Here is a 143,565-nt window from a genome sequence, read left to right as displayed (position 1 = left end):
CCATGTATATAGTATTACTTAACCAAAGCAAATTAGATTATCACAAACTCTCGGATGATAGTAAGGCAATTCCTATGATGTCCATGCGTGGGAAGAGCATTACTTCCTCAAATCAGATGAGATACAGGAAGGCTAGGAACTCACCAAGTGGCTTGATAGGATGACCTTGGCGCCCTTGCTGATGAGGTGCTAGGTGGTGTAGGGGGCACAAAAATGTAGCTCCAATGTGCTCCCTAATCCAGGTCCATCCACACATGGCTCCTGCAATTGCATCGAAGCAACACATCATTTCGCTATCCAAATGGAGACCGGGTGGCGATTCGAATACCAGCCACCTAGGGTTCATTGTCTACCTATATGATTGCCAGGGAGAAGCAGTTTGGTAGGGCCACAGACATCGACGAGGTCGAGCTTGGCAGGGCAGAGCAATGGGTGGAGGGGTGCCGTAGGCCGGGGAGACGACGATGGGGCCAGTGGGACTGCGACAGGGCCAGGTCCCATCTGTGGCGGTGGTGGCAGCGGTGTAGAGCCAGGTAGGGGAGTGATGTCAGGGGACGAGGTGCGTAGACTGGGTGCAGTTGTGCGAGGGGCGCGTGCAGATTGCAGGCGCTGGAGGCGGAGGCGGAGGTAGAGCGGGAGCGAGCGGGGCGAAGGGAGGCCGTGCAGACTTGCTCCCTCCTCCCTAGTTCTCACCTGTCCCCGTCGCCATGGCCGTCGATGTGGGACGAGATAGGATCAAGGGCCGGTGTCGACGGTTAGGGGCGGGGACGCCGAGGAGGCGACGAATGGGGTGGGGGCGGTGTATTGAGAATAGCAAATAGTTAATCTCAGAGCAAAGCCAGAGAATTGACAGTGCAAACCTGAATGTAAAATTGGAGCACGACATCATATCCAACTAAAATTTGGGGACCTTTTCCTGCAAGCAGGGCACACAACAACAGCGTCCCCAAAGCCAAGCATCTGCATAATGCACCCCTTTGTGGATTCAAGGAAGCAGACCTCCCTAAGTTCATCGGACTGGGTGAGCACCTGACCATATAAAATAATTCTCTTTCACAACGGAAAAAGAAGTGATATTAGCTATTTTGAAGGAAAATCAGAACTAATAGCCAGTGTCCTGTGTCCATGTATATAGTATTACTTAACCAAAGCAAATCAGATTATCACAAACACTCGGATGATAGAAAGGTGTTTACACCAAAATTTGGAAGAGGATGTTGCAGAGACTTGAAAGCTCCCAAGATCATGTCACCAAAGAATCAATTGCGTGCATATCAGAGTCAGCTGATTTGGATACAGAAATTGGAATCGGCTTTCCTCAGATAGCGCCAGCGGATAACAACAAAGGCTACGTCGACGCCAAGACAAAACATGCTGGACTTTACGAAAAGGGAAAGATTAGAGTCCAAGTTATCTTAAATTAGGAATATTTTCTCTAGGGTCAAAAATTGTAATGAGTCATGCTTAGACAGGAGTCATGCACAAGGCCCGGGTATAAATACCAAACCCCGGCTATTGTAAAAGGGACATCAATCAATCCAAATACAAGTCAATTACTTTTTCGGCTTCGGCCATCCCTTAGAAGTAGGAGTAGAGTAGATCTCGACGAGTTCTTCAGCGAGTATGGCTGCATCGATCCAGTCGACCTCCACTGCTTGTTTGTAAGTATCGTCATGGTTTATACCTCTGTTTGTATGGCTACATCGATCCGGTTGACCCCTACTGCGGCTCTGGTATAAGCTAGTTATCGACTCTTGTTTAATTCAAGTATGGCCTATGTGATTCTGCCTCATACCCCACTGCTTGAATTAGATCAAGGTCAAGTTATCGGCTCTACCTTTGAATGGCAGTCTTTGATAGATTCATTAAGTTACCGATATTGCTTATTGCTTTCATTATTTATCTAATTACAGCAATATCACTCTACCCGATTGAGATTGATTTAGATCGGCCTTATATCTTATTTGACCCATCGTTTGCTAACCTAAAACTGATCTAATCTACACCTTAAACGATGAGTTACGTTTTATCGGCTGTTTTACATCAATCTTAATCGTGCATAACGTGTGGTTAAGGCATGTTGCGTCTCAAATAGATCTATTGGCTAGCGAGAACCGTTCCATGGCCCGTTATCACTGCCTGTGTGATTCTGCCTCACACCCCACTGTTAGCACCGCGGAGCGGGGATCGTTATTTAGTAGATCTGTTCCTGGTAAGGCATGACTTTAACTGCGTGTTATGCCTGAATCGGCTGTTTTAGCCGATATCGAGCGCTTTCACAAACAGTTCGCATCACGAGACCATTGAAGTAAAGATAGGTTGAAAGATATGTTAGCCCCATGATCTTATTATTGTATTACGGCCTGCATGATTCTGCCTCATGCCCCACTGATATTAGTTATGAGTTAGGGTCATCGAGTCTATTGTTATTTCTACGGCCTGCATGGTTCTGCCTCATGTCCCACTGGTCATGGTGATAGATGAGATCTAACATGTTTATTAGATTTATCTTAATTAAACGGTTAAGTGGTGTTGAATTGTTTCTTTACATAAAAAGGGGTTCGGTTACCTGTAATCATTGGCTTGACATAAACCAATCATCATTGATATCTTATTGCCATTGATTCATATTTGCTCAAACAATGATGTTTATCCGGAATGATAACCGATTCTTCTTACATAACCCCATGAGCTTTAACTGATTTATTCTCATGAATATGCTGGAATCGACTATTTAGTCGATCTCCTTTCATATCGGCTCTCATAGCCGCACATTCGGGACTGTCTGGCAACACCGGCAAGTTCCGTCCTTAATTACTGATGAACTTTCTCTCCTTGTCAATTGCAGGGTTAAATTGACTGGCACGTCTCGGGAGAATTGCGTAGGATCGACCATCCCTGCGCTGAAGCTAGGCGGATCTGCTCCATCGAGCGGACCCTTCCGGCTTGCTGCGTATGTCCTCGGCACGGGACAAAAATTCTGTGTCGATAGAAGGCAATTCCTATGCTGTCCATGCGTGGGAAGAGCATTACTTCCTCAAATCATATGAGATACAGGAAGGCTAGGAACTCACCAAGTGGCTTGATAGGATGACCTTGGCGCCCTTGCTGATGAGGTGCTGGGTGGTGCAGGAGGCACAAAAATGTAGCTCCAATGTGCTCCCGAATCCAGGTCCATCCACACGTGGCTCCTGCAATTGCATCGAAGCAACACATCATTTCGCTATCCAGATGGAGACCGGGTGGCGATTCGAATACCAGCCACCTAGGGTTCATTGTCTACCTGTATGATTGCCAGGGAGAAGCAGGTTGGTTGGGCCGCAGACATCGACGAGGTCGAGCTTGGCAGGGCGGAGCGATGGGAGTAGGGGTGCTGGAGGCCGGGGTGACGAACGATGGGGCCGTGTGGGATTGCGGCAGGGCTAAGTCCCATCTGCGACGGTGGCGGCGTAGAGCCAGGTAAGGGCGTGACTTCAGGGGACGGGGTGCGTAGACTGGGCACACTTGTGCGAGGGCACGTGCAGATTGCAGGCGCTGGAGGCAGAGGTGGAGTGGGAGCGAGCGGGGTGAAGGGAGACCGGACAAACTTGCTCCCTCCTCCCCGGTTCTCACCTGTCCCCGTTGCCATGGGCGTCGATGCGGGACGGGATAGGATCAAGGGCCGGTGTCAATGGGAAGGGACGGGGACGCGGGGGAGGCGACGAATGTGGTGGGGGTGGCGCATTGAGACCGAGTCAAGATGAGTCGAGGAGGATGGAGGGCCGACGGTGGGGCCACCTACCGTGTGGGGCATGGGGTCGCAGGGGGAAGCGATGGAAGCCGGCGTACACAGGATCGCACGGGCAGAGCGACAGGATAAAGTTGGATTGTCGCAGCAAAAAAGTATGCACGCTTTGTTCTTTTTAGTTGTACGAGATATATACTCTTCTGGCAGAATGGACATGGTTGGAACGAGGGGAAAAAAAAAGAAATATCGCCTCACCCCTGACATGTGGTCAGCAACGCTCGTCCAGCTAGATCGCGCATCAGCGCCGTCCAAACGCGATCAAACGCTCACGAAACCACGCGTTTGGTGGGGTCGGCGCGGCTCTGACACCCCGGCTGGCGGGTAAGGTGACCTGGTGGTGCACGGTACCCTCCTCGCCGTCCAACGAAGCTATAAATTCCACCCAATCGCCGCACCACACTGCCCCTGACCATCACCATTCACCAGCGCAACGCCCAAAGCTCCCCCAAAGGGCAGGAGACAGCAGCAGGCCGGAGGACGAGTCCTCCCTCGACGCACCCACCGGGATCCTTCCCGACTTCCTGTGCCAAGGAAAATCTCCAGTTCTTCGGCCCCGGCCAAGTTTTTGAGGTGTGTTTCATGTTTTTTTTTCTTACATGAATGAATTCGCGTGATTTCAGCCTGGTTTGCGGGGAGACCTGAAAGGACGGGCTCTTTTTTTTTTTTGACTCTGCCTCCCTGGAGGCTTGCGGGGTGGGATTCCGTGTTGGTTTCCCCCGGTTGCCTGGCGATTTTTGGAATTATTATCATCTCTGGAGGAGCGAACTTGTGGCTATTCCCCCTCCCGTAGTGCCGCAAATCCTCAGATTTCTGTTGCAGTACAGACGGAAATATCAATTAATTTTTTTGTGACGAATTAATAGTTTGATTTCCCTGATTCTGCAGTGTTGCTTGCCCCGCCGGAGTTTTCCTCTACCCCGCAGTCGAATTGGGTAAGAAGTAGATGGGATCGGGGGGACACTGGAAGGTTGTGTGAGATCGCGAAGGGGACCGTGAATTCCTGAGAGGGCTGCGGCGATTCGGCTGCACGGCTGTATGAACTGTTTCGTGAACCTGGGACTCAACTCGAACTCGAACCACTACGTCGCCTGCCTCCTCATCTTCCTGCTGCATTTCTCCCCACAGCTGTTAAATCCATCCAATTCTAATTCAAATTCAAGTAGTAATTGTGAAGGAGAAGAAGAACAGAGCTGCACAGATGGCGAACAACAGTAAGTCCTGCTTATTCTCCGTGAGCTCTTTCAGTTTCGGCCTTATAGTTGCAGATCGGATTTTGTTCCAATTTGAAAACATATCTTAAATCGATGTGAATTGTTAAAGCTACTCAGGTGTAGAAGAATCGACTGGATGACTTGGGATCCTCTAGTATTTGTTTTCTCACATGATACGTTATTGGGTTGTTGATTAGGTATTATTTGGTGGATCTGACACCACTTAGTGGCAAAATTGATTTTTTCCAACTTAAACTTTGGGTTTCTTATGCTTGTTGGGAGGCACGCATGGGCTCGATGAATGGGCCATGAACCATGAAGTCCCATATGTGTTCTCATGCAGAAACTGGGAATGGTGGCACCATCGCCCAATGTCGACTCCGAGACGGTGCGCAAGGACAAGGCTACCTTCAGGGTACCGCTGTCTAACTCCACCGAGTAGGCGCTGCAGCTTCTTTTTGGTGGGGAGTTCGACCCAGTGGCCTTGAACTTGGATATGATCGGGTTGGACGAGGAGGCCAACTAGCCCCTTCGCCACCAGCACCACTGTCGCTCAGTAGTTATGTTTATTGTGTAATTACAACAACGTGCGAGTCTGGTGAGGACGAAGGGTGTGGGTTTTGGTAATCTTTTGATTACCGTAACTTGACACTTGACTGTGACAAAACTCCTTTCTTCTGTTTAATGAAAAACGTGCTAAAGCACGATCTCCAAAAAAAAAAAAACTCTTCAAGTAGCTGTTTACACTTCACACTTTATACAACATCTCACGCAAGAGGGGACCGACCACTTGGAAGCTTCTCGGATTTGACCCCATGTGGGTTTGTGGACTCCTGTGCCTCATTTTATTAGTACTGGGGACCTTCGTTCACTGATATTCTCACAAGCCCACCACTGTAGCACGACGAGGAAAAATTAACATATACTGATTTCTACAAGACCTGACTACCGAAAAGTAAATGCTGTCAAGTGCTATGTTCGTGTTAAGTGCTTCATTCCATGCATGTGCGATCCGCATCGTTGTCATGCTCACGAACACGGGTAGACAAATGTATCATAATATTGGCTAGTGGATGTACCTGTCTACTCGTTCACTATATACCAATGCTGCAATTTGCATGTATTTGTTACGTTCTCGGTATATAATGCTTTTGCTTTTGTCATTGTCACACATTCATGGGTATTTGGGTTTTAGCGTGTCTCATTGTGCCTGCTAGCATTAGGCGACAGATGCTTGGTGACCAATGAAGCTGGGCTGCTTTTTTTAGTGTTCTGAAGCATATCTGATAGAGGGCTTTGCTAAAGAGGTTTCTTCCAGGATCCTACAGAGTACCAGTGGAACCAAGGCAAACATTGGCCACGAGACATTCCTTATAGTTTGGTGCCCATCTTGTCCAAACATAATCTACAAAAGAGTGTACCAATCACTAATGACCTTGTGTCATGTCCATGCTCTGCCCCTTAGAAAAAGATAAATAAAATGTTGTTTCCCACCCTTGCGATCTTCTGAAAACCCCTTAATGTTTATGCTATAAAATTGTTGAAGGAGTCAAGAGTGATCTGTCTTGTGCCAGAGCATCGGCAATTAAAACGGACCAAGAACACTACACAGGCCCAAATTTAGTTGTTGAGAGGATAATGGAAAATCTTAAACTGTCCTGTCTTATCTCACCATCATTGTTCTGAGACAGGGGAACATGCCTCACTACTAACCCTCCATGGTGGAGGGAGGTAGAGGAGGGTTGATGTGAGAAGAACAGGCGATATCGGCATTTTCACAACTTGGTAGGCTTCTTTATGTTACTTCTGTATGAACTGGTATTTTATCATTTGGAGGTACTCCGCTCTTGGGAGCAAAATATCAGTCTTATGCTAAACCCCTCCAGATTAGCAACCACACAATTGCATCAAAATTTGCAGAAGATTAAATTTGAACAGGTTTTGTATGTCATCCAAACACTATAGCAGTAACGGACATGAGAATGTTTCAGGAGGTTTCTTTTATGGATATAGTTAAAAAAGCAGGAACCATCCACCTTTATTTCCTCCTTATCTCTGTGTCCAAATTGTGATACTGCTGGAATAATAAATTTGATTAGAAATGCCTTTGAAACTTACCTTTCCTTCTCAATATGGTCAATACAACTAAACTTGTTCTTCTGAACACATTTTGTACTTAAACGTTTTATTTCCTGTGTTACATGTGCTGAGATAAAATGCATTTTGTCTTCATGTCAGGTTCATACGGTGAAAATGCTAGGAGAAAGCCACACACACCATCAGCTATTGTTATTGGTGGTGGGTTTGCAGGTCTTGCTGCTGCTGATGCGCTCAGAAATGCGTCATTCCAGGTAATTTTCAGTGCTATTTTTTTGTCATGTTCACGTGTTGGTGGTGCAATGTTACGACCCGTATTTCTTTGACGAAGATGAGAAGACTCTTTTGTGATGCATTTCAATTGTTGTGGTACATTCCAGGTTATTCTTCTGGAATCCCGTGATAGGATTGGTGGCAGAGTTCACACTGACTATTCTTTTGGGTTTCCAGTTGATTTGGGAGCATCTTGGTGAGTTCCATTCTTTTTAACTTTCACCATGTGCCCAAAAGTAGTTTATCTTGAAGGAATGTCATGAAAGATTTTTTTTCATCATCAGGCTTCATGGTGTCTGTGAAGAAAATCCCTTGGCACCAATAATTGGAAGGCTTGGGCTTCCACTGTACCGCACAAGTGGAGATGATTCTGTGCTGTTTGATCATGATCTGGAGAGGTAAAATTTTGCATTAGACTGAATTGTACTTTGAGATATGATGAGAGCTAACTTGTTCTATTGCCTTCCAGTTATGCACTCTATGACACTAATGGACGTCAAGTACCACAAGAGTTGGTAGAAAAGATTGGGAAGGTGTTTGAGACCATACTGGAAGAGGTAATTCCCTCCTTTCAATTAGTGGTGTGTCGGTGCCTGTTGATTTTAGGTAGTTTCCATTATTTGATTTATTCATAATACTTATGTGCACAGACTGGCAAATTGAGGGAAGAAACCAATGAAGATATGTCTATTGCAAAAGCCATTGCAATTGTCATGGATAGAAATCCACACTTGAGGTTTGTACTAATCTACTTTCTGCCTTTGTGCACTGGTTAGCACAAACAAACCAGCCATTTTAACTGGGTTTTCCATGTGTTCACTACAGGCAAGAAGGGATTGCTCATGAAGTTCTTCAGTGGTATTTGTGCCGTATGGAGGGTTGGTTTGCCACCGACGCAGATTCAATTTCACTACAGGGCTGGGATCAGGTATGTTTTTGCTTAGTAGCTGGCCGGTATACTTGCGCATTATGAAATTACTGTGCCTTATGCATGATGATGTGGATGGGATGCAGGAGGTGCTGCTTCCAGGTGGCCATGGCCTCATGGTTCGTGGATATCGTCCGGTTATAAATACTCTTGCAAAAGGCTTAGATATACGCCTCAACCATAAGTATGCATATCTATCCTTTTCTTATTAATTGGGTAATCAATAGTTGTAGTTTCGCTTTCATCAGCCATTCATTCAGTACTGATCCTTTTTATTTTCTTTGTTCTTCAGGGTTGTGGAAATTGTTCGCCACAGGAACAGGGTAGAGGTTACTGTAAGCAGTGGCAAAACATTTGTTGCAGATGCTGCAGTGGTCGCTGTTCCGTTGGGTGTCCTGAAAGCAAAAACCATTAAATTTGAGCCAAGGCTGCCAGAGTGGAAAGAAGAAGCAATTAGAGAACTTACAGTTGGAGTTGAGAACAAAATTGTTCTTCACTTCAGCCAGGTTTTCTGGCCTAACGTGGAGTTCCTTGGCGTCGTTTCCTCTAGCACATATGGATGCAGCTATTTCCTCAACCTTCATAAGGCAACAGGCCACCCTGTCCTTGTTTACATGCCCGCTGGCCGCCTTGCTCGTGACATCGAGAAGATGTCTGATGAGGCTGCTGCCCAGTTTGCCTTTTCTCAGTTGAAGAAGATCCTTCCCAATGCAGCTGAACCAGTTAGTTTGTTGACAATACCTTCAACTACAGTAATAAAAGAATCCTGCTATAGAGCATTTCTTTGCTTACAACCTATGGTGGCCAAAATTTATTGTTGCAGATAAATTACCTGGTGTCACACTGGGGCTCGGATGAGAACTCACTTGGTTCCTACACGTTCGATGGGGTGAACAAACCCCGTGACCTCTACGAGAAGCTGCGCATCCCCGTGGACAACCTGTTCTTCGCGGGAGAGGCCACAAGCCTCAAGTACACCGGCACGGTGCACGGGGCCTTCTCCACTGGTGTCATGGCAGCCGAGGAGTGCAAGATGCGGGTTCTGGAGCGGTTCAGGGAGCTGGACATGCTGGAGATGTGCCACCCTGCCATGGGTGAAGACAGCCCTGTCTCTGTCCCGCTGCTCATCTCTCGGCTCTAAGCAGATGAGCAGTTGTCTTTGTCTATGGGTTCGGCACCTGAGAGTACGCTGGGACGTCCCACTGATTGCCGGAGGGAAGCAGGCATTACAGGGAGAAAGAAACTCCCCTTGCCTCTCCTCGGCATGAGGCATGTGCTGGCATTACTCGTGGCGTGCCATATTATTGAACTTGTGTGTGGGAACCCTTATGTATATTGTGGGTCTGTGAGACTGTGTGTGTTCAGGTAACACGAGTTATCATGCCATCTTCGTAGAAAAAGATACCGTATGTATGATGAACACATGTAATAATAATATACATATATGTAACTTGACTATTTCGAGTATTGAGTGATTGTGATAACACCTCAGCCGCTTACAGTCGGCGGAGCGCACAGGCCAGCGACTGTCTGCCGGGAGCAGGTTGGTGTCCGTCAAAACTCCCGGTCCGCGCGGGCCACGCAATCCGCCCGAAATATAACCAGGTCCCAAACTGTTTCTTTTTGCAATTTAGTCTTTTTTTTTCTAATAGTATAAAGTTATATGTGAACCATTGGGAAAAAGAATTGCAAAAATGAATCCTAGGGTCGGTGGCTATGATCCTTGGCGTCTAGGTTATCTATTATCTTCTATATATATACACTATAAAGGAACAACCAAAAGAAAGAAAGGTACACCACCAATTGCGAGATAGTTCAACCTTTGTATACTTTGTGCCTATTGCGAAATAGTTCAACCTTTGTATACACCACCAATTGCGAGAAAGGTACACTTTGTACCTATGAATACAATAACATTAAAATCAAAGGCTCACAACCGTTTTAACTCAATTCAAGGATCCTTGTTCTTTGTATCATCCCTTGCAATGGGATTAAGTGGAGATGATGTAGATATGTTGTATTAAGATATTGAAAGTTAGTGGGATGATATAGATATTAATGGAGATGATGTGGATAGTTCGTTGGGATGACATGGATGCCTTGCATATTGAGATAGACAGATACACGTGTAGCGAGGAGTGTTGCTGTGGGGATTGCGAAGAATTTGAAATTGGATTAAGTGGAGATGATGTAGATTTTTTAGATCATGGAAACAAAAGTTCCGCTTCATCATCCCTCTAGGAGGAAGAATCGGATCCATTATTATAAACTCACACTAAAGCGAAAAACCGGAGAACCACTCCTAATGTCCAACATGATAAATGAACCAGACATGAGAAGCAAACAAAAACATGGCACTAGACTCGAAAAGCTTGCATGCCTCCACAATAGATGTTTTGTGCTCATCCAAGCGCTATACTTGAGTCTAGAATCGGAGCCAATATCCCCTGGAAAAGTACCTGTAGAAAAAGTTTGTTTTGACATTTGTTAAAAATGAAATCATTTCTTGCGAGCCAAATTGCCCAACATAAGCCCGATGCTCCTGTAAATACAAGCAAGTTGTGCTTGCGCTGCCCCATTTTGACCAACCTCCAAGCAAGTGGGACACGCTTGTTGGCGGGGCAATACTAAACACCCAATAAACCGCATGACAGAGAAAACGAGCATAATGACAATCGAAGAAAAGATGTTGTATGGTTTCAAGCTTATTACAGAAAGAACAAAGTTTTCTACCATTTGAATTCCTTCCTGCTAGAATATTTTTTGGTAAAGCAATGCTTTTTTGAGGAACCACATGAAGATTTTGTTTTTAAGGGTATTTTCATTTTGCATATCTCCTGCGTGACTTTCATACAATTACTGATAAGGAGCTTATTAATAGAATTCATAGAAAAGGACCCATTTTTATGTAAACCCCAAACAAACCTATCTAGCATTTTGTTCAGTGTGACATGCATTATACTAGCAAGTAGCAACTAAGCTATGCCATTCTATTGAATTTATCCCCACCAATGCCCTTCTGAAAGACACATTTAGAGGAACCTCACCCACCGTTGCGTGCTTTTTGCGCACAACATTGTATAGGCTTGGATATCGGGTTCTAAATGCCTGATGATGTAGATAGCTTACATTAAGATGTTAAAAGTTAGTGAGATGACATGGATATTAGTGGAGATGATGTTGATAGCTAGTGGGGACGACGTGGATGTCTTGCATGTTGATATAGACTTGTAGTGGGGATTAGGTTTATAAGAGATATAGATGACATGTTTCATTATTATCTTTGAGTACCCATGAGATGTTTTATGATATATTTTATCTAATATTTTATTTTCAAAATCCATAATATTTTTCTTCTGAACCTATAACATTTATCTTGTGAAGACAAAGTATTGTTTAAGCAACCTAGAACATGAATATTCTTTAATAAAAAATATCTAAATATATCCATGTAGGGTCTTGTTTTTGAAGAATTTATTATAAGAAACATGATGGTGCAGTTGGAATTTAATTTAAATAATCGGTTTAGTCGCTACTGTTTTTTAACTTTCAAAATGATTCACTAGATGATGATGTCAGCAATCTTGATTTCTCTTGTTTGGTTCGGTGGTAGCAGGATAACTAGAGAAGTATGAGGCCTAGCACACGGCCTAAGATCCTGACTTTTTAACTATAAGCTTACGGACGATAGAATAGACTGGTCCGAATTAAAAAAGAAGAAGAAGAATAGACTGATCCGCGCATGGCTGCATGCCACCACCGGTCGGCCAGTATCACTCCCGCAAAGTAGGGCACTATGGGTGTGTTTGGTTGCATTTCTCTGGCTAGTTTGGCTAGGAAAATAAGCCAGGCTTGAGTTAGCATGTTCAAGTCAATGCAACATAGGAGTGTTTGGTTGTCATGTGCTAGTCTAGCTTGGCTAAGTTAGTTTTTATTTGGTTGCCTGGATTAGTTGGTATTGCTACCTCTTGTCAACACTAGTGAGCTTACCTCCGTCACTTTCATCCTCTCTGTTTGTCTCGCGTGGAGGAGGATGATGACCGGATGCGGCTACCGCCGATTCGCAGCGAAGGAGGACAACCAGATGTGGCCGCTGGTGACTTGTAAGGAGATCCCGCACGAGCTCGCATCGCACAGCCAGATTCACCAGATTCGCGGCGACCACCTTCGATTCGCCTTGCCGCAAGAGCTCGCGGTCACACTTCCTCGCTCATGGTGAAGGTGTCGTGGAAGTAGAGCGCCTCCCGCCGGAGCGTGCGTCGGAGGTGGAGGATTTGGGGGGATTGGGTCCCGCTCGAGGACCCCCGGCTATGGCTCCCGCTCGAGGTTCCCTGGCCGCGCGAGGGGGAAGGGGTGGAAGGAGGTGTGCAGCCGTCGCCGATTCACCGCGAAAGAGCCCGTGGCCGCGCGATTCCTCCGCCGGACGCGCCGCACAAGCCCGCAGCCGCGCTATTCCTCTTCCGGACGCGCCGCACAAGCTTGCGGCCGCACGATTCCTCCGCTGGACACGCGAGGTTGAAGGGGATGGAAGCGGGTCAAGAGAGAGAGAGGGAGGCGATGGCAGGGAGCGCCGCGAGCCCACGTTGGCGGCAGCGGAGGGCGGCGTGAGCCCGCGTTGCCGTACCGGCGGCGGCGGGGAGCAGCGCGAGTTGGTGAAGGGGGAGGTGACGCAATTCAGACCTGCTACTTCCGTGTAACACGCCTGGTGTTACGAGCTCGCTTAGCATCTAGGCTAAGGCCAAAGAGAAATTAGCAAAACAAGTTCTCGAGTTTTAAAAATTTAAAACATACATGAAATGATAAACAAACCCTGTGCGACTCACTTTTATGGTTGAGAGAAATCAAATAAATATCTAAGTTAATTTACTCAGTGCGTAAAAGTGCTAATAAAAATCCTAACAAGAAGAATAAAATAAGTAGTTTTAATTGTTTGGTACGAAAAACATTTTTTATAAACAAAAATAAAATATAACTTGTGTATAGTGCTTATGTAAAGATGATGAGCAAGTGGTGTAGATGAAATGCAACTTTAATTTTTGGAAAATAAACGTGTTAACTAATGTTCTTGGGAGCTCCAAAAATCAAATTGGAAATTAAAATTAACCTTATCGTTAAGTCGGCAAAGATCAGAACTTATGTTAAAGTGCTATTTTGGCAAGTTATGTTAAGCAAAATAATTAAATAGTGCTTAAATATTTTGTTCCTATGATTTAGTATAAAGTATGGACTATTGCATGAAGTATTTGTTGGTTCAAGTTAACAAGGTTTAGGCCTTTTAAAAATTGCAACAAAAGAGTTAATGGCTACTTAGTCCCAACCGAAAACCCTTAACTTTTCTAAGTATGGCAGGGTGGTAGACAATGCTATTTTGACATTTAAGTTCTAACTAAAATACTTAAACACTAGTTTCATGTTTTTGTATTATTGGTTGCCCCTAAGTGAGCACTTAGGCACGGTGTAGGTCATAGGTATGTCGGATGCCACGTTGCCCTCTTTAAAAATTGCTCAACTTCGTTGGGATGTGTTGTAACCTAGTTGTTGGCGCTCTGTTCGTGCATCGGCGTTCAGCGCGACGATCTTATCTTGGCGTCTCTCCATCTTTCTCTCAGGCCATCCTCTGGCCGTAAGCATTGTTTTACTAGTTAGCTGTTAGCACCAGCTACAGGTTAGTGGAATTGGTTGAGTCATAATCGAGACGCTAAGTAGTTTTGGGCTCGCTTTAAAAACCATGCTTGGCACCATTTTGGCCGCTGGCCCCGTGGGCGCGGTCACCACGTGTGTGTGTGCTGCTGGCGCCCAACTCAGGCCGTGGCCGGGCTGTTGCCGCTGGCTAGCTCGTGTGTTCGGTCGGTGCCGCGCAGCGCCCTTGGCCTCGCGTTGGCCATCCCGGCTAGCTATGGGCTGGCCCCACTATAACTGTGTGCGCGCGCCACCCTCTAGTCGCTGAGCCAAGCGCGGGGTCGAGACAAGGTTACAACTATCATCGCCTTGCCATCGTGGTGCTCACCTCACCCCTCGTTTCACCTACCGCGTCGAGGCTCTGGGCAGGTGCCAATGCCGCCGCGTCTGGGCCAATGACCTCGGTCGTAGGGGCAATGGTGATGTCCCTTTGCCGTGCTTGCCCCCGCTAGCCGACGCTAGTGTGCCCGCTCAGGTCTGGCCACGCCATTCTGAGCGCTTCGCACCAAGCCTCTAGGTCTCACCGTCTGTGCGCACATGCTCGTACTGCTACCATCGATTGGGGTCACCTCGTCTTAATCTGCTCGGGCTCACTCGTGTGACCTTCCCACAGCCGCACCATGTGCAGAGCCACCGTTCCTTCCTCTTCCTAATCACCAGCTCAGGCTTCGTAGCGCAATTCCCCGCATCAGTGGGTGGCATAGGTAGTCAGCTAGGCGCCCTGTTCTCCTCAAGCCCGGGTGATCACTACCAACCAACAATTTGGCATTTTGCTCGCCACCAGTTAGGTGCGCCGTTGAGTCAGTAAGTTGGGAGGTAAGGTCCGTAGGATTGGTAGCAGTTCAACGGCTCGTACCCTCGAACTTGTTTTGACTTCCTCTGTCCGGTGCTCGTGCTATTTTACCCAGGGAACTCGTTGGCGATGGGGTGGCGCATCAGTGTCTGGCTCGGGGCATCACCGCTATGCCCGGGCGCACGTGGCCAGACCTCCTCGGCCCTACCTTGCTTCAACCATCGCTATAGCATGCACCACGGTGAGCTACCGATGCTTCCCCTCCATCTCTATCTTTCCATGAGGACGTAGGCTCTCTAGAACGCTCGCGCCGCCGTATGGATCCACCATCTTTGAGGCTAGGGTTGGGAAGTACACCGTTCGACCTTCCGTCGCCTCCCACCATTGTGTGTTGGTTGATGGGTCGACGTCGGCCCGATGGACGCGTATTTTGGGCCCTCGGTAGGCTGGTGTGGCCGTGCTATGCTGGCCAGAGCCATGCCATCATGCACAGGGCATCAGGGACCAACTCAGTGAGAAGGTAGGGTTTTTGGGGTGCTCAATGTAAAACGTATCTCTAGTGCAATTGTGCTCAGAATTGCCGCATAGTAATCTAAAAAGCTAGGGACTCTTTTGCAAAATGCGCGGACACGCTCGCATAGCGGGCCAGTTGGGCCAGCCTGCTAACGTGCGATCACGCCCTCGTGCGGGCAACAGTGGGCTGCTGGGCTGAATTGTGGCCGCTGGTTATCCCGTTTACTAAAATATTTTTAATTTAGTTTCTAAGGCAAACTCGTAAATTCCATATAAATTTGTGTAGTTGACCAAAAAAACAAATTTTGTTAGGTTTCTAAAATCCCGATCCATCTACCAGTATGTCTTGTTCACATAGTTTCATAGTATTTTCAGAAGTTATCTAATTAAATTGAGATGCGTAATATTGTAAAAATATAAACTTGTAGGAATTTTTATGATTAATCAGTGCAAGTGTTAATTCGAAAACTTTCACAGTAAATTCCTAACATTATTAGGTGCTCATTGTAATTTTTGTAGCTCCATAATAATTAGTTTGCTAAGGAAGCTAAATAAGCCCTAGATCAAAAATATATACTTAATCACTAAAATGCCGAAACACCTTGGGATTTTAAAACTATAACATTTTCCAGGAAACAATGCCTTATTCAACAACATGGATATGTAGTGATGTAGACTAGGCCCGATCTTCCGAAAGGTATGATAGCGTCGATTGGTAGAGACTCGACGTTCACGATCTAAGCTTTGAACCAAGACTGATTCGGACCCCCGCAACCGTTACACCACTGCTCTATTGGTTATCAACCACGCGAACACGATTGACCTCGCCGAGAAGGCTTTCCTGCAAGCGAATCGAGAACACAAGCAAGAACGAGATAAACGCAATCTGAAATTATAAATAAATATGAGGCTTATGATAATGAGAAAGAGTTCAAGTCTTTATTCGAAAGGACAAATCGCCACAGGCGAATAAGATCAAGAACTGGGGCCCTGGTTCACAGCAAGTGGCCTTGGCGGCGATAGTTGTAGCAAAACGACATCTGTTTCAAGAGGAAATCAAGAACTAAACAAAACCCAAACCCTAAGGAGAGCGACGACTGCTATTTATAGAGTCTTGGGCGTCACCCCTCTGGACACGCCCCCTAATGGGCCCAAACACGATACATGGTCTAACGGACCAAAAGACGGTGTCGCAGCACCCTGGCAGATTCTAGATGCTAACTTGTTTCGACGATTCCTATTGATTCCGAATGTCTTTTGACGTGAAACCACTTGGATTGGCTTCCTTATCAAATTACCTTTCCAACCATATATGAATCGTCAAAAACGGAGTCCAGATGCATCCTGGGTGACCAGTTTAAGGCAGACTGGTCCTGGAGGCCGAAGCAGACTCGAACTTGAGTTGCTTTGGGCCTCCACATCGGGGACTCGAACCGAATTAGCCTCGGACCTCCTTCTTGACTTGGACACCCTTGCTGGCCTCCTACCCCTCCATACCATATGCCAAACATGGTCATATACATGGGTGTCATGTCCTCATCATCCTCCCTTTCTTGACGAAAAGCCATCCTCGGAGTCGATTGTGCTTGAAACTGATCCTGCACCACATAAAGGAGAACGGGGTTACGAAAACAAAGTGGACTAAAATAATTGTGAGAAGGAACGTGACCAAGTTTCTTTGAGGAACATGAGAAAATGTTTGTATTATTATGGCTGTGTAACAGAACCGACCAATTATACGAGATTAAGTAAGGAAATCTTCCACCGGAGCAGATAATTTAGCAAACTTAAGCCCGTATAACCCGGTAGTTCGTGAAACTACGAAGGATTTCAAACCAATCGACATACAAACCAAGATCGTACAAGTTTAGCAATCACCATCCCATGTTACATAAAGTTCACAACGACAGTTGGATACATCAGAGTTTAGAACATAAAGTTATTACAACCCAAGTTCAAACTAAAATCGCGGAAGCAAATAGTTTTAAAGCCACACACACACTTTTGGTTCAAATACAGTGCCAATAGGTAGTCATCTCTAACAAAAGCATCAGATGAGAGATACGGAGTGACCATTGCCCTTGGTCCTAGTTGTCACCCATCACTGGGTACAGGCAGTTAATGCAATAGCCGTAGTACATTTGACCATCTACAACAACAATGGGAACAACGCCCTGAGTACAAGAAGGTACTCAGCTAGACTTACCCGTCTTAAACCAAAATAAGGCGACACCAAGGATTATGCAAGGCATTCTTTAGTGGGCTAGCTGACTTGTTTGTGAAAAGCATAAGTTATCATGAAGAAACCATTTTAAATACTTTGCATCATCTTTATTATGACCTATCCATTTAGGTAAGCACCTATACTATAGTAATCACTTGATTAACCAATAACATCTAGTTACCAACTTAGATTTAGCATATCCCATACCATCCAGATAACCATCAATGTTCCATCATAATTACTACGGTGTTGTTGCTCGAGTCAAGTGCTCACTATCCAGGAGCGATAGCAATTCGAATCGATTCCTAACCAGCTGGTGATTTATTCCTCACACAAACCACACCCACCGATCAAGTGAGCTACAGATCACCAATGACATTTTCCAAGTAGCCACGGGATAACAGTCATGGACCGCACTACCCAGGGACCGCTCGACAGCCAGGACGCACCTTGGGCTCACTCTTCACGTCCCCGTCATACCCCCTTCAGCACCAGTCTGCCAATCCGAGTTTATCTCGGCTTGAATAGTATCACTAGCTTTGCGATCGAAAGGTACTTTATTTGGCCAACTAAATATGAGGCATGCGTTCAACATGACAAGAGGGACGAGCAACGATCGGTCCTTAATCGACACAGACAAAAAACTAACAGCACTCCAGAACCCTGTCTGGTTGCCTCCAACTTTTTCCGTCCAGTCTCCAATTATCCATTACACATGGTTAATTCCAGGATATCATTCTTTCCATAGCTAAATTCTTCTAGTAACCACCTATAAATGTAGGTGACCGGATATCACCGATCGCTACCGGTCTAAGCAAGGCCAAGCAATTATTCGATCCCGACCTAACAGGGTAAAAAGGTAATAAGATAGACAAGGATAGTAATAAATGCATCAATGGTTTCAATCAACTCCTACAACTTAATGCAACAATATATAAACTCATATATAGAAAGAATTACTTTTATAAAGTAGGAGACTTAGAATGCTTCGGGGCTTGCCTCGTTCGAACGAACTAGGTTGATGATCCACGCACTCGGGCAAGTCCTCTCCTTGCTCCTCTTCCTTTGGCACCTCGTGTGCCTAGATTTCTTATGGACCTGTCCCGGTCTGCTCTTCCTGAACTGCTACTAGCAACTCCTCCTATGATCCTGTATGATGCAGATGCATAAGTGCTCATGCATAGGTGCATCGGAGAGATGACATGTAATGATCATGATGCATGGAATGTAGATGAACATGTTTAACTTTATTGGACATAGTAGAAGTAAAGCTCTCCTACAAGGTAGCCAACATCATCCAAGAACATGTACTACTATACTACTACTACAAACATTGTACTAACATGTCAAGTCACCACAGCAAGCTAAGATGCTTCAAAGATACACCAAAGTAAACATTATTAACTAAACATGCATTAAAGAAGATTATTTTATTTCATTTTAAACTAGGGCTACAACCGCAACATATATTTCTGTTGTTCATAAAAATCTGAGAAAATTATAGTAGCATAGTACTACTCTAAGTAGACTACCATAAAATTTTCATGGCATTTGGATAAGTAAAATAGCCTACACCAAAATGACAAGCTAGGGAATAAATATGAGCATGAAAATACTTTGTATTATGAAAAGTATCAAACAACAGATTTAATATTTTCCTATGTTCTACACAGTAAACAATCACTGCACAAAAATTATCATACACATGTTTTATACAATTTTTGCTCTCTATCAAAATAACAAAAATCATCAATTAAAGGCACTTGAACTACACATCAATATTTCTCTATAGAACATGCATGACATATATTTTTCCTACAAAGTACATCACTAAAGGAGTTTAACAAAACTAGAACCATATTTTTCTGATAATTATTCTATTTACTAGACATTTTCTAAGAAATTAGCATTTATTCAATTTAAATAAAGCTACACAGAAAAGTATCACAAATTTAACATGCAATATTTTTAACAGATAGATCTAGTCACAAGAAACCTAGCAAAACTTATTTCAACAAATTTGGAGCTATTTTGAGCAAGTTATGAATTTTTGGAAACATTTAACATTTTCTGGAAAATCATTTCCTAAATCCTTTTAACAAAAAACCAGCCAATGAAAACGCTGGGTGCACCCAGGTCTGCGCCTGAGGCACTGACAAATGAGCCCCCATGGGTTAGCCGGCCCCACCTGCCAGCCACACGCTGCAGGGCAGGCGGCGCTGACCGGCGCGAACTCACCGTCGGCGAGGTGACCGCCTGGCCGGCGACGAGGTCACCACCATTGTGACCACTGTGCCAAGGCGGACATGGCTGTGCAAGTGGCAGGGCCGGAGGAGCTCAAGAACGAGTTGGCCGGTGGCCATGGTGGTGCGGCTCATCGGCGGTACGCTGACTCCGGCCATAGCGAGGCTCGGTGAGGTGCACGTGAGCAAGACGAGGTCACTGCGGACCTAAAGCGTGAGAAAGGGAGGAGGGAGAGCAAGCGGAGCAGGGCTGTCCACGTGGAGCCAAGCTCCGGCGAGGAGGAGCTCACTCCGGCGAGGGATTCCTGGGGAAGCTTCCCATGGCTTACCGAGGCGAGCACGGGGTGCGCGAGGTGGAGGCGGAGCTGCTGGCGAGATGGAGCGGTCGACGGTGAGCTAGGCTGGCTGGGTGAGCCAACTCCGGTGAGGGAGTGCGGCGGAGCTACGCGGCTACGGCGGCTGCTGCATTGCAGGCGCACGAGAGACAGCGAGGGAGGCAGGAGGGTTGGAGTGCGGCTGGTCGGGCCTTGAAGGCAGCGTGGCTGGTAGGGACGGGGCAGGCCGGTGGTGCCGCGCGGCGAGCTCACCGACGCATGGCCGCCACGCGGCTCGCGTACCCTAGCGCGATCGGAGCATGGGTGCGGGCGAGCGGACGGCGGGCGCAGAGGCAGGCCGGACCGGCTTTGGCCGTGGGCCGAGAAGCGAGCGCGCGACCCATTAAGGTGAAAAAATGTGATTTTCCTTTTTATTTCTTCTCCAAATTCATTCAAATGAAATTTTTGAACCTTTTCAAAGCAATTTCAAAAGTTGGACCCAAAATAAAAGTTGTTTAGAAATTTAAACTCTACAACTTTGTCAAAAGGTGCAAGGTCTAAATCCAAACATATTTTGAGATGGAAGTTAAAAGCTAAATAAGGGGTATTTTGACCATTTTTTAATAATATTTTTAAAAGCAAAATTTGGGAAAATTTGAATACCAACCTTGCTCCAAAATGCAGGTGAAACATTTCTAAGTCATTTGTACTCCCAAACAATCATGTTAAACATCATTACAAGCACAAACACGACCCAGGTTCATTTAAACAGTAATGCAACATACATGTTTCACGAGCATGTTTCATATGTTTAAATTCTATATTTCATGTCATGCTTATGAATGCATAATAATGATTATGCTCATGATTTGCAAAATGTTAATGCATGCTTAACACCGAGGTGTTACAGCCCTCCCCCCTTATAAGAATCTCATCCTAAGATTTTGAGTTACGAACCATTTGTTATAAAAATCCTTATAAGCGTTTTGCAGATATTCTCCTATTTCCCACGTCGCATCACCATCATCATGATGACTCCACTGTATCTTATATGTTCTCACCACTTTATTCCGAGTGACTCGGTCCTTAGTGTCCAAAACTCGAACCGGTTGCTCACGGTATTCCAAGTCTAAGTTGAGCTGAATGCTCTGAGGTTCTATTCTCTCTTCCAGAACACGCAAGTACTTCTTCAACTGTGATACATGGAAGACTAGAAAGATCAAACCCATCGCTTCTGGTAACTGTAACTTATAAGCCACGGGACCCTTCTTCTCTATGATTGTGTATGGTCCTACAAACCTAGGAGCGAGCTTTCTCTTTACTCCAAACCGTTGTACTTTCTTCATTGGAGTAACCTTCAGATAAACGTAGTCACCTACCTCAAACTCAAGCGGTCTTCTTCTCTTATCGGCATAACTCTTCTGGTGTGACTGTGCCGCTTTCATGTTTTGTTGGATAATACAGACCTTTTTCTCAGCCTCGTCAACAAAATCGATTCCATAAAACCTTCTCTCTCCAGGCTCAATCCAATTTAACGGTGTCCTACATTTCCTACCATACAATGCTTCAAATGGAGCCATCTTGATACTCTCTTGGTAACTGTTGTTGTAAGCGAACTCTGCTAAAGGTATCCATGATTCCCATGAACCCCTAGATGATAACACACAAGCTCTAAGCATATCTTCAAGAATAGCATTAACTCGCTCTGTCTGCCCATCTGTTTGTGGGTGGTAAGCTGTACTACGAATCAAGCTAGTACCCAAACCTTTATGAAGATGCTCCCAAAAATGAGCGGTAAACTGTGACCCATGGTCAGACACGATAGTCTTTGGTATACCATGTAATCGGACAATCTCTACAATGTACTTCTCAGCATACTGAGGTGGTCGAAAAATGTTCTTGACTGGTAAAAAGTGAGCTGATTTGGTAAGGCGATCTACAATCACCCAAATCGAATCATTCCCCTTTGGTGTGGTGAGAAGACCGGTGATAAAATCCATACTTATATCATCCCATTTCCAATTTGGTACTGACAAAGGTTGCAACATTCCTGCAGGTCTCATGTGAAGAGCTTTCACTCTACAACACATGTCACAACGGGCAACATACGCTGCAATCTCCTTCTTCATCTTCGTCCACCAATAATGAGGTCTCAATTCTTGGTACATTTTGCTACTTCTAGGATGAATAGACAACTTAGAGTGATGAGCTTCGTCCATCAATTTGTTCTTGAGCTCTCAATCTTTAGGTACAACCAGACGGTCCTTAAACCATAACACTCCTTGTTCATCTACTCTAAAGTGCTTGGTCGGTTCTTTCTCCATTTTCTCCTTAATATGGAATATTCCCTTATCTATTTTCTGACCTTCAATGATCTTGCTCTCTAAGGTACAACTAGCCTGATATTATGCAACACAGCAGGATGCAACAAATTGAACCCATCTTCAAACAACGGTTGCACAGTAAGAGAATGTGACTTCCTACTTAAGGCATCTGCTACTACATTTGCCTTTCCCGGATGATAGTGCATATTCAGATTATAATCCTTTATCAGCTCTAACCATCTTCTCTATCGCATATTCAACTCAGACTGAGTAAATATGTACTTGAGACTCTTATGATCTGTAAAGATATTGCACACATTCCCAAACAAGTAGTGTCTCCAAATCTTTAGAGCATGCACAACGGCCGCAAGCTCTAGATAATGCGTAGGATAGTTAACCTCATGCTTCCTCAACTGACGTGAGGCATAAGCAATGACCCTTCCATCTTGCATCAGAACACATCCTAAACTATTCTTTGATGCATCGCAAAACACATCAAACGGCTTCTCTATATCCGGTTGAGCCAGAACAGGAGCAGTGGTTAGCAAATTCCGCAAGGTGTAGAAAGCTGCCTCACACTCCTCTGTATAAATGAACTTATGATCCTTCTGTAGCAAACTTGTCATTGGCTTGGCAATCTTTGAGAAGTCCGATATAAAATGACGATAGTAACCGGCTAATCCAAGAAAACTCCGAACCTCATGAACTATGCTTGGTGCCTTCCAATCCATAACCTCTTGTACCTTACTAGGATCCACTGAGATTCCATTCTCAGATAACACATGACCGAGAAAAGGAACTGTCTTCAGCTAGAACTCACATTTACTAAACTTAGCATACAGCTGGTGATCTCTGAGTCTAGTCAAGACAATTCTTAGATGCTCTACATGATCCTGTTTGTTCTCTGAGTATACTAGAATGTCATTAATGAACACAATCATGAACTTATCCAACTCTGGCATAAAGATCGAATTCATCAGATACATAAAGTATGTAGGAGCATTTGTCAAACCAAAGGACATGACAAGATACTCGTACAAACCATATCTGGTGGAGAATGCGGGTTTGGGTATATCTTGTGGTCTAATCTTGATCTGATGGTACCCTGATCTCAAATCTATCTTGGAGAACACCTTGGCTTTTGATAATTGATCAAACAAGATATCAATCCGAGGTAGAGGATACTTGTTTTTAATTATCACCGCATTCAGTGGCTGGTAGTCCACGCATATCTGTAAGGAGTTATCCTTCTTCTTCTTCACAAACAGTGTGGGACATCCCCATTCCGATGAACTTGGATGAATCAAACCCTTAGTCAATAGATCTTGGAGTTGTTTCTTCAACTCGGCTAATTCATTTGGAGGCATCCGATAAGGCCTTCTTGAGATCGGTGGTGTTCCAGGGATTAACTCAATGGCAAACTCAACATCTCTGTCCAGTGGAAGACCGGGTAACTTATCTAGAAACATGTCCAGAAACTCGCACACTACTAGAATCTTGGCTAGAAGAGTAGTTTGGACTGCACAAGTGGTACTGGCCAGATCTATTCTCCGAGGTAAGGTTACTTGAAATGTACCTTCTCCAATAGGTTCCTTGAGAGAAATGTTTCTTCCTCCAACATTAATTACTACTCCCATCTTATTCATCCAGTTCATTCCCATTATCACATCCAGAACTAGCCCTGGCATAACTATCAAGTTAAGCTTATACTACCTATTTGCTATACTCAGGGTTACCCCCTAGACTATCTGATTAGTTAACAGATTAGCCCTAGCTGAACTTATCCGATAAGCACATTCCAATTCAACTATCTTTTGTTCATACTTTCTTGCAAATGCTTGACTTATGAATGAATGAATAAGATGATCTAGAATCAAACAAAATAACTGTAGGATGATTGTTGATAGAAAACATACCGGCTATCATTGGCTCTCCTTCTGGGATGTCATCAATGGTGGTGTGGTGCACACGAGCTTGGTACTGATTTTGCTGCTTCTTGGGATATGGGCAAAACTTCGCAAAGTACCTAGGTTGATTGCAGTTGAAACATGGTCCTCTTACTTGAGTAGCAGCTCTAGATGAACTGCCTTGTCCGGTCTTGGCTTGTGGCACCACCATCTTGAATGGCTTCTGATTCCTCTGAGGTTGCTGAGCATTCTGATTCCTCTACTGGGGCGGCCTGAACCTTGCACTAGGGGCAGGCGGATGATACACAGAACGATTTGCCATCGGGGCCCTTGGCTAGGACGGACCTGACTCAAAAGCCCTCTTGTGAGTCTTGGATGTAGCATATACATTATTGTTCTTTTCTTGCTTTAAGCAGTCACTAACAAAGTCATTGAAACCAGTTCTCGTGTTGGTACCCACGTGCTTCATCATCTTGGGATTCAGACCTCTCTTGAAACTAGCGATCTTTTTGGCATCGGTATTCACCATGTCAGAGGCATAGTGACTTAGATTGTTGAATGCATGTAGATACTGTGTCATAGTCTTGGTGCCTTGATTCAGTGCTAAAAATTCTCCAAACTTCATTTCTATCAAACCAGGTGGAATGTAAACTCCACGAAAAGCCTCAGTGAATTCCCTCCAAGTAATGTGGGCATTGGGGGGAAAAGTGGTGCGGTGGTGCTTCCACCACATCCCTGTAGGGCCTTGTAGTTGATGAGCTACATACTCCGTCTTCAACACTTTGGTCATCCTTAGAACGCGAAACTTATCTTCCATGGTGTTTATCCACTCTTCTGCATCCAATGGCTCTGCCGCTTCTTTGAAAATTGATGGTCTGGTGTCTATAAAGTCCTTGAAACTGCTATGCTGATTCACTTCATGTCCACCTGGGTTTAACCCATGGCGGGTGGTGTCAACAATGTGGCGCAATGTAGCTTCCATGTTCTACTGCATGCCCTCCATGTTGCGTTGACTTCCAAGGAACTGTGCGAAGAACTGTTCCGCGGTGTACGGTGGAGGAGGTGGTGGTGGTGGTGGATCACGGTTCTCATTCCCAACGGCACTGCCACCTGCCTCAGTAGCATCATATATGGTACGGTGAGTGTTCGGCATCTGCATATTTCAGCAACAGTAATTATTAGGCGATGTTGTAGAAATTGCAGGTGAATGAAAAATTATGTTGTACTGAATTCACTGGAGAGAATAAATTCATACAATAAAACAGGGGCACAATAAGTCATTCCAATTAACACAACATCACTAATTAGATTACTTAAGCACACACATGGCGTCCATTACAACCAAATTGCCAGCATACATACACTGGACTTTTGATGTTCAGATATCGCCACAAACACATCTAAGTTTTCCAACATTACATCAAGGTCTTAGTCTTTCTACTCATTATTACATGCCAGACATGCCAACCATACAAAAGGTCATCGCAAACGAAACCCTAGTAGCTAGCACAACAACTACTAGCCTACTCATCGTGGTCGCTGTCTAAGTCAGAGATGTCGACATTATCACTATTCACATCATCGTCATCATCATCAGCTGGTGCCTCAGGCTCTTCAGGATCCTCGTCCTCATCTAGATCCATCTCTGCTGCTCCAGGAGGAACGTAAGGGTGGAGCTGGTTTTTCAGCTGATGAGCCTCCTCATGTAGGTTGTCGTTGTACTCTTCTGCATTGGCCAGCTGCTGTTCTAGCTCAACCTGTCGAGCTCTCAGAACATCTTCTATAGATCAGGCTTCATTCCTCTGGTGGAGCACATGGATCAACATGCGCTCAGCGTTCCTGTTGGTGGTGGTCAGATGGTCAACCTACTCTCTCAGTGCACATATGTCTCTCTCATAGACTCTAGTCCTCTGGGTCGCCTGATCCCTCTAACGAGTCAACTGAGCCATCTCTGCACTGAGCCTCTCAATCTCGGTGTTGTGATCCCTCTGAAGCTGATGTCGGTCATCGCGGGCCTAACCAAGAGCACCAGACACATGTCTCAGGCTACCTTCTACTCCATTGAAAGCCTTCATCACTGCGAACATAGCGCTCATAGCAGGGTTATCACTGTTCTGTCCTTCTGCTGCACCAATCTCCAGAGATCTTCCTCTTGCTTATTGCCACAAGTCAGTGGAGGGGTTGCCCCTCAGAAAGACTCCAACTAAAGCGGCTACCAACTCCTAAGAAAAACGATCTATGATATCCCTCAGTATCCCGAAGGCTGCCCTGTCAGCTGCTTCTTTAGCGGTCCTGCCAGTTGACTCATAACGCCAACCAGTCCACTCAAAACCGTCAACTTGGGGACAAACAACGACCTCCACAGTAACCAAGAGACCTTCTCCCAACTGCTCATTTGTCTAGAAATAGCGGGGCTCTGTTCCATCAGGATAGCCTACATAGCTGAGCACTCTCCACAAGAGTGTAGGCATCCCAAACTCTCCAAGAAACGTGTGGTGCTGACAGGTACATGGAGCAAGCTGATGGCAAGGAGCTCTGCCTCTGGTGGACTTGCAAGCGGTCTGCTTTGTGCATGCCATCTGTAGCAAATTTTGTTTTATTACTCACGTGAGAACAAGGTTAAGTTGTCATTTTTATCAAAATGAGATAATCAACTTATAAGGGGAGGAACAATGCCATGAATGATATGTAATGACATGATGCATGCACGTTCTGTATGTTCTCACAAAATTAGGAAAAATAACAATTGCTAGCGGCATAGACGGTGGCATACACGGTCTCTCATAAATGTAGCTAATACGTACTACACGATAGCGCTGTTATGTACCTACAAAAGATCCACTTCAGCCCAAACCCTGACAGTATAAAAAATATGCACAAAAGCAGTAAAGTAATCTACTCGCTCTACACGCATCCCTAGATACGCGTACAACGGTAGCAACTACCCGAACCATCATCCTATCAACGGCATCATCACCACAGGACGGAATTCCCCACACAGTGGATACCTTCATACAAACATGCGTATGGCATGTAAATAATCCGGCATCATATAAGCACTTGCCTAGATCGGTAGTGTATCCGATCATGCTCTCACAACTCTCACTTACCGGGGCGTAGAGGCAATGGATCCATATATTACCACTCAAGTGAATGGTACTCATACAATAGCACGCCGTATGAGCAACAAAATAGAAATATGATGCAAAGACCCCCAAGTCAGTACTTAAATAATCCACCTAGAGTCCTTAACTGGGTATACATGATATGACCACTGGCACACTATTAAGTTTTAAAACTCAGTTTTAAACATAATTTTGGTTTTAAATACTCATGGGAGCAGTAACCTGCTAAACCTTGCTCTGATGCCAGCTGTAACAGAACTGACCAATTATACGAGATTAAGTAAGGATTTCTTCCGCCGAAGCAGATAATTTAGCAAACTTAAGCCCATATAACCCAGTAGTCCGTGAAACCACGAAGGATTTCAAACCAATCGACATACAAACCAAGATCGTACAAGTTTAGCAATCATTGTCCCATATTACATAAAGTTCGCAACGACAGTTGGATACATCAGAGTTTAGAACATAAAGCTATTACAACCCAAGTTCAAACTGAAATCGCGGAAGCACATAGTTTTAAAGCCACACACACACTTTTGGTTCAAATACAGTGCCAATAGGTAGTCATCTCCAACAAAAGCATCAGATGAGAGATACAGAGTGACCATTGCCCTTGGTCCTAGTTGTCACCCATCGCCGGGTACAGGCAGTTAATGCAATAGCCGTAGTACATTTGACCATTTGCAACAATAATGGGAACAACGCCCTGAGTACGAGAAGGTACTCAGCTAGACTTACCCGTCTTAAACTAAAATAAGGCGACACCAAGGATTATGCAAGGCATTCTTTAGTGGGCTAGCTGACTCATTTGCGAAAAGCATAAGTTATCATGAAGAAACCATTTTAAGTACTTTGCATCATCTTTATTATGACCTATCCATCTAGGTAAGCACCTATACTATAGCAATCACTTGATTAACCAATAACATCTAGTTACCAACTTAGATTTAGCATATCCCATACCATCCAGATAACCATCAATGTTCCATCATAATTACTACGATGTTGTAGCTCGAGTCAAGTGCTCACTATCCAGGAGCGATGGTGATTCGAATCGATTCCTAACCAGCTGGTGATTTATTCCTCATGCAAACCACACTCACCGATCAAGTGAGCTACAGATCACTAATGACACTTTCCAAGTAGCCACGGGATAACAGTCATGGACCGCACTACCCAGGGACCGCTCGATAGCCAGGATGCACCTTGGGCTCACTCTTCGCGTCCCCGTCATACCCCCTTCAGCACCAGTCTGCCAATTCGAGTTTATCCCGGCTCAAATAGTGTCACTAGCTTCACGGTCGAAAGGTACTTTATTCGGCCAACTAAATGTGAGGCATGCGTTCAACATGACAAGAGGGACGAGCAATGATCGGTCCTTAATCGACACAGATGGAAAACTAACAGCACCCCAGAACCCTGTCTGGTTGCCTCCAACTTTTTCTGTCCGGTCTCCAATTATCCATCACATATGGTTAATTCCAGGATATCATTCTTTCCATAGCTAAATTCTTCTAGTAACCACCTATAAATGTAGGTGACCAGATATCACTGATCGCTACCGGTCTAAGCAAGGCTAAGCAGTTATTTGATCCTGACCTAACAGGGTAAAAAGGTAATAAGGCAGGCAAGGATAGTAATAAATGCATCAATAGTTTCAATCAACTCCTACAACTTAATGCAACAATATATAAACTCATATATAGAAAGAATTGCTTTTATAAAGTAGGAGACTTAGAATGCTCTGGGGCTTGCCTCGTTCGAACAAACTAGGTTGATGATCCACGCACTCAGGCAAGTCCTCTCCTTGCTCCTCTTCCTCTGGCACCTCCTGTGCCTAGATTTCTTGTGGATCTGTCCCGGTCTGCTCTTCCTGAACTACTACTAGCAACTTCTCCTGTGATCCTGTATGATGCAGATGCATAAGTACTTATGCATAGGTGCATCAAAGAGATGACATGTAATGATCATGATGCATGAAATATAGATGAACATGTTTAACTTTATTAGACATAGTAGAAGTAAAGCTCTCCTACAAGGTAGCCAACATCATCCAAGAACATGTACTACTATACTACTACTACAACCACTGTACTAACATGCCAAGTCACCACAGCAAGCTAAGATGCTTCAAAGATACACCAAAGCAAACATTATTAACTAAACATGCATTAAAGAAGATTATTTTATTTCATTTTAAACTAGGGCTACAACAGCAACATATATTTCTGGTGTTCATAAAAATCTAAGACAATTACAGTCGCATAGTACTACTCTAAGTAGACTACCATAAAATTTTCATGGCATTTGGATAAGTAAAATAGCCTACACCAAAATGACAAGCTAGGGCATAAATATGAGCATGAAAATACTTTGTATTATGAAAAGTATCAAACAATAGATTTAATATTTTTCCTATGTTCTACACAGTAAACAATCACTGCACAAAAATTATCATACACATGTTTTATACAATTTTTGCTCTCTATCAAAATAACAAAAATCATCAATTAAAGGCACTTGAACTACACATCAATATTTCTCTACAGAACATGCATGACATATATTTTTCCTACAAAGTACATCACTAAAGAAGTTTAACAAAATTGGAACCATATTTTTCTGATAATTATTCTATTTACTAGACATTTTCTAAGAAATCAGCATTTATTCAATTTAAATAAAGCTACACAGAAAAGTATCACAAATTTGACATACAATATTTTTAACATATAGATCTAGTCACAAGAAACCTAGCAAAACTTATTTCAACAAATTTGGAGCTATTTTGAGCAAGTTATGAATTTTTGGAAACATTTAACATTTTCTGGAAAATCATTTCCTAAATCCTTTTAACAAAAACCAGCCGATGAAAACGCTGGGTGCACCCGGTGCAGTGCACCCAGGTCTACGCCTGAGGCACTAATGAACGGGCCCCCATGGGTCACCCGGCCCCACCTGCCAGCCACACGCTGTAGGGCAGGCGGCGCTGACCGCCGCGAACTCACCGTCGGCGAGGTGGCCGGCGACGAGGTCACCACCATCGTGACCACCGTGCCAAGGCAGACACGGTAGTGCAAGTGGCAGGGCTAGAGGAGCTTGAGAGCGAGCTGACCGGCGACCATGGCGGTGCGGTGGCGTGGCTCATCGGCGGTACGCTGACTCTGGCCACGGCGAGGCCCGGTGAGGTGCGCGTGAGCAAGACGAGGTCACTGTGGACCTGAAGCGCGAGAAAGGGAGGAGGGAGAGGAAGTGGAGCAGGGCTGTCCGCGTAGAGCCAAGCTTCGGCGAGGGATTCCTAGGGAAGGGAAGCTTCCCATAGCTTACCGAGGCGAGCACGGGGTGCGCGAGGTGGAGGCAGAGCTGCGGTGAGATGGAGCGGTCGACGGCGAGCTAGGGTGGCCAGGCGAGCCAACTCCGGTGAGGGAGCATGGTAGAGCTACGTGGTTACGGCTGCTGCTGTGTTGCAGGCGCGCGAGAGACAGCGAGGGAGGTAGGAGGGTTGGAGTGCGGCGCCAGGGTGCAGTGGTCGGGCCTTGAAGGCAGCGCGGCCGGTAGGGACGGGGCAGGCTGGTGGTGCCGTGCGGCGAGCTCGTCGGCGCATGGCCGCCACGTGGCTCGCATGCCCTGGCGCGATCAGAGCATGGGTGCGAGCGAGCGGACGGCGGGTGCGGAGGCAGGCCAGGCCGGCTTCGGCCGTGGGCCGAGAAGCGAGGGCGCGACCCATTAAGGTGAAAAAATGTGATTTTCCTTTTTATTTCTTCTCCAAATTCATTCAAATGAAATTTTTGAACCTTTTCAAAGCAATTTCAAAAGTTGGACCCAAAATAAAAGTTGTTTAGAAATTTAAACTCTACAACTTTGTCAAAAGGTGCAAGGTCTAAATCCAAACAGATTTTGAGATGGAAGTTAAAAGCTAAATAAAGGGTATTTTGACCATTTTTTTAATAATATTTGTAAAAGCAAAATTTGGGAAAATTTGAATACCAACCTTGCTCCAAAATGTAGGTGAAACATTTCTAAGTCATTTGTACTCCCAAACAATCATGTTAAACATCATTACAAGCACAAACACGACCCAGGTTCATTTAAACAGTAATGCAACATACATGTTTCACGAGCATATTTCATATATTTAAATTCTATATTTCATGTCATGCTTATGAATGCATAATAATGATTATGCTCATGATTTGCAAAATGTTAATGCATGCTTAACACCAAGGTGTTACAGGCTGCCCTCTAAACGATCATAATCTTATACAACAAAAGGAGAATTCATATTACTACGAATATATACTCGATGTGTCATATATTGTCCCTTGTTGTTATATTTGCCAATAACATGATATGTATATTTAGAAAATCAAGGCAAATCAACATATTTAAATAGGCTCTTCTCCAAACAATGTAGGTTACACAAAACATTAAATTCAATGTAACCCAAAGTATGTAAAGAAGACAATAGTTTGAACTCATCAGTTTTAGTAGCAATATGAATAACATGTTTATTTTTAGCACAAGTGACTGGTTCCAAAATATGTAAAACTGAGGCATCATCAACCAATTCATCTTTCTCATAAGGAACTTCAAGCAAATTATCATGGAACGGAGATAAATCAAAAGAGGGTTCCACTAACAATTGCTCTATGATAGCATGGTTTATGGAAGAATTTAGTATATTAAAACTATTCTCACCTTCCATGAGTGTAGCACCATGGGCATTACCTATGTTCTCAGTAGGAGTAATAGGTGTATTGTGAAGTGATGGTTCTGAATTTGCATATGAGGTTGTGAGTTTGTCATTTTCTTCCTTGTCATCCTCTCGCTTATGTACATTATCCTACAGAAGGTTAGTCATAGCAAGAGGAATAACAACAGACTCATCCTCTAAATGGTGCACCTCAACATATGAAGTCAAAATAGGAGATGGATTAACAAAGATTTCTCACATAAGAAGTTTCATATCATTCCAAGTTTGAGGTTTATCAGAAGGATCTAAAGACTCCCACCAAAATAAAGTAGAATATCATAAAACACTAGCTGCATTTGTTACCTTCCTTCTTGGACACATAAAGCGAGTAGCAAATATGTTATCTATGGCAATTTCTCACTCCATATACTCATCAGCACCTATACCATTATAAGTCGGTGGATACGAACAACCTGTCATTGTTAGAAGACAGTAAAAGATAACACAAAAGTATTATCCCTATCATCTACTTAGGTTGTGGATAAGGAAAAATCAAGGCACTAACTCTCAAGCGTCTTACCACGGTCTTACAAGTGTTCTTACCAAAGCAATAGGCGGTGCAATCAGTCGGTGACTGTGATACCGTTGTAGCTTGAGTATAACATTTGCAAGGCGAACCTGTACTTGGTTAGAAGAAAGTAGAGCTTGAACAGGCATAATATAGTAGCAAGGAATAGCAAAATTCATAACTGAATAGCAAAGCTGAATAAGTATCCCAAGTACTTATCTTAGTTGCTGGCCTACTCACGTTCTAAGTACCAGATGTATCAAGTGATGTGAACAGTAAGAATATGATTAGGAATAAAGTAAAAATCAGCACACGCAAACACAGCTCAAATGACGCTCTCTATGTGCTCCTCTAGATATTGTTCCTCTTTTGCCCCTCTCTTTTTTCTATTTTTTTGGACTATCGTTGTTTTTTTGAGAAATTTTGACTTTTTCTTTTTATTTTTTTGATATTTTTTCTTCACTTAGGAGCACAAAATAAGTAACCACAGAACATATGAGCTTAAACAAGTGAAAGACATGGCCTGTGGAATTTTTAGAAGACGTGCTCGAAATCGACAAAGACCTTATGACCACAAAAAGAGAATCTTGTGACCACTTTTTAATCAAAATAAAAATCTCTGACCCCAGCATAGCTAGGGATAGATGGATCCGAAATTTTTTATGATCAATTTTGATATATGGAACATCAAAATCCGAGTTCGTATGCGAAAACTAGACCAGTTTTACGAAAGTACTCCGAATTAGAGAACAAAATGGGAACAATGCGCGCAAAATTAGTCACGGCAACAAGGATTTGATGGAAACAGTGAAGACAAGTATAACAATTAAGATGGCGTGGACTAGGGTTTGATGAATACAAAGGATTCACAGCAAGACTTGAAGGTGTTCACGTATTATGATGAAAAACAAAGGGAAAAATATAAATTGGACTAAAAACGATCTAAAACCAGCAACCAGAACTTGACCTAGGGTACAAACTCAACAACGTGAAACAGAGACGAATTTACACGGCACAATGAGGCTATATGATAGGAAATATATGGCGGTGTATATTTTTTTTGGTTTTTGTGGACTATAGGTAATGCAAAAACAGTAACAATCTAAAGGGGAAAACAAAGTTATACCTAACGGGCAACAATGTCTCTGATACCACTTGATGTAGACTAGGCCCGATCTTCTGAAAGATATGATAGCGTCAATTGGTGGAGACTCGATGTTCATGATCTAGGCTTCGAACCAAGACTGATTCGAACCCCCATAATCGTTACACCACTCCTCCAATGGTTATCAACCACGTGAACGCGATTGACCTCGTCGAGAAGGCTTTCCTGTAAGCAAATTAAGAACACAAGTAAGAATGAGATAAACGCAATATGAAATTACAAATAAATATGAGGCTTATGATAATGAGAAAGAGTTTAAGTCTTTATTCAAAAGGACTAATCGCCACAGGCGAACAAGATCAAGAACTGGGGCCCTAGTTCACAGCAAGCGGCCTTGGCGGCGACAGTTACAGCAAAACGACGTCTGTTTCACGAGAAAATCAAGAACTAAACAAAACCCAAACCCTAAGGAGAGCGACAGCTACTATTTATAGAGTCTTGGGCTTCACCCCCCTAGACGCGCCCCCTAATGGGCCCAAACATGATACACAGTTCAACGAACCAAAAGACGGTGTCGCAGCACCCTGATAGATTTTGGATGATGAATTGTTTTGATGATTCCTATTGATTCTGAATGTCTTTTGATGTGAAACCACTTGGATTGGCTTTCTTATCAAATTAGCTTTCCAACCATATGTGGATTATCGAAACAGAGTCCGGATGCATCCTGGGTGACCAGTTTAAGGCAGACTGGTCCTAGAGGCCGAGGCAAACTCAAACTTGAGTTGCTTTGGGCCACCACCTCATGGACTCGAACCGAATTAGCCTTGGACCTCCTTCTTGACTTAGACACCCTTGCTAGCCTCCTATCCCTCCATACCATATGCCAAACATGGTCATATGCATGGGTGTCATATCCTCATCATGTAGCCTAGAACGTTAGTTATTAGAGCTATCTCGTTAGCTTGCAAGGCGTAATCGTATTTCTAAGAGTTTCAGCTACCGTTGATTATTTACATCTCTGCGTTGTATCCACGTATATCATAATAGGAACAATGATGGATCATGGAGATGATCAGAGTAGCGGAAAAGATGGTGCCTTAATGATTGTGTCACCAATGGAATGCTAATCTTTGGCTATATCTTGCCCAAGCAATTCCCGGTGTATAACCCCTATTATTCTGTATTTTATTTTATGCTTGTTCATTAAGTTTTAAGGAGTTGAATGAAACCACTTGCATATATATATATATATATATCTTGATCCTATGAGTCCTACTAGTATGTTAGGATCGTGTAGATTGCTATGCTATAGGATTCGATAGAAGTTGAGTGATTACCTGTCACTCACAAGAGATAGAAAATATATTATTGTTGTTGCTATATTACTATGACATGGAATATATATGGATGATAATTGGAGATCAGGCGGAAAGGTACTTTGGATCTGGACTTGGTAGGCATTCGAGCGAGACTCAAATTGCATTTGTTCTGCCTGTGTCGATTGAGGACTATCCGTTGCTGTGGATGGTAGTCAGGTCACAAACTTATTATCCTGAGCACATACTTGCTTATGGGAGCAGGAAGGCTCGTTACACTCTTGTTGTGGGTTCTAGCTCTTTTCGAACCGACTGATTGGAGGCGGGAAAGGTGGAGATCTAAGCACCATACTGAGACTAGGTCTCAAGTGTGGGGGCTTGGAGTCCAAGTTTGGACGGGGACCTGAACCCTATGACAGGAGTGGAATGGGTTGGTCTTATTTGTGCCTGGGTATAAATGGGGCGTGTGTTTTGGGGTACCCAGCTAGGATACATTGATTCATGAATCACCATTTCTGTGAGACGGTACCAACTTGGCTATAGTCAAGCACGTAGTAAGAACTAGAACTTGAAAGGTGATAAAATAGTTCTGATTACTTACCACCTGCTTGAAAGTAGCATTGGTGCTTACATAGAATGGTTAGTTAATGAACTAATGATGATTGCTAATAAAATTGAATATAAGGACGCACATTTAGTAATTGTCGGTGCGAAAAGTGACCAAGTGAATATTTATAGTTTTATCGTACGTTGTGATCGAATGTGGCCTAGCACTCAATGACACATGATTTATACTGGTTCAGGCAATATGCTCTATGTCTAGTTTGAGTAGGTCGGTGACTTTATTCCTGAGCCTAGGTGCTCAAAGTTTGCTGTGGGGTTACAAACGAGATGGAGTAAGATGGGGGTGCAAGAGGTCCGGTCGGACTCTGGTCTAAAGGGCCGAGAGTGACAGGAGCTCCTACATGCGCTGAGTGTTCGAATGTGAGCTCTGTGTAACTTCAGAGTGTCTAAAGCTAACAAAGAGAGTTGGAGTTGATCCCTCTCCTTTTGGAGAGAGCGCATCCCCTTTTATAGATGAAGGGGACGGCCTTATAAGAGAGAGAGAGAGTGTGTACGTATGCTACTAAGTCTTATTGTCCACGTCGTTGTGTACAAGATGATTGTAGCCGCCCACAATACTGTTGATGTTAGACACATGTGGGAGGTTTTACTGTGTTGAACCAGGTATGGTAAATGTCGGCGCCCACAACACTGTGGATGCCTAGATGCATATGAAATATTATAATTTTGAGATTGTTTCATTCCTCAGAAGCGAGGAAGTACCGTGAAATCAGATTGTGCATGCAATTCTTGATCGAAAACGCTAGCATTAGGGCGTCCGGACGGTTATCTTTCCATCGGATGCCTCATCCACCGCTAACTCCCCCTCCCGAGTTAATAAAAAAAATCCCCACTCCCTGCTCATCAGACGTTTGCATATCCTCCTTTCCATGCTTGCTCCTTACGCCCCTACACCCACCCACATGTCTTCCTCGCCACCGTGCTTTGCTCCTAGCTGATCCCCACCAACCTCTGTTCCCTCCCATGGAAGGCATTGTGTCGGATACCGTGAGAAGGGGTACCCTAAGCAAGATCCAAAAAACGACTGCTTAGACTTCGTAAAGATCGAAACCAGCTAAACGCTGCTGGCCTCGGCCGATTGTCCGACTCGCCCGAGGCCCCATCGCCGCGAGCCTCGGCCGACCCTCCGCTTCGCCCGAGGCCCCTCACCACGGGCCTCGGCCGATTCCCCGTCAAAGGCCTCGGCCGGGCCACCGACCCTCTATCTCGCGCAAGGCGGGCTCGGCAGCACTCCGCCACCTCTTCCTTCTCCCGTCCCTCTGGCAAAACGTCGTGTCACGACAACTCAGCCAACTGCTGCCCCTGACAAACAGCCGCACGCCCGGCACAGTACAGCAGAATGGCCGATGGGACAGGAGGCAGGACTGGGCAGGGGTTACCCGCCACTGTACTAACCACCGTGACGCCCATGCCTCACTATGCTGCCAACTCCTGCACCGAGGACAATGCAGCGTGGGGAGCCACATCTGGGCTACTATAGCCTCGGAATCAGTACCCAAGGCCAATAACTCCCCCCAAGGACCTCGACAGTTTGCTTCACGGGCTCGGCAGCCTGAGGGTCCATGACCACCGAGCCCCCCGCGATGGCTCGGCCTCGGCATAGCCGCTGCCCCCTACGACGTCATTACACGGCAACCCGCACGTCGCCCGCCATGTCCTGCATCAAGCCATACTGAAGCCCCACGACGCACAAGACCGAGTACGACCAGCATATCACTTCCGCACGTCCCATCGAGGCGCTCAACCACTCCGACAAATCACACGACGGCGCAGTGCAGCGACGTGGCAGACCAGACGTCCGTCACGTCAGCACCCTGCCATCCACGACGGGACTGTGCGAGGGTTACCGGCTACTGTGCTGCCTAAACTCCTGCACCAAGGACGGACACGACGTGGGGAGTCAGAACCGGGTTCCTGTGACCTCGGGGCCAGCGAACCGACCGCTCCGCCCCGCTCGAGACCCCCGATGAGCCTCGGATTCCGCCTCGCCCGAGACTCCCGGTAGGGCCTCGGGCGAACTGGCCATGCTCCGCCTCGCCCGAGGCTGGGCTCGTCCCGCAATCTCGTCACCTCCACCTCAAAAGTCACTCTGGCAGGCTATCGCATCCAATTAATGCACCCAGCCGCCCTCACTACGAAAGCCACGATCGGCAGTATGCCGCGACAGGACAACGGTCAAATCGCCTTTTTACCATCCCTTACTGACGATACAGGGCACCGTATCCTGTAGACGCATGTTCGGCACTGTTCCGCCCAAATCAACTATCGACGATGGCCGCCCAGACCTCACATTGCCACCCGCTAAAGGCCTCGGCACAGCAGGCCTCAGCACAGTGGGACTCGGCCTCAGCGCGATAGGTCTCGACACAGCCTACTACAGCAGCCACCAGGCCTCGGCATTTCACCAAGTCAACAAAAGTACAAGAGCGCAGCATGTCGTCAGCCTTGAAGACCATACCGACTAGACATCGACTGGAACTCCCACGACGCCATACTGCTTCAGGGAGCGGAATACGTCAGCAAATAGTAGCCTTCTCATGTACCTCTCGCTTCCTCCTTGTAACTATAAAAGGAGGTAGCCAGGGCCATTTCTAGGGGGAGCAGGAGGAAAAACACACCGATAGAATCACGCACTTCCACGCTGCTTGGGAGCAACGTCCCAAGCAGTTCGCACCACCCTCGCTGAGACCTGGGGCTAGCTCCCTCTCTCACTCAGCTTGTAACCCCCTACCACGAGCACTCCGGTGCAAGGAATACAAGATCAATCTCTCAGACTGGACGTAGGGCCTCGACTGCCCGAACCAGTATAAACCTTGTGTCTCTTTGCATCACCATCCGGGATTAGGGACACGCAGTACAAATTCACTCGTTGGTTGAGGGACCCCCGGTTCCAAAACACCGACAGTTGGCGCGCCAGGTAGGGGACTCTGCGTGTCAGCTTCGTCATCCTAGCAAGTTCCGGATGGCAGACCACATACGACCATTGCGCCTCGGCACCATAGTTTGGTTCGGGAGCCTAGAGTTCATGTCTCTAGGGCATGAGTACGACATGGTGCTCCTCACTCCTCGAACCCCACCGTCCGACGATGAAGTCGCGCCCCGGCAGCCCAGGCGTAGGCGGCGTCCGGGCGGCCGCTCTCGCCACGCTCGCCGGGCACGGCGCGAGCAAGGCCACCCCGACGCTACGCGAACCCGGGGCAGCACGACACTCCCCGCCGATATCCTACGACCAGCTGTTGGTACGGGGTCCCTGACTGGGGACCTGTCTGACCTGAGCCTGGACAAAGGAAAATCGCCGGGGGCTTACGACGATGCCCAGTCATCTAACCCCGCTCCGCCACTCCCTGAAGAACCGACCCCGGCGGGGCAGAATCTGGAGACGGCCCCGTTCCCATACCCCTTTGGGTTGAGAAATGCTGCCACCTCCTACGCCTACGCTTACGCTGCCGCTCACGAACACCCCTCGGAACGCCGCCAGCGCTTCGCTCTCGACCTGAGCACCCACTCCGACCCCTCGGACGAGGACGAGGCGTGGCCCGGGGTGGATTTCTCCGAACTCCACAACCCTGGGGCTTTACGCCAATTCTTGGCCGCAAGCGACTACTGCCTCGGCTATTCCGACTCCGACGACGAAGGGACTTACGATCCATCCCGTGAGTGCTTCCACGTCGGGCTCGGGATGCCAACGGTGGGCGAAGAGGAAGAGGGGACAGGCACTCGTTCACCGCCCCGGGCGGGGACGGGTGGTGCCACGCCTCCGCGTCTCGTAGCCCCGGCAGCACGGAACGAGAATCTCGTCCACGGGGGGCATCGTCGCCCAGACCTGGAGCAGCTCCGCGAGCTTCAGGCCAAGGTCGAACAGGACCGACTCCTTCTGCAACAGCTCCGGGACACTCTCGAGCAGGAGCAGCGAGGGCGCGGTGAGGGCGGAGGAGCCCGAGGGCGGGCCCGCGACGTTCATCACCGCATCAACGACAACGAGGGCGGAGAGCCACCCCCAATCTTTAACCGTGCTAGCCAGAATGTCGCAGCTGCTGCGATGCTGGTCCGAGCGATGCCCGAGCCCTCCACCACCGAAGGGCGACGGGTCCGCGGAGAGCTCCGCGACCTCCTCGAGACCGCAGCAGTGCAGCAGGCCGAAAGTTCCGCCTCCCGCCGGCGCGGAGGCACTTCGGAGCAACCCACGGCACGACCTCGCCAAGGCCAGGATGCCTCGATCCGTCCCGAGCCCGCTCGCGCGCCGACGGTCAACAGGGCCCCCTCGGTGCGCGACCGACCTGGACACCAACGCGAGGTACAAGGCGACCACGAGGTAGTTGGCAGGCGACGGCGCCACGACGACGGAGCCGCCCGAGGCTACCACCCGCACCGAGGCGGTCGCTACGACAGTGGTGAGGACCGCAGCCCCTCCCCTGAGCCGCCAGGGCCTCGGGTCTTCAGCAGGGCCATCCGCGTTGCTCCTTTCCCCGCCCGGTTCCGACAGCTGGCCAACCTCACCAAGTATAGCGGCGAGACGAACCCTGAGCTATGGCTAGCCGATTATCGCCTGGCTTGTCAGCTGGGTGGCGCGGACGATGATCTGCTCATCATCCGCAATCTCCCTTTACTCTTGACGGACTCGGCGCGAGCCTGGCTTGAGCATCTCCCCCCCTCGCAAATCCACGACTGGCGCGACTTGGTTAGGATCTTCGTCGGGAACTTCCAGGGCACTTACGTGCGCCCTGGGAATTCCTGGGATCTCAAGAACTGCCGCCAGAAGCTGGACGAGTCTCTCCGAGACTTCATCCGGTGCTTCTCCAAACAGTGCACCGAGCTACCCAGCGTCGGTGACTCGGAGATCGTCCAGGCTTTCCTCTCCGGCACCACTTGTCGGGACTTGGTCCGAGAGTTAGGGCACAACGTCCCGCGCTCTGCCGCCGCGCTCCTCGACATCGCCACCAACTTCGCCTCGGGCGAAGAGGCGGTGGGGGCCATCTTCCCCAACAACGACGCCAAGGGGAAGCAGAAGGACGAGGCCCCCGAGGCCTCACCCACCCGCGTCCCTAAGAGAAAGAAGAAGGGCCGCCCGGGGAAGCAGGAGGTCCTCGAGGCCGTTCACGTCGCCACAACAGATCGCAGGAATCCCCGAGGCCCCCGCGGCCCCGGGCTATTTGACGACATGCTAAAGAAGCCCTGTCCTTACCATCAAGGCCCGGTGAAGCATGCCCTCGAGGAATGCACCATGCTCCGGCGTTACTACGCCAGGCTCGGGCTCCCCGACGACGATGAGGCCAGGAAAAGGGGCGCCGGCGAAAGGGACGGTGATAAAGATGATGGGTTTCCCGAGGTACGCAACGCTTTCATGATCTTTGGCGGACCCTCGGCATGCCTCACGGCGCGCCAGCGAAAGAGGGAACGCCGGGAGGTCTTCTCGGTCAGGGTAGCCACCCCCCGGTACCTCGATTGGTCTCGGGAAGCAATCACCTTTGACCGGGATGACCACCCTGATTACGTTCCAAACCCCGGGCAGTACCCGCTGGTCGTCGACCCGATCATCGGCAACACCCGGCTCACCAAAGTACTCATGGACGGAGGCAGCGGCCTCAACATCCTCTACGCCAACACTCTGGAGCTCCTGGAGCTCGACCAATCACGGCTTCGGGGTGGTTCCGCGCCCTTCCACGGCGTCGTGCCAGGGAAGCGCACACGACCCCTCGGACGCATCGACTTACCCGTCTGCTTTGGCACCCCATCCAACTACCGTAAGGAAGCCCTCACCTTCGAGGTAGTTGAATTCAAGGGGGCTTACCACGCCATCTTGGGGCGCCCGTGCTACGCCAAGTTCATGGCGATCCCCAACTACACCTACCTCAAGCTCAAGATGCCAGGCCCCAACGGCGTCATCACCGTCGAGTCCACGTACGAACATGCATACGACTGCGACGTCGAGTGCATCGAGTACGCCGAGGCCATCGTGGAGGCCGAGACCCTCATCACCAATCTCGACCAGCTTGGTAGCAAGGTTCCCGACGCCAAGCGGCGCGCCGGGACCTTCGAACCCGCGGAGGCCGTCAAGTTCGTCCCAGTCGATCCCACCGTCCCCGACTGGTCGGGGACTGAAGATCAGCGCCACCCTCGACAGCAAATAGGAGGCCGTGCTCGTCGACTTTCTCCGTGCGAACGTCGATATGTTCGCATGGAGTCCCTCAGACATGCCAGGCATACCAAGGGAGGTCGCCGAGCACGCCTTAGATATCCGGCCAGGCTCCAGGCCGGCAAAGCAGCGCCTGCGCCGGTTTGACGAGGAGAAGCGCAGGGCCATCGGCGAAGAAGTACAGAAGCTCGTGGCAGCCGGGTTCATCAAGGAAGTATCCCATCCAGAGTGGTTGGCTAACCCTATACTAGTCAGGAAGAAAAGTGGCAAGTGGAGGATGTGCGTGGACTACACTGGTCTAAATAAAGCATGCCCGAAAGTCCCATTCCCACTACCACGAATTGACCAAATCGTCGACTCCACTGCAGGATGCGAAACCCTCTCCTTCCTTGATGCGTATTCCGGTTACCACCAAATCAAGATGAAAGAGTCCGACCAGCTCGCGACTTCTTTCATCACTCCATTCGGCATGTACTGCTACGTAACCATGCCGTTTGGCCTCAGAAACGTAGGGGCCACTTACCAACGGTGCATGATCCAAGTCTTTGGCGAACATATTGGATGAACCGTTGAGGCCTATGTGGATGACATCGTAGTCAAGTCTAGGAAGGCCGGCGATCTCGTCGGCGACCTGGAGGTTGCCTTCACATGTCTCAGAAAGAAGGACATCAAGCTCAACCCCGAGAAGTGTGTCTTCGGGGTCCCCCGAGGCATGCTCTTAGGATTCATAGTCTCGGAACGTGGGATCGAGGCCAACCCGGAGAAGGTCTCGGCCGTGACCAACATGGGCCCGATCTGAGACCTCAAAGGCGTGCAGAGGGTCATGGGATGCCTTGCGGCCCTGAGCCGCTTCATCTCCCGCCTCGGCGAAAAAGGCCTGCCCCTGTACCGCCTTTTGAGAAAGGCCGAGCGCTTTTCTTGGACCGCCGAGGCCGAGGAAGCCCTCGCCAAGCTCAAAGCACTGCTCACCAACCCCCCCGTCCTGGTTCCGCCCACCGAGGGTGAACACCTCTTACTCTACATCGCCGCGACGACCCAAGTGGTCAGCGCGGCCATAGTCGTCGAGAGGCAGGAGAAGGGACACGCTCTGCCCATCCAGCGACCTGTCTACTTCATCAGCGAAGTGCTCTCCGAGACTAAGACACGTTACCCGCACATCCAGAAGTTAGTTTACGCCATAGTCTTGGCTCGACGCAAGCTGCGTCACTACTTCGAGTCCCACCCGGTGACTGTGGTGTCGTCTTTTCCTCTGGGAGAGATAATCCAAAACCGGGAGGCCTCGGGTAGGATAGCCAAGTGGGCTGTCGAACTCATGGGGGAGACCTTGTCTTTCGCGCCTCGGAAAGCGATCAAATCACAGGTCCTGGCCGACTTTGTAGCCGAGTGGACCGACACACAGCTGCCACCTGTTCAAATCCAATCAGAATGCTGGACCATGTACTTCGACGGGTCTCTGATGAAGACTGGGGCCGGCGCGGGCCTGCTCCTGGTCTCGCCCCTCGGAATACACATGCGCTACATGATCCGACTTCACTTCGCCGCCTCCAACAATGTCGCCGAATACGAGGCCCTCGTCAACGGCCTGCAAATCGCCATCGGACTTGGAGTACGACGTCTCGACGTACGGGGTGATTCGCAGCTCGTCGTCGATCAGGTGATGAAAGAGTCAAGCTGCCACGACCCCAAAATGAAGGCGTACTGCGCGATGGTACGTCGTCTGGAGAACAAGTTCGACGGTCTCGAACTCAACCACGTTGCACGAAAGTTCAACGAGGCCACGGACGAACTGGCAAAGATGGCGTCGACACGGACCCCGGCCCCTCCGAACGTCTTCGCCAGAGACCTCCACAAGCCGTCCGTCGACTACGCCTCGGCGACGGAAGAGGACCCATCGGCCGAGCCCACCGCAGGGCTCGAGGCCCCCTCTGCCGCCGAGACCCCGCCAGCCGAGCCCGAGGCGATGGCGATTGACGAAGAGCCTCCCAAGATCGACCAAGGAACGGACTGGCGAGTCCCTCTCCTTGATCGCCTCGTCCGAGGAGAGCTTCCTGCTGACAGAACCGAAGCCCGACGGCTTGCGCGACGCGCCAAGACTTACGTCCTCTGCAACGGCGAGTTATATAGGCGCAGCCCATCGGGTATTCTCCAACGATGCATCACCACCGAGGCTGGCCAATCCTTACTTCAGGACTTACACGCGGGAGTCTGCGGGCACCACGCGGCGCCTCGGACGCTCGTAGGTAACGCCTTCCGCCAAGGTTTCTATTGGCCAACAGCGGTGGCCGACGCCACAAAGCTAGTACGCACCTGCGAGGGATGCCAGTACTATGCTCGACAGACGCACCTCCCGGCCCAAGCCCTCCAAACCATCCCCATCACATGGCCATTCGCTGTGTGGGGACTGGACATGGTTGGGCCTCTGCAGAAGGCACCCGGGGGCTATACCCATCTGCTGGTAGCTATCGACAAATTCTCTAAATGGATCGAGGCTCGTCCGATCGCTCAGATCAAATCCGAGCAAGCGGTGCTGTTCTTTACAGATATCATCCACAGGTTCGGGGTTCCTAACACCATCATCACTGACAATGGGACACAATTCACCGGGCGCAAGTTCCTAACGTTTTGCGACGACCACCACATCCGGGTGGCCTGGGCAGCCGTAGGGCACCCAAGGACGAATGGCCAAGTAGAGCGTGCCAACGGCATGATCCTACAAGGCCTTAAGCCAAGAATATTCAACCAGTTGAAGAAGTTTGGCAAGAAATGGCTTGCCGAACTCCCGTCAGTCATCTGGAGCCTAAGAAATACCCCGAGCCGAGCCACGGGATTCACACCGTTCTTCCTGGTCTATGGAGCCGAGGCCATCCTCCCCACTGACTTAGAATACGGCTCCCCGAGGCTACAGGCGTACAACGAGCAAAGCAACCGCACTGCCCGCGAAGACGCCCTCGACCAACTGGAGGAAGCCCGCGACGTCGCGCTACTACACTCAGCCAGGTATCAGCAAGCCCTACGACGCTACCAAGCCCGGCGCGTCCAAAGCCGGGACCTGAAGGTGGGCGACCTAGTGCTGAGACTGAGGCAGAGCAACAAGGGCCGCCACAAGCTGACCCCACCCTAGGAAGGGCCGTATATCGTCGCTCAAGTGCTGAAGCCCGGGACCTACAAGTTAGCCAACGAGAAGGGCGAAATCTTCACCAACGCTTGGAACATAGAACAGCTACGTCGTTTCTACCCTTAAATTTCCAAACGTTGTTTACATTGTTTCTCGAAATACAATAAAGAAGCGTTCTTTAGTTGTTATAATCTTTCGAGGAACCCCCTTATAGACAAATCGGCTGTATAGAACCCAAGGACCGAAAGATTGTCTCAAGGGCGAAAAGGCCGGCCGAGTCGTGAGAACGGCCTATGCCTCTGGGCTACGGCAGCTCCCTCACCACCGTTTCGCCCAAAGGACAGCTTAGGTTCCGAGGAAGTTCTTTGCAGAGAGGTTGTCTATCGATAGGGGCTCGACGTCACTATAACGCAATAAGGGAGACTCGGCTCTACCTCTGCAAAGTCGAGCCTCCCTCGGGGGCTAAAAAGGGGGAACCCCCCTAAGTCCCGGACACCATTTCTCAACCGTTTTTCCGAAAATTTCCACGCCAAACTCTCTCGCGCTCCGACGGGACCTTCGCAAGAAACCCAAAGACCAAAAGCCTGTCTGGAGGCCAAAGGGCCGGCCGGGTCGTGAGAACGGCCTACGCCTCTGGGCTACGGCAGCTCCCTCACCACCCTTCGCCGAAGGACGGCTTAGGTTCCGAGGGATTTCTTCACGATCGAGACAGAGGGCACGAACTTAGAAATAGAATGGAAAACGGTTAAGAAGCACACATACGCAAATACTTTAAGGGCCTCGACGGCCACAAAAAACGTCACGATTCGGCAACTAACTCGATCCGGTTACATGGCCCCTTTTGGCCCAGGTCAAAGCTCAAGGATCGGCGGCTGGCGCGGGAGGGACCACCTCTTCTTCGAACAGCTTGGCCAACGCGGTGCCAGGTGCCTCGGCCGCCTCCAACAGCCTCACGACCTCTGCATCAGCCTCCTCGTCATCTTCTGGCAACACGTAGCCGTCGCTGACAGCCTCGAGGTTGATGGCGTAGTGCGAGGAGACGACGGCCAGGGCGCGCTTGACACCCGTATGCAACGCCCCTCGGAGTCTCTCGCGGACGTGGCCGCTCAACGCGATGAGGCGGCTCCCAAGGGAGCTAGCTGATTGGACCTCCTCGACGTCCAGAGCCTCGCAGGCAGACCGGACAGCGCTGCGCAGCGCCTCGTGCTCCCGGACCTCGACATCCAGCGCTGCTTGCGCCGCGACGGAGGCCTCAGCCGCCTGGGAGGCCTCTTTCTCTAGATCTACGTCGCAGCAAGGGGTCAGGAGTCAAGCGCGAACCAGGACAAAAAGAGCAAATGGAACGAGGAACATGGTTCAGCGGAACTTACCCTCGGCCTTGCCCTTCCAGGCTGAGACCTCGACCCGAGAGGCCTCGGCCGCCTTGGTAGCCTCTGCCAGGGCGACTTTTGTCGCCTGATGCTCGCTCTGCTCCGCACCCAGCTGCCCGGCTGTAGCCTTCGCAGAGGCCGTCGCTTCTTGGGCCCGAAGCCTGAAGGAGTCTCGCTCCTCCTCCAGTTCCTTGATCTTGGCCACCAGAGGGGTGGACTGCTCCTTAGCCATGGCCAACTCCGCCTGAATGTCGGCACAACGAAGGCGGAGGTCCTCCACTTCTGCACTCCGCGCCGACAATAGTCCCTGGGCATCGGCAAGCAAGCCCTTCTGGCGCCGGAGCTGGTCCCAGATATCCCTCTCATTTCGCAGGAACACCGATTTCCCAAGGGATCGGGTCTCGAGCTCCTAAGGAGGCAAAACAAAAAACACACGTCAAAACACTGCGAGCGGGCTCGGAGAGAAAACAACGCGGCACGAGAGGGGAAAGTACTTACCCGCGTGACACCGGGCAAGTCCTGACCCATAATGGTCATCGCTGTCTGCAGCGACCGCACTGCCAATTGGCGATACTCCTCGAGGGTATCCCAACGCCCCCCCTCGGCGACGTCCTCAAGGGCGAACACAGGCTCCCCCTCGGGATCAGCCTGGTCCCGCCAGAAAACACGCGGGAAGTTCCACCCGCGAGGCTCGGGCCGTAGCCGGACAAGAGCCGAACTCCCCTCGGCGAGATCTGGGACTGGTTGCTCCGCGGTACTGGCCGCCTCGACGTCCGCCGCCTCCTTCCCTTGGGAGGAATCATCAGACGAGATTGTCTGAACCAGGGGCGGCGCCAAAATTTGCCCCGTCTCCACCTCCATCGCCTCGGTCTCGACGGACCCGAGGGCTCTGGCCTCCGCCATCTCTACCTTGATGGCCTTGGCGTCCACCGCCCTGACGTCGGAGGTCTTGGGGGCTCCGGCCTCGCCCTCAGTGGCCTCGGCAACAGCAGACGCCCCAGCCTCCTTCGCGGCCGCCTTGGCCCCCTGTTCCTGGGCAGCCTCCTCCTCCACTCGCTCCGCGGCCGCCTCGGTCCCCTGTTCCTGGGCAGCCGCCTCCTCCGAAACGGCCTCACCCGACGCCGCGCCGCGTCGCACGCCTGCCTGCGCCTCCGCTGCCTGATGGGCGGAAGAGCTAACGTTCACCTTGAGCGCCTTACGGGGCGCCAAGGGAGGGTCTCCCACCAGAAGCGTCTGGCTGCAAGAAAAGACACTCCCAAGGTCAGCATGCAACCAAGGGGCAAACAAGAAGCGGACTCCGCCAGGAAAGACGCTTACCGCGAACGGGGATGCAACCGCTTCGACACCGTCCGCCTCCTCTGCAACGGCGGCGGTGGTGGCAGCAACGCGGCCTCGGTGTCCACCAGCGCCAGCTGGTCCCCGTCGGACCCCGGCACCTCCTCGACCCTTCGCGGAGATAATGGGGTCGCCCCCACCGTCACCCGCTCAACCTCCACCGTCGAACCCATCGGGCCGACGGCACGCTCCTCCGACACCCGCGCCTCGGGTGTGCCGGCCTCGGCACCAGGACGGGCCACCACTGGCCCCGGGACACCTCCTCCTTCTCCTAGGGGCGTCAGGCTCCTTGCCGGCGCCCCGGGAACCATCTCCCTGATGTCGGGGAGGTGTTCCAGGCAGGCCGTCCCCACCTCGCGCCCACCGCCGTCGCTCAAAGAATCCGACACCGACGACGAGGGAGACGGCTCCAAAGGGAGACCGTCGAGCCTCTGGCGCCGGCGACGGGCGTCCAGCTTTTCGCGCGCGAGGATCTTCTTCGTGCGCTTCGCCTCCTGGGCATCTTTCCTCTTCTTCTCCTCCTCGGCACGCGCCCTGTTCACGGATCGCCGCCGGGCGTCCTCAGGAACGGGCGGCGGGGAGCCTCGCACGTCTCTTATCCCCTGTGAGAACGACGAAGTAAGACAACAGACCAAAAAGGCGAAAAACAAGAAGGACGCGAAAGCCTCGACAACATCCAACTCACCAGCAAGACATACCCCCACGACGGGCGCATCGGGAACGGCATCAAGTCATCGAGCCTCGGCTTCCCGTCTACCGCCTCCCTCACCCGACGCAGGGTCTCGTCATCGGTAAGGGCGAAGGCGGACATCTTGATACCGGCGACCGGGTCGCTCGGCGTCATCTCGAACAGCCGCCGCCGCCGGGCCATTAGCGGCAACACCCTCCGGCGGTGAAAGGCCGCCACGACCACGACCGCCGAAAGGCCGCAGTCACGCAGCTTCCCCAAGGCCCTCAAGAGCGGTTCCAGCCTAGGCTGGTCGACCTTGATGACGCCGTACCCCCATTTCTCCGGTTGACTCTCTACAACCCGCCCGGTATAAGGGGGAAGTCCTCCGCCGTCGTTGCGGAGGTAGAACCAGCCGTCATACCAACGACGGTTGGACGTTGACAGCTGAGCCGGGATGTAGAGGGACTGCCGGTCTTGGCGCACGTGGAGGGTGCAACCGCCGGCCCTCTGCGCCTTCCGAGCCCCCCTCGTTCCCCCCGGCTTGGAGGTGAACGTCGCTCGGAACAAATGGAGCCACAACTCCCAGTGGGGAGCGATCCCCAGATACCCCTCGCAGACGGCGACGAAGATGGCCGCCTGCGCGATGGAGTTGGGGCTGAAATTGTGCAGCTCCACGCCATAGTAGTGCGGGAGTGCCCGCATGAAGCTATCCGCCGGCGACCCGAAGCCTCGCTCGTGGAAGACGACGAAGCTCACCACGTAACCGTCGCGCGGCCTCGGCTCTGACTCGTCCCCCGGAGCAATCCACTCCGGCTCGTCGGGGTCGGTGATCGGGCGAAGAAGACCGGCCTCCACGAGCGACTGCAGCTTCTCCTCGGTGACGTCGGACCGCTCCCAGGGATCCGCCGGGAGGATAACGGGACCACCAGCCATTGCGCGGCGGAGGACGCTGCTACGGCGGTAATCCCTCTCCCTCTCTCTTTCGATCTCTCGCCCTCGCACTTCTCTTCCCCGGCGCTCTATGCTCTCAGCAACGGCACGGAGGCAGCAAAAGCAAACGCGGAAAAGGTAAGGAGGGAGAGGGCGAGGCTGTTTGCGTATTTATGCAGGGACGAATCGAAACCACCGGGCGACGAAATCGGGGAAGTTTCCCCCAGGAAATCCGGCGCGGTTATCCAGATCCGGTCTTACCGCCCACTCCCTCCTCATTAATTGCGCGTGCAGTTACGTCCCGTCAACTGACGCCACGTCGCGCCCAACCGCAGCAGCAGCAGGCGCCGTTTCACCTCCCCGAAAAAGCTGCCTCAAAAGGCGCGCCTGCCGTTGCTAACCGCAGGGAGAGAGGTAACCCCCACCCGATTCCTTTCAGGTAAAGGAACCAGGCACCGAGCCCGTTATGGTCCAGGGGTTCGAAGGCTGGGCCCTCAGGGGTTTCGACAGCCGCCCCAGGACAACAGAGTCAGGGGCGACTACGGGCGAGCCTATGCGAGGCCGAGGCCCAAGCAAGCGAGACGCTTGGGATGCCCTGTGTCGTGTCCGAGACCGGCAGGGAAGTCTCCGAATGGGATCCCATCGTAGGGAGGCACCGAGCCACCGAGGCCCAGCGAACGGCCTTGGCACCCACTAGAGAAACCCTCCGGTGCTCTTGGAGCGCGTCTCCGGACCGCTAGCCGACCCCCAGCGAACGGGGTACGGGCCTCCACTCGGACTTACCCGATAACAGCTCACCGGAAATGCCGTCGCTCGCGCCCACCGAGGGTAGCGTGGCATCTTCCACCCCTCCTTCCGAGCGAAAAGGAAGCGCGAGGGTCGAACAAAAAGTCAGGAGAATCCCTGACGGCCCTCTCGCTCCGCGCAGAGGCTAAGGGACTCTTCCTGCAAAACGTTGCCGAGTCCCAGCGACCTGGGCTCGCACACGAGGGGACTCGGCAATACAAACCCTCCTTCCGAGCGAAAAGGAAGCGCGAGGGTCGAACAAAAAGTCAGGAGAATCCCTGACGGCCCTCTTGCTCCGTGCAGAGGCTAAGGGACTCTTCCTGCGACACATTGCCGAATCCCAGCGACTTGGGCTCGCACACGAGGGGGCTCGGCAATACAAACCCTCCTTCCGAGCGAAAAGGAAGCGCGAGGGTCGTTCAAAAAGCCGGAAGAACTCCTGACGGCCCTCTTGCTCCGTGCAGAGGCTAGGGAGCTCCTTCTGCAAAAAGACGCCGAGACCCCGCGACCTAGGCTCGCACCCGAGGGGGGCTCGGCAGTCAGACCCTCACACGCGAGGGGCGAACCAAAAGCCAGGGGACCTCTGATCGCTCTCTCGCTCCGCGCGAGAGACTCGGGGGCCCTCCTGCAACTTTGCCGAGACCCAGCAGCTCAGGCTCGCACACGAGTGGGCTCGGCAAACAGCCCCCCCCCCGTCCGAGCGAAAAGGACGGGCGGGGGACGGGCAAAAAAGACGAGAGGACCCCTGACCGCCCTCTCGCTCCGTGCGGAGGCTCGGGGGCTCTTCCTGCACCCGAGATAAAGACAAGCGACCCAAGCCCGTTACGGTCCAGGGGTTCGAAGGCTGGGCCCCCAGGGGTTTCGACAGCCGCCCCAGGGCAAAAGAGTCAGGGACGACTACGGGCAAGCCTGTATGAGCGCGCCCTGTATCGTGTCCGAGACCGGCAGGGAGGTCTCCGAATGGGATCCCACCGTAGGGAGGCACCGAGCCACCGAGGCCCAGCGAACGGCCTCGGCACCCACTAGAGAAACCCTCCGGTACTCTTGGAGTGCGTCTCAGGACCGCTAGCCGACCCCCAGCGAACGGGGTACGGGCCTCCACTCGGACTTACCCGATAACAGCTCACCGGAAATGCCGTCGCTCGCGCCCACCGAGGGTAGCGTGGCATCTTCCACCCCTCCTTCCGAGCGAAAAGGAAGCGCGAGGGTCGAACAAAAAGTCAGGAGAATCCCTGACGGCCCTCTTGCTCCGCACAGAGGCTAAGGGACTCTTCCTGCGACACTTTGCCGAGACCCAGCGGCTCAGACTCGCACACGAGGGGTCTCGGCAAAACAAACCCTCCTTCCGAGTGAAAAGGAAGCGCGAGGGTCGAATAAAAAGTCGGGTGAACCCCTGACGGCCCTCTCGCTCCAGGCGGAGGCTAAGGGGCTCTTCCCGCAGCATCGTCGAGGCCCTGCGATCCGAACTCGCACCCACGGGCCCAGCAAACACAATGTAACTCCCCACTCGAAAGAGAGAAAAGCCCCTGGAGAAGTGAAATCACTCCTCCAGGGCCTCGGGGGCTACACCCGGCGGGTGCGCTCGCGCGCACCCACCGAAACCTCGAAGACAAAACACCATCCCGATAGGAACTATCAAGAGCCAATTCTCGTCAGAACCTCAGGGGGAGTGCCTCCACTCCCCCCAAGGCTCGGGGGCTACTGTCGGATACCGTGAGAAGGGGTACCCTAAGCAAGATCCAAAAAACGACTGCTTAGACTTCGTAAAGATCGAAACCAGCTAAACGCTGCCGGCCTCGGCCGATTGTCCGACTCGCCCGAGGCCCCATCGCCGCGAGCCTCGGCCGACCCTCCGCTTCGCCCGAGGCCCCTCACCACGGGCCTCGGCCGATTCCCCGTCAAAGGCCTCGGCCGGGCCACCGACCCTCTGTCTCGCGCAAGGCGGGCTCGGCAGCACTCCGCCACCTCTTCCTTCTCCCGTCCCTCTGGCAAAACGTCGTGTCATGACAACTCAGCCAACTGCTGCCCCTGACAAATAGCCGCACGCCCGGCACAGTACAGCAGAATGGCCGATGGGACAGGAGGCAGGACTGGGCAGGGGTTACCCGCCACTGTACTAACCACCGTGACGCCCATGCCTCACTATGCTGCCAACTCCTGCACCGAGGACAATGCAGCGTGGGGAGCCACATCTGGGCTACTGTAGCCTCGGAATCAGTACCCAAGGCCAATAACTCCCCCCAAGGACCTCGACAGTTTGCTTCACGGGCTCGGCAGCCTGAGGGTCCATGACCACCGAGCCCCCCGCGATGGCTCGGCCTCGGCATAGCCGCTGCCCCCTACGACGTCATTACACGGCAACCCGCACGTCGCCCGCCATGTCCTGCATCAAGCCATACTGAAGCCCCACGACGCACAAGACCGAGTACGACCAGCATATCACTTCCGCACGTCCCATCGAGGCGCTCAACCACTCCGACAAATCACACGACGGCGCAGTGCAGCGACGTGGCAGACCAGACGTCCGTCACGTCAGCACCCTGCCATCCACGACGGGACTGTGCGAGGGTTACCGGCTACTGTGCTGCCTAAACTCCTGCACCAAGGACGGACACGACGTGGGGAGTCAGAACCGGGTTCCTGTGACCTCGGGGCCAGCGAACCGACCGCTCCGCCCCGCTCGAGACCCCCGATGAGCCTCGGATTCCGCCTCACCCGAGACTCCCGGTAGGGCCTCGGGCGAACTGGCCATGCTCCGCCTCGCCCGAGGCTAGGCTCGTCCCGCAATCTCGTCACCTCCACCTCAAAAGTCACTCTGGCAGGCTATCGCATCCAATTAATGCACCCAGCCGCCCTCACTACGAAAGCCACGATCGACAGTATGCCGCGACAGGACAACGGTCAAATCGCCTTTTTACCATCCCTTACTGACGATACAGGGCACCGTATCCTGTAGACGCATGTTCGGCACTGTTCCGCCCAAATCAACTATCGACGATGGCCGCCCAGACCTCACATTGCCACCCGCTAAAGGCCTCGGCACAGCAGGCCTCAGCACAGTGGGACTCGGCCTCAGCGCGATAGGTCTCGACACAGCCTACTACAGCAGCCACCAGGCCTCGGCATTTCACCAAGTCAACAAAAGTACAAGAGCGCAGCATGTCGTCAGCCTTGAAGACCATACCACTAGACATCGACTGGAACTCCCACGACGCCATACTGCTTCAGGGAGCAGAATACGTCAGCAAATAGTAGCCTTCTCATGTACCTCTCGCTTCCTCCTTGTAACTATAAAAGGAGGTAGCCAGGGCCATTTCTAGGGGGAGCAGGAGGAAAAACACACCGATAGAATCACGCACTTCCACGCTGCTTGGGAGCAACGTCCCAAGCAGTTCGCACCACCCTCGCCGAGACCTGGGGCTAGCTCCCTCTCTCACTCAGCTTGTAACCCCCTACCACGAGCACTCCGGTGCAAGGAATACAAGATCAATCTCTCAGACTGGACGTAGGGCCTCGACTGCCCGAACCAGTATAAACCTTGTGTCTTTTTGCATCACCATCCGGGATTAGGGACACGCAGTACAAATTCACTCGTTGGTTGAGGGACCCCCGGTTCCAAAACACCGACACATTGTATGGACGAACAAGTCTGCACCCCGTGACCACCCACTCCGCCTCATCCATCGTGACTCCCCACCCTCCCTCCACACCATCGAGGTTTGCGCCACCGACGACCTCCACGCGTCGCCCACCTACCCTATACGCCACCGCCGCTAGTGCCACCCCCACCCCACCCTTTGTGCGCCGCTGCCTAGCTCCGTGTTGTCGGCGAGCCCCTCGACGCTAGCGAGCACACTAGTGACCTCCACGCGCCGACAAACCTCCATTCGTTAAAGCAGCTAATCAAAGAGATGTTTTGCGCTGAAAGAGGATGTTGCAACTGTATGTTTCAAGTGTTTTAGGTGTTTCAGAGGTATGTTGCAAGTGTTTTATATTTGCAAAAGTAGATCGGGATGTTGCACATGTTGCAATGGCTATATATGTATGTTTCAAGTGTATGTCTCAAGTGTTTCATGTGTTTCACACGTATGTTTTAAGTGTTTCATCTGGATGTTACAAAAGTAGATCTGGATGATGCATATACATGCATGTTGTAAGAGTATGTTTCACGCGTTTCAGGTGTTTTCATACATATGTTCCAAGTGTTTTATCTTAATGTTGCATATGTTTTGTAATGGCTACACGCGTGTTTTCAAGTGTTTCAGATGTACGTTACAAGTGTTTCAGCTGTTTTGGACTTATGTTGCAAGTGTTTCATCTGGATGTTGCAAAAGTAGATCTGGTGTTGCACATATTGCAATAGGACTCACCTGCCGCAGCCGCCTACAGCTGCTGAGGCACTGATGTGGGTGACCGTGTGATGGCCTGAGGCTAGCAAATGCATCCGCAACACACATCCAGAGGCGGGACAGGTGACTAGACCCAGAAGTGTGACATGCAGACCATGCTAGGCCCTCGTGCTAATGGTTGGGTTGTGACTAGCGCCCGTAGGTCGGGACTCGTGCTGTTGTGCACAAACAGGGAGGGGGAGACCGGTGCAGTGACGTCACCCACGATCGCGACTCGACCGTGCGCGGGCCGAGTAAGCTGAGTGTTCGATATTTGGAGCTGCGCCAAACGTCTGGACGCCAGTAACTCCCATTTGTTTCGACAAATAGCAGCGCTAATATAAGAAGTTTATTGTGAACTAGGTATTTCTTTTCTTTGGTAACCTTTCTGTACATGGATCGTTGCGGCGCATTTCACGATCGATGTTGGGTTCTGGGCCTGGGCTAGACCGACGCGTGCTTTTTTGAAGAGCAGGGCCACATGATGGTGGCTGTGGCCTGTGGCCTGTGCCCTGTGGCTCCCTCCACACATGTGATGCTGCTTTCTTTCGGTACTGATACCGAAGTACCGAACTACCCATGCCTTTGCTCAGATTCGAAAGCAACAAAGATGGTCGATGCCGGTGCAGATAAAGCGCTCACCAGCCTGTTCGTTTGGCTGAACGATCGTAAATTTTCAGTCGGAATAGTATTTATTTCTCACATAAATCAAGTAGCAGTACTTTTTCATGAATCAGCAACGATACGAACTAGCCAATCAAACAGACTGCACATGGATCATGTACCAGCGACGGCGTATCAATAGGTGAGTCCATGTATACGTGCCGTTGCACGATCTCGGAAAAAAAATAGGTGAGTCCATGGACGCCAAAAGCCTACTAGCACTCTTTACTTGGCTACTGTTTTTTTCTCTTTTTTTTTTTTTTTTACTGTCTTCTTGCAAGCTCACGTTCCCGCGAAAACAAAACTCGGTTCCCATGTTGTCAAAAAAAACTCGGCTCCCATTTAAAAAAAAAAAACTCGGCTCCCAAATCCACAAGCTCTACTGCCCGCCTGCCTCAGCCGCTGTAATTACCTGCTCACTGAGACGACGGCCCCATCGCACACCAGGACCCCACATGACAGTTACCTGTGCCCCAACGACCAGTCAAACCCAAGCGTCCACGGCCACGCAACGACGCTCGCACACGAAAGTCTCGAGCCATCTCATTCGTCCACTCACCAAACCAACGGCGCGGATCCCTCCTCTCCCGGCGCCGGCCAGATCCGCCCGCCCCCACTCCGAAAAAAAATCCCAAAAAAAATATCCCGTCGTCTCCACTCCATCCACCCGCTCCCCTCTCCCCCGCTCCAGTGCTCTCCTCCCTCTCTCCCGGATCCGAATTGCCAGCGCACCAATCGAGCTCGCGGGACCTCGCCGGCGCGCCGGCGATGGCCTCCGCCCTGCTGGCCGGACAGGGCGGGGCGCACCACCACAGCTGGGGGGAGACGCGCGCCCCGCTCGCGCCCATCCCGCCCAACCCTAGCCCCAGCCAGCCCCACCCTCGCGCCGACGGGTCCAAGTCCAAGTCCAAGCCGCGGGCGGCGGCGGCCGGCTACGTGACGTTCCGCCCGTCCTCCCTGGGCCACCGCGAGGCCCGCGCGCTCCGGGACCGCCTCGCGGGGGAGCTGGGCCAGGTCCGCGCCCTCCTCTCCCGCATCGACACCTGGCAGCAGCAGGGCCCGCTCCCCGCGCCGCCCGCGAAGCAGCAGCTCCGCGGCGAGATGCGGAAGCGGTGCGGCCAGATCCTCACCAGGCTGCGCAAGGACAAGCGGAGCGTGTGGTTCAACGCGCCCGTCGAGGTGGAGCGCCTCGGCCTCCACGACTACCACGCCGTCATCAAGCGCCCCATGGATCTCGGCACCGTCAAGGAGGGCCTCGCCGCCGGGAGGTACGCCTCGCACGACGACTTCGCGGCCGACGTCCGCCTCACCTTCACCAACGCGCTGCGGTACAACCCCGTCGGCCACGAGGTCCACACGTTCGCCGGCGCCCTCCTCGCCTACTTCGAGAGGATGTACAAGGAGGCGCTCGCTAATTTCGAGGAAGAGTACAGACGCCTTGAGGCGCCAAGGCCAGTGGCGGCTGAATTGCCACCTCCACCGGCAGCTGAGCCTGTTGAGGGGAAGGCTAAGCCGAGAGCAGGGAATGCAAGGATGCGGAAGCCCAAGGCGAGGGAGCCTAACAAGAGGGAGATGAGCCTGGACGAGAAGAACATGCTCAGGATTGGGCTGGAGAGTCTGCCTGAAGAGAAGATGCATAATGTGCTTCAGATTGTGCGGAAGAGGAACAACAATCCGGAGATGCTTGGGGATGAGATCGAGCTTGATATTGATGAGATGGATGTTGAGACACAGTGGGAGCTTGATCGATTCGTAACTAACTTCAACAAGACGCTCAAGAAGTCTCAGCGTGCTGCGATGATGAATGGTGGTGCTGCTGATGTAACCAGTGCTGCTGTGGCTGAGGATGACATTACACCTGTGGGCAATGTGCCTGCATTGGTTGACAATGATGACGCGGTAATGACAACAGGAGCAACATGTTTGTTTTTGGTTGCAGCTAGTGGATGTGTGAATTGGGCTCTAATGATAGTTTGTTTATTTACTATTTTTACAGGAGAGTGAGAAACCTGTGAAGAGCACTGCAATGGCCGAGCTGGTGGATGAGTATGTTGATATTGGGGATGAGATGCCAACAGCCACTTACCAATCCATGGAGATCGAGAAGGACGCTGAAGGTGCGACTGGCTCTGGTGGTTCTGGCAGTGGCTCTTCATCGTCCAGTGGTATGATCAAGCTGGCATTGTGTATCCCTTGAACACTTCCAAAAATTCTTCAGGGAGCAGACTTTTTACATTTACTGTTGCCTTTTACAGGTTCTGAGTCGAGGAGCTCAGGGGACAGTGCCTCAGGAGCTGGCAATGCTCATTCTTTGGCTTAAGGGAGGTTGTTAACAATAGGATTTGAAAATTTGGATGATCTGAGTTCGTGTTCTTGGATGATTTTGTGTAGAACTAGTGGTAATTGTAAGTATGTAGCTGTTTCTGAGACGTGGGTGGCTTCTATTACACAGTTAGTAGTAGATATCAAACTAGCTTTGTGGGGTGTCTGATAGCACAATGTGTATGTAAGCTGGAGGTGGAAGGTACTGGGGTGTTAAAAGTAGTTGATCGACCTTCTGGTATGAAGGGGGCCAGCGCTAGTGTCTGTGTTCTTTTGTAGTACAGTTGTTCTGGTGCAGATATCTTATGTAATTGATGCTTTGCGCATGACATTAAAGTATGGTTTTATAAGTAACAATGCAGTATCTTTTGTTCGGTGATGACTTTTGATGTAAGAGTTATTTCAGCATTTCGGATAGGCCTACGCAAGATAAATTTCAGTGAACATGCAAATCTGTGTTGGGTTTGTTCTGGTGGTGTTGCTTGATATATGGAAATTATCATCCTCTGATAAGCCTGTGCTTCTTTATTGTGTAACACCACAAGAGCACGGGTTGATGTGTGTTTATTTGGTAATTTGGAATTTTAGGGGTTCTTGTTTGAGTTTTAGGTTACAGGGCTTTTCTAGATGCACTACTTAGCGAACGAACCGTGTTTTTCTCTCACAACATTTCAGCATAAGCCAAATTTCAGCGAAAGAACAGGGTCTCATGGGAGAGGAAAACACTGTTCATTGTGGTTTTCATTGAAATGCCAGTGAAGGTGCAGGTGTGCTGTTGGGAGTTCGGGTAAATTATTGTGCAACATGTGATTTTCATTGTTTCACTGATAGATAGGGCGCCAACGTTGAAGAAAGGAAGGATGAAGTGCCATGTTTTGTTGCTGCGAATAGGAATGAAGAGATGTTGGTGGTCCTTTTTAACGATTCCTTGTGTCGAATCAGGTAGCCTGTCTTACACTTCCTTACACTGTTGACAATTTTGTTTCCCCGGAGCTTTCATCCAGTTCTCAAATTGTGGGGCCCTCAAGTCTGAAGTAACTTGATCACTGAATGTGCTAACTACCAGTTATAATTCTGAGCTCATATACCACGCACGTCAAAATATATGTAACTCAGGAGCTATACGATCAGGAACAATGCAATACGATCTACAGATTTGTGTTCAACAAGCCAATAAAGCAAAAATAAATTTAACCGAGAGCTGACATCACGGTTCTGCAGCCTTCTTCCGTCAACAAACTCAGGAATCAAAGGGACACGTCTTAATCCGTATCACAGACAACTGATTAAGGCATGCTTAATCCGAGACCCAAACCGAACTAAGGATCGGTTAACCAAGCAAGTACTCCTACATCATCATATCACAGAATTTGCCACCGATACATATTCACTTTGCTTTGCCGCAATGACCCACGTGTCACTAAATGATAAACAAATCCAGAAGCGACGTGAATGCGTGGTCCATCTCGATTTTGTGACAATGGCAGTATACCACTTTGTAGCCAAAATAATATAATGAGAAACGTCACCCAAATTGTTACTGATTTAACCCAACGGGAGGCGACAAAATATTCAGTGGATGTACTTTAGTTCCATAGGCTCCGTTTGTGTGCCCTTAAACCTGGCTTGATCCGCTTCTTTTTTCATCCGGAACAGTGTTTTCCTCTCACAAATTCCTCCAGATTCCTCCACACTCTTTCAGGACTACATATCAATAGTCAACACAGCAACCTGACCGGGCCGAGCCACAAATTATCTATGAGGGCATCAAGGGCTAAGATTTAATAAATAATTAAAAATGTAAAATTAGAATGTGTTAGTAAATTATCTATGAGGGCATCAAGTTGCTGTGAGTTGTGAAAAAAAGCTATTGTGAGTTGTGTGCCGTGAAAAAAAAAATCTCTTGTGAATTATGTGTTGTGAAAAAACTATAAGCATTTTAGTTAAAACAATATGATACCTACCGTCTATCTTTATCTCCCTTGAAACAACTATATAACGCCTCTTTATTTCCACCCATTTTTAAAAATAAAGCCAAGAGCCAAAGGCAAAGTCTAAAATATTATGAAAATTGTACCACGCGAAAACAACAGCTTCTGGAAAAACAGCTTCAGGTTCTTCCCGCTTTGTTGGTGTTATGCTTTATGGCACTAGGATATTTTTTAGAAGATAACCAAACACACATTAGATATAGGGGGGCTTTTGACCCCCTCCTTCCGCCCTGGTAGTGACAATGATAAATTACATGACCTTCTCATCAAAATGGTCATGCACATGGGATATGTTATCTTTTCTTTGTGAGAAACAATTTGCAAAAAAAAAAAACGACATTAATTTGCCCAAAAGGCATATGACATGATCCAGATATAGAAAAAGGTAACATATGCATAGAGCGAACTGACAACACCCGACTCATGATGGAAATACACGGAAGAGACATAAACACTGGACATAAGCTAAATATGGCAATCCATTGGCAGAGCACAGCTGTGGTATCTCGTGTTGTGTAAGCAGCTGCTACTTCGGCGCGGCAGAAGAAAAACCTCCGAGACCGGCAACGATTATCAGTGGCAGGATGGAAAACCCCATGACGACCTTACCGACGACTCGCCGGCCAGCTGGGTCTCCTGAAACCCAGAAGCCTACGGCCGCCTCTGCGAGCCCAAACACCACAATGGCGATCAGAGCAGCATAGTACACATAGCTGAGAGCCTTCTCACCATGGTGGAGGAACGCTGCCCCTGGCTCCCTGAAGAAGACGAGGGAGAGCGCCGCCGCGGCTTCAAGGACGCCGCACAGAATCAGTGCCCCGGGCAGCTTCTCAGGGTCCTTCAGGGCGTCGGAAATGGCGCGCGTCATCTTGCTGAGGACGTCCATGTGTGCACTGTGCACTGCTCAGTGCTGTTGAGATTTGAGAATAAGTTTGCTTTGAGCTTGGAATGGATGGAGGAAGACAACTTTGTCGTCAAGGTATTTATAGAGAAAGGCCAACCCGAATCACAAACCAAACCGAAAAATAAATAAACCGAATCGTGGCATCCTGGGTTTTCGTAGCATCCAACGGTTTTCGGTGCATACGAGTCAATGGAGATGATTAGGACACACCTGACAACGACGTATGGACGTGGATACAACCCGAACCCGAATCCGAACCGAAATCGTGCTTGGACACGCTTTCGTTGTTAATGTTATATAAGACCCCACTGGTAAAGCTTGCATGTCTGCTTCTCGTTCAAAGGTTTGGGAGTGATTTTCGTTTTGGATAAAATTTAATAAAAACTGAGCAAATTTTCACTAAAACTTCCTGGGTTTTTCTAGGAAAAGTATAAAAGTTTAGACGAATTTGGAAAATAGAAACAAGTGCAAATTAATTCAAACCATACTTCATGTTCTTGTCTCTAGAAAGATGGTCGCATATGCAACCAGTCAGTCAAAAGCATATATAGACTTGACTCTTGAGAGCTTGTTTTGTTGCTTGCACATTTATGAAATTTTGTCGAACCGAAACCGGAGGCCAGAGATTTCGGTTTCCAGCCCTGTGGCTGGGGTGGATGTGCACGCATTTCTCAGAGCGACCGACCGATGTGACACTCTGCTGTTGTCATCCTTCAAAAAAGCGCGTGCTTTCACCGGGGGGAAGGAAAGAAGTTTATGAAAATATAGCTAGGGTCATTTTACTTCTCTTTTGCTGTACAGGTCATTTCCGTTTATGAAAATATAGCCTCTTTCAAAAGTAAGAGAATCAAGGTGCACGTTTAATGAGTGAGAAAAACCGAAGACTCAACCAAAATCCGAACCCTGTTATCATCGAAGGCCTTTTTCGACTCAACCAGCTCTGGAGTCAAATCAAAACTCAAAGGGTGGGAGATGCGTGCAGCGTGCATCAATTTCGGAACACAAAGACGACAAACTGATTAGGACATCTCACATATTTAATCCGGGAGACGGAAAACGCACTGATGTATGGACCATCTCGGCTCGATCTGTGACAATGGCTGGAGGTTATATACCAACAGCTCAATTGACAGGCCCCGGCCTTTTCTCTCCTCTCCTGATAGTTGTACCCGTACTCCTACCTGATCGTACACAGCACGCGGACATCCATCAGCCTTTTTTTTTTCCTTCTTTTTTTTTTTGAGAAGGACGGACATCCTCCATCAGCTGATCAGCAGAAGCAACTGCACTGCGTGTTGTGCTGGCGGCCGGTAGGGGGGCGTGCTACCTGCCGACCCCGGTGGCAGGAAGCCGTCCGCCGACCCCTCCCCCCGCGCGCAGGAGAAAATAATTTTCACTGCCCGCGCGCTTGTTCCAATTGGGCCGAATTCAATTGTCTGGTTGGGCCTTCGTCTTCTTTGACTGTTTTCGACTGTTTCTTTTTTCGTGCTTTTGGCGCTGTTTCGTCGCGCGCTGTTTCGGTCGACTGTTTGAGAAAAAAAAAAAGCTGGACAAATTAATTATATTTTGCTGTCATACCGAATATTGCTGTTGCATAGTAAAATACACATGTCACATAATTTTGGTATAGAAAAAAACATATTAAAATGAAGGAAAATTTGTACGTTTCTTCATTTGTGAACTTTCAATACAGCATATAATATATTAATGTTGCTAAAGTAATATGAGCATTATGCCAGCATCGGAGAAGTACTGTTACTGCAGAAGAAGAAAAGAAATTGTTATCATTTCACAAATAGTGGTTATATTGGCAATAAGACACATATATCAAAATTAGAATGAAGTTACATTTCACAATGACTTTACTTACATTATTAGCATAGATTTTTCTCATAAATTCTGAATTTGCCTTGTTGTGTTGAGTTGTTACTACTTGGAATAGGAATTTTGCACGTAGAGCTAAGACATCAGCCTGTAATAAAGATATTTGAATTTTAAAGTTGCTTACAAAGTAAATTCAGAGATTCAGTAAAAAGATGTAGTTAATATTTAACTAGAACTGAAGAATATTATCAGAACATATGTTTTGCTTACATTAGAGAAATTCTCTAATATTGTCCCATCAAAATTTTGCATAAACTGCAACACAAAAATTCCTGAATCATACCTACATTAAGAAAAGGTTATGTGATTGTTAGTATAACAATTAAGCCATATAATATTTCATGCATGCAGATTTAGAAACGCAGTATTTGTTAGTGTTTGCAAGTAAGCACAATATGACTGTAATTCATTTTTATAGTACATATATGAAAGGAGTATATCATGATTACCTGAAATTACACTTTGGAATCTTCAAGTATTGTACTTGGAACTCATAAATGTTGTAGATGAGATTGTCAGGAAAGTTGGATTCAAAAAATCTCCTGAAATTTCTGACAACATTCTGGACTTGTTTGGTTGATGAAACTATGTTTATATTTGGGTCCAGAACTTGAAAACCTTTATGAACAAAGTTCACAACAACCAAAAACCATTGGCTGTTTATGAAACAAGGGATATGTAGCTGCATTTAAGAAACATATCGGTGTAAATCCAATAGATATAGAAATGTGAACACAAATTTTAATTAACTTACAAGATTTGCACGATGAAGAGAAAAACTAACACATTCGAGGAATGTATTCTTGTACTTGTTAAAATCAATAGTATCTTGCATCAAGATAGACTATACATAAACATAAAAAATAGTTTCATGAATAATGACTATACATTTATTTATTCTTATAAAGATGATACTCACTGTAATAGAACTGTCAAAGAATTGCAAGAAAAGATGACACTCAAAATGAGACATTAATTTCTGATTCAATGCTAGCATTTTACGGAAGCAGTCCATAAGATGGAAATGTAACCAACCATCATTCATCATTGCCAAAGAAGCTTTGTACAGGTCAACCCAAGATGATCCAATCTGATCTAATATGAAACTGTATCATGAGAAAATGAAAAACAATTAGGGGCCGCTTGTATCCTCTCATTTTGGGAGATTTCCTTGGAATCTAGTTAAAAGTCTAGGCTATTTGGGTTGGATAAAATGCATGCTGCCATGTTTCTTGATGGTAAAATACATTGAACATCTCATTTACTGAAAGGGAACATCGAAATGTACATGACAGAACATGGCATGAGTTCTACGAGAACATCAAGTTTTGGTGATATAATTTTCAAAGATGCAATTATTCCTAAGTTTTAAAAGATTAGAAGGATGGATTATGAGTTATTGGAGAGGGTTTTTTTTTTCATCTTGCTAAAAACCAAGAATTAGGAAGGGATTTAGGAAACTTTCGGAGATACTCTAAGCTTAGTCCACCTAAACTTTTAGTTTTTAGGTGCTCAAACAGGACCTAAAATGTTTGTCGCGGCTAAACATACCCTAAATCCTTCCTTTCTTAACCCAGCACACGCCCGCGCCGCGAAAATTCCCCTCCCCTCTCCTCCCGAACCCAAATCGCAATCCCCATCACAAATTCGCAATCGAAAGAGCCAGACTCTGGCCGGCGACGGTCTCCGCCCTCCTCGCCTGAAGGAGCGGGACTGGCGTCTGGCGTCTCCCTCGCGCAATTCCCCCAACCCAAACCCCGACCACGGCCCCCACGCGCCGTCGGTGGCCTCGCTGCCGACCAGCCTCGTGACCTTCTGGATAACGCTGGGCCACTGAAGAGTCCTGCGCGCTCCGGAAGCGCCCCGCGTCCTACTCTTCCATGTCGATCATGGCAGCAGCAGCAGGTCAGCAGGTGTGTGATGCGGGTGCGGGCAGATTCTTGACAGAGCTGTGGAAGGACATGCGGTCCTATCTGGTTCGATACGCCATTGGAGGTCGAGCGCTTTGAGGCGAAGGTGAAGCCGAGGACAAGAAACGTGAAGATGCGGAAACCGAAAGCGAGGGAGCCTAACAAGAGGGAGATGAGCCTGGAGGAGAACATGCTCAGGTTGGGGTTAGAGAGCTTGCCCGAAGAGAATATGCATAGTGTGCTGCAGATTGCGCGGAAGAGGAATATCAACCTGGAGATGCTTGGGGATGAGATCGAACTGGATATTGATGAGATGGATGTTGAGACACGGTGGGAGCTCGATCGCACCAACTTCAACAAGGCGCTCAAGAAGTCTCAGCGTGCTGCGATGATGAATGGTTGTGTTGCTGATGTAACCAGTGCTGCTGTGGCTGAGGATGACACTGCACCTGTGGGCGATGTGCCTGCATTGGTTGACAATGATGATGCGGTAATGACAATAGGAGCAACACGTTTGTTTTTGGTTGCAGCTAGTGGATGTGTGAATTGGACTCTGATGCTAGATTTATTATATTTTTACAGGAGAATGAGAAACCTGTGAAGAGCACTACAATGTCTGAGCAGGTGGATGAGTATGTTGATATTGGGGATGAGATGCCAACAGCCACTTACCAATCCATGGAGATCGAGAAGGACGCTGAAGGTGCGACTGGCTCTGGTGGTTCTGGCAGTGCCACTTCGTCGTCCAGTGGTATGATCAAGATGGCATTGTGTATTCCTTCAACACTTCCAAATTTGTTCAGGGAGCAGACTTTTTACATTTACTGCTGCCTTCTTTTACAAGTTCTGAGTCGAGGAGCTCAGGGGACAGTGCCTCAGGAGCTGGCAATGCTCATTCTTTGGCTTAGGGGAGGTTGTTGACAATAGGATTTGAAAATTTGGATGATCTAAGTTCGTGTTCTTGGGTGATTTGCGTAGAGCTAGAGGTAATTGTAAGTATGTAGCTGTTTGTCTGCGTAGGCTTCGATTACACAGTTAGCAGTAGATAACAAACTGGCTTTGTGGGGGTCTGATAGCACCATGTGTATGTAAGCTTGAGGCGGAAGGTACCGGGGTGTCAAAAGTAGTTGATCGACCTTCTGGTATGAAGGCGGCCAGGGCTAGTGTCTGTGTTCTTTGTGGTACAGTTGTTCTGGTGCAGATCTCTTATGTATTTGATGCCTTGTTTACAGTTCATTCAAACGGTAGGCCCGTCTGAAGTAACTTCATCACTGAGTGTGCTAACTGCCACTTACATTCTGAACTCTACGGCACACCGCACACGTCCAAAAAAAATGGCTCGACGTCAGGAACAATGCAATCTGAACATTCAAACACGATCTACAGATTTGTGTTGAACAAGCCAATAAGGCAAAATAAATTTAACCGAGAGCTCACATATGACATAATCAAAATCAAGCATACAAACAAACAAAACATATGCAGAGAGCGAACTGACAGCACCGGACCTCGTGATTGAAATACACGGAAGAGACACCAGACATCCAACGGTGGACATAGTAAGTAAGCGAAAGATAGTTACTTCGGCGCGGCAGAAGAAAAACCTCCAAGACCGGCAACGATTATCAGTGGAAGAATGGAAAACCCCATGACGACCTTACCGACGACTCGCCGGCCAGCTGGGTCTCCTGACACCCAGAAGCCTACGGCCGCCTCTGCGAGCCCAAACACCACAATGGCGATCAGAGCAGCATAGTACACATAGCTGAGAGCCTTCTCAGCATGGTGGAGGAACGCTGCCCCTGGCTCCCTGAAGAAGACGAGGGAGAGCGCCGCCGCGGCTTCAAGGACGCCGCACAGAATCAGTGCCCCCGGCAGCTTCTCAGGGTCCTGCAGGGCGTCGGAGATGGTGTGCGTTATCTTGCCGATGACGTCCATGTGTGGCTGTGTGCACTGTGCAGTGCTCGCCGCTGCTGAGAATGGGAGTTTGCTTGGAATGGAGGAAGACAACTTTGTCGTCCCAGGTATTTATAAGGAGAAGGCCAATCCGAATCACAAACCAAACCGAAGACTGAATAAACCGAAATCACTGGGATCCAGGGCTCTGCTTTGCGGTGCATACGAGTCAATGGAGATGTTTTGGACACGCACCTGACAACGATGTATGGATGATTCCCTCAAAAAAAACGACGTATGGACGTGGATACATCCCGAACCGAAAACCGAAACCGAGCTTAGACACGCTTTTGATGTTAATGTTCATTTTAAAGTCTTGTATCAGACCCCACCACTGGACTGGTTAAAGCATGCAGGTCTGCTTCTCGTTCAAAGGTTTGGAAGTGATTTTCTTTTTGGATAAAATTTAACAAAAATTGAGCAAAATTTCACTTAAACTTCCCAGTTTTCTAGGAAAAGTATAAAAGTTTAGACGAATTTGGAAAATAAAAACAAACGCAAACTAATTCAAACCGTACTGATGAATATAAATTTTCGGATCGCCCGGGCTACTTCATGTTCTTGCCTAGAAAGGTGGCCTCGCGTATGCAACTAGTCAGTCAAAAGCATAGACTTGACTCTTGAGCTTGTTTTGTTGCTTGCACATTCATGAAATTTGGTCAAACCGAAACCGGAGGCCAGAGATTTCGGTTTCCACTTTGCAGCCCTGTGGTGGTCTGGTGGATGCGCACGCATTTCTGAGAGCGACACTCTGCTGTTGTCATCCTTCAAAAGACCGTGTGCTTTCATTGGGGGAAGGAAAGAAGTTTTATTTATTCCGTTCTGCTTGGGGAAACAAATAACAATACAGAAAGGTGTGTTGTTTTACGTTGCCTTCAGATGCGCCTTGAAGCATTTGAGAACTGAAGAACGATGTTCCAGTATTTGAATCTGTCAGCTAGCCTGCAGATATCGGTAAGATATCAGATATGGAAATGCATTAGCACCATCACAGCTTTTATAATTTTGATGATATAAACATACCTTAAATGACAACTGATTAGCACCAATGGAGAAGCGGCGAAGCATTGAGCCGTTTATTTTAGCGAGATTGATGTTCTTGTCCCTCTTTTTAAGATCCATCATAATTGTATCCTTGTTTTTTTAATTTGTTATTCTATCTTTGTTTTTTGAATTCGAAGCCACCGTTCATCCATTGTTGTAGACCATGTTAGATGAAGGCCGAATAAATAAATTAAATAAGCTGAAAAACCGAAAGAAGAAGAAGAAGATACTAACCTCTGACCTTATCTTTGACCCTCTTGGCTTCCACGAATGGTTGCTTAAGTACGTACAACTTGTTAAAATTTGCTTAAATTTAAATGTTTACAAATTTTTCTATAAAATATTTCATAATGCTGATAAAATATTTTATGTCAAAATCATATAAAACTAAAAAAACTAGGACAGATTCAAATAGGATCACTAGTATTTTTAGCTAAACTGACACCGTTAACTCCTCTAAATAGAATAAGGGTAAACTTGTATCTTTATTTTAAAAAAACAGGGATAAAATTACAAAGTTAAATAAATGAGGACAAAATCACAACTTAAACTTTAAAACATGAGTAAAAACATGGGTATTAATTCTCGCAAAAAAAAGACATGGGTAATAAGAACATATATAAAAGCCCTTGCCTGAATATATAAGCAACACAGCAGACCTGTTTCGACTTTGACGTGTGCTTAAGCTTTAAACCGAAATTGAATAACCGAACTGGACCCGAGCTTAAACCCGATCATCTGGTTTATCTGTGACTCACGAGCTCTCGTGCTTCAATAAACTGCTGTATTGCGTCGCGTTTCTAAAACCTTATTTGTTGGATCATCCGCCAGTGGTTCATCTGTTTCGTATACTGCCTTTTGCTTTGTACTTCAAGGGTAGGAATAGGGAGCTTTTACTTTTCCTTTGCTATACACGTCATTTTCGTTCATGGGAAATATAGCTTCTTTCAAAACCTACGAGAACCGAAGATAACCCGAATCCGAACGACTTTTCATGGACACAGCACGCGCACATCCATCAGCTGATCAGCAGAAGCAACGCGGACATCCACCTGGAAAGCGACGTCCTGTTGGTTGGCTCGCAGGGTCTCCGGAGGGGCCCGCCGACTCCGAAATCCCTTTTTTGGTTCTGTGACTTTCGTCCTCTCCGCTCTACCCCTGTTGTGTCCAGTGTTCGTTTCCGAAGGATCATCATAAATGATTAAAGTCGTTCTGTGAAAATTGCCTAGAGTCCCACTTCCACTGCCACGGTTCCAGACCTTAGCAGCCTGGGAACGGGAAGATGGCCACGTTTCGGCAACGTCCACGTTCACCCAAGTTCCCGTTCCAGTCCCACGTTACGTTCCCTCGGGCGCCGCGAAAATTGCCCTCCCTTCGCACATCCAAATCGCAAGCCCCATCACAAACTCAAAATAAGACAATGCCGGCAATGGCCTCCTCGCCGGCTGTAGCGGGACTGCGTCCCGCTTGCGCCTATTCCCTAGCCACAACCCCCCACACGCCGACCGGTCGAAGCTGCCGTCGGTTAACTCGCCGCCGGCAACTGCGCGCTCGGCGCTCCGGATCCGCCTTGCCGGCAAATAGAGCACTTCCTCATCGAACCATCGACCGTGGCAGCAGCAGTAGAGCCAGCCGAAGGGCATGGGCCGTCGACGAGTCCCCGGGTTCCGATGCGGGCAGATCTGAAGCTGCGGAGGGACAAGCGGAGAGTCTGGTTCGACGCAGCAGTGGTGGAGCAAGCGCCTTGAGGCGAAGGTGAATCTAACAGCCTGTTCGGTTGGCTAGTTCATATCGTCGCTGGTTCGTGAAGAAGTACTGCTGGCTGGTTTATGTGAGAGAAAAAATACTGTTCTAACTGAAAATTTACGATCGTTTACGACAAGCCACAGCCAAACGAACAGGCCGCCACGAAAAAGTACTGTCCTGTGCTGTTGATGGTGGTGTTGCTGATGTGACCAGTGCTGGTGTGGCTGAGGTATGAGGACGACATTGCCCCAGTGAATGGTGTGGCTACATCGGTTGACAGTGATGATGCGGTAATGACAATAGGAGCAGCAGGTTTTGTTCTCGACCGCTGCCTTACGTGGCGCGTCGCACGGTCCACCACCTAGAAGGCGATGTCCTTTTTGGGCTTGGCTGCTCGCAGGATCTCCGGAGGGGCCCGCGGACTCCGAAATCAAATCCCCAGTTTTGGTTCTATGACTTGCCGCTGCCATTGTCCTGTGTTCGTTTTCGGAGGATCATCATTCATCATGCATGAACAAGGCAATATGAATGTTCACGAGAATCGCTAGCTACAATATACCCTTTTGTAAACTTCCTGTTTGTAAAAATTACATAGACCCTAAAGCACATTAATATTAATTAACTGAACAATTTTTATTAAAGAATTTTATCATTGGTACCACAAGACCATGAACTGGTATGTGATTATTTTGTAATTATAGGGCTCTTGTTGGATCTTCAGTCTGCTGTTGAAATGCCTGGTAAATTATCTGTGCAACATGTGGTTTCATTGTTTCACTGATCGATATGACTCCAACACTTAAGAAAGAAAGGATGAAGTGACATGTTTTGTTGCGGCAAAAAGGAATGAAGTCGCCATGTTCGCTTGGTCGTAAACGATCGTAAATTTCCAGCCAGAACAATATTTTTCTCTTACACCAAACCAACCAGCAGTAATAATCCACTATCGTATACGATCGTTTCAGCCCCAGCCGAACAGGCTGTTGGCTTATACCTCCTTACAGTTGTTGAGATTTTATTTCCCTGGCACCTTCTTACAGTTCATTCAAAAAGTAAAACAGTAGGTCCCTAAGTCTAAAATAACTTGCACACCACGTCTGCTAACTATTTGCAGATGCATATACATATCACAGTAGCACAACTACGCCTTACATTCTGAACTCATACAGGCATACAGCACGGCACAGTAGTAAGGCATGTCCAAATTATTGTCTCAAAATCAGGAGCAGTGCAATCTGAATATTCAAGCACAATCTTACAGATTTGCCTTCAATAAGCGAATAAGGCTAAGTGGACTGGTAAGTTAGCATATTACATTCAGGGAAAATTGTTCAGCAGGGACAGAACATGTTCAAATTTATGCAAGCACTAGCTGACTGCTCGCTACCCTATCCTAATTTCTGTCATTCAAACGAGACCTGACATTTGGAAAGTTGCGCTATTTTTGTTGCAAAACATCTCTCATGTTAGCTAGAAAGCAAATTGTATCTTCACATGCAAAATAGTGAACCTTTTCATTTCTGAATTTGCTTACGAATAACAAGAATGAAACAATCTCTTTTCAGCACGAACCATGCTGGACATATCGTAGCTCATGAAATCTTCTGTGTTTGCTTTCTAAAACCCAAGCAAGTGTATACCAAAGTATGAGAACTGCAATCAGCAGCATGAGCACGCGAGGGCCGGGTGACTCAAGAGGGTGACATAAACGTTGTGCAATAGCAAATTCAGTTTTGTAGCAATGGAATGTCGTACAGCAGCTTGAAAAGCCTGCAAAGAGATTGCTAACTTTATCATACACCAAGCTCTATAGTAAGTGTAATCCCTGAAGAGAATTAGATAACATCACGACCAACCAACTATAGAATTGTAGGAGCATACCTTGGAAGGACACTCTGTGAAACCTGCTGGCTGCTGCGCTGGTAGACACTTGTTCTTAATAAGCTGCCCAGCAATCAATTCACGTAATGCCCATCAATTTTGACCTTTAGCATGCTTGTCGCTAGCATCCTGCACTTGCTAGTTAGCTCCTCGCCGCAATCCCTGATCTCTAGTTCTTCCAGCGAAGGTGGGAGGCCCTTTTCTGGCAGCCTTGATATACGTTGGCACCAAATAATCCCCAACCTCTTGAGGGAGGGTAGGCTGTGCAGACACACCGGAAGATCTACAAGTTCACAGCAAAAATAAAATTCGAGGTCCTGCAGAGACGTGACGAGATGAAGTGCTCTATCTTGCTCGCATGTTAGTCCTTCTGCTTTGTTGGACCACGTGTAAAGTACTAGGCGTTGGAGGGAGGTGAGGTGCTTGCACAATGACGTGGTGAGGAAAGAGTAGTCATCTATACAAAGCCTCTCAAGTCCTGGGAATAGATCACTGACCTGCCGTGACAGACACTCCACAAACGGGGGTAAGCGAGGGCATCTGCGTACTGTCAAATACCTGAGACCTCTGAGGGATTGAAGGTCCTCTACTGTGGTGAGCGAATCACAATCTTCAATTATCAACTCTTCCAGTGTTGTGTAGGAATCCAGCTTTAGAGATTCTAAATCCCCATTGCTGTATATTCCTAATTTTTTGAGGCAGTTCACACTCATCCGAGGGCATAGCTGTGGCTTTTGTAGGGATTCAAGTTGAACAATACCAGGTTCGCTAGGTGAATACGGGAGAAGGCATCCCCCGTTTGCATGGTCACTGTTTTCATCTTTAGGCCCAAAAGACGAGATGAGCTTAGGGCATCCCTCAATTTCTAGCTCCTCAAGGGAGATGAATGCAGAGAAGCTAGCCTTTTTCTCCAGAAATGTTAGCGCATCACAATACAAGAGAGACAATTTTTTGAGAGATAAGATGTGATTTGATGGAATGTGCACGAGTCCCTCCCAAGCTGAGCTTGTTGATGCGTCATCTGGATTCCCTGGTGATGAAGCCCGTGGACTTGAGTTGTGATTCGATAAACAACTCTCTTTTCCTTCTATCAAAAGCCCTGATATCTCCTTACAAGAATCTAAATGCAGTTCCTCTAAGATCGGCGCATGCCGCAGCATCACGGATAGCCACTTGCCGGATATTCTTGAATCAACAATTCTGAGATGCTTGAGAGCTGGAAAGGCATTGAAATTTGCGGTTGCCGTGTCTTCGTGGACTTGCTCTGGCAAAACGTCTGAAGAGAAAAGATCCATGCAGTTGTGTATTTCCAAACTCTTTAGGCTGATGAGTTGCTTGAAACCTTTGAGTGAAATAAAGGACAGACTATCGCAACCTTCTATTTCCAAGCGTGTTAGTGCCCTTAGATTATGGAATGAAAATTTTTTGTCATCCAGTTCCATCAGCCAAAGATAATGGAACTCTCCTTCATTGCCCAAGATTCTCAACTCACCATTGGACGACCCCTCCATATGTGGAAGTGTCGAAACTCTTGAGATGGATAATTTGCAAGTGCTACTTGAAGGTAGCAGAGCATTTGATACTATTAACAGAGGACAATCATGGATGGTAAGCTTGCTAAGACCAGACAACCATGACTTATGCTCGATTCTGAGTTTCTTGAAGCTCTCAAAAAGGGGAAAGGCCTTCAGTACATCACATCTTTCAATCATCAGTACCCTTAAGCTAGAGTTCAAGTCCCTTGTTGAATTGCAGGAGCATCTCTCCAGATTTGGCATTTCAGTCAACACAAGCTCCTCCAATGGAGGAATTGTTACTTGTGTTAGTTTTGACATATTCCTTAGCTCCAGCTTTGTAAGGAAGGGAAGCCTTTCTAGCGAGGGAAGTGCTTGCCACTCTCCACAATCCTCTAGATGAAGTGTCTGCAAGAAGGTAAATAAGACAACGCTGGAAAACCAATTTGGGGAGGTAGCACTGCTGTAACCAGAGATTCGAAGATGCTTTAGGTTTTGATGTGGTTCAAGACCTTCAAGCACTTCTTTTGCTGTGTTTGTAAATTGTTCAGAAGTTAGGATGTTGTTAGCACCAGCATCCTTCCATGACAAGTGCAGATTTCGTAAGTGTTGTTTGTCTCTCAGTTTTGCCCCACAAACCTCTGCTCCATTGACATTTTGAAGCTGATGCACACCAAGATGTACAAGCTCGTTCATGGATTGAAGTTGTGTCATCTCAAGGTAGATAGAATTTGGATTGATAAAGTGTGCTCCTTTCTTTATAACAAGATGCCGCATGCTGACAAGGTCACTCATATCATTAATTGTAGTTGCATGCCCAACATCTAATGCTTGAAGATGGTAAAACTTGCTAAGAGGTATAGGCAAAGCTTCACTGCTTCCTTTCTTCTCAAGTTTCAGGTAGCGATGATGGGTAGAGTTTACTGAATTGCGCAGGAAGGAATCAAATTCAGCACATGTTGCAGAAATCTGCAGTGAACGCAAATAATGTGCATTGTTAAATGCATCTTGGAAGGATTGGAAAAAGAAAGAGTCATATTTCCCAATCAAGACCAGTGTCCTCAGTTTTCTAACTGATGTGGCAAGACTTTGTAACTTTTCTTCAAACTTAATATTCCGAGGTATGTCTCCATATTGATCTTCATGATATGCAGAATCAGTTAGAATTGAAAAATGACGTATGGTTGGTGGTATGTCATTGCAGTCCAAACCATCTAGAGCAGCACACTCTGTTCTTGAAACCAGTTTTGCAAAGTCATGCACAAGGGCAGGCATAACATAGCATGTTTGATAGCCTGGAGTGGGCTCTTCAGTTTCAACTTGCTCAAAGAAGCACGAGTTTACCAAATCAGTGATATAGCCCCATCCTATCTCTTCCAACATCTCCATGGAATGGCCACATTTCACAAAACCTTGTGCAATCCAAATATAGATGAGCTCATTGCTACGAAACTGATAATTCTTAGGGAATATAGAACAACATAAGAAACATTGTTGTAAATAGTAAGGCAGCTCATCATAGCTAAGCTTCAAAGCACACATGATGCCTTTATTGAGGTGCAAGGATTTCCATTTTTCATTCTTTAGAATGTTACTCCAGTGGTCCACCGTAAGACGCACCCTTAGTAGCGTCCCTACAGTCACTGCTGCTAATGGGTTGCCATATAACTTCATCGCTATTTGCTGACCAACAATGTTAAGACTTGGATGCCTGTCATGGTTGCCATCACCAAATGAACATGCTTTGAACAATAACAGAAAATCATCATTTCGCAAAGCACTTAATTTAATCGGTTCAATTGTGCCTATCGCATTTGCAATAGACAATTTTCTAGTAGTCACAAGTATGACATTGCTCTTCTCATTGTCAGGTTGCATTAGAGCCAAAATTTTGTTCCATGCATGATCATCCATGTCATCCCAGATATCATCCAAAATAAGTAGACACCTCTTGGATGTGACATGAATCACCAAGATCTCCTGAAGTTTTGCCAAGCTGCTTATTTCTCCTTGCTTTTCTTGAGAAACAAAGTCTAGCATCTCCCTTGTTAGTCTCACTTCATCGAAGTTGCTAGAAACCCAAATCCACATCCTAAGATCAAACTGGCTTTTCACAACTGGATCATTGTATATGATTTGAGTAAGTGCTGTCTTTCCAATACCTCCAATGCCTACAATAGGAATAATAATTACACCGTTAGACTTGTCTCCTGTCATATGCTTTATGATGGAGTCCTTCTCAGCATCTCTCCCAAACATCTTGCGTTGAAGAAGACTTGACGTTCTTCGGCATGGATCTGCAGCTGTATTCTGACAGAGATTTGAACTTGCAACAGAGCTCGATCCGTATAGCTTTTGAACCTCATTGATAGCCTCCTTTAACTGACTAGTCGTTTGTTGGATTCTATTGCAGAATTCAGTTTTGTTCCAGGGGTCTGTGCTAGCTGCTGGGTTGTGTGCTGACACCTGATCAGTTCTCATTCTTTTTCTGCTACCTGAATCATAAGTTGCAATGGTGGCACCATTTGGTGCACCATGAGCGGCACTACAGGAGGAAAAGGATCACGAGGTGGTTATGGCAAGTGTATTACCATAAATTTCATATTGATTTTTTTTAGAAAAAAAAACTTCTATGCATATTTGAAGGTGCTGCTTTCAGTACTCCTTTTCAGAATAAAAGTATTTCAAGTGCATTATTATTCCCTACAAACTAATAAATTTGTTACTGCAAAAGTATGTCATAATGCCAATTCAAGGATATGGATCCTCCTTCAAGCAAAGTAGGAGTAGTACCGTACCTTGAAGGGTTCGGCGTTTGTTCATTTGCTGCACGTTTCCTCTTGCAGCTGTCGCTCTTGAGGTGATTGTGCAAAACCGATGTGCCTTTGGTAGTCTCGCACCTAACCTGTGCGCGACAGTGAATACACTCTGCTTTCACCGGCTTTCCATCCGCGTCTTCTTCTATTATGCTGAATTCTTCCCATGCCTTTGACCGTTTCTTACGCTCGTTTCTACTGGGCATGCCAGAGTTGTCCCTCGGTCCATCAACTAGTTGTTCTCCACCATTTACATAGGTGCCTTGGGGCTGATTAGCCCAATCGATCGTCCCTGAGCCAAAATTAAACAAAATGGGAACCATTTTAATGGCGTCGCACTAGGAGTTTTCTCTTACTACAATCACATATTCAGAGATGTGCTGAGAAGAGAGGCACACACACATACCTTCCTGGACCTGGTGCTGGAGCCTGTAGTAATCGAGCTCGTCGACCATGTCATCGGTGTCGTAGAGCAGCTCCTTGAGGCGGCCTAGCGCCCGGGCCAGCGGCCTGTTCGGGATCGCCCTCCCCTTCCCATCGGGAACCACGGCTTCAACCCTCTCAAGCTCGGACTTGAGGCCCTCGATGTCGTCGTCGAGACCAACTTGGCGGATCCACGCCTCCACCTTGCCGGCAAAGAGGATCACCAGGATGGACTGCGCCAGCCAAAGCACGGCGGCCTCCGCGTGGTGGTCGGTCGCCTCCATCGTCTCAGTTTCAGCAGCAGAAACAGCGCTTGCGCAAGAGCGGAAGCGAGGGGTGAATGAAACAGGGGAGATGTCGAGGGAAGAGACTGCCAAAGTGAGGGGAAAGTGAGGGAGGGTCTTGCGGTCACAGCTCAAGGAAAGTGAGGGGGTCGGGAGCAGAGTGCAGAAGCCCTGCCGTCGATGTCGGGTAGGTGCGCGGGGCTCGTGGAGCGGATGAACAGAGAGATGTGACGTAGTAAACCAGATGTGGCCGTCCGCCCGTCCTCGACGACCTCGAATGGATATTCTACGAGGAAGAAGGGTTGGTTTCTAGGATTGGGTTGGCTGAGGCTGGTTTACTGTAAGACAAAAATATTAGTTGTTTGAATAAGTTTACCTGAAATCAATAAATAAACAGGGTGTACAGCGATAAGAGCTGCTGCTTGGGGTTCGCCGTCGTCGCTGCTGCGAGGCAAGGAGGCGGCATCGGGCCGAGTGAGGTGGCGGTGGGAGATACACATCACTTGGATGGATCTAGAAACGCTGTAAGTTGTGCTCACTTTTCAACGGTCTCATCAAAATCCAACGTTCGGCTTTGTTCGCGGAATGATAAGCTATGATTAAAAATACTGTTAACTAATTTATTATAAAAAAAATATTATTTATTAACTGAAAAAGTATTACTTATAAGTCAATCAAAGGAAAAGGAGGCGACGTGACTAACTGAGATGCATGGGAGCCTGGTAAAAGAAGAGAGCTGAACACGTGGCAAGATAGGAAGCTAGAGACTATGGGGCAGATTTTGTAGAGATTTATTATGGAGGACGGAGCGGGGGTTTATGACGGAGTTTGTTGGCGTGAAGAGCTCCGGAGACATCTGGGAACAAGAAGAAAGGATATGTATGTGAGCTTTTTTACTGTGATTGGGAGGAACAACCGGTTCCTCCCTCCAAAATTATTTGGAGCCGAAAAGGTAATTAAGACTAGTTTAGTATTTTTACTGTACATAATAACTCCTGAGGCAGCCCAACAGCCCCCTCCCCCACGTCCTGCCTCGCCCCACCGTGAACCCGATGCGAGCGGCGAGCTTCGAACGTGGGAAATCCGACGTCGTCGACGCCGGCATCCAGCATAACGTGCGGCCGCCCTCGGCCTCCGCCATCGCGCTCTTGGCCTCCGCCCCCACTCGCTCCGTCCCGCCGTCTGCCCGTGGCTCCGGCTCCGCGCGGCTCGCCCCAGGCTGCAGCTGCGCTAACTCAGCCGTGCGGTGCCCTTCTTCTCCATGCGGTCTGCGCGACTGCGCCTAGCTCCTCCGACCTCTGTGGTCACCATCTTCCCACGGCCCAGGAGCTCGGCCGTCCTGCACGGCTTTGGGGACTCTCGGTGCTGCTCCAAATCGGCAGCGGCTGCGGAGGGGGCGAGGGAGGAGTGGCGGCAGGAGCCCTGCTGGGCCTTGTCGCGACGCTTGGAGGAGGGAGCGGTGCGCTTGCAAGTTCTCGTCGTCCGGTGCATTTATGTTGTATTTGGATATATATTTTTCTAAAGGAAAATGGACGTATATTGCGTAGGCATGATGACACGGTGACATCACCATGCTAGCCACGGACAGAGCAAAACAGAGCACGCACGCCACACGGTCGGCTGCTTGCGTCGTGCGCTGCGGGAGGACGTGCTAGGCCGGATTTCTGGGAGAGGCTCTGTTTCGAAGCTATGGAACGTGATTCAGGAGATGGGGAGGACGCACGGGCGCGGGAATGTTCACCGAGGCTTACCAAGGGTAGAGGAGCGTGGGCAGTGGCTGCCTGCCGGAGCAAGCTCCGCACGGCAAGGACAGCTAGGCGCAGTCCGCCGGCCCCGAGGAAGAAAGAGTGGAGGTGGGGACGGTGGCTGGGTGTGAAGGGGCCGAGGACTCTTGCTGCTGCCTCTACCTGGTAGAGAACATACGAATAAGAAGATGAGAAGTAGCTTCTGAGACGAGAAGTTGCTCCTTAGATCGTAAAAATACTGTCATACCCTTCAAATTTAATTAAAAATCAGTTCCGGGTCCATGTATTTTTTTCCGTCCACAATTTAAGTTCATTTCACATGGTTCCTCCTATTTTTGAACCATTAGATCTAACGAAACCGAGATCTCCCATTATTTCCGAGCGTTGTATTAACGTCAAAAAGAAGAAAGGATATGTGGCTCGAGAAAGAACGACACACAAGCATTGTTGGATTATAATCTTTGCAATTTAGGTCCCCGAGGCGTGCAAAATGTCCCAATGCTGTGTAAATAATCCGTTTAGTTTGTAAAATATCATTAACAATAACACTGTTTAGATGTATGTGCATCGAAAGACAATGCTACCACGGAAATGATTTTTATGTGCGATCAAAATGATTTCTAAGGACGACATTCACATCCATCTATATGCAAAGGTTTAGAGATAACAATGGACTTGATCAATATGTTTGGTTCGGGGACAAAAAGAGATGTGATGGATCTATCCCAGTTTCTCTCATGGGATGACCCTAGGTGTGAAGGGGTAGAGAACGTCTCTACTTTGCATTTGGCAGGACCATAGGTGGGATGGGAGAGGGAAAGATGGGTGGGGTTTTTTCCCTTCCATCCAACAATGTTAGCGTAGGACCTAGTGACCTACGCTATTAGTCTCTTCCTCGTTTTCTATTCTTTTTCTTTCTCACGGAGCAGTAGCAAGGCGGCGGGCAGGGCCACCATAAGGCGCAAAGGCCGTAGTCCACGATCTAGGGGCCATGAGCCACGATGAGGACAGGCGACAACGAGCCCATGGGTCACAGGCCATGATGAGGCCAGGTGGCGGTGGTGCGCTGGTGCCACGGGCGCCATCACCGGAGTTGCTCGTGTTGTCCTCTCGATGAAGGAAGAGGGAAGGAGAGGAGGATGGGTGCACCCACCATGGTCGTCGTCGATTCCAACCTCCTTGCATTGATTTAAAGCTGCCTCACCATTGAACCATGCAGGCCATGGCTTGTGTGGTTGGCCCCTCCCCTCGGCTTGGTCCGCCATGACCACCACAACCCCCAACTCTCCCCAAGACAGAGAAGGCCCAAGAGTAGACACGAACATAGAAAATAGAAGTGCACACGCATAAAGATGGGATGAACTTGTCTGACATTTTTTATGGATGAATTACCTCGAATCACCTATGAATATCCCCTAGAGGGGATGGTTTTGTCCTTGTTCTCAAACTAAAGACTAGCAAAAGTGGGGTCATCCCATCCCTCACCGTCCTAAATACCAAACGTTAGGGGATGAGAAATGTGTCAGTTCTTGCTCTACGAGGATTTAAATGGGGAAATTCATCTTCGACGGAGTTGGTGGGGACTGTTGATATTTATTAACGTGTCACTTGTTTTAAGTACTTAGCCACCTTTTTATAAACCTGTACCTCCTAGCTTTACTAGGTTGTCATCCCTAGTGAGAATGCCAGAGATATGTGTTGGTACTACATAGTATTACAAGAATAACACTAGTAGTTTTTATTAATGCAAGTGACTAGAGAGAATATATATAAATCTATGAATACAAAGTATCCACAAGCGCACATATAATATACCATTGTAGCATTTTACCCGAGAGTATTCTAGGTATCGCTATTTCTATTTTTACCACTAGAAAGGTCTAGCATAGATATGTATTGATAACTTATATTATTAAAGGAGAAATAAAGCATAGCCAATACTCTACTCATAACAGGGATAAGTCATAGAATAAGATATGTATAAATGATAAGTATTAATAATGATAAATTACTCAGAGCACTCCTTTCTATAGCATTAGCATGGTTAGGTAGAGTATTAGAAGAATAATTCCTAAGTCATTCTTAATTACAAGTCATAGCATATATTTGATTAGTGCAATTACACCTAGTAATCATTGCTAAGATCATCATCATATCTACACAGAAGGGATATTACTAAGGAAGATTGAGGACAGAGCTCGTTCTACCTTCGTAATCGGACCCTACTTGCACCTATATTCAGGGAGTGGACTACAAAGGACTCAACGGGAGTGTTACATCCGCGATCTACCACATGACCCAGAATATAGGATGTATCCATAGGTAAACAACGTATAAGCACCACGCTTACACAATGTCGACCACCCACCCATGGATCCCTAGAGTGAGCGCTATACGAACTTGTGCATAAACATAATAATAATCTAACTATACTAAGCATATAATCAAAGTAGACAATGAACATCATAAAGAAGAACATGAATAAGATGAATACTGATGTTGTCATAACAATTGTAACTAGCGTATAAAAATAATGGAGAAACAAGAGAGAGAGGGATATAATGTTTATACCAGACCACACTCTTGACAGGATCAGGAATCCAAGCGAAGTCCTGCTTGTCTCCCTCTAGATCTACTCTAACTATCTATGCTATGGAGGAGGAAGAGCTCTGAGGAGGTTAGGGTTTCTGTCTTCTAATGACTTGATGACTTATGCTTCTCCCGGGGGGAGGGGGGCTGGATTATATAGTCCTGAGGGTCCAACGTGAGCCCTTGGATCAAACCGACTTAAGCAATGGCGTAGATGCATCTTAGGAGGCGATGGAGAACCGACATAGCAACGAGGAGGCTGACAAATGGGCCCAGGGGACGGGCGACCTACAGGTGGGGCCGCCCGGCCCCACACGTTAGCGTCTCGGCCTCCGCTTCGGTGTGGAGTCCTCCCGAGTCTTCTAGAGTCTTCTGGTGTTCGTTTCGTGGTGGATAAGCGCAATTAGATCTGACATGTAGGTCCACCTTGACGGTTTTCTAATTAAACCCTGCTGGAAACACAGATTCACCAAAACTTGTGGAATTTGTTAGTTTAAACCCCTAAACCTTCATTGGTGATTATATTTATGCTATTATATATGTTTATTTGACGGTTTATAATGGTTGTTAACTACCGTCAACATGGACGAGGATGGTTCTTCATCCCCCGTCGCTGATCGATCCCCTCTTCCCCGCCCCATTTTCCATATAGGCATCTCGACATCACTAGTACTTGTGGTGTCTTCGTTATATAGTGTGTCTTGTATATATTTGTGTTAGACTAGTAATGCTAGCCTGTGTGAAAATGGGCACGGGCCAAAATTTCCACGTGGGCTTTGGCGGGGACGGAGGCAGGGATTATTTCTTGCCATAGGGATGGGCAACCATTCTGCGACGGGGAATTATGTTGCCATCTCTATAAGAGTATCTACAAATTAGGAATTGGTAGAGCAGCTACTCAATAACCTGTGGAAACTGATTTATAGGGACAGTCCATCTTACAAACTAGACGAGCATTTTAAGGCCTAGCAAAAAACCTAGGCTTTTTCACGCCAAACTTTGGCCCTATTTGGATATGTGTTCCATGACCGTGCAGTGCGATAGCGGAGCCCTAGTCAGGGAGTCACGGTACGAGAATCAGGCTCCTGGTTCAATCCCGCGGTGGGTGAGTCTTGCATAGTGAAAAGAATCATCGATACCACGAGACATTTGGCGGGATTTTTTTTCGATTCCCACATGGGGCGACCATGAAGCTAATTATAATCGATGCCAAATAGGGCTTTTGTCTCCAGCAATATCCCATGAACGCAGTCTGACATCTGTTTTTGGGCCTGCTATTTTTTTAGTTAAAAATGATTAAAATAATTATTTTGAGCACAAAAGGTGTTCCGCAGGTTTGCTTCTCAATGTCCAGGGCTCCAGGCCATGTCCAATTGTAGGTGCGGGCAGGGCAAGGCCTACGAAACACCCTTAGAAATCAACTTTTAGAGACAAATCACTTTGCAAACCCCGTCTCTAAATCGAATTTCAGGCAAGTTTGTAAAGGTGGGCCTCTGTTCTCCACTTCTCCTTATTTCCAGAGACTGTTCACAGCCGTGTAAAAAAACGGACCTCCCTAAAAATCGTTTCTTATTAGTAGTGAAAATTTTTAGCGGATTCCTTAGCACATAGAGATATAATAACAATAACACGCAAATCAAAACAGAACGGCATCAAAATCCAGAAACTTTTCATTCCCGTTGAATAACAGGTAGTACAGAAGTTGCCTAAATCCCACATACAGACCTGGCTAAGAATGGGAAAACACATCAAAACCTGACGACACATAGCATTCTGAATTTCGATGTACGCTAACAAAACACGTGAAATTCATACATACAACATGCTGTAATACAGTATACAAATTTCAGTGCAATATGACAAAGCCTCCAAGCCCAGCCACAAGGACAATCGGCAAAATAGAAACCCAAAGGATCGTCATCCCCATGGCGCGCCGCTGAGTGAGGTCGCCGGACACATAGAAGCCGGCGGCCGCCTCCAGGAATCCAAAGATCATGACTGCAATGAGAATGCTGTAATACAGGTACCAGGGCGCCTTTCCATGGCCAAGAAAAATACCTCCCGGGGACTTGAAGATGGCGAGCGCGAGCGCCGCCGTAGCTTGGATGATGCCGCTCAACATCAGCGCTGCCGGCAGCTTCTCCGCGTTGCGGCAGGCCTCGGCGATCAGGGTCACCATGTTGATGAGGACGGCCGCGAGCTCCATCTCCGGAAGTATGGCAGAGGTGGCGCGCTCTTGCCTCTTTGTTTGTTTTGAGCTCGGAGAATGGCTATGGCGGAGCTCGGGAGCTTGCGTCGGAGAATGGCTTCGCAGAGTGAACAGGCACTGCTGCATATATAAGCCTGGACAGGGTAGGAGGAGACGATGGCGCGCTTGACTTCAGCAGCGAGTGTAAAAAGTTTCTAGGCCCCGGCCAGCTGCAGAAACCAAACCGAACCCGAACCCGAACCCGAACCCGAAAACCGATTATCCCACCTATCCCCGCCGCCGGCGTCGCGTCCTTGTCAGCTCCCGGAGGCATGTGGCATCGTGCTTTATTAAACTGCTATGTGCAGACGTGTGTTATATATTGTGGATATTACTTTGAAATTTTTACACAATACTTTTGGGGTGCAGAACGGTGCATATGCCGATACACTATCAGGGTAAGATGTTCCAAGTTTTAATCCTAACACAGTGTAATAAAAGAATTGGTCGGTCTGGGCAGACTGCGCAGTTCAATTATACAGTATAGTAGCCCTATTTTTATGTGTCCTAAACATTTTATTTTTGCAGGTTTGCGAGACCTTTTACCTTCTCTTTTCTTGGCTACGGTCGTTTCCGATCACAGGGAATATATAATATAATCACAACTTAAAAAACATCAAGTGCCAAGACGTGTATACATAAGAACCGAAAAACCGAAGACTTATATGAACGAAAACCCGAACGTCGTTATCATGGTTCTGGCGTCCTTTCTCTACCTTGAATTTCCGCATCAACATCCCCTGGTCAAAAGGAGTCAGATACGTGCATAGCTTATAGTAACACGGAAGCGGACGACGACATGATGATGATTAGGACATCTTTAAACCGAAACCGAGGCTCGGTTATCCACATGCGGAGATATCAAGATTGTTAGCCGTGTTAGTGACACAAGGGGACCCACGTCACTGAGAGAAGGTGGGTGACTGGGTGTACCCCTCACCCACCCCCCTCTGGAGTTGTACGCGTGTATCTGACACTAGCACACTGCACACAAACATCCCACAGCAAAAGCAACAGCGTGTGTCGTGCTGCAATTTGCGATTTCTGAATGTCATAACGGGCGGCCGGACATGCAGTATTATCACCATTACATCTGAAACAATTGGATGAGAAGCGTGACCCTTATGGCCATTGAAGTATTGATTCAAAACCAATGGAAGGTTACAAAATGTTCAAAGGACGCACTTAAGTTCCATCTGCAGACCCTTCCGATTCCAAGGCCACATCAACAGACAAAATTCAACACAGCATCCTGACATCGAAGAAAAACACATGCATTAACTTCTCATCGAAATGGCCTGTACAAATAAAATCGATCAACCAGGTACATGGCCCAAAACCACACAAACAAACAAGCTTCGAGTTCTGTAAATTAAACTTAAACAATGGTCACAAATTGCACACAGGAGATTGATGACAACAAGGCTCAAGGCGTAAAAGCTTGTCTGCACAGGCAAAGATATAGTGGGTCAATGTGGCCAAATGAGATGTAGCGGTGGATCAAGCTCAATGCAACCCGCAGGTATCCCTACAACAATGATGTACCATGTATCTCACAAATGATGTTCCCTCGACCAGTCGACAGCATTAGTCGTGACACCAAGGAATGATGGGCATTAGTCGACAAGTAACATCCCTGCAGAGTCGAACATGAAAAGTTTTACAGTCAGCATATGGTCAAAAGTTCCTAAAGTTAGCATCCGGGTAACTAGTTTCTGACAACTTGTAGAACACCACCACAAGATACCTGCTTTGTGTGCATGAGTTGCGGCATATATGAAATCTTCCAAATTTGCACGCCTGCAGATAGATTGCTTACTTATTAGTAGGAGGAAGCTGAGGGTATGAATCCAATGACTGAATTTATGAGCAGATAGGTAATACCTGATTCATCCAAAGACAGAGACAGTTATCAAGCACATTTGTAGACCTTAAAACTTGGAGCACTGTATAACAGGTAGCAACATTCTATTCATCTTCTTTTCCCACTAATAGCAGGTATCAGGAATATAAAATGTAGGGGGTCCTGCAGGGCGTCGGAGATGGCGCGCGTCGTCTTGCTGAGGACGTCCATGTCTGCACTGTGTGCAGTGCTCAGCGCTGCTGAAATGGGTTTGCTTTGATGAGCTTGGAATTAGTTGGAATGAAGACAACTTTGTCGTCAAGGTATTTATAAGGAGGAGGCCAACCCGAATCAGAAACCAAACCGATCACTGTAAACCGAATAATGGCATCCCAGGCTCTGCTTTCCGGTGCTTACGAGTCAATCAATGGAGATGATTAGGACACACCTGACAACGACGTATGGACGTGGATACAACCCGAACCCGAACCCAAACCGAAACCGAGCTTAGACACGCTTTTGATGTTAATGTTCATTTTAAAGCCTTATATCAGACGCCACTGGACTGGTAAAGCTTGCAGGTCTGCTTCTCGTTCAAAGGTTTGGGAGTGGTTCTCGTTTTGGATAAAATTTAATAAAAATTGACTAAAACTTTCCAGTTTTCTAGGAAAAGTATGAAAGTTTAGACGAATTTGGAAAATAGAAACAAGTGCAAATTAATTCAAACCATACTGACCAATATAAATTTTGGGATCCGCTGGTATAAGTCTGCTATTGGCTAGTTCATGTTCTTGTCTAGAAAGATGGCCTCGCATATGCAACTAGTCAGTCAAAAGCATATATAGACTTGACTCTGAGAGCTTGATTTGTTGCTTGCACATTTATGAAATATATTCGAACCGAAACCGGAGGCCAGAGATTTCGGTTTCTAGCCCAATGGTGGATGTGCACGCATTTCTGAGAGCGACCGATCGATCGATGTGACACGCTGCTGTTGTCATCATCCTTAAAAAAAAAAGCGTGTGCTTTCACCGGGGGGAAGGAAAGAAGTTTATGAAAAATATAGCTAGGGACCTTTATAGCCTCTTTCGAAAGCTAAGAGCATCAAGATGCACGTTCGATGAGTGAGAAAAACCGAAGACTCAACCAAAATCCGAACGCTGTCATCACCGAAGGCCTTTTTCGCCTCAACCAGCTCTGGAGTCAAAACTCAACAGCGAGGGAGATGCGTGCATCAATTTGGGAACACAAATTACGTTGACAGACTGATTAGTAGGACATGTTCAATCCGGGAGACCGAAAACGCACCGATAGTTGTCCTCACCGCGCGATGTGGATGTATGGACGATCTCAGCTCTGTGACAAACTGACAATGTCTGGTATAGTATACCCAGCTCAATTACAGGCACCGGCCTCTCCTCATGGTTGTACGCGTGTACTCGTAACTCCTACCCGATCGTACACAGCACGCGGAATCAGCAGAAGCAACGGAGTCTGCGTGTTGAGCGGCCGGCCGAAGGGCCCGATGGCGATGATCCACCGCTGCCTGTTGGAAAGCGACGTCCTGTTGGCTGCCTCGCAGATGTCTGGAGGAGCCCGCGCGGTCCGAAATCCCAGTTTTGATTCTGTGACTTCCGTCCTCTCCGAGCCTTGCCCAATTTCAATGCCGCGAGCGTTCACTGGATTCAAATCCCGCAGTGTGTTGGACTGTTGGTTTTCGAATGATCATCGTGCATGCTCAAGGCAATTGGAATATTCATGAGAATTTGCTACAGTAGACTTTTTTTTATAAAAAAAAACTACACAAATCCTAAATCATATCAATTAACTGAATATTTTTTCTATCATCGGTACCACTTAGGCCCTACCTTACCACTTTTATATTAGATTTTTATCATTAATTAACTCGAGTGGAAATAAGGTGTAGCCAACGCATGAAAAAAAGTTATAGCTGGCTAATTCATCAGGAAACACAGACATGCCAAACACACGACAAACCAACCCATTTTTTTTTTTCATTGAACAGTTACAGCACGATTATCTGAATCTCACATACAGATCAGATTACGATCTAGTGAAGCACATAAAACCCACGCACAGAATCTTTCTGCCTGGAACTAAAAATAAAAAATCCTGCCAGGTTCCACTTCCACGGTTCTTGGATCATCCGCCAGTGTTTCATCTGTTTTGTATACTGCCTTTGCTTTGCACTTCAAGGGTAGGAATAGGGAGCTTTTACTTTTCCTTTGCTATCCACGTCATTTTCGCTCATGGGACTATGGCCTCTTTCAAAACGTACTGGAACCAAAGATGCGTGTTCGGTGAGTGAGAAAAACCGAAGGCAAAACCAAAATCCGAACGCCTTTTCTAATCGTACACAGCACGAGGACATCCATCAGCTGATCAGCAGAAGCAACTGCGAAGTCTGCGATGAGTGTCGTGCGGCTGTCGGCCGGTAGCGGTAGGGCCCGACGCCGAGGATCGACCGCTGCCTTACGTGGCACGTCGCACGGTCCACCACCTAGAAGGCGATGTCCTTTTTGGGCTTGGCTGCTCGCAGGATCTCCGGAGGGGCCCGCGGACTCCGAAATCAAATCCCCAGTTTTGGTTCTGACTTGCCGCTGCCATTGTCCTGTGTTCGTTTTCGGAGGATCATCATTCATCATGCATGAACATGAACAAGGCAATAGGAATGTTCTTGAGAATCGCTAGCTACAATATACCCTTTTGTAAACTTCCTGTTTGTAAAAATTACATAGACCCTAAAGCACATTAATATTAATTAACTGAACAATTTTTATTAAAGAATTTTATCATTGGTACCACAAGACCATGAACTGGTATGTGATTATTTTGTAATTATAGGGCTCTTGTTGGATCTTCAGTCTGCTGTTGAAATAATGCCTGGTAAATTATTTGTGCAACATGTGGTTTCATTGTTTCACTGATCGATATGACTCCAACGCTTAAGAAAGAAAGGATGAAGTGACATGTTTTGTTGCCCCAAAAAGGAATGAATAGCCGTTGCTGGTAACTTGGCTTACACCTCCTTACAGTTGTTGAGATTTTATTTCCCTGGCACCTTCTTACAGTTCATTCAAAAAGTAAAACAGTAGGTCCCTAAGTCTAAAATAACTTGCACACCACGTCTGCTAACTATTTGCAGATGCATATACATATCACAGTAGCACAACTACGCCTTACATTCTGAACTCATACAGGCATACAGCACGGCACAGTAGTAAGGCATGTCCAAATTATTGTCTCAAAATCAGGAGCAGTGCAATCTGAATATTCAAGCACAATCTTACAGATTTGCCTTCAATAAGCGAATAAGGCTAAGTGGACTGGTAAGTTAGCATATTACATTCAGGGAAAATTGTTCAGCAGGGACAGAACATGTTCAAATTTATGCAAGCACTAGCTGACTGCTCGCTACCCTATCCTAATTTCTGTCATTCAAACGAGACCTGACATTTGGAAAGTTGCGCTATTTTTGTTGCAAAACATCTCTCATGTTAGCTAGAAAGCAAATTGTATCTTCACATGCAAAATAGTGAACCTTTTCATTTCTGAATTTGCTTACGAATAACAAGAATGAAACAATCTCTTTTCAGCACGAACCATGCTGGACATATCGTAGCTCATGAAATCTTCTGTGTTTGCTTTCTAAAACCCAAGCAAGTGTATACCAAAGTATGAGAACTGCAATCAGCAGCATGAGCACGCGAGGGCCGGGTGACTCAAGAGGGTGACATAAACGTTGTGCAATAGCAAATTCAGTTTTGTAGCAATGGAATGTCGTACAGCAGCTTGAAAAGCCTGCAAAGAGATTGCTAACTTTATCATACACCAAGCTCTATAGTAAGTGTAATCCCTGAAGAGAATTAGATAACATCACGACCAACCAACTATAGAATTGTAGGAGCATACCTTGGAAGGACACTCTGTGAAACCTGCTGGCTGCTGCGCTGGTAGACACTTGTTCTTAATAAGCTGCCCAGCAATCAATTCACGTAATGCCCATCAATTTTGACCTTTAGCATGCTTGTCGCTAGCATCCTGCACTTGCTAGTTAGCTCCTCGCCGCAATCCCTGATCTCTAGTTCTTCCAGCGAAGGTGGGAGGCCCTTTTCTGGCAGCCTTGATATACGTTGGCACCAAATAATCCCCAACCTCTTGAGGGAGGGTAGGCTGTGCAGACACACCGGAAGATCTACAAGTTCATGGCACCAAGAAAATTTGAGGTCCTGCAGAGACGTGACGAGATGAAGTGCTCTATCTTGCTCGCATGTTAGTCCTGCTTTGTTCAACCACGTCTTCTTAAGTACTAGGCGTTGGAGGGAGGTGAGGTGCATGCACAATGACGTGGTAAGGAAAGAGTAGTCATCTATACAAAGCCTCTCAAGTCCTGGGAATAGATCACTGACCTGCCGTGACAGACACTCCACAAACGGGGGTAAGCGAGGGCATCCGCGTACTTCCAAATACCTGAGACCTCTGAGGGATTGAAGGCCCTCTAGTTTGGTGAGTGAACCAAAACAAGCAATTATCAACTCTTCCAGGTTTGTGTAGGAATCCAGCTTTAGAGAATCTAATTCCTCATTGTCGATGCCGAATATTTCTAATTTTTTGAGGCAGTTCAGACTCGTCCGTGGGCACAGCTGTGGCCTTTGTAGGGATTCAAGTTGAACAATACCAGGTTCGCTAGGTGAATACGGGAGAAGGCATCCCCAGTTTGCATGGTCACTGTTTTCGTCTTTAGGCTCAAAAGACGAGATGAGCTTAGGGCATCGCCAAATTTGTAGCTCCTCAAGGGAGGTGAGTGCAGAGAAGCTAGCCTTTTTCTCCAGAAATGTTAGCGCACAGCAATTCCAGATAGACAATCTTTTGAGACAGGTGACGAGATTTGATGGAATGTGCACGAGTCCCTCCCGAGTTGAGCTTGTTGATGCGTCATCTGGATTCCCTGGTGATGAAGCCCGTGGACTTGAGCTGTGATTCGATAAACAACTCTCTTTTCCTTCTATCAAAAGCCCTGATATCTCACCACAATAATATAAATGCAGTGCCTCTAGGACCGGCGCATGTCGCAGCATCACGGATAGCCACTTCCCTGATATTTTATTTGGGTTACGGTGTGAAGTAATGCTGAGATGCTTGAGAGTTGGGAAGGCATTGAAACTTGCAGTTCCCATGTCTTCGTGGGCATGCTCAGGTAGAACATCTGAAGAGAAAAATCGGACACAGTCTATGATTTCCAAACTCTTTAGGCTGATGAGTTGCTTGAAACCTTCCAGTGAAACAAATGACAGATTTTTGCACTCTGCTATTTTCAAGTGAGTTAGAACCCTCAGATTATGGAATACCAAAACTTTTTCATCCAGTTTTGTCAGCCCATAATCAGGTTCTTCTACATCCCCAATTATCAACTCACCACTGGATGATCCCTCCATATTTGGAAGTGTTGAAACTCCTGAAATGGATAATTTACAAGCTCTACTTGAAGGTGGCAAAGGATTTGATACTATTAACCCAGGGCAATCATGGATGGTAAGCTCGCTAAGACCAGGCAACCATGAGTTATGCTCGATTCTGAATTTCTCGCAGCTCTCAAAAAGGGGGAAGGCCTCCAATACATCACATCCCTCAATCATCAGTACCCTTAGGCTAGAGCTCAAGTCCCTTATCGAATTGCAGGAGCATCTCTCTAACTCTATCATGTCAATCAGCACGAGCTCCTCCAATGGAGGAATTGATAGTTGTGTTACTTTTGACATATTTCTTAACTTCAGCTTTGTAAGGTAGGGAAGCCTTTCTTCTAGTGAGGGAAGTGCTTGCCATTCTCCACAATCCTCTAGATGAAGTGTCTGCAAGCAGGTATATAAGACAACTCTAGAAAACCAATTTGGTGAGGTAGCAGCGCTGTAACCAGAGATTCGAAGATGCTTTAGGTTGTGATATGGTTCAAGACCTTCAAGCACTTCTTTTGCTGTGTCTGTATAATGTTCAGAGCTTGTATCGCTATCATACCCATCCTGCGATAAAGCATCCTTCCACGACAAGTGCAGATTTTCTAAGTGTTGTTTGTCTCTCAGTTTTGCCCCACAGGCCTCTGCTCCATTGACATTTTGAAGCTGATGCACACCAAGATGTACAAGCTCGTTCATGGATTCAAGTTGTGTGATCTCAAGACAGACAGAATTTGGATCCATAAAGTGTGGTCCCTTCTTCACAACAAGATGCCGCATGCTGACAAGGTCACTCATATCATTAATTGTAGTTGCATGCCCAACATCTAATGCTTGAAGATGGTAAAACTTGCTAAGAGGTATAGGCAAAGCTTCACTGCTTTCTTTCTTCTCAAGTTTCAGGTAGCGAAGATGGGTAGAGTTTACCATATTGCGCAGGAAGGAATCAAATTCAGCACATGTTGCAGAAATCTGGAGTGCACGCAAATAATGTGCCTTGTTAAATGCATCTTGGAAGGATTGGAAAAAGGAAGAGTCATATTTACCAATCAAGACCAATGTCCTCAGTTTTCCAACTGATGCAGCTAGACTTCGTAGTTTTTCTTCAAACTTAATGCTCCAAGGTATGTGTCCATGTTGACCTTCATGATATGCAGAATCAGTTAGAATTGACAAATGGCGTACGGTTGGCGGCATGTCATTGCAGTCCAAACCATCTAGAGCAGCACACTCTGTTCTTGAAACCAGTCTTGCAAAGTCACGCACAAGGGCAGGCATAACATAGCATGTTTGATTGCCTGGAGTGGGCTCTTCAGTTTCAACTTGCTCAAAGAAGCATGAGTTCACCAAATCAGTGATATAGTCCCGTCCTATCTCTTCCAATATCTCTGTGGAATGGCCACATTTCACAAAACCTTGTGCAATCCAAAAATAGATGAGCTCATTGCTACGAAACTGATAATTCTTAGGGAATATAGAACAACACAAGAAACATTGTTGTAAATAGTAAGGCAGCTCATCATAGCTAAGCTTCAAAGCATACATGATGCCTTTATTGAGGTGCAAGGATTTCCATTTTTCATTCTTTAGAATGTTACTCCAGTGGTCCACTGTAAGACACACCCTTAATAGCATCCCTACAGTCACTGCTGCTAATGGGTTGCCGCACAACTTCTCCACTATTTGCCGACCAATAATGGCTAGACTTGGATGCCCTTCGTGGTTGCCATCACCAAATGCACATCCTTTAAACAATAACAAAAAATCATCATTTTGCAAAGCACCTAACTTAATCGGTTCAATTGTCCCTATCGCATTTGCAATAGACAATTTTCTAGTAGTGACAAGTATGACATTGCTCTTCTCATTGTCAGGTTGCATAGGAGCCAAAAATCTGTTCCAAGCGTGATCATCCATGTCGTCCCAGACATCATCTAAAATAAGTAGACACCTCTTGGATGTAACATGACTCACCAAGATCTCCTGAAGTTTGGCCAAGCTGGTTATTCCTCCTCGCTTTTCTTGAGAAACAAAATCTAGCATCTCCGTTGTTAGTCTCACTTCATTGAAGTTGCTGGACACCCAAATCCACATCCTGTGATCAAACTGGCTTTTCACAACTGGATCATTGTATATGATTTGAGCAAGAGCTGTCTTCCCAATACCTCCAATGCCTACGATGGGAATAATAGTTACACCGTTAGAATTGTCTCCTGTCATATGCTTTATGATGGAGTTCTTCTCAGCATCTCTCCCGAATATCTTGCGGTGAACAAGACTTGACGTTCTTCGGCATGGATCTGTAGCTGTATTCTGACAGAGATTTGAACTTGCAACAGAGCATGATCCGTATAGCTTCTCAACCTCATTGATAGCCTCCTTTAACTGACTAGTCGTTTGTTGGATTCTATTGCAGAATTCAGTTTTGTTCCAGGGGTGTGTGCTAGCTGCTGGGTTGTGTGCTGACACCTCATCAGTTCTCATTCTTTTTCTGCTACCTGAATCATGAGTTGCAATGGTGGCACCATTTGGTGCACCATAAGCGGCACTGCAGGATGAAAGGGATCATGAGCTGGTTATTACCAGTGTATTACCATAAATCCCATATTGATATTTTCTTTTAAAAAGTGTATGAATATTTTAAGATGCTGTTTTCAGTGCTGCGTTTCAGAACAAACATATTGCAAGTTCATTATTATTGGCCATAACTAGTAATAGTTTGATACTGCACAAGTATGTCATGATAAATTCAAGGATATGGAATGCCAAAAAAATTGCAAGTTCATTATTATCATCCGCAACTAATAATAACAATTTGAAATTGCAAAAGTATGTCATAATGTCAATGCAAGGATATGGATCCTCCCTCAAGCAAAGTTGTACCAGTACCTTGAAGGGTTCGGTGTTTGTTCCATTGCTGCACGTTTTCTCTTGCAGCTGTCACTCTTGAGGTGATTGTGCAAAACCGATGTCCCTTTGGTAGTCTCGCACCTAACCTGTGCGCGACAGTGAATACACTCTGCTTTGACCGGCTTTCCATCCGCGTCTTCTTCTATTATGCTGAATTCTTCCCATGCCTTTGACCGCTTCTTACGGTCGTTTCTGTTGGGTATGCCAGAGTTGTCCCTCGATCCATCGACGAGTTGTGCTCCACCATTTACATCGGTGCCTTGGGCCTGATTAGCCCAATCATTCGTCCCTGAGCCAAGACATGATTGGAATCAGAACAGGAAAATTAATGGCGTCGCACAAGGAGCTTTCTCTTACTACAGTCACAGATGTGCAGAGAAGAGAGAACAGAGCCCATAGAGGCATAGATGCGTCACATACCTCCCTGGACCTGGTGCTGGAGCCTGTAGTAGTCGAGCTCGTCGACCATGTCATCGGCGTCGTAGAGCAGCTCCTTGAGGCGGCCTAGCGACCGGGCCAGCGGCCTGTTCGGGATCGCCCTCCCCTTCCCATCGGGAACCACGGCTTCAACCCTCTCAAGCTCGGACTTGAGGCCCTCGATGTCGTCGGTGAGCCCAGCTTCACGAATCCACGCCTCCATCTTGCCGGCAAAGAGGATCCCCAGGATGGCCTGCGCCAGCCAGAGCACGGCGGCCTCCGCATGGTGGTCGGCCGCCTCCATCGTTTCAGTTTCAGCAGCAGAAACAGCGCTTGCGCAAGAGCGGAAGCGAGGGGTGAATGAAACAGGGCAGATCTGGAGGGAAGAGACTGGCAAAGTGAGGGGAAAGTGAGGGTCTTGCTCTTGCGGTCACAGCTCTAAGGAAAGTGAGGGGAAAGTGCAGTGTGAACGCGCGGGCCGAAGGAGCTGCACGGCGGCTGCGACAGAAGTCGTGGGAGTCGATCGCTGACCCCGAAGTGGAGCTATTTGGTGAGAGACTATTATGCAGTGGGCTTCCATGGAATGCCATTCTGCAAAGAGGTTTTGTCAGAATGCTATTATTAAATACGACACAACCGCTAGAATACCATCCGAGAGAATTTAGAGCCTTTTATTCCCCTTCTACCCCTCCCTTCTCTCTTCTCCTTTCACGGTCGCGATTGGGACGGACGGAACGGGAGCCACGAACGGATCGAGCTCTCGGGCTCTTCTCCTCCGTCGCCGAGGTACCCCACGGCCGCCCGCTCGATCCGCCTTCCCACGCCCGGCCAATCCCCCGCAACCACGCGCTCCCCCACGCCCGCCCGCGCTCCACGAGCTCCCCCACGCCTTTAGATGCCTGACAAGTGGAAGGAGGGCGCCAGCAACACCAACGAGAGCGGCGGCCGCAAGATCAACGAAAACAAGCTCCTCTCCAAGAAGAACAGGTCAGCTCTCCCCTCATCCTCCCTTCCCCTGCCCCTGTCGAGCCTTCTCCCCTACTACTAGTAGTTCTTTGCGGTCAGGGTTGGGCTGACATCACGCGCGAATAGCTGATGCCTGTTGCTTGGGCTCCCAATTTCGTTTTCTGGGATACCTTCAACAGATCAGGGTGGGAGCTTTGGTTTTCTTTAATAAAGAGGCAAATCACCAGAGTTAATGGCTCTACTAGTCATGAAGATAGTATACAGTAAGTCAGTAACCAATCAATCAAACAAATTGTTTGCTGGTCCAACTCAATCGACAGGCTGGTAGACTTGATTTCTTGAATTTTGAGCCACCTAAATCATTTAATTTTAGAATATTGTGTTAGCCCTCATTTTTTTTCCCTTAAAGCCTTCAACTGAATCAGACTGATAGTATGTCGGTTGTACAAGAGTACAAGCTCTTGTTCTTGACAGTTTGGTACCACGATGGTGGTAGCATGTAGCCTAATGCCCCCTCAAAGTTCCCCCAAAAAAAAAGTTCCAAAAAAAGCCCCCTCAAAGTTTATCTCTCTTCAATGCAGGGCCGTAGTAAGGATGGCCTCCTTAGTTCTTAACTGAATAGATAGTGAATTATTTGTTGCAAGTGTCACAGATCTGGAAGACAACAAGGCACATGTTCCACAAGGATTTCTTTCTATAAATGATAAACTTTGGTCTTATCGGAGAAACTGTCATGCCAACTGTTGTCTCGGTTAACATAGGAATATGAAGAAACCACCTTCCAAATTAATGAATGTTTCATTACTAGTTGTGGGAATACACAGGGGAGATAGAAAATGTGAGAAGGAATATGAGTTCTGATGTTGTAAGGTACGGAAACAGGTGCTAGCTAGGGTTTCATATGGATATGGGGTGGTAGGGGATAAAGATTTCCAGTTTTTATTTAGGAATCTTTAATCAAAATTCATATTTATTTGATCCTTATGTTCAAGCAAGGTGCTCTTGAATTTCCATGGAAATATCATGTGTCACCAGTGTGTGGCTGATATCCTGTTTGTTTGGTCAGGAGTCAAGATCTGTTCCTTCTAAATATGTTGCTTAAAATTTTAACTGAGTTTTCTGTATCTACGGATTCTTTAGCCTCATTGGATATTTTCCAGAACAAGCTATATGTTTTTGTTGTCTCTATTGAAATCACAGTATGTTCTTTTTTGTAACTTAATATTCAAATCACATCTGTTGTCCATTGAAGGTAATATTGTGATTGTGGTCTAATTCTACACACTTCTGCTTAATCACAGGTGGACTCCATATGGAAACACCAAATGTATAATCTGCAAGCAACAGGTGCACCAGGACGCAAAATATTGCCACACCTGTGCTTACTCGAAAGGTAAGAAACACACTAGAAAGGGAACATGGTAAATGAATTTTAAGTGCATTGACACATTCGAAGTATCACTATCATATAGTTCATGACTTAACAAAATGCTTCTGAAATTAGTTAATTCCTTATTCTGATCATAATATTGATTTTTTCCAGGAGTGTGCGCAATGTGTGGGAAGCAAAAGTTGGACACGAAGCTCTACAAGCAAAGCAACGTGTGATCATATAGCTGTACTATATTGCTAATAACTTGTATGAAAACTTGTACGCTCAATACAATCGAGCTGTCGACAATAGTTGTGTTAACAAAGTATGTACTTGACTAACAATTCTGGAACATTAAATGTCTCCAAAATCAAAGCTCCAGTGACTTTATGCGAGCGAGTTTGTGTGTTGCATCACAAAGAATCTGTTGTGGCTATTGCAACTAAAAGTGACACATTTTGTGTTTTGACATGGCAACTGTATCTAGCATAAATTTCATTTTAGAATCAGAATTCCTATGGCCTCCATGACAGCAGTTTCTGAAGGGTACCTCGGCGACGGAGGAGAAGAGCCCGAGAGCTCGATCCGTTCGTGGCTCCCGTTCCGTCCGTCCCAATCGCGACCGTGAAAGGAAAAGAGAGAAGGGAGGGGTAGAAGGGGAATAAAAGGCTCCTAATTCCCTCGGATGGCATTCTAGCGGTTGCGTCGCACTTGATAATGGTATCCTGGCGAAGCCCCGTTGCGGAATGGCATTCTGTCGAAGCCCACTTCCCATAATGGTCTCTCACCGAATAGCCCCCGGAAGTGCGGAACCATAGCGAGAGGGCCTATGACATACTGTAGCGGGAAGTTGCTAAGCTGTTTTTTTTATTGCAATTGCTAAGCTGTTGGATTATGTAATTAGATTTACGGAGGACGGAGCGGGGGTTTAGGGGACAAGTGCATTGACGGAGTTTGTTGGCGTGAAGAGCTCCGGAGACATCTAGGGAACAAGAAGGAAGGATATGGGCATATGGCTCAAGAAAGAACAACACACAAGCATCGTTGGATTATAATCTTTGCAATTTAGGTCCCTGAGAAGTGCAAAATGTCCCAAGGTCGTGTAAATAATCCTTTTAGTTTGTAAAATATCATTAACAATAACACTGTTTAGATGCATGTGCATGGAAAGACAATGCTACCACGGAAACGATTTTTATCTGCCATCAAAACAATTTTAGGGACGACATTCACATCCATCTATATGGAAGGGTTTAGAGATAACAATGGGTCCTGATCAATAAGTTTGGTTCGGGAAAAAAAAAAGAGACACGATGGATTCATCCCAGTTTCTATGATGGGATGACCCTAGGTCTGAAGGGGTAGAGAGTCTCTATTTTGCATTTGTTGGACCATAGGTGGGATGAGAGAGGAAGGGGGGAGGGGGGAGTTTTTTTTTGAGAGAATTATGTATTTGGCACTGAAACAAATCAGTCTTTCGTATTTAGCACTTAAAAATTTGAACTTTCTTATCTGGCATCAAATTAAAATTTCCTTCCCTATATGACACTACCGTCCATTTCATCCATTTATCTGTTAGTTGACTATCTTGACCGTGTCAGTTTTTTCTTGGCGTGACCAACCTACCCTCACGCATCCAATTTGTCCGTGGACTTCCCGAGCGGCCGAGCCTTCCCGTCTCCCGTGTGTCTGTGACCTTCTTCCCCGAAAAAACACACCAAACCCTAGATTGATGGAAGGAGGAGGAGAGGATGATGGAGCAGAGATGTTGTGGCCGGTGGCGCCCAGCACTAGCTGCGCATGCTCTCTGGCGGGGCGACCTCACCTGGCGGAGCCAGGCCGTGGCGCGGTCGCGGCGGCGGGACCGACACTCCGGCCAGCCCGCGGCGTGGCGGAGGCGATGCGGCCCCTCTGGCCAGCCAGCAGCGTGGCAGAGGCGACGACGAACCCAAACCGATCGAAAGCGGAAAGCAAACAGCAGACGACTCGAGAGGACACAGGAAGGCGCGAAGAAGACAGAGATCCACGCCCACGCCAACGCCATCACGCCACTCCCTCCCCACTACTCAGGACAGCGAGCAGGTACAAGCAGATCTCCCTCCACGATGCGCCGACCGCGCTTCCTCTCCGCTGCTCCCCTGGTTGGTTCCTTCTCTCCGCCCTTCTTCTTTCCACGCGTCTTTTCTGTTCATGGCGCTTGATGGATGCAGGCCGGGCCCCCACGTTCTCCTCCGATGGAGGGTTGGCTTTATTATTATTTTTATATATGTTCCTATAAAATGAAAAATCCTGCAGCTGAAGGAGGGATCATGGAGCGCGGGGTTCTGGGCTCCAGGGGCGCCGGCGCCGTCCAAATCTTGGGGACGAAGACCGGGGCCGCGACATGAGTGCTCCTCGCGGTCCCTTCTCCTCTTGTCATTCTTTTGTGATCGGGTGCAGACAGGTCTGGGATCGTACCGTGGGACTAACTAATTCAGTTTTTTTGATTGTTGGAGTGAAAACGCTGTATGGAATATTGCTCTTGGGGCTGTGAAGCCGTGGGATTCTAGCATTATTTATGATGATTGTTTTGTTTTCCATTCCAATATATATATATAATTTTCATTAGTGATCCATTGTTTCCCCACCAGAGCAACCCATTTCAGAAAGTGTACTTGAGTAAGATCAATTTCTTTTCGATCGCCAAATCAAGATATGTATGTTACTACAAGAGTTGAGGGTATCTAATCTGCAGGCAAGATGGCATAATACTGTGGGTTACAAACCATGTTATTTGGGTTTGCATTTTCTGGAAGAAGGTTAATACTATGAGACCTACCCAAAAAATTGTTATCTTTTATTTCTTGATTATTTTGTAATACACAGAAAACTGAAATCTACAAATTTAAAAGGATCTACCGGTAAGAATATATGTAAGTATTTAAGTTATATTGCTAAATCAAATATGTTGCTAGCTAGTAGTAGACATTTTGATTTGAACCCGTAGTAAATCAGGGCATAATTCTATTTGACACTTCATCCTTCACATCACTAATTTTATGAACTTTTTGGGATGTGTTCGAGCTGAGCTTAGATGATTTTGCTACTGGGGATGGACAGACGGAATGGCCTTTATTTTCAAATTGGATGATCTGTTCTATTGGCATGCAAGCATACATCATCGGTTCTATATTTGATTGGTTGTTCTACTATTGGCAGGTCATGTGGCAAAACAACCTCTACAAGTTTTACTGGTTCTACCAAACATGAGCAGAACTTGCATGAGAATGTTAAGCCGTTGCAATTGGCAACAAATGGATCCTCTCGTTTGGCTTACAGAAGTCCAGTGTTTAAACATCACTGGAATCTTTCTGCTAGTTCTTCCTCTGCAAATGTGGTTGCCACTTTTGATGATGAACAAGATGTATCTTCCAGTGTTGTTGAAGAAAAAATTGGAGTACTGCGCCCAGCACCAGCTGCGCTTGCCCTCTGGCGGGACAGAGGGAGTAATTCGTAGTTTCGGTGATTGAGCGAGAAATATGAGTACTTGTATACTTCTGATGTTTAATTGTGGAGAACTCTAGCTGTGTGTACTATTCTAAGTATTTGTGGAGAAATATCTGTTTGTTGTCTTCATGTCTTGCGATGATCTGACAAGAATATAGGACTGACTAAACTGAGATGAGCGAGTTGCTAAACTGCATCAAACAATTTCTAACCAAGCTAACTAGACAGGGCAAATCCCTCCCGTGCTAAGCCTACCCTAGCGGGACCCGCTCTTGCCTTAGAATTTGAAATTTATTATTTATTTATTTGCATACTTCAATTATTAAAATTTCATGTTTTAGTTCACAATATATTTGTGATATTTATAATTTTCTTATTTGACAACCTGTCCATCTATTATTTTCTTATTTGGCATCATGTATTTCTGCTACAAAGAAGGGCATTCATGTCATTTTACCAGTCACTTGACGCCGTTACTAGCCAAAATGAACGGCAGTGCTATTTAGGGAAGGAAATTTCAACTTGGTGCCAAATAAGAAAGTTCAAATTTTTTAGTGTCAAATACGGAAGACCGATTTGTTTCAGTGCCAAATACATAATTCTCTCTTTTTTTTTCTTCCGTCCAACAATGTTAACGTAGGACCTACGCTATTAGCCTCTTCCCCGTTTTTTATTCTTTTCTTTCTCACGGAGCAGTAGCAGGGCGGCGGGCAGGGCCACCATAAGGCGCAGAGGCCGTAGTCCACGATCGAGGTGCAGGGGCCATGAGCCACGATGAGGACAGGCGACAACGAGCCCATGGGTCACAGGCCATGACGAGGCCAGGCGGCGGTGGTGCGCTAGGGCCGCGGGCGCCATCTTCGGAGTTGCTCGTGCTGCCCACTTGATGAAGGAAGAGGGAAGGAGAGGAGGATGGGTGCACCCACCATGGTCGTCGTCGATTTGAACCTCCTTGCATTGATTCAAGCTGCCTCACCATTGAACCGTGTAGGCCATGGCTTGCGCAGTTGGTCCCTCCCCTCGGCTTGGTCCGCCATGGCCACAACTACCCCTAACTCTCCCCAACACAGAGAAGCCCTAAGAGCAGGCACGAACGTAGAAAACAGAAGTGCACACGCATAAACAAGGGATGAACTTGTCTGACATTTTTAAGGGATGAATTACCCCAAATCACCTGCGAATATTCCCTAGAGGGGATGGTTCTATCCTTGTCGTTAAACTAAAGACTAGCAAAAGTGGGGTCATCCCATCCCTCCCCGTCCTAAATACCAAACGTTAGGGGACGAGGAATGTGTCAATTCTTGCCCTACGAGGGTTTAAACGGGGAAACTCATCTCCGATGGGGCTGGTGGGGACGGGGATGGTTCTTCATCCCCCATCACCAATCCCCACTTCCTCGCCCCATTTTCCATTAAGACATCTCGACATCACTAGTACTTGTGTATCTTCGTTACATAGCGTGTCTTGTATATATTTGTGTTAGAGTAGTAATGCTAGATTGTATGTGTGCATTGCAATTCATTAGTTCTAACTTGTGCTAAATTATTGCTTACTTTTATTTAACTCAAATTTCCATTGTCATTTGTACTCTTTGATGTGACGATGTGAGTATAGGGATCCTTCGAGGATTATTCCCTGTGTGAAAATGGGCACGGACCAAAATTCCCACGTGAGCTTTGGCGGGGAGAGAGGCACGGATTATTTCTCGCCATAGGGATGAGGAACCATTCTGCGATGGGGAATTATGTTGCCATCTCTATAAGGGTATCTAGAAATCAGAAATTTGTAGGGCAACTACTCAATAACCTGTGGAGATTGATTTATAGGGACATTCCATCTTACTAACTAGATTAGAGCATTTTAAGGTCTAGCAAAAAAAACTAGGCTTTTCACACCAAACTTTGGCCCTATTTGGATACATGTTCCATGACCGCGCAGTGCGATAGTAGAGCCCTGGTCAAGGAGTTGCGGTACAAGAAATCAGACTCACACTTCAATCCCGTGGTGGGTAAGTCGTACGTGGTGAAACGAATCATCGATACCGCGAGACATTTGGCAGGATTTTTTTTAATTCTGATTATAATCAATTCCAAATAGGGCCTTTGTCTCTAGCAATATCCCATGAGCGTAGTCTGCCATCTGTTTTTGGGCCTGCTCTTTTTTTAGTTGAAAGTGATTAAAATAATTATTTCAAGCACAAAAGGTCTTTCGCAGGTTTTTTCTCGGTGTCCAGGTCATGTCCGATTGTAGGTACTCCTTCCATCCCTAAATAACTCTCGTATTTTGTTTCCGTGCCGTAAGTTTGACTAGATTTATAGAAAATACGTACAGCATTTGTATCTCCAAATAAATTTATTATGAAAATGGATTCAACAATATATCTAATAATATTAATTATGTACCATAGATATTAATATTTTTTATATAAAATTAATGAAAGTTATTTCTCGAAAAGTGAGAACGATAGTTATCTATGGACGGGAGAAGTACAGGCTGGGCAACGTCCGGTGTGCTTGGGTCTATTGCTACTAAACACCTTAGAAATCAATTTTTAGAGTCAAGTCACGTTGCGAACCACGTCTCAAAAACGAATTTCAGCCTAGTTTGTAAGGTGGGCTTCTGTTCTTATTTCAGAGACTGTTCACAGCCGTCTAAAAAAAGGGATCTCCCTAAAAACCGTTTCTTATTAGCAATGGAAGTTTTCAGCGAACTCCTTAGGGCCTGTTTAGTTCCCACCAAAACGCCAAATTTTTCAAGATTCCCCGTCACATCGAATATTTGAACGCATACATGAAGCATTAAATATAAATAAAAAATAAAACTAATTACACAGTTTAGACGAAATCCACGAGACGAATCTTTTAAGCCTAATTAGACTATGATTGGACACTAATTGCCAAGTAACAACGAAAACGCTACAATAGTGTTTTGCCAAAAATTTTGGCATTCAAACTGGCCCTTAGCAAACAGAGATATAACAATAACACGCAAAGCAAAACAGAACGGTCACTTTGAATAACTGGTAGTACATCAGTTGCCTAAAGTCCACATACAGAATGGGAAAACACATCAAACCTGACAACACATAGCATTCGGAATTTCGATATACGCTAACAAAATACGTGAATTTCATACATGCAACATACTGTATACTGAATACAATTATACAACAGTTACTGTAAGTAACTACTCCGTAGTATATTATTTCAATGCAATATGACAAAGCCTCCAAGCCCAGCCACAAGGACAATCGGCAAAATAGAGACCCAGAGGATCGTCATCCCCATGGCGCGCCGCTGAGTGAGGTCGCCGGACACATAGAAGCCGGCGGCCGCCTCCAGGAATCCAAAGATCATGACGGCAATGAGAATGCTGTAATACAGGTACCAGGGCGCCTTTCCATGGCCAAGAAAAATACCTCCGGGATACTGGAATATGGCGAGCGCGAGCGCCGCCGTACTTTGGATGGCGCCGCTCGTGATAAGCGCCGCCGGCAGCTTCTCCACGTTGCGGCAGGCCTCGGCGATCAGGGTCACCATGTTGATGAGGACGGCCGCGAGCTCCATCTCCGGCGGTATGGCAGAAGTGGCGCGCTCTTTGTTTGTTTTGAGCTCGGAGAATGGCTATGGCGGAGCTCGGGAGCTTGCGTCGGAGAATGGCTTCGCAGAGTGAACTCGCGCTGCTGCATATATAAGACCGGACTGGGTAGAAGGACAGAGACGTTTTCTTGGCCCCGGCCAGCTACCAAACCGAAAACCGAACCCGAAAACCGATTATCCCACCCATCCCGTCGCCGGCGTCGCGTCGTTGTCAGCTTCGGCAACCATGTGGCGTCGCACTTTATTAAACTGCTGGTGCAGAGGTGTCTTATTAGATTGTGGATATTACTTTGAAATTTATAGACGTCTTTCGTCCTAAATTATAAGACGTTTTAACTTTTTTGATACATTACTTTTATTAGGTATATAGACATAGGGTATATCTAAATAGATAACAAAAACTATATATCTAGAAAAACTAAAACGTCTTATAAATTGAAATGAAGGGAGTAATTAATATTTCTTGGCTTAAACTTTTGGGTGCAGAACGGTGCATGCCGTTCAATACACTCTCAGGGTAAGATGTTCCAAGTTTTAATCCTAACACAGTTTAATAAAAGAATTGGTTGGTGTGGGCAGACTACGCAGTTCAATTATACTGTATAGTAGTTGCCCTATTTGTATGTCCTAAACATTTTCTTTTTGCAGGTTTACGAGACCTTTTACCTTCTCGTTTTTTTTTGGGCAACGGTCGTTTTCGAACACAGGGAATATAATATCAACTTTAGAAATCAATGGTGCAAGACCTGTATACATAAGAACCGAAAAACCGAAGACTTATATCAACCAAAACCCGAACACCCGAACGTTGTAATCATGGTCTGGCATCCTTTCTGTACCTTGAATTTCCGCATCAACAGCCCCTGGTCAAAAGGAGTCAGATACGTGCATAGCTTAAGCAACACGGACACAGAAGAGGAGGACATGACTGGGACATCTTTAATCCGAAACCGGAACCGGACGACGTGATTAGAAAATCTTCAATCCGAAACCGAAACAGCTTTTCCACGCGGGAAGATGTCAGGATTTGTCACCCGTAAAGTTGCCAACCTGCCCCGCGTGTTGCTAACACAAGAGGCCCCACACCCACGTCAGTTAGAGAAGAGGAGGAGGACAGTTCCTTTGGAATACCGCGTATCGCTCGTTCTGGACGTTGTGGCAATGGCAGCAGAAGCAACAGCGTGTTGTGCTGCAATGCAATTTCCGATTTCTCTATGGTATATGACGGGCCACGCAAGAGTTGCGGTATCAGTATCACCGTTACGGCCCGTTCGGTTGGTAGAATTTTGGCTAAAACTGACTGAAAAACACTGTTTTGGCTGGATTGTTGCGAGAGAAAAATACTGTTCCGACTGAAAAAAGAAGCTGAATAAGCCGAATATGGGGTAAGCCGAACGGAGCCTACATTTGAAATGTTCTTTTGTTAGGAAACATGAGGGATCAAGCCCCTGCTGAAATTTTATTGCAATAAAAACAGTTAATAAATACAAAAGGTCGAACCAAAGAATAGGAAAGATTACAGGTGACTATATAGCAATATTTTCATGAGAGGAGCTCCTTTTTTTTCTCTCCATGGATAACCAAGGCAAAATCATGCGTACATTAAGGATCTCTTGCTGTTGTGTTTTGAAGCCTGTTGCTGCTTAAAAATAATTCCATTGCACGCTGTCCAAATGCTCCGGCGCAATGTTTCCTAACCCACGTCTCAGATGTTTGAGACATGGATTGGGTTTGAATAGCAATGAAAGGCCATAGAGCCGCCTTAAGATTTAAAAAAAACAGAGCAAAGTTGTTTTTTATGTCGCTTACTCGCTTAGAGCCAAGGATGGGTATTTTATTCCTGCATGGTGTTTCTAGAATTCACACATAATTGCTAGGGAGATGTTTGTGCTCTTAGGATATGGGCAATGTTTATATGGATTAAATGGTCAAGGACCCAACACAAGTACGTAGTCCATAGTTACATGTTCCTTTGCGCTGTTATGTTCCTCTCTCCGGCCTCCGCTGTCCGCTCGCCGGCTGGCTGGAATAGATGCCCAGACACCGGAATGGAGAGCCCTCGGCCAGATATGAGGCCCCACCCCCACGCCGACAGCCACGCCTTCGTCCTCAGGCACCCCGTGTGGGTCCACTCGTAATAACTCAAGTTAAATGCTAAAATCTTGCTAACCAGAAATCTACAGTTGCATCACAACGAAAGGATGGAAAAGGTCTGCAATAGACAACAGCACCAATACATCACAGGCTGACGAATTCGAATTTCTTGTGCAAACGAGTAGTTGAACCTCAAGTCCCTACCGCATTGGTCTGTTCATCACGCACCGTAACTGGAGATTCCAATTTATCAGCTGCATGTGTGCCTCGGTGTCTGTCTGCGTAAGGCCATTTCTTCCGCCATGGCTTGTGCATTCCACAACATCCATTACAAGTGTGATTTCCATATCAGCATACATGCATAGGCTCTTCTCATCATGTGTTAGTATCCTCTTTATCTGGATTGCCTCTGGGAATAAATGCTTCATCTGGGCCAAATGACCGTATAATAACTTTCTTTTTATGAGTATCTCCACCTGGGTGGCAATATTATTAAATGTAGCCATCCTCTTCCGTAGGTGAAGCAATCTTATAGAACTCTCCATTCTATTGAAAAGATTCAGCAAATCCTTGTGTTTCTACACGGTGAACTGGAGCTATCTGCTGGAGGTCCTACGCGCTCTTGGCTTCGGCCCACGATGGTGTGAATGGGTATCCATCCTTTTCCGTACAGCCACATCGAGGGTAATGCTCAACGGCATGCTAGGACCGACCTTCCACCACGCAAGGGGGGTTCGCCAAGGCGACCCTTTATCGCCAATGCTTTTCATCCTCGCCATGGACCCACTCTAGCGTATTCTTGAATTCGCTACTCAGATGGGCGCCCTCTCCCCGGTTCCCTCATCCACGGCCAGATGGAGAACCTCCCTATACGCAGATGACGCGGCTATTTTTATAAACCCTCGAAAGGAAGACATAGATGCGATCAAGGTGATTCTCCAGGCCTTTGGGAATATATCGGGCCTCCACATAAATTTGGAAAAGAGCTCCGTTCACCCGATCAGATGCGACGAGATAGATCTAGACCATGTTCTAACCTCCTTTGCAGGGATCAGGGGCTCTTTCCCTTACCGTTACCTTGGCCTGCAGCTCCACACGCGTTCGTTACAGAAGGTACACGTCCAGCCGCTCATCGAGCGGATCGGCCAAAGATTGCCTGGATGGAAAGGAAAATGGCTGAACAGAGCCGGTCGCCTCGCCCTGGTTTCATCCGTTCTCTCAGCAATGCCAACTTATCATCTAACGGTATTCCCATTGGCGGCTTGGGCTCGAAAAAGCATCGACAAAATTAGGTCCTTTCTCTGGAAAGGAGAGGAAAATGCCAATGGGGGGCACTGCCTCGTTAATTGGCCGACAGTAACTAGGCCAAAGGACCTCGGGGGGCTTGGAATACCTGACCTTAACAAGTTCAGCAGGGCATTGCGCTTAAGATGGCTGTGGCAGGATTGGGTGGACACTTCTAAACCTTGGGCTGGAATGGAGCTTCCCTGCAACGATCTAGATCGGGCACTTTTCAATGCATCTACGACAGTCACAATTGGTGATGGGCAAAAAGCTCGCTTCTGGCATGACAGCTGGCTAGACGGTGAGGCTCCAAGGCATCTTGCGCCCAGTTTATTTGAATTAGTGAGATGTAAAAATAGGTCAATCCATCTTGAGCTCCGTAACAATGGCTGGGTCGCCGCTCTGAGGGGCCAGATCACTACAGCATCGCAGGTGGAGGAATTCATCTCGTTATGGATCAGGTTGCAAGATATCCACCTTACGCCGGGCACTCCAGACACCATTACCTGAAAATGGACAGCCAACGGAGCCTATTCCACCCGATCGGCCTACAGAATACAATTATGCGGTTCGTACAGAGCATTTCAGAGTGATCTCATATGGAAAGCATTCACTGAAAACAAGTGCAAAGTATTCATCTGGACCATGACGCGAGAGAAAATCCTCACTACGGATAATCTACAAAAGAGAGGTTGGCCACACCAAGACCGATGCGCCCTATGCAACGGCCCGTTGGAAACGTGCCTCCACTTAGCCTTGCTTTGTCCGTTCACCAGAGCAGTATGGAATCTCATTCTACATTGGGAACACTTCGATGCGAACATAATCCTCCCGGCCGAAGATCCAACCCATTTGATCTCGTGGTGGGAAGAGGTCCAATCCAAGATAACCAAGGACGTCAGAAAGCGCTTCAACGGCTTGGTAATCTACACCGTCTGGAACATTTGGAAAGAGAGAAATAGAAGAATATTCACAAACACCCACGAAACGGCAATGCAGGTGGCCTCAAGAACGAAAGAGGACATCCTTTAGAAGAAGATGGCTCATTCTTGAGGAGAGTAATCGTCCTAGACGACTGTACACTTTTTTCACCTCTTTACCCCCTTGTCCTGCTCGGGGATCTCTACAGCTCTCGTATATAAATTCTCTTTCCTATCTTAATGAAAAGGCAGAGCTCCTGCCATTGCGTTTCAAAAAAAAAATTCTTCCGCCATGTGCAGATACCCTGGCCATCCAAGGGCGAAATCTGAAGAAGGGCATGTACTCTGTACTGAATTGTTTCTCCATGTGTGATCTTTGGATGAAACTTGTACGATGACCTTGAAGAGTTAAATGCCCAGGTTCCTGCAGAATGGATGCTTAAGTTTGGCAGATGGGCAACGAGGGCGCGCTATTAACAGATTACGAAGTTAAACATGATTTATGATGTAGTGCATACCTGAAAAGCGGAGAAAGGCTGACAGTAGCAGCCTGTTTGCACGAGCAACAAAATGCGAGTGGATGTGTCCAACAATCCGTGCAGGAGTTATGATGTAGTGCATATTGAGTGTTTCCAGTCGAGGGAATATGTCAAAACCCTCAGCCTGTCGTGGCAGCGGCGGAGGTATGCTGTGACAGAGTATTTCCAAAACAGCAAGGTTCTCAAGGGATTGCAAGCTTTCCAGTGAAGCGAGCCATTCACAGCTATAGGCTTTCCAGTGTTTCAATGCTGTGGGTGAACCGAGCTGCAGAGAAGTTAATTTCTGACTATCACAAATAATTTTTTTTAGTTCTGGGAGGAAGCCTTGCAGAGATTCGAGGGAGCCACAACGCTGAATCTTCAACTCTTTCAATGCTGTGAGGGAACCGAGCTGAAAAGATACCAAGCCTGGACTATCAAGTACCTCTAGTTTGGAGAGGCACGGGAGGTAGCCCAGCAAATGGGGCACAGTCTCATCCCGGAGATATTTGATGCTAAGTTTCTCAATTGAAGGAGGAAGCTGAAAGGTGCGATGGTTTCCCTCTTCCACCCCTCCAGGATGTAACTCAATTGATAAGACTCGAAGGGAGCTCAGCTCTTGCAAGCCCTCCAATTCAGCCAGCTGTCGGCAATTACTGATATTGAGCATATCCAAAGCCATGCAGGAATGCAGCCATAGAGATTGCAAATCTTGGCCCCCCACTAACAATTCCTTCAGAAATGGTGGAAGGGAATACCTCCTTTTCCTGATGAAAGGGGAAGATCTCTCATCGGCAGACGAAAGCAGCATGGGGCAATCTGTAATGTCTAGATTTGTGAGGGATGTAAATCCTCCAAAACCTTCGAATGCATAATATCTCGAGAGTTGAAAGGACATTTAATGGAATGTGGAAGAGAAATTCATCTTGGGTGACGCGTGTCGGCACGACTGATTCACATCTTAAGGTTGAAGCCAAACTGACACTCGCTGAATCCTGTTGGGACGGTGAATTGATATGGATTTTATCTGGGGACAATCCTCTGTATCTAATTCCTCAAGCGATTGCATATGTGGCGGCATTTCAGTTAGCCACTTGCCTGCTATAGCACCACAAGACTTAATTTGGAGACGCCTGAGACGTGGAAGAGCAGGACAATTTGTACCTTTCCAGTCTTCAGAGACAGCATTAGTAGGCATGTTAGAAGAAGGGACTAGAGTACCGCATCTGATAATTTCCAAGATTTTTAAATTAAGGAGCTCCCTAAAGCCTTCAAATGAAAAAGACATCAGATTTGGACAATCCTCTACATGCAGTGATGTCAGCTCTTTCAGATATTGGAATGCCAAAATCTTAGCATCAAGGACTCTCAACTCATTAGATGACTTAACTGACAAATAATATGAACGTTTTTCTATTGCTGGATGCGTTGAAAGCCCTAGAATTGATATTTCAGTAGCTGGAGAAGGCGGCAGGGGATGTGACAACATCAGATGAGGGCATCCATGTAACGTGAGCTTGCAGAGACCAGATAGCCACTGCTTTTGCTCAGCTTCAGCAAATGGAGGTCCTAGGGAAGAAGACATCAAGGAGTACTAAGTGAACTAGAAAATACTAGAGCTAAGTAAAGATAACCAGCTTATCCTACAAAAGAGGAATAAATTACTCTTTCTTTGCTAGATTAGTAAGTTCAGTCTGATTGAGGTATATTATGAAAATAAAGATACATCCGATGTTCCTTCTGAACTTTGCGAGCCTTAAGACCTTTTGAGGAATAACTAAAGAAAAAGAGAAAAAAATTGTGGAACGAACGTTACTTTTGTGTCACTATAATGAAATAATGATTCAGTTTACCCATTAAAATCTTGTAGAAATTCCATCATTTAATTTCATTGAAAACTGAAAAACTAACTATTGCTATTTTTATCTAAAATATTAGAATAAAACAATCAACAAAGGAAAAAAAACTGAATGCTTCCCCCTACCTGAACTAGTGCCTTCCAGGTTTGACTTCCATGATCTTTGTTCAACTTGAGAAGAACACAGACTCTGAGTTTCAAAAGGAGGAAAATCCATCAGTTCACCACAGTTCTTAATGATTAGTTAGTACCTGTAGATAAAAATCCAATTCCTTCCTACAAGTGGCAATGCATTTTTTCAAGCTTGGCAATTCGTTCAGCTCCAACTCTTCTAAGCAAGGAATTACTATCTCTGGTACATGATATATATTGATAAGCTTAAGCTTCCTAAGGAATGGAAGCTTTTCAAATGGGGGAAGTACACTCAATTCGTTGCAATTTTCTAGATGAAGCAGCTGCAAAGATGTAAGTTCAATGGACAACCAACTTGGAAATACAGAGGCACTGTAGCCAATTATCTGGAGATGCTTAATGTTTTGATGAGGTTTAAGCCCCTCAAGAACCTCACTTGTTCTCTCTTGAAGTCCCCAAATTAGAGCTATCAGAATCCGACGACTCAGAACTGCAGGACTCAGAATCTGATTCCCATGACTTCCATGACAAGCACAATTGTTCTAGGTTCCCTTTATCTGTCAGTCTTACTTCACCAGCCTCTTGTTTGCTTTTGACATTGTTAAGTCCATAAATATTAAGTTGTACGAGCTGGTCCATGGATTGAAGTTGTCTTATATCAAACTCGCTGGCATTTCGAACATTGAACACAGGAAGCTCCTGAAGAGCGGTCATTTTGCCAATGGAAGCAATGGTCGAGTGTATTTCTTTAGCCGCAACAAGATGCTGCATGCTGACAAGATTACTCATTCCACTAGGAAGAGTTATAGATGCGTCCAAGCCAAGATCTAAAACTTGAAGATGGAAAAAGTTGGTCAAAGCTTGCGGAAGAACTCCATCCTCATCCTCACAGTCACTGAAGTGTGCATGTATATAACGAATATGTGTGCAACTTACCAAATTGTTGATGAAACAGTCAAAATCAGCAAATGTTGCACATATTTGAAGCAAACGTAAATTTTCCACTTCTCTAAACATATTCAAGAAGAATGTGAAAAAAGACGGGTCATAATCACCAATTATCACCAGGGACCGAAGCCTTCTCACTGATGTAACTTGGAGCAGGTTTTTCTTCATGTTCTCATCAGAAAATGTCTCGTAATCAGAATCAGTTACTATTTACAAATGTCTTGTAGTTGGCAAGATCTTTTTACATTCTTTGTCATCTATAGTCGCAAAATCATCTCCTGAAAGTTCCCTTGCTAAATCATACATAAGATCGGGCATGACAAAGCAATTCAAATCATGCAAGTGTTTTGCAAAGAAGCCAGAGTTCACTAAATCAGCCAAATAAGCCTTCCCCAGATCCTCTAGTTTTTTACCAGTATGGTTACCATGCACATATCCTTGCGAAATCCACATTCTGACTAACTCCACTCCATCTAGAGGTTTCTCTTTGGGGAATGTTGATTGTAATCCTTGTGTGCTAGATTAGCTTACCATATTTTCCAGTAGCTTTTAGGAGCATGATCACTGATTGTGATTGTGTTTAAAGATCTTGTTTAGTTTCCTTGTAATAGCTTATTTAAGCATGGCAATACAATCAGAAACGTTGCCGCTTTGCAGCAACAAAGATCATCGTGTGTCCACTGTGTTCGCGTGTGTTCATCATCCTCTCCCTCTCGCCGGTTCGGGATTCTGACATTTGGTACTAGAGCCAGGTCCCGACGTCGCCATGTCGCAGTCACCATCCAAGAAGCTGCTGACTGGTGATGCCTCCGGCGAGAAGAAGGTCTAGCCGTCGAACTCGCCGCCACGTTGCCGTGGCCGCTCTCACAGTCGCCGCTCGCGCAACCGGGACGCCGGGTCGCGCGTCGTCGAGCGCATCATTGAGCGTCCATCAGCGAACGCCGCGTGGCCGATGTTGACCCGGACCAACTATCCGGAATGGGCCCTGGTCATGGAGGTAAACTTCCAGACCCTCAGAGTCTGGGACGTCGTCCACCATGGCATCGCCGAGGACCCCGACGAAGATGAGTACCACGACGACCGACAGGCGATGGCCGGACTCTTGCGCTCGGTACCCTCCGAGCTCTGGAGCACCCTCGCCGTCAAGCGCACGGTGAAAGAGGCGTGGGACGCGGTCAAGAACTTGCGGATCGGCGATGAACGCGCGCGCGACGCCAGCGCGCAGCAGCTTCGCCGAGAATTCGGTAACCTCTCCTTCAAGGAAGGGGAGAGCGTCAACGAGTTCGGCATCCGCATCACCGTGCTCGCCACCAACCTCCGCTCCCTCGGCGACAACATCACCGACGCTGAGGTAGTGAAGAAATTGCTGTAGGTGGTCCCTGAAAGGCTGAACCAAGCCGCTGTCTCCCTCGAGATGTTTCTTGACCTGAACAAGGTCACCATCGAGGAGGTGGTCGGACGGCTGCGTGTGTTCGAGGAGCACGCCAAGCCCAAGGAGGTCACGGATGCCATGGGGTGCCTGATGCTCTACGAGGAGGACTGGGAGGCTCGCCGTAAAGCGCACCGTGAGCAGGAGAACTCTGGTAGCAGCGGTGGCCCCAGCAGCCGCGGGAAGCGCCGAGGGCGCGGGCGTGGTCACGGCGGTGCGGGATCCTCGACGCGTGATGGCCGTGATGGCCAGAATGCAGGCGCCGGGAACGCTAGTGGCGGGAGGCCACCACCCGGTACCCTCTGCAACAACTGTGGCAAGTCCGACCATTGGGCCAAGGATTTCCGCGGGAAGAAGAAGGGCGCGGCACATGTCGCGCAGGCTGAGGAGCATGAGCATGCGCTGATGTACATCGCCGCGGACGCCGAGGTATTCACACCGTCCGTGTCATGCTGCCACCCCAGGTCGCCGCCGCCTGTCATTGAGCCATAGGCGCGTGTCCACCTCGTCGAACCGAAGGTGCTCCTCCACCTCAGTGAGGAAGAGAAGGAGGCTGTGGTGTCTCACCGCTGGGTACCGGACACCGGGGCCACGAACCACATGACAGGCACACGCACTGTCTTCGCCAAGCTGAACACCGGCGTCACCGGCACCGTCAAGTTCGGGGACGGATCAGTGGTCGACATCTAGGGCAAGGGTACCGTCCTCTTCGCCTGTAGATCGGGTGAACATCATCGCCTTGACGGGGTATACTACATCCCGCGCCTCACCACGAACATCGTCAGCCTAGGGTAGATGGACGAGGATGGCTACAATGTAACACCTCAGGTGTTTGCCACTAGTTAAGCTATGGGTTTGAGCTCAAACATGACAGATTAAGTGACGATGAAGAGGTCAAGGTCAAACCTATGGAAATGAGCCCCAACCTAAACTCGGATATTGCACCCTTGCTTTACATATAGGCCCTTTTAAAGATATATGCTTGGCTGGTGTTATTGGAATATCTTCATGTGTCTCACATCAATACCCATCTATATGGATCACTGGAAAAGTTTTATGAAGTTTGGAATCAAAAAGTCACATGAAATGATAAGTTATATCCTTATTGGAATGACTTTACTAAGTGCTTGAATTGCACTATTAAGTGAATGGAAATGTAGGTCATCAACCAAACCTTGCAACCTTGCCCAAATGACTCTAATTGAACTCTACAACAAAAGTCATGAAGGGTTCATGTTGAGCAGAAGTCAAGAAAATGCCTCAATCGGTCAATAACTCTAATTTAAACTTTACAGTGACGATACTTTGACCTATGTTGACCAACCACTTACAGTGCTTGCATGGAGTTGCACCTTAAATAAAAGTTGAAGATTGAGTAGAGTAGAACAAACTTTGTTTTTGGAACAAGAGCCAGATCAACTTGGAACTAAGTCAAACAGAGGCTCGAAAATTGAATCAGCGGTTGTTTTCAGACTTAGAATTTTTCTAAGTCTGGAATTCATCGTCGTCGCCATTGGCGTCTCGCGTTCTCCGAAATTCGTTAAGCAACTTGAGTTGGTCCAAAAATAAAAGTTGAAGGTTATATTATGGAGAAGAGCATGCAAAAAGTTGGAACCCGTTTGGCTTCGTGTTGATGGTTAATTCTGAGTTTTTCCTAATCACCGTCGTCACGCTGACAAACCAAAGTTAGGAGCACGTTATCTGCTAAACCATAACCCTAATGACCCTGAACCCTTAAGCAAAGTTGGAGAGCATCAGGTGTAGATCAAACTTCATTTTTGGCCCATGGATCAATTCGGACCCGAGCCGGCCCAAAACGGCGTCCCACCTTCCTCACTCCGTCGCTCGCCAGGTGTTTGCGGAAATGCCCCCACGGCTGCCGCGTGGCCTGTGCGTGGCGACCATGCGTGAGCGCGCTCCCGCCATTGCAGCGCGCCACTGCCATGTGGTATGCCCCTGTCGCGTCCCTGCGCCCTCCTGGAGTGAAAGCCGAGCGGCCCTCGCCTTCCCATCGCCCCTCTCGCTCCGACCGCGCGCCAGAGCGCGGCCGCCATGGCCGGTTGGCCGAGCTCGCCGTGACCGCGTCCCCGCTACCTCCGAGCCCCCTCACAACCCACCACGCGAACCACCACCTCCGCCTCTTCCTTCTCTACGACCGGCGCACCTCCGTTGAGACAAAAACCACCGGAGCAGCCCAGTCGTCGGAGCCGCTGCCGTCGTTGCCGCTTGCTGTCGTGGCCGCGCCGCCACAAGTCACATCGGGCCGAGCTGGGCAGCCCAGCGCGTGCGCGCAGCCCTGCTCGTGCTCCACCGCCACGCCCCCCACCGTCGATGAGCCTCCTCTGGCCGGCAAACGGCGAGCTCCTGTGCAGCCCTTCAAAAATCGCGTCAGGGATCTTGTCTTGAAATTCGAGAAAAGGGAAGGTTTTAACTGCAAAGTCTGTGACTCAAATGAATAGTGCCGATAAGGACCTATTTGTAGTAAATTTGCTGAATCTTTGGAAATTCATAGTAATTCATAGGAAATTCGTAAAATAGCAAATGAGGACTTTTTGGAATCCTTGTGAAATTGTCTATGCAGTAGATCTATAATATGGCATGTTTTAGTTTAAAGTTTTAGCTGCAAAAATAGATTTGTGCAGTAAGGTGGTAATGCTAGTTGAAATTGTTATTTTCCATAACTGCAGATCTATGGCTCCAAATGAAGTGAAATTTTTGTGTCATGCTACTCATGTGATAGTTGATGTGTGGTAAAAATTTCATGAGTATTGGATGAAGTATGAGTGAGTTATTGGTTTATCTCGCTCTCACATGATTTCTTGCTTTAGCAACTTGTCTTTTTCATAGAGGTTGCTATACATATTAAAATGGAGTGAAATTTGTACAGTAGACTATTGAGAGGATATGTGAGCCACTGTAATTTTTGTAGAATTTATTGTATACTTTTGGTATATGTTCATTAAGTCACCTTGTTATCTAAAATAAATTAAGAAATGCATTAAAAGAATTTATTTGGTCATGGACACTAGGTTTTCTGGTGTTCTTTAGTCATGTGTGACATGTTGGTAAAGTTGGTTTTTCCTAATTATGTGTTTGCAACATAAGTTAATATTTATTTTCTTGCAAATGTGGTTATGGACAGATCTGGGAACTTAGCAAAGTTCTTCATGATAAGGTGCTTTGTTGTGAAACTTGTTTATACAAAAGTTGTAGATAATTTATGTATCTAGCTGCTGTTAAAATTTGGTGTCATTTGACCAAGTAGTTTAAGAGTTACAGTTGTTTAAAGTTGGGTTATACAATTGATTGCTCTCTGTCTTGTTTAGACCAGTTTCAGTAAATGTATAATTTTGACCTACGTAACTTGTGAATCATGCTATGATAGTTATAGATGAAATGTAGATAATTTCATAAGCTTTCTAGAATGTCTTCTTGCAAGTCATTTGGATTTGTGTAACTCCAGTTATAGCTAAAACTTGTAGCTGCTGTTTGTATGTCCAGAAATTGGCAGATTCCAATTATAGTGTTTGCTTGTTTATTGTTAAGTGTGACTTATGCCTTGAATGATGACTGAGTTAGAGCACCTGAGATCTTGGGAAACTTGTGTCATGCTTGGTGTTGTCGTCTTCTTTGCCATCTTAGCATGATAGATTGTGTGATGTTTAAGTTAAGCATCGCAAAGTACTTAAGTGTGTTAGTGTAAACTATGCTTGTCTTGCTTGCTATTTTGTGATGCGTCTCATGGTACTATTCTTCATATTTATGCACTTGTATATTGCATCTCATCTAGGTACGCTAGATGCACCACGTGAAGGATGTGATGTTGGAGCCAAACCCGAAGATTTGGTTTGGTGGATATATCCCGAAGATGGAAGGACTAAGCAAGTGCTAGGACCGGAGATGTCACCATGACGGTGCAAGCTAACTGAACTGATTTGTGTCGGATCCTAGGCAAGCCCCGGAGCATATTAAGCCTCTTAATTCTAAAATGCAATTAAAGTATTATTGTTACATATATATTGTTGCATTAAGTTTAGGTGTTGGATGCAAACACTTGCTGCATTGGTTATCCAATCCTTGTCCAGATATTGATACCTTGAATCCTATGTAGCTCAGGCTCGTGTAGTGCTTATCCCTGCTTAAATGTGGTAGAAGTCAGGTGATTTCCTATCACCTACGAGCTATAGGGATATACATATGGCACGGTTGGCTATATTTGCTATCGTGGAAACGAACCTATCTTAATTTGAATTGAAGACCGGGCGGAGGCTTGTCGGTTTACAGTGACTCCGTCTGTGTCGCTTAAGGACTGAATCTTGAAGCCTTTCCTGTTCATGTTGAACGCATGCCTCTCTCTTAGTTGGTCGGGTTTGGAGACCGACCGCGAAGCTGAGTAGCTCAACTCAGGCCGGGAGTCGATAAGTATAAAGTACGCCTCAGAAGGGAGCCGTAGGCATGAGTCCAAGGGCAGGTGATTTAAAAGTCCTGATCATCCTGGCAGAAGGGTAATCCCTGAGAGTGCTGGCGCTGATCGAACCCACGAATTTGGTTCCTGAGTTGTACCAAAGGTGACCCACAGCTACCCTTGCAAGGTATGCCAGGGCGAGAGTTAGGAATACCCCCTCAGCTGAGTTGTAATTCGATTCGAGTCGCTGTCTCTCACTGGTTAGTGAGAACTTGACGGGCTTATCTCCAAAGTAGATACACTAAATAACATAATGGTTCAGGAATGATGGTATGATGATGACAGCCTTATTATACCTGCTATGGTTAATATTGTTTGCTCCTAATAAGTGAGTGCTCTAGTATAGGTGCTAATCTAGTGGACAGGTAAATGATGATAAACTTGATGCTAAGTTTAAATTGGTCACTATATTCATAAGCTCTTTTATGCAACTGTGTCAAGCTAGCCCACCTCATAAGCCTTGCATGACCCTTGGTGTCCTTTATTTCTGGTTTTGACGGGTAAGTCTAGCTGAGTACCTTCTCGTACTCAGGGTTTATCCCACCATGTTGCAGGTGAAGTTCTCAGCCTGTGAAGATGGTGGCTAACCGCCGGTGGCTCGGTGATTCTATAGTTACTTCTCATCTATATGCTTTTGTCGGATGATGTCACTTATGCTAGCAATGTATTTGGAACATATATTAATGTAATCTTTTGAAAGCTATGTTGTTTTCACTAATCGATTTTGAAACCCAAACTTGTACTTTTAATTGTGAACCCATTTGTAATATTATTTCCGCTGCAACCCTGTGTATGTGATGTGTATTTGCTTAATCACGTGATCTTGGTTGTGATGTTGATTTACCGAGGTCTTTTAGGGCACTCGGTGGACTACCGGGTTTATATGAGTGAAAGTATGCACGTGTCAACGTGTTAGCGGGGACAGCCATACTTGATCTTATATAAATTGGGTGGTTCTGTTACATACAAGGTCGACATCGAGTCCGGCATACTGCGCCTCTTCGACCTAGAGCAGAAACTGCTGGCGAAGGTGCACCAATCACCGAGCCGGCTCTACTTCCTCGACATGAACATCGTCGCTCTGGTGTGCCTCACCATGCGTGTCGGTGACGTGGCGTGGCGCTGGCATGAGCGGTATGGTCACCTCAACTTCCAGGCGCTGCGCAAGCTTGGGCGTGCGGACATGGTGCAAGGACTACCGACGATCGACCATGTAGATCAAGTCTACGAGGACTGCGTCCTGGCAAAGCAGAAGAGGACGCCGTTCCCCAAGGCCGCCAAGTATCGGGCTCAGGAAGAGATTGAACTGATCCATGGAGACCTTTGCGGCCCGATCTCGCCATCAACACCGGCCGGGAACACCTACTTCTTGCTGCTCGTCGATGACATGAGCCGCTATATGTGGCTCACTCTTTTGCGCTCAAAGGCAGATGCACCGGCGGTGGTCATGGCGTTCCAAGCACGCGCTGAGCGCGAAACTGGCAAGAAATTGAAGGTGCTCCGCACCGACAATGGTGGTGAGTTCACCTCAGTTGAGTTCGGTGAGTACTGTGCAGGAGAGGGCGTTCAGCGTCACCACTTGGCCCCATATGTGCCACAGCAGAATGGCGTGGTGGAACGTCGAAACTAGATGGTTGTGGCGATGGTGAGAAGCATCCTGCACGCGCGGGGCATGCTAGGCCACTTCTGGGGTGAGGCGGTGCACACCGCCGTGTTCCTCCTCAATCGGGCGCCCACCAGCACACTCGACGGAATGACCCCATACCAGGCGTGGTACGGAAAGAAGCCGCCCGTGCACTTCCTCAAAGTGTTCGGGTGCGTCGCCTACATCAAGCGCCTGCGCTCGCATCTCAGCAAGCTCGACGATCGCAGGCAGAAGGTTGTCTTCATCGGCTACCAGGACGGATCAAAGGCATACCTCTTCTATGACCCCGTCACCGAGCGTGTCCATGTCTCCCGTTATGCCACCTTCGGCGAGGGCGCGCGCTGGGACTGGGGAGATGCCTCGGTCGCCATCAACGAGCACCCCTTCACCATCGCGAATGACTATGAACTATGGCACCAACGTGTCGAGGCGTCGGCCCAAGAGCCGACGTCTCCTAAGTAGCGCTCATAGGCTTCCTCACCACCATCCACGCACGCTCGTCGTCACCTGGCGCACCGAGCTCACCGCCACCTGCATCGCTGTTCTCGACGCCACTGATGGCTGGGGCATAGGTCGAGCTCGTGACACCGCTCACCACTGACCCAAACCTTGATGCTGATGATGAGGAGGAGGGGGAGCACCGGTACCGGACGCTAGACAACATCCTTGGCATGGATGTAGCACCTGGACTGGCACACCACGATGCCGTGGAGGCTGAACTGCATGCAGTGAGCCATGCCGTGAGCGTGGAGGAGCCTAGGTTGCTGAAAGAAGCCAACGGCGACCCCAACTGGGTTGCTGCGATGGAGGAGGAGATGAAGTTGATCCACAACAATGAAACATGGTCGCTGGTCGAACTCCCATGTGGACACCGAGCCATCAGGTTGAAATGGGTGTACAAAGTGAAGTGCGATGAGAATGGGAGCATCATCAAGTACAAAGCCCGCCTTGTCGCCAAGGGCTACGTGCAACATCCAGGCATCGATTTCGAAGAGGTGTTCGCTCCCGTCGCTCGATCGGAGTCGGTGCGCCTGCTCCTCGCCATCACAGCGCACTACGGCTGGGGCATCCATCACATGGACGTCAAGTCGGTGTTCTTGAATGGAGAGCTCTAGGAGGAAGTCTATGTCCAGCAACCTCCTGGCTTCGTCGACGACAAGCACAAGCACAAGGTGCTTCGACTTCATAAGGCACTCTACGGCCTCCGTCAGGCTCCACACGCATGGAGCCAGAAGCTAGATGCCGAGCTACTGTCGCTCGAGTTCACGCGCTGCGTCGATGAACACGGGATGTACACCCGTGGCAAAGGTGAAGGGCGCCTGATCGTGGGTGTATACGTCGACGATCTTATCATCACTGGAGGTAACACAGATGTCATGGGGAGGTTCAAGAAGCAGATGCTGAGCACCTTCCGCATGAGTGATCTTGGGCTCCTCTCCTACTACCTTGGCCTCGAGGTCACCCAAGGAGCTCATGGGATCATGCTGCGCCAAAGTGCCTATGCCACCAAGATCCTCGAGAAGGCTGGGCTGGTAGGTTGCAATGCGAGCGCCACGCCCATGGAGATGAAGTTGAAGCTTCTGAAGGAAGGCTCGACGCCAAGTGTGTGAAAGCTCTTGTTTGGTTTTGGTGAATTGATGAAACCCTAAGTGCTAACCTAGTTTATCAAGTGATCACGAGATAGGTAGCACACTTCAAGTGGAGAAGCCAATGAATATCATAGCATGACAATGGTGATGGCATGGTGATGATCAAGGGCTTAAACTTGAAAAGAAGAAAGAGAAAAACAAAAAGCTCAAGGCAAAGGTATAACTTGTAGGAGCTATTTTGTTTTGGTGATCAAGACACTTAGAGAGTATGATCACATTTAGGTTTGATAGCCGTACTATTAAGAGGGATGAAACTCGTATCGAAATGCGGTTATCAAAGTGCCACTAGATGCTCTAACTCATTGCATATGCATTTAGGATCTAGTGGAATGCTAACACCCTTGAAAATGTTTATGAAAATATGCTAACACATGTGCACAAGGTGATACACTTGGTGGTTGGCACATTTGAGCAAGGGTGGAGAAGTTAGAAGTGAAATGGAGTTGGTCGCAATGATGCTGGCGTCGGTCTACTGACCGGACGCTGGGTCACTCTACGACCGAACACTGAAGGGGTGCGTTCGGTCATGTTGTCGGTTGGCATAGTATGTAGGGTTTAGCACCAGACGCTGAGCTGTGTCCAGTCAAGCAAGACCGGATGCGTCCGGTCGGCAAAAATACATTTTGGACCCTTACTATAAACGACCGGACGCTGAGGGTTCAGCGTCCGGTCAGTTCTGCCAGAGCGTCTGGTCAGCTTGTCGACCGTTGAGATTAAATGTTCACTGTTGAACGTAGGAGACATGTGGCCACCATCGGGCAACCGGACGCTGAGGAGCAGCGTCCGATCAGTTGGACCGGAGCGTCCGGTCATCCTGATCAGTACCCAGTGAAGGGGGACAATGGCTCTATTTCGTGGGGGCTTCTATTTAAGCCCCATGGCCGGTTCAAGCTCACTCTCTTGGACATTTGCATTGACATAGCAACCTTGTGAGCTTAGCCAAAGCCCTCCCACTCATCTCCATCATTGATTCATCATCATAGTGAGATTGGGAGTGAATCCAAGTGCATTGCTTGAGTGATTGCATCTAGAGGCACTTGGTGTTCGTGTTTCGCTGTGGATTTCACTTGTTACTCTTGGTGGTTGCCGCCACCTAGATGGCTTGGAGCAGCAAGGATCGTCGAGCGGAGGTGGTGATTGTCTCTGGCTCCGATCGTGGTGATTGTGAGGGGTTCTTGACCTTTCCCCGGCAGAGCGCTAAAAGGTACTCTAGTGGATTGCTCATGGCTTGTGTGATCCTCATCTTGTGTTGGTTGTGCGGCACCCTATTGAGGGTTTGGTGGGTGAAGCCAATTAGCGCGTGAACCTCCAAGTGAGTGAATCGCCACAACGAGGACTAGCTTGCCGGCAAGCAAGTGAACCTTGGTAAAAAATCATTGTGTCCATCTTTGATTCCAAGGTGATTGGTCTCCATTGTGATTCTCTCTTGTGATTAATTGGCTCCTTCCTCTACACGATGGTATAACTATCTTGATCACTCTCTTTACATTACCGCAAACTAGTTGTCAAGCTCTTTAGTGTAACTAGTTGTGAGAGCTGTTTGCTTGATTGGTGTGGCTCTTTAGTTAGTCTTTGAGAGCACACTAACATAGGGTAGTGTCTTTGTTATTGTGTGGATAAACACTATCTAAACTAGAATTGTGGTAGGTGGCTTGCATTTTGAGTAGGCTAGCGCAACACTCGCTTCGCCTCATAATTGTCTAACCGTTTTATTAAGTGTTGTTGTAGAAATTTTATTAGGCTATTCACCCTCCTCCTCTAGCCATTAGGACCTTTCAAGTGGTATCAGAGCCAAGGTCACTGTTATTTAAGGCTTAACAACCTTCGGTGTAAAAATGGCTCAAATCAACAACACCAAGAAGCCACCCCAATTTGATGGCTCAAACTATCTCTATTGGAAGGCTAAGATGACAACATACATCAAGTCAATCAATAGGAAGATTTGGAAGGTGGTAGAAACAAAGATTGAGATAGAAGATGAAGAGGCTCCCACCACCGCCAAAGAATTGCTACTCCAAAACAATGACATTGCTCTTAGTGCCATCCTTGATGCTTTGGATGAGAGAACATTTGAGCAAATCAAGAACATTGAGAGAGCTCATGAGGCATGGAAGAAATTGGAAGAATCATTTGAGGGCACCAAGGCAATCAAGGGTGCAAAGGCATATATTCTCAATGATAAATTTGTTAGTTTCAAGATGAAGGAAGATGAGAGTGTGCCAGACATGTTCCATCGGATGGAAGTGATTGTAAATGATCTCAAGGCACTTGGTGAGAAGATAGAGGACAAGGAGTTCTCAAATAAGTTCTTGAGATGCTTACCCTTAAGATTTGGTACATTGGTCACTATTCTAGTGAGGTCCGGTTTGGATACAATGACACCAAATCAAATCTTGGGAGATATCATGACCGATGATGCTTATAGAGATGATGATGAGAAGGAAGAAAAGAGAGAGAAGAAAGAAGAGAAGAAGGATGAGAAGAAGAAGAAGAGCATGGCATTCAAGGCCACTTCATCCAAGGGCAAAGCCAAGCAAGAAACATCAAGTGAAGATGATAAATCATGGGATGATGATGATGACGAGAAGATGGCTCTATTTGTTAAGAGATTTGGCAAGTTCATGGTGAAGAAGGGCTACCGTGCAAGAAGAAAGAAGTCTTCATCCAAGAACAAAGATGAGTCAAGAAGGTGCTTCAAGTGTGGAAGCAAAGATCATCTTGTTGCCCATTGTCCATACAATAGTGACAATGATGATGACAACAAGAAGAACAAGAAGGACAAGAAGGAGAAGAAGGAGAAGAGGGACAAAACAATCTTCAAGAAGAAGAAAGGTGATTCATATGTAGTCACTTGGGATAGTGATGCATCCTCAAGTGATGATGATGATAGTGATGATGACAAGACCACCAAGAAGAAGGTGTTTGCAAGCATTGCAATCAATGAGAAGCCTTCTCTCTTTGACTCTCCATCATGCTTCATGGCTAAGGCCACTAAGGTACAATCTTGTGATGATGGAAGTGATGAGGAACATGATAATGAAAGTAATCATGAAAATGATAGTGATAGTGATGATGATGAACCTACTAAGGATGAATTATTTGACATGCTAGAAGATGCTAAGGAACACTTTGACATTAAGAGAAGGGAATGCAAGAGCTTGAATAAGGAGGTAAAAGCCCTTAAGCAAGCCCTTGATGAGCTCAAGGCAACTCATGAGAGGCTAGGGGAGGTCCATGAGAAGCTTGGCAAGGCTCACAAAAGGCTTAAAAAGGCTCATTCCACTTTGCTTAATGAACAAGATAAAAAGAAGCATGTTGAAACTTGTAATGTAGGTTTAACTTGTTGTCGATGAAATATAGTCGGCAGTCTACCTAGGGGTATGCCCAAGGTAGTAGATTATCGATAGACAGATGCGCAAGCTACAAACAAGATGGTGATGCAAGACAGACACGAGGTTTTATCCAGGTTCGGCCACCGTGAAGGCGTAATACCTACGTTCTGCGTCTGATTGTATTGTTGTATGTCAATGAGAGATGTTTTTGAGAGGGGTCCCCTGCCCACCTTATATAGTCTGGGAGGCAGGGTTATAGATCTGGAAACTAATCCTAACCGGTTACAATTGCCATAGGTGGCCGGATAAAGATTCCTATTCTAATCGACCAGGATCTTGCTTGATCTCCAAGTTTGTCTTGATTCCTTGCGTGGGACTCTGAGCAGATTGACCAGGCCACGCGTCGTCTTCTAGTGGGCCAGACCCCCTGGTCCGAGCCGGCCCAAGCCTAGCCGTAAGGGTATAGGGGTTAATACCCCCACAGCTAGTCCCTGAGCACCATGTATTATGCTGCGACACGCTGTTCGATCCCTTCGGCTAATGCGATCCGTTTTCATGTCATCTCCAACTGGTTAAAACATTGACCAAGCGAATGTTCCAATATTCTAGTTAGAACAAAGGGTAGTAGACCACGATTATAGCCAAAGATTCCAATTGTCCGAAGAATGCATGGTGCTCTAAAGAAAAAAGAAAAAGATTTCTTTCCTGATCAAGTGTGCCCACTTGCATTTCTAAAAAGGATTGTAAGTAACCCTTGTACAGTAGTAGTTATAGCCAACAGTCAGAGCATAGGGGTCGATAAAATAAACACATTCACCACAAGGTGAAGTGTGCCCACTTAGTCCCCGAGCCTGGTAGTAGGTGACGCAGGCACGTGGTGCCAGGGTCTAAAAAGAATTCCTAATTAAATTGAGAATCCAATCATCGTACCAGCGATACGAGATGCATCGGCAGGTGCATCGTACCGATGTAGTCCCCGAGCTTGCTGGAAGGCAAGGTATCAGCCTTGTAGCAAGGTCTAAGTTATAAAACATAAATGCCTCTCAACTGTATGCGAGTACTAATCACATGTAGCCGAGGAGAGCGATCTTCGAACAATGGTCGAAGAATGGTCGGTGCAGTCCCTGAGCGTGGGCAAACGACGAATCCCCGAGAATAACCGTAGTCAATTTAGTCCCCTACATGAGGGCGATCGAGACAGTCCCGAGCACAAGAGTGGTCGGAACAGTCCCCGAGCACGATGGTGGTCTAGACAGTCCCCGAGCATGATGGTGGTCTGGACAGTCCCCGAGCACGATGGTGGTCTAGGCTGTCCCCAAGCACGATGGTGGTCTGGGCTGTCCCCGGGCACGATGGTGATCAGGATAATCCCCAAGCACAAAAAGTGTAGCAAAAAACCATATGCCACTTGTACTATTATTTTGTGTATTTATTTATGTGCTCTGACAAGTCCGGTCTGACACGTCTGGTCAAAGAAGTAGATGGGTATAGCATGTCATACTGCCTTTTTGTCTTGTCAAGCGAACAGTTGTGTGGCACCTGTCAGTAGGTGCGTCAGAGTGGGCCCTCCCACACTGGCAACGAAGAGGCGCATATATTGGCGTAGATCTTGAGGTTGTGAAAACAACCGTCTACGGCATGTGCGCACGTCTCCCAAGAATCCCGGGTGGACGAAACGACATAACTCTTGGGTTAAATACAGTATAGGATAGGTAAATTATTATTTACTGAACCCCATTGCCATTCGCAACCGCAGCTTTCTTCTTCCTCTCGCCAACCCTAATACATCCAAAATTGCCACCAATCAATCCACCGCTATTTCCCCGTTCACCATCAAGGCCGGGGTCATGGCGAAAAGTGATGCGCAGAAGAAAGCAGGGGTCATGGCGAAGGAGTGGTGGAAATCAAGAAGCAACGAGTAGACCATTGAAGATCTCGTCACCATGGGGGTACTCCACAACAAGGAGCTCGCGGGATGGCGTGCGCCGGAGGGCGAGGGGTACCCCGATCCACAACCAGGTGAGATCGGGGTGTTCGAGGATTTCTTTAAACGAGGATTTGGGGTTTCGGTACATCTGTTTCTTCATGGGCTCTGTCTTTACTACGAGATTGGGATTTGCAATCTGCATCCCAACTCGATCCTCCTTGTCACCACTTTTATACATCTCTGCGAAGCATATGGCTGCTTCTAGCCCCATTTCGATTTTTTCCACCATCTTTTCTGTCTGCGGAAGAAAGGAGGCGGTGGTTCGAAGATAGCCAGGGGTGTGTACCTCAACCTCCATGATGGCATGAAAGCCCAGTATCTACACTGCCCATGGAACACATCGCTCGATGACTGGTACAAGAAATGGTTCTACATCCATGAAGAGCCGAATACGATAACGCTGTGCGACATGGGCTATATTTCGGAGAAGAAAACAAGCTGGTTGGAGAAGCCTGAGTGCCTGGAACAGATTCCAGAAATATTTGGAATGATTCCGTGGAAAAAAACTAGATGGTCCTAGCGTGGTCGGGAGCTTCATCAGCCGACGGATCCAGCCCTGCCAGAGGAGGGTGCTATGAGTATCAAGGGAGCACAGACCCGACGAGGACGAGGTAGGGGGTGCTTGACAAAATCGAAGTCAAAGCTAGAATTGGCGAGCTATTTAACTTAGCTGATCCAAATTATGCCAAATTGAGCAACATCGAGCATGCTTTCAAGCTTGCCCGACGTCCCCCAAAGGTAACTCGTCTTGCCTTGTACCCATAGTCTTATATTGTGGTAGGATAAGTGGAAACTTACTATGTTCACTCCCTTTTGTTAACCAGGTTAATGGTTGGGATAGAGCGACAGTGTTTGTGTCGCCACCCCCGGGTGTAGAGTGGCCACAAGGAGTTGATCTCACCACCCAGACCAGCTTCGAGACCGTGGACGAGGACATCAACTGGGCGGTGCTTGTAGCTGGAGAGGAGGCAGCGGCCAAAGCTACTGGTAAACGACCGGCTGCCCCCAAACCGCTGAAGAAGAGATCAGTAACTACCCTGCTCATCGGGGGGGCGCTAAATATCAATGAGCCCGAGGGGGACCCAAAGGAAAACCCGGCCACCAAGCGTCGGCAGGTGATTTTTGCCTGGCCAGACAATGGCACAGAGGAGGGAGAAGATGCAGACGCCTTTCAACTTGTCCCTCAAAAAAGGAGGAAACAACTAGAGTCAATGGAGCAAGGAACACGGCCGGCAATGGAAGCGACAACTCAACCGAACACACCACCGACCACTGCAGCGCGAAGGACAAGTAATGGAGGAGTCGAGGACCAAGGCCCAGTGATAGTGCTGGATGTAGAGGGAGACCAGGAGTCATCTGCATAGCACGTGGAGCAAGTACGGCTGAAGAGATGTGCCTTCTCCACATCATTCCACGCTTCCAACATGTAAGTATTTGTAGCCTTGATATAAATTAGCAATTTGCATTTAATATGCTTTCCTTATGAACTTATCTCGGATGTACTAGGTCGGCGTCCACCAAAAGTCTAGACCAGCTAGCCGGAAGTGGCGTGGTGCCGCCAATAAGTGTAGAGCAGACTACCCAGCAGCCGACCACTGAGGAACCCATAGTAGAAAATCTGTCGGGGCCTCAGCAAGCAAGCAGTCAGACAACAGTCCCTGAGCAGGTGGTCGAGGGAATAGTCAAGCTGGGCATGAGTGCTCCTAGCACTAAACCTACTGAGGGCAACACCTCAGCGTCGAGGGTAACAGAGCAGACCGAGGAGCAGTGGCCGGAGGTGGGCGCACAGACCATGTTTATCGACGCTGTAGCCCATGGGAAGGCTATGGTGATCACAGATGCTGCTGACGCTGGACCAGCACCAGGACCCGAAGAAGGACCCGAAGAGGATGAAGTGGAGGAGGTCCTGGGGCATCCGCAAGACAAGCGATAACATGTTTATGTGTTGCATTGGTGGAACGACCAATGGGTTGTCCATGAGGAAATTCCGGAGGTCGAAGAAACCAAGAAAGTTGAACGGGCGGCGAAGCGGCTTGTTACGGAAGTGCAGGTAAGCTTTGCTTCACTAGTTGGTCTTGCTGTTTAGTCGTAGTTGTCTTACTTAGCTATCTGCACTCAAGACTTAATGAAGACCGCAAGATACCGCAAGAGATGCTTCGACCAGATCGAGGGGATCATTGCAGACAACAAGGAGCTGACGGCAGAGGTGGAACGCTTGTGCCAGCGACTTGTAGCCGCTGATCATGAAAAGGCGGTGCAAGAGTCCCAGAACCAGGACCTGGTCAGACAGCTCAGTAATAAAGAGCGGGAAAGAACAAGTAAGTAGCCATTTTATCATACCGACTACTCACAAGTGCTGTTGCGTTGTTGGTAGTAACAGCTGTAGTGTAGGCTTAGAAACTAAAGTGATCCGTCTCCGAGAGAAGAGCAGTCGTGTGGTTGGGAAGTGTGATCGCCTATCCGAGGACAACAGAAAACTGGCGCAAGACCAGTCGCAGCTCCGGGACCACACCACCAAGATGACAGAGGAGCTAAAAGGTAAGTTGTCCAACCGCCTTTGCTCATTTTTGTTGCGTACCGTAGCTTGGCGTGGTCTAACGTCTTAATGGCATGTGTGGTTTGTAGTTATAAAAATCAATGCAAAGAAGCATTTGGAAGCCAAGATGAAAGATCGTGATGGCTAGAAGGCGCAATGCCAAGAGATCACCAAGGATCGTGACACCTGGAAAAGCCGGTGCCAGGAGGTGGCAAAGGGCATTTTGCCGATCCTTAACCTCATCGATCCGGCGCTAGCAGAAGACGTGCCAAGGACGCCGCAGCTGGGATTGATCGACAGATGCCAAAAGGCGCGGGGATGGTTCTAGGAGTTCGTGAAGGCGGTGGGAGAGTACGCAGGCACACATGTGCTAAGCATGGTACGTGCTCACTACCCCTTGATCGATCTCAAGCGCCTGGAGGCTGGATACCCGAAGAAGGTAGACCCAGACAAGGCTGAGGACCTACGGATGACCCAGCTGGACTTGTCGACGAAAATAATTGGTGATATTAGCCTGTGTGGAGGTGCGACACCACCCATACAGGGAACGCCGTCAACAAGTCAACTGGGAGCGCCGTCATTTTCATGCCAACCGGTGAAGCCTACAGTCTCGACCAGCCAGGCATCGGCAGGGCCATCTTCTTTAGCTCGATCAGTGCTAGAGTCCCCGAGACCCTTGCACGATGTCAGGCCCAGCGAGCAGTAGGTGCCGTGTGCCCCGACCAGCCAATAGTATAGGCTATAGCTGTAGAAGAAGATGTAGTTGTGTTATTGTAAACTTGGACCTTTTCAGGCAAGCTTGTAATAACGTAACTGTATATCAACATAAGCTTGTTTGTTTTGTAGAAAACGTGTTTAAGCTCGGATATCATGTTGATGTAACTAAGTTAGAACGTGTTGGCGTTCTGTTTAGTTGTATCAGTTTAGTCGACATGTCATCCTAAAAGGTTTGTATGGCCCTGGTTTGTCTTGCGGTCGGAGTGTGAGGTGCGTAGCTTGTGCACACGTAGAAACACACAAGTCAAACCAGAGAGCACCTGCTGATTACCCGTAGCGTAGAGAGCGGATCCCGTGTACGTGTTGGGAGGAACCGGAGATAGGGCCTGCTCCGAGAACCTGAGAAAGAATGGTGGTTGGTTTTAACTGGTAGAGTTAGAATAACAATAGACTTCGAAATGACACATTAGAGTGGTTGGAGAAATCATAATAGCTTTATTGAAATAAATCAATAGTACAAGAGGGGTACATATCTTAGTAGCTAAGCATAGAAACGCCTAAGCTTGTCGATGTGCCAGGAATTGGGTACGTCTGTGCCGTCTAGGCGAGATAACCTGTAAGATGTAGGGCGTGTAACCTCCTTGATCATGAAGGGTCCTTCCCATGGGGTTGTGAGTTTGTGGATAATAGCCTGATTCGTCTTCCACTTTAGGACCAGGTCCCCAACCATGAAGAACCGCTCCTTGACGTTCTTGTTGTAGTACCTGAGCAAAATAGCAAGGTATTTGGTTGTACGTACGCAAGAATCGAGCCGCTTCTCTTCTATGCTATTCACTTCTAGCTCCCGTACTTCATTGACTTTGTCTTCATCGAAGTTCTCTACCTATGCTGATCTAAAGGCTATATCTGCTGGGAGCACTGCCTCAGCGCCATAAACCATAAAGTATGGTGATACGCCGGTATTGCGACTGGGCTGGGTTCTGAGACCCCAGACCACGGCTGGTAACTCTTTGAGCCATCTTCCAGGAGCTTGGTCATTCTCTCTATACATCCTCTTCTTAAGTGCGTCCAGAATCATACCATTTGCCCGCTCGACCTATCCATTAGCTCTAGGGTGTGCCACCGAGACGTATTTTACTACTATGCTCCTTTCATCGCAGAAGTCCCAAAAAATGTTCTCGGTGAATTGAGTACCCAGATTAGTGATGATGCTGTTAGGTATGCCAAAGCAGTGGATGCCCTGGTCAATGAACGCGACAGCCTTTTCCGAAGATGCCATGACTAGGGGCATGTACTCTATCCACTTGGAGAATTTGTCGATCAGCACAAAGACGCATATAAATTTCCTAGGGGCCGGTTTGAAATGCCTGATCATATCCAGTCCCCCAGCATGCGAAGGGCTAAGAGGCTGGTATAGTCTGAATCTCATGTGCTGGTACGTGGATTCTCTTGGCGAAGAACTAACAACCTTCACAATGGCGGACTAGCTTCTCTGCATCGACTACGGCTGACGGCCAATAGAACCCTGCTCGGAAAGCCTTGCCAACCAGCGTTCTCGAGGCCACGTGGTTGCCGCAGGAGCCAGAGTGGAATTTGTCTAGGAGATGCTCACCATCCTCTTGGGTTATACACTTCATAAAGATTTCCTCCTTCGCATTCTTACGCCACAATTTGCCATCGACGAGCAGATACTACTTACTGCGACGCATCAGGCGTTCATTTTCTGTCTGATCTGTGTAACCACTACCATCTGTCAGGTACTTGATGAAAGGTACTCTCCAGTCAGGCTCCTTAGTGGTCGGAGGTGGTTCGGTGGTGTTACATGCCAGAACCATAGCCACCAATGGCTAGTCTAGAGGCTTGTCGGCCGCGGGATCTTCTTCTTTGATGGAGGGCGTGAGCAAGTCTTGAACAAATACGCCATGTGGGACTTTGGCTCGGGATGATCCTAACTTTGACAGCGCATCTGCTGCTTGATTTTTGTCCCAGACCACATGTGTGTACTCGATGCCATAGAACTTTCCTTCCAGCTTTCTGATCGCTTTGCAGTATGCATCCATCTTTTCGCTGGTCGTATCCCAGTCCTTGTTGAGTTGGTTGATGACTAGAGCCAAGTCTCCATAGACATAGAGATGTTTGACACCAAGCTCGACCGCGATGTGTAGACCATGTAGGCACGCTTTGTACTCGGCGGCATTATTAGACGCCAGGAAATAAATCCTGAGGACATATTGGAGCTGCTCCTTGGATGGTGATACGAAAAGGACTCCTGCTCCTACGCCGCCAATGTTGAGAGAGCCATTGAAGTACATCTTCCAATACTCGGTGGGCCCCTGAGAGGCAGGTGTGCTTAAGTCTGTCCACTCGACGATGAAATCGACAAGTGCCTGAGACTTGATTGTAGTACGGCTTGCAAATTCCAAGGAGAAAGGGCATAGCTCCATTGCCCATTTGATGATGCGCCCGTTTGCATCCTTGTTGCGAATGATGTCTCCCAGAGGGTACTCAGTCATGACCACCACACGATATCCATCGAAGTAGTGTTTCAACTTTCAAGATGTAATTAGTATGGCGTAGATCAATTTCTAAATCTATGGGTACCTAGTCTTGGATTCATTAAGCACCTCACTGACGAAATAAATTGGTCGCTGTACCTTGTAGATGCGGCCGGGCTTGTCGCGCTCGACCACCATGGCAGTGGAGACCACTCGATTAGTTGCCGCAATGTAAAGTAGGAGGGTTTCGTCTTCTCTGGGAGCAGTGAGGACCGGAGGTGATGTAAGGAATTCTTTTAGCTGTGTAAAGGCAGCATTTGCTTCCTCTGACCACTCAAACTTCTCGGATGCTTTGAGTAGCTTAAAAAATGGTAGTCCTTTTTCGCTTAATCTTGATATAAAATGACTGAGGGCAGCCATGCATCCGGTAAGCTTATGAACATCCTTCACCTTTTTGGGCGGCTTCATGTCCAAAATAGCTTTTACCTTCTCTGGATTAGGGCGTATGCCGTCGTGACTGACGATGTTGCCGAGCAGTATACCAGATGGAACACCAAAGATGCACTTCTTTGGGTTTAATTTCCATTGGAATTTGTTAAGGTCTACAAAGGTACGCTCTAGGTTGTCAACAAGGGTGTATGCTTCCTTGGTTTTAACGACTACATCGTCGACATAAGCCTCGACGAGGTCGTCCTTTATCTTATCTTTGAGGCAGGCCTATATAGCGCATTGGTAAGTAGCCCCGGCGTTCTTGAGCTCGAACAACATGGTCATGTAGCAGTAGGCGCCGAAGGGCGTGATGAAGGATGTCTTGATCTGGTCGTCCTTTTTGAGAGTGATCTGGTGATAACCAGAGTAGCAATCAAGAAAGGAAAGCAGCTCGCAACCGGCAGTTGAATCTACGACCTCGTCTATGCGAGGTAAGCCGAATGGGTCTTTAGGGCAGTGTTTGTTGAGATCAGTGTAATCAACGCACATTCTCCATTCCTTATTCTTTTTGCGTACAAGAACTGGGTTGGCTAACCACTCTAGATGATACACTTCTTTGATAAATCCAGCTGCTAAAAGCCATGTAACTTCTACCCTAATAGCCTCTTTTTTGTCGTGAGTGAACCGTCGTAGCTTCTGCTTGATGGGTTTGGCCTTGCCATCGACATTTAAGGAGTGCTCAATCAAGTTCTGAGGTACACCGGGCATGTCGGTGGGTTTCCATGCGAACACACTCACGTTGCTCCTCAAGAACCTAACGAGCGCGTCTTCCTATTTAGGATCTAGGTTGGCCCCGATAAGGGCTGTTTTGCTGGGATCGCCGTCGACCAGCTGGATCTCTTTGTGCTCTTTGGACTTGATGTTCTTGCGAGGAGCCTCGAGCTCTGGGATCTCTAGGTGATCGGCTGGGGTCTTTTTAGCGTCGAGTGTGGTCTCGGCCATGTGAATAGAGAGGTCGTGAGCCTCTGCTATTTTGAAGCTATCATCCTCGCAGGTGTAAGCGGCATATATGTTGCCCCTGAGAGTTAGAACCCCCTTCTCAGTAGGCATCTTGAGCACCAGATACCTGTAGTGAGGTATGGCCATGAACTTGGTGAGCACTGGTCGACCAAGGATAGCATGGTAGGTGCCTTCGAAGTCGGCGACCACGAAGTTGACATAGCCGGTGCAGAAGTGGTCTGGAATACCAAATTGCATAGGTAGCGTGATCAGCCTGAGAGGTGTAGAGCTCTGTCTGGGGAGAACACTCTAGAACTGTGCCTCATATGGCTTGAGATCAGCCTGGGTTATCTTCAGGGCTAGCAAACTGTTCTTGAATAGTATATCGATGGAACTGCCGCCGTTAATCAGCACTCTATCGAACTGAACCTTGTTGATGCAAGGATCGAGAACCAGAGGAAAACACCCTGGCTCAGGTATTGTGGCCCATTAGTCCTTTCTACTAAAGGAGATCTCACGGTGAGACCAAGGAGGGAGCCGTGGATCGGCGATGAGGTTGTTGGCATTGGCCATGTTCAAGCAAGTGCGGGCGAGCAGCTTGCGCTCTCGCTTGGTCTCGATGGACACTCTGCCCCCAATGATGGTGTGGACGCGGTCAGTTGGCTTGACGTACTTGTGACGAGGATCTAAGTCTTCATCATCGTTGTCCTCATTACGCTGCTCCCCTGCATCGTTAGGCTTGTCAGATGTATCCGGAGCCTGTTGGCGCATGTAGATAGATTTGAGAACACGGCAATTCTCCATGGTATGGTTTGACTTGGGATGGAGCTAGTAGGGTCCTTTCAATGCTTTGGCGTAGTCTTCTTCATAGTTGCGACGTCCGCCACCTTTTTTAACGATGTTGACTTTGCCGTCATCTTCCCGAGCATGCTTGCCCCTGTAATCGTCACGGCGATTACGCCGCTGATTACGCTGGTCGCGATGGTCATGGGAATCGTTGCGCTGGTTGCGGCGATCAAAATTGTTGTTCCGACCATGGTTGCCACGGTAGTCGTCGTGGTGTGGGGGGTGGTCGGCGCGTGGAACCCTTGTTGCTTCTTCGACGATTATCTTTTTAGCATCATCGGCATCCGCATATTTTTTAGCAGTGGCTAGGAGCGCTGTGACCGATTCAGGTCTTTTGCGGAGGAGCTTGTCCCTTAGGGCATCGTGGAAGCAGAGACCAGTGATGAAAGCTTCGATTACCTCATTGTCGGAGATTGACGGGACTTTGATGCGCATCTCTGAGAAGCATCGGACGTACTCACACAGTGGCTCATCTTTGCGATCTCGAATCCGCTACAGATCATATTTGTTGCCGGGTTGTTCGCAAGTAGCAATGAAGTTGTCGATGAATGCTTGCTTGAGCTCTTGCCAAGAATCAAAGTAGTTTGCTGGCAAGCTGACTAGCCATTGGTGACCTGCATGGCTGACGGCGACTGAGAAGTAATTAGACATGACATGCTTGTTAGCCATGGCTGATCTACACGCGGTTTCGTAGAGCATGACCCATAACTCAGGGTTCTCCTTGCCATTGTACTTCTGGAGTTTTCGAGCTTGAAGTTCTTGGGCCATATGACTTGGCGAAGGTGAGGGGTAAACTGCTTCAAACCCGGAGAGCCATGGATGGTATCATATTCCATACGGCAATAGCTTTCGTGGGATGCACGATCGTTAGCTCTTTGGTTAATGCGATCACACAGATTACGTTCTACGAGGTAATGGTGAAGATCGTTATTGCCATCACGGCGATCTCGATTGCCCCTCTGGTTGACCTAGCGACCGTGGTTATCATGGCGATTGCCGCGGTTGTCTCGGCGGTTGTTGTCCCGGTAGTCGCGGCGGTTGTCGTCCCGACCACCATCATGACCACCGTTTCTGCCTTGATGGTTGTCTGATGGGTCATTGTTGCGGGAGCCACGTTGGTTGGGTGGCTATGAGCGACTTGAGTACTGGTGGCTATGGCTTGATTCGACTGAGACGGATGGAGCCCGGGCTTGGTTTGCAATCTCTGTGGTCTGGGCCATAGCAGTCGTCAGGTAAGCTTGTATATCATCACGAACTGCCTGGATTTCTGGGGTATTGGGTAGTCGTTGCATTGTCACCATAGCAACAGCTACGTTGGTGCTTGGAGTCCTAAAGACCTGCTTGTCCCCTACCCTATCAAAGGCATTGTTGAGGTCACATGGCTGGACCCTTATGCGTCGTGCCTCCTCTTCTGCCTCGGCTTTGGCTTGTCTGCGATTAAATCGGTCAATATTGCGTGCTTCGCATGCTAGCCTTTCTTGTTCTGTTTCACCAACTGCCGGTGGTTCGTCGTTACTGACGACATTGATCAAGCCTCCTCACCTTGGTGGGAAGGATGGGAATCGTGGGAACCCCGAGGAGTGGTCTGGGATATCCAGATCGTATTCAACTTCTTCATTATCACGATGCTGGAGCTCAGTGTGGACGGAGCCATTAGATGCGATGCCGGACGGAGAGCTTGAGCCGCCCTCTTGAACTATGTGGACCGATCCTTCTTGATACTCCTCGATCCGAACCATGTTGATGAAGTTGCATAGGCCGTAGGGCTGGGCCTGGTAATTCTCCATCAAGACTTCGCACTCGGAGAGCCAGAGACCCGTTGCGGGGGTTGATCGGCGATGAACGGAACGCCCTTCAGGAGTAGACGTGACCACGAGATCTGTACCGAGTCATGCAGGACGACTAGCCCGAGCTGGTCGGGTAGATCTGTTGTGGGTAGTGGTTACCTACTCGGTAGGTTGATTTTGAATCGAATCTACTAGAGCTAGGGTTTCAGCAAGCTTGGTGCCGACCCGATCGATGGAGTCGAGCAGGTCGGTGTTGTCGATCTGCCTCCCTTTGTAGCGAGGAAGCGGACGACGGGTTGTCGATGTGGCCGAAGACGATGATGGTGTAGCTGGAGCTAGATCCAATGTGGTCAGAGCCATAGCTGATGCCGGTGAAGCAGTGGTCGACGCAGATCGGATCCACGCCTCCTCCATGGTCATGGTGATGAAGTTGTCGGAACCCGTGGTCCAGGTGATCTGGCCGATGGTGAATGTGAGGCCATTCGGCATAGCCACGGATCTGGGGATGATGACCATCTTGTTCTTCTGGGGAGCAGTACGCACACCCCCTACCTAACGCACCACTGTCGACGAAATATGGTCGGCAGTCTACCTAGGGGTATGCCCAAGGTAGTAGATTATCGGCAGACAGATGCGCAAGCTACAAACAAGATGGTGACGCAAGACAGACACGAGGTTTTATCCAGGTTCGGCCACCGTGAAGGCGTAATACCTACGTCCTGCGTATAATTGTATTGCTGTATGTCAATGAGAGATGTTTTTGAGAGGGGTCCCCTACCCGCCTTATATAGTCTGGGAGGCAGGGTTACAGATCTAGAAACTAATCCTAACCGGTTACAATTGCCATAGGTGGTCGGATAAAGATTCCTATTCTAACCGACCAGGATCTTGCTTGATCTCCAAGTCTGTCTTGATTCCTTACGCGGGACTCCGAGCAGATTGACCGGGCCGCGTGTCATCTTCTAGTGGGCCAGACCCCCTGGTCTAGGCCGGCCCAAGCCTAGCCGTAAGGGTATTGGGGTTAATACCCCCGCACTTGTGATTTAATTGATACATCACTATCTATGCCTATCATTGTTCCTCCCACTAACCCTTCTTGTAGCACCTCTACTTCCACCTCATCTAGTAGTGATGGTCTCACTTGTGACCCCTCACTAATGGTTGAGAATGAGAATCTCAAGAAGGAGGTAACTAAGCTCACTTACACCTTAGCTAAGGCTTATGGTGGTGAGGACCGCTTGCTTATGGCCTTGGGTAGTCAAAGAGCTTCTCTCTACAAAGAGGGATTGGGCTATACCCTCAAGAAAGGCAAGGTGACCTTTGCTCCTCACAAGACTAGTTTTGTGAAGAACAATGGTCGGTTTTGCACTAGTTACAAGCAAGTTGGTCATAAAGAGCAAGAATGCACCAACAAGAACAAAAATGCTAATGTATCCTTTATAAAGCTTGATTCATGCTATATGCTTACTAAGGGTACAAATGGTGTGAAGGCTAAGTTCATTGGCAAACCATGGATGGGCTCTAAGAAGAAAGCCATTTGGGTGCTAAAGAGCTTGGTTACTAACCTTTAAGGACCCAAGCAAGTTTGGGTACCTAAAAAGAATTGATCTTCTTTTGTAGGTCAATTACAAAGCCGGAGGAAGGCATTGGGTTCTTGATAGTGGGTGCACTCAACACATGACCGGTGATGCAAGAATGTTCAACTCAATCAACGCCAATGGCAATGATGGATATGATAGTATCACATTTGGTGACAATGGCAAAGGCAAGGTCAAAGGGCTTGGTAAGATTGCAATATCCAATGACATGAGCATATCCAATGTGTTGCTAGTAGAGAGCTTGAACTTCAATTTGCTATCCGTGGCTCAATTATATGATCTTGGATTTAAGTGCATATTTGGAATAGATGATGTAGAGATCATAAGTGTAGATGGCTCTAACTTGATCTTCAAAGGCTCTAGATATGAGAATCTATACTTGGTTGATTTCAATGCTAGTGAAGCTAGATTGTCTACATGCTTGTTCACTAAGTCTAGTATGGGTTGGTTATGGCATAGAAGGCTTGGTCATGTTGGAATGAAATAATTGAATAGATTGGTTAAACATGACTTAGTTAAAGGCTTGAAAGATGTGTTTGAAAAGGATAAGCTTTATAGCTCTTGTCAAGCCGGTAAACAAGTTGAAAACACCCATCCTAAGAAAAATATGATGAGCACTAGTAAAGCATTTGAGTTATTGCACATGGATTTGTTTGGGCCAACACAATATACTAGCATTGGTGGAAACAAATATGGCTTTGTGATAGTGGATGACTACACTAGATACACATGGGTAGTCTTTCTAGTGGACAAAAGTGATATATTTGCAACATTCAAATCATTTATCAAGGGCATTCACAATGAGTTTGAAACAACTATCAAGAGAGTTAGAAGTGACAATGGTAGTGAATTCAAGAACACTAAAATTGATGAGTTGTGTGATGAATTTGGAATTAGACATCAATTCTCGGCCAAGTACACACCTCAATCAAATGGGCTTGTTGAGAGGAAGAATAGGACACTCATTGATATGGCAAGGTCTATGCTTAGTGAGTACAATGTGAGTCAATCCTTTTGGGCCGAAGCTATCAACATGGCTTGCTATTGTAGCAAACGTCTCTATTGTCACAAGTTGAAAGAGAAGACACCATATGAGCTCTTGAATGGTAGAAATCCCAATATTGCATATTTTTGTGTCTTTGGTTGTAAGTGCTATATCTTGAAGAAATGCACTAGATTGGGTAAGTTTGACAAGAAATATGATGAAGGATTCCTACTTGGCTATTCCACCATAAGCAAAGCATATAGAGTTTGGAATTTGGATAGTGGTACTCTTGAGGAAGTTCATGATGTTGAATTTGATGAAACCAAGGGTTCACAAGTAGAGAATGAAAACTTGGAAGATGTTAGGGGCATTCAACTTTCAAATGCCATGAAGAACATGGATATTGGTGAATTGAGGCCTAGGCAAGTAAATGATGATGAAGATGATCAAGTGCAAGTACTCTCTAACTCAAATGAGCAAGATGATACAAATCAAGCTAGTGCAAGTGGCTCTCATGATATTGATCAAGAACGAGTGGCTAGTACATCATCTCAACTCAATGATCAAGCAAGTGCAAGCAATCAAGTTCCATTGCTCCAACCAACAAGTATTGCAAGAGACCATCCTTTGGATACAATCATTAGTGATATTTCAAGAGGTGTTCAAACAAGATCAAGATTGGCATCATTTTGTGAACACTTCTCATTTGTGTCATCCATTGAACCAAAGAAGATAGATGAAGCATTGAAGGATGTTGATTGGGTAAATGCTATGCATGAAGAATTGAACAACTTCACAAAAAATCAAGTATGGGAATTGGTAGAAAGACCAAAGGGACACAATGTAATTGGAACCAAATGGGTCTTTAGAAACAAGCAAGATCAAAATGGGATAGTTGTAAGGAACAAAGCAAGATTGGTAGCACAAGGCTATACACAAGTTGAAGGTCTTGACTTTGGAGAAACATATGCCCCGGTTGCTAGATTGGAAGCAATTAGAATCTTGCTAGCCTATGCTTGTGCCCACAACATCAAGCTCTATCAAATGGATGTTAAGAGTGCATTTCTCAACGGCTACATCAATGAAGAAGTATATGTTGAGCAACCTCCCAATTTTGAAGATGACAAGAAGCCCAACCATGTGTACAAGTTGAAGAAGGCTTTGTATGGTTCGAAGCAAGCACCTAGAGCATGGTATGAGAGATTGAGGAACTTCCTACTCTCTAAAGGGTTCACAATGGGCAAGGTTGACACCACTCTTTTCATCAAGAAGATTAGAAAAGACTTGTTTGTATTGCAAATCTATGTTGATGATATCATATTTGGATCAACCAATCAAGATTTTTGTGATGAGTTTGGAAAGATGATGGCTAATGAGTTTGAGATGTCCATGATTGGAGAATTGAGTTACTTCCTTGGTCTTCAAATCAAGTAATTGAAACATGGTACATTTGTAAGTCAAGGCAAGTACATCAAGGATATGATCAAGAAGTTTGACATCAGTGAAAGTAAAGCCATTAGCACACCAATGGGAACCAATGGTAACTTGGATAGTGATGCAAGTGTAAACATGGTGGATCAAAAGTTATATCGGTCTATGATTGGAAGCCTACTCTATGTGACCGCATCAAGGCTGGATGTCATGTTTAGTGTATGCATATGTGCAAGATTTCAATCCTCACCAAGAGAAAGTCATTTGAAGGCTACAAAGAGAATTTTGAGGTACTTGAAGCATACACAAAATGTTGGTTTGTGGTATCCCAAAGGAGCAAAGTTTGAGTTAGTTGGTTACTCTGACTCGGATTATACGGGATGCAAGGTTGAAAGGAAGAGCACATCGGGCACATGTCAATTATTGGGAAGATCACTTGTCTCATGGTCATCAAAGAAGCAAAATAGTGTTGCATTATCAACCGCCAAAGCCGAATACATATCCGCTGGTAGTTGTTGTGCACAAATTCTTTGGATGAAAGCCACCTTGAATGACTTTGGAATCAAGTTCAAGAAAGTGCCATTGCTATGTGACAATGAGAGTGCAATCAAGCTAACCAACAATCTGGTGCAACATGCAAGAACAAAGCACATAGATGTCCACCATCATTTCATAAGAGATCACCAACAAAAAGGGGATATTTGCATTGAGAGTGTGGGCACTGAAGATCAACTTGCCGATATATTCACCAAGCCATTGGATGAGAAAAGGTTTTGCAAGCTAAGGAATGAGTTGAACATATTGGATTTCTCAAATATGTGTTGATGCACCCCCTACTTATATGACATGCCTCTCCTTCGAGCTATCAAAGGTAAAAGTTGATTGGCATGACATACATCCTTGCTAAGGACATGTTTAGTGCATCTAGTCATTTCTCATTTCATTAGGACCTACTTATTAGGCTCATTCATGAAAATCAAATGAATTTGATGATTATATGGTATCACTATTGCTTCTATGCTTGACATGATCTAGTGATAGTATATAACATGTTTGTGGGCTTGTAAACCTAGTATTTAATCTAGAAAATGAACTATAAGTGTTTAACTCAACATGGTACAAGATAACCCTTATTTGGAGGTGTAAAGAAGCTTGTCCTTGGATCAAACCGAGTTAAATATCTTTGGTAAATATTCTAGCTTGAACCAAATTTGGGAAATGATCCTCACCCCATTGATTGACATTGATAATCTCTACCTATCTAAGTTTTTAAACCTTTGTGGTCATTGATGACAAAGGGGGAGAAGTTAGCATACAAAGATAGTGATGGGGGAGAGAGATGAAGATATAAATGATAGGGGGAGAAATAACAAAGATATTAGTACATGTGAAGAATTTAACATAAGGAAAGAAATATGACAAAGGAAAGGGATCAATTAAAACTTTGAGCACACAAGTAGGGGGAGCAAGCTCATAAACTTGTATGATGCATTTGAACGTGCATCTCATATGTTTGCTTGCGTGGCATAAGTTTTAAATTTTAATATCCATGCTTGTGTGGTGTATGCTAGTTGTAGGTTTGAATGATGAAATGAAAAACTAGCATGCATAGGATATCTAATGATTTCATTTCCAAGTATTTCCATGTGGTATCTAGCTATCAAGTGTTCAAGTGGTATCTAGCTAACCATGATGCTAAGTGTGGGGGTATTAACCCCTATACCCTTATGGCTAAGCTTGGGCCAGCTCGGATCGATGGGTCCGGTCCATCCGAAAGACGACGTGCGGCCCAGCCAACCTGGTTGGAGTCCCGCGCAAGGAGTCAAGGTGGATTTGGCGATCAAGCAGGATCCTGGTCGGTTAGAATAGGAATCCTTATCCGGCCACATATGGCAATTGTAACTAACTAGGATTAGTTTCCAGATCTGTAACCCTACCCCCCAGACTATATAAGGCGGGCAGGGGATCCCTCTAAAAAATATATCTCATTAACATACAGCAATACAAATCAGACGCAGGACGTAGGTATTACGCCTTCTTGGCGGCCGAACCTGGATAAAACCTCATGTCCGTCTTGTGTCACCGTCTTGTTTGTGGCTTGTGCATCTGTCTACCGACAATCTACTACCTTGGGCATACCCCTAGGTAGACTGCCGACCATATTTCATCGATAGTGGCGCGCCAGGTAGGGGGTGTGCGCATTGCTCTCTAAGCAAACAAGATGGTCATCATCTCCGGCTCCATGGCTACGCCGAACGGCCTCACGTTCACCGTTGGCCAGATCACCTGGACCACCGGCTCCGGCGACGCCATCGCCATGACTACGGAGGAGGTGTGGATTCAGTCTGCGCCGACCGCTACTTCACTTGCATCGGCTATGACTCTGACCACTACGGCTACGGCTCCAACCACTACGGATACGGCTCCGACCACGATGGATCTGGCTCCGACCACGGTACATCTAGCTCCGACCATGCCTACGTCACCTTCAGCCACGCCGACAACCCGTCATCCGTTTCCCCGCTACAAAGGGAAGCAGATCGACAACACCGACCTGCTCGATTCCATCGATCGGGTCGGCACCAAACTCGCTGAAACCCTAGCTCTGGTAAGTATGATTCAAAGTCAACCCAATGAGCAGGTAACCGCTCCCCACAACAGATCTATCCGACTAGCTCGGACAGGTCGTCCTATGCGACTTGGAATAGATCTCGTGGTCATATCTACTCCTAAGGGGCGCTCCGCTCGTCGCTAGCTGACCTTCGCAACGGGTCTCCAACTCTCCGAGTATGAAGCCTCGACAGAGAAACACCAGGTCCAACCCTACGGCCTGCGAAACGCTGCTTCCATCTACGCATACAACCTACAACACCGCTCGGATCTGTGCTTTATGCACCGACCTCAACCAAAGCCGCGCAACTTCGTCAACATGGTCCGGATTGAAGATTATCAAGAAGGATCTGAACACACAGTCTGAGAGGGCGACTCCAGCTCCTCGTCTGGCATCGCATCTAATGCATCTGTCCACACCGAGCTTCAGCATCACGTAGATGAAGGCGTCAAATACGATCTAGATCTCCCAGACCACGCCCTGGGTTTCCCCCAATTTCCATCTTTCCCACCAAGACGAGGGGATTTGATCCATGTTGTCAGCAATGATGAGCCACCAGCAGTTGGCGAAACAGAACAAGAAAGAACTACTCGCGAAGCATGCAATATTGACCGCTTTAATCGCCGACAGATCGAAGCTGAAGCAGACCAGGAGGCACGACGCATAAGGGTCCAGCCACATGACCTCAACAATGCTTTCGATAGGGTGGGGGACAAACAAGTCTTCAAGACTCCAAGCGCCAACGTAGCTGTCGCCATGGCAACAATACAGCGGCTACCCAACACTCCCGAGACCCAGGCAGTTCGTGATGACATACAAGCTTATCTGACGGCTGCTATGGCTCAGACCGCAGAGATGATGAATCAAGCCCGGGCTCCATCTATTTCAGTCGAATCAAGCCACAGCCACCAATACTCAAGTCGCTCACAGCCACTCAACCAACGTGGCTCGCGCAACAATGACTCATCGGACAACCGTCAAGGCGGAAACGGTGGTCATGATGGTGGTCGAGACGACAACCGCCGCCAGGAGGATAACCGCCACGACGTTCGAGACGACAACCGCCGAGATAACCGCGACAATCGCCGTGATAACCACAGTCGCAGGGCTAATCCAGATGGCAATCGAGATCGCCGCGATGGCAATAACGATCTCCGCCATTACCTCGGTGGACGTGACCTGCGCGCTCGCATCAACTAGAGAGCCAACGATCGTGCATCCCATGAAAGCTATCGCTGTATGGAATATGACACTGCCCACGGCCTGCCGAGTTTGAAGCAGTTTACTCCACACCTTCGCCAAGTCATATGGCCCAAAAATTTCAAACTCAAAAAACTTCAAAAGTACGACGGCAAGGAAAACCCTGAATTATAGGTCATGCTCTATGAGACCACGTGCAGATCAGCCATGGCGGACGAACACGTCATGTCTAACTATTTCCCAGTCGCTGTTGGCCATGCAGGTCACCAATGGCTGGTCAGCTTGCCTGCAAACTACTTTGACTCTTGGCAGGAGCTCAAGCAAGCCTTCATCGACAACTTCATCGCTACTTGCGAACAGCCAGGCAACAAATACGATCTGCAACGGATTCGAGATCGAAAAGATGAGCCACTATGCGAGTACGTCCGGCGCTTCTCGGAGATGTGCATCAAGGTCCCATCAATCTCCGACAACGAGGCAATCAAGGCTTTCGTCATTGGCCTCCGCTTCCATGACGCCCTAAGGGACAAGCTCCTCCGCAAGAGACCTGAATCAGTCACAGCGCTCCTAGCCACCGCCAAGAAATACACGGATGTCGACGACGCTAAAAAGATAATTGTTGAAGAAGCAGCAAGGGTCCCACGTTCCGATCACCCCCCACACCGCAACGATTACCGCGGCAGTCGTGGTCAGAACGACAATTTTGACCGCCGCAACCAGCGCAATGACTCCCGCGACCACCGTGACCAACGTAATCAGCGGCGTAACCGCCGTGACGATTACAGGAGCAAGCGCGCTCAGGAAGACGACGGTGAGGTCAATACCGTTAAAAAGGGGGGCGGATATCGTAACTACGAAGACGACTACGCCAAAGCATTGAAGGGGCCCTGCCAGCTCCATCCTAAGTCGAACCATACCATGGAGAATTGCCGCGTCCTCAAGACTATCTACACGCGTCAATAGGTTCCGGATATGTTCGACAAGCCTAACGACATAGGGGAACAGCGCAACGAGGATAACGACGACGACGATGTGGACCCTCGTCATAAATACGTCAAGCCAACTGATCGCGTGCACACCATCATCGGTGGCAAGGTGTCCATTGAGACCAAACGAGAACGCAAGCTGCTCGCCCGCGCTTGCTTGAACGTGGCAAACACCGACAACCTTCTCACCGATCCGTGGCTCCCTTCGTGGTCTCACTATGAAATCTACTTCAGCAGGAAGGACCA

The 143,565-nt window shown here is 47.5% G+C and overlaps 6 protein-coding genes, 1 long non-coding RNA gene and 1 pseudogene across 11 annotated transcripts; 5 read left to right on the top strand and 3 right to left on the bottom strand.

The window, feature by feature from the left end:
- The first annotated feature begins 4,853 nt into the window (after positions 1–4,853).
- On the top strand, positions 4,854–9,763 carry LOC136497517 (polyamine oxidase 3). The gene is made up of 10 exons (XM_066493352.1): positions 4,854–4,998; positions 7,237–7,349; positions 7,476–7,564; positions 7,653–7,766; positions 7,838–7,925; positions 8,019–8,104; positions 8,194–8,296; positions 8,383–8,480; positions 8,589–9,018; positions 9,120–9,763. Exons 1-10 carry the CDS (start codon positions 4,986–4,988, stop codon positions 9,435–9,437), a joined length of 1,452 nt encoding a protein of 483 aa, XP_066349449.1. The 5' UTR covers positions 4,854–4,985; the 3' UTR covers positions 9,438–9,763.
- Positions 9,764–55,761: 45,998 nt separating this feature from the next.
- LOC136497508 (transcription factor GTE2-like) lies at positions 55,762–57,818 on the top strand. Its single transcript, XM_066493338.1, has 3 exons — positions 55,762–57,016; positions 57,114–57,282; positions 57,373–57,818. The coding sequence occupies exons 1-3, from the start codon at positions 55,886–55,888 to the stop codon at positions 57,435–57,437; spliced, it is 1,365 nt and encodes a 454-aa protein (XP_066349435.1). The 5' UTR covers positions 55,762–55,885; the 3' UTR covers positions 57,438–57,818.
- Positions 57,819–63,776: 5,958 nt separating this feature from the next.
- LOC136497509 (transcription factor GTE2-like) lies at positions 63,777–65,390 on the top strand. Of its 2 annotated transcripts, XM_066493340.1 has the most exons (3): positions 63,777–64,618; positions 64,711–64,879; positions 64,973–65,390. In XM_066493340.1, the coding sequence occupies exons 1-3, from the start codon at positions 64,262–64,264 to the stop codon at positions 65,047–65,049; spliced, it is 603 nt and encodes a 200-aa protein (XP_066349437.1). In that variant the 5' UTR covers positions 63,777–64,261; the 3' UTR covers positions 65,050–65,390. The 2 variants fall into 2 exon arrangements, with proteins under 2 accessions (XP_066349437.1, XP_066349436.1); XM_066493339.1 differs by having other exon boundaries at positions 64,711–65,390.
- Positions 65,391–70,058: 4,668 nt separating this feature from the next.
- On the bottom strand, positions 70,059–93,559 carry LOC136497503 (putative disease resistance protein RGA4). Of its 4 annotated transcripts, none has more exons than XR_010769342.1 (4): positions 75,492–76,352; positions 75,068–75,377; positions 70,756–74,814; positions 70,059–70,644 (listed from the first exon to the last, which is right to left on the bottom strand). XR_010769342.1 is itself a non-coding variant. In XM_066493334.1 (4 exons), exons 1-4 carry the CDS (start codon positions 93,317–93,319, stop codon positions 70,925–70,927), a joined length of 4,287 nt encoding a protein of 1,428 aa, XP_066349431.1. In that variant the 5' UTR covers positions 93,320–93,559; the 3' UTR covers positions 70,791–70,924. The 4 variants fall into 4 exon arrangements, 2 of the variants coding, with proteins under 2 accessions (XP_066349431.1, XP_066349430.1); XM_066493334.1 differs by lacking the exons at positions 70,059–70,644; positions 75,068–75,377; positions 75,492–76,352 and adding exons at positions 92,578–92,887; positions 93,019–93,559 and having other exon boundaries at positions 70,791–71,038; positions 71,253–74,814; XR_010769341.1 differs by lacking the exons at positions 70,059–70,644; positions 70,756–74,814; positions 75,068–75,377; positions 75,492–76,352 and adding exons at positions 87,454–88,039; positions 88,151–92,236; positions 92,578–92,887; positions 93,019–93,537.
- A 177-nt stretch (positions 93,560–93,736) lies between these two features.
- LOC136497505 (uncharacterized) lies at positions 93,737–95,748 on the top strand. The gene is made up of 3 exons (XM_066493335.1): positions 93,737–94,002; positions 95,283–95,374; positions 95,525–95,748. Exons 1-3 carry the CDS (start codon positions 93,911–93,913, stop codon positions 95,587–95,589), a joined length of 249 nt encoding a protein of 82 aa, XP_066349432.1. The 5' UTR covers positions 93,737–93,910; the 3' UTR covers positions 95,590–95,748.
- Positions 95,749–96,797: 1,049 nt separating this feature from the next.
- LOC136497506 (uncharacterized) lies at positions 96,798–98,862 on the top strand. Its single transcript, XR_010769343.1, has 3 exons — positions 96,798–97,494; positions 97,649–98,151; positions 98,552–98,862. It is a non-coding gene; the product is annotated as an uncharacterized lncRNA (long non-coding RNA).
- Positions 98,863–107,144: 8,282 nt separating this feature from the next.
- Positions 107,145–110,960, bottom strand: LOC136496125 (putative disease resistance protein RGA1; annotated as a pseudogene).
- Positions 110,961–111,027: 67 nt separating this feature from the next.
- On the bottom strand, positions 111,028–112,020 carry LOC136496124 (uncharacterized). The gene has a single exon (XM_066491834.1). It carries the CDS (start codon positions 112,018–112,020, stop codon positions 111,124–111,126), a length of 897 nt encoding a protein of 298 aa, XP_066347931.1. The 3' UTR covers positions 111,028–111,123.
- Between the last annotated feature and the right edge of the window lie 31,545 nt (positions 112,021–143,565).

This window comes from Miscanthus floridulus, chromosome 12 (genome assembly GCF_019320115.1).
Source record: "Miscanthus floridulus cultivar M001 chromosome 12, ASM1932011v1, whole genome shotgun sequence".
Taxonomy (NCBI): domain Eukaryota; kingdom Viridiplantae; phylum Streptophyta; class Magnoliopsida; order Poales; family Poaceae; genus Miscanthus; species Miscanthus floridulus.
The sequence above is the reverse complement of the archived record's forward strand: the minus strand, read 5'-3'. Positions and strand labels throughout refer to the sequence as shown.

Coding starts and splice junctions, on each gene's coding strand:
- LOC136497517 (XM_066493352.1), top strand. Junction 7,926..8,018: donor TTGAGACCATACTGGAAGAG/GTAATTCCCTCC, acceptor TTATGTGCACAG/ACTGGCAAATTGAGGGAAGA. Junction 8,105..8,193: donor GATAGAAATCCACACTTGAG/GTTTGTACTAAT, acceptor TGTTCACTACAG/GCAAGAAGGGATTGCTCATG.
- LOC136497508 (XM_066493338.1), top strand. CDS start 55,886: ATGGCCTCCGCCCTGCTGGCCGGACAGGGCGGGGCGCACCACCACAGC. Junction 57,017..57,113: donor TGGTTGACAATGATGACGCG/GTAATGACAACA, acceptor CTATTTTTACAG/GAGAGTGAGAAACCTGTGAA. Junction 57,283..57,372: donor TGGCTCTTCATCGTCCAGTG/GTATGATCAAGC, acceptor TGCCTTTTACAG/GTTCTGAGTCGAGGAGCTCA.
- LOC136497509 (XM_066493339.1), top strand. CDS start 64,262: ATGCGGAAACCGAAAGCGAGGGAGCCTAACAAGAGGGAGATGAGCCTG. Junction 64,619..64,710: donor TGGTTGACAATGATGATGCG/GTAATGACAATA, acceptor ATATTTTTACAG/GAGAATGAGAAACCTGTGAA.
- LOC136497503 (XM_066493333.1), bottom strand. CDS start 93,319: ATGGAGGCGGCCGACCACCATGCGGAGGCCGCCGTGCTCTGGCTGGCG. Junction 92,888..93,018: donor CCAGCACCAGGTCCAGGGAG/GTATGTGACGCA, acceptor GTCTTGGCTCAG/GGACGAATGATTGGGCTAAT. Junction 88,434..88,647: donor TGGAGTGTCTGTCACGGCAG/GTCAGTGATCTA, acceptor ATGAACTTGTAG/ATCTTCCGGTGTGTCTGCAC.
- LOC136497505 (XM_066493335.1), top strand. CDS start 93,911: ATGCCTGACAAGTGGAAGGAGGGCGCCAGCAACACCAACGAGAGCGGC. Junction 94,003..95,282: donor CTCCTCTCCAAGAAGAACAG/GTCAGCTCTCCC, acceptor GCTTAATCACAG/GTGGACTCCATATGGAAACA. Junction 95,375..95,524: donor CACCTGTGCTTACTCGAAAG/GTAAGAAACACA, acceptor GATTTTTTCCAG/GAGTGTGCGCAATGTGTGGG.
- LOC136496124 (XM_066491834.1), bottom strand. CDS start 112,020: ATGCTCATGCTCCTCAGCCTGCGCGACATGTGCCGCGCCCTTCTTCTT.